This window comes from Amblyomma americanum, chromosome 10 (assembly GCF_052857255.1).
Source record: "Amblyomma americanum isolate KBUSLIRL-KWMA chromosome 10, ASM5285725v1, whole genome shotgun sequence".
Lineage (NCBI taxonomy): Eukaryota > Metazoa > Arthropoda > Arachnida > Ixodida > Ixodidae > Amblyomma > Amblyomma americanum.
Genome location: NC_135506.1, coordinates 127,965,935 through 128,110,113, shown reverse-complemented (window position 1 = coordinate 128,110,113; position 144,179 = coordinate 127,965,935). Strand labels below are relative to the sequence as shown.

Sequence of the window (144,179 nt, the reverse complement as noted above, 5' to 3'; positions counted from 1 at the left end):
TCCGCCGTACGCCTAGGATGTGTGCATCGAGTTGGGGCTTTAGTCTTTCAGCCGCGCCCGCCGGGGTCGCGCTCTGACTGATTGTACTGCTGTCAACTCGTGACAAAGGGCAACTGAAAAAGGACATTCCTGATCGCTACTGTCATCTCCATGGCCCCTCAACGCGCTCAAAAGGCCCCGGTAGCCCATGCAGTGCCGATAACTGATTCCGGGCGATGGACAGCGACCGGAGCAAGAAGCTGCTCTCTGTTATCGCCCCAAGCAAGCCCGGCTACCCGTTCGCCCTGCGCGCTTCCTCGAATACAGTGCGGAAAGTGCAGGACGCATCCTTCTCCAGAGCGCGCGCTGAACATGCCTGCGAGCGCGGTCTCTGTTGCTCGACCCCTGCGCTCGCATGCGCCGGGTGTCGCGCAATCTAGCGCCTTCTGATCTTTCCGGCCACTTTGCCTTTTTCTTTACCGCCTTTCTGTCAGGTCGGGGTTTGCTTCGTTTTAACGCTGGCCGATGCCCTTTCAGGAACCGCGCTCCTGTTCTGCTTGGTAGACGCGTTTTCCTCTCTCTGTTACTGGGGCACCTTTAGAAGCACCTGCGCGTGCCACCTGAACAGTAACTTTAGCTGCAAGATTACAAGGCCCTATGCAGGAAGTCTTTTCTTCCCCTTCTGCCGCACTTTTATCTGTGCTAACGTTAGCACCTGTCTGCGCCCCTGCATTTAGGGCTTGACATTTCAACCGTTTTTTCTTGGTTGGTGCCCTCTTCCTGTTTTTACGCTTAGACACTTCCGTTTGCGTCTCCTAATCACAACTAGTTTGATCTAGTTTTTCAGAGGCACCTCGGAGACCTTCAACCAATTGGAAACTGGCCACTTTGCCATCGCAGCTCAGTGTCAGCTCCACACTGCTGACACACGGACCTTCCGCTGCCCCCGAGTTGGGCAGCTCGTTTCCCTGAAGGCAGTCCTCCACCGCACGCTTATCGGCCTGAGCGCTTAACCCTGAAACGCCCTGCTCGTCTGCAATGGAGCTTTCGTCCTCTGTCGACGCGTGGCTTTCGATACTGCGTTTCAGCATTACAGCTGCGCAATCTTCATGCAGGTTGTGCGCTGTTTCACAATACTGTTTTACGTCGTCACGTCTGTCCAACTGGAACGATCCGGCCTGACTCGCTCTCTCTGGAGTCTCGGCTCTCGAGATCTCATCTTCCAGTTTCTTTATCTCATGCGCAAGCTGCAACCTTCCGAGCTCCCGTTCCTCTTGCTCGGCCGCTAGCCGTTGCTTTCGTTCCTCTTTGAGGAGTTCCCACGTATTGCTAATTATTATTTCCTCGGCGGTTTCCAAGAGCAATTTGAAAATGTCCGTCTTTTTGATCTTAACCCCTACATCAACACCAAACTCTTCGCACAATGACAGCAAATCTGACCTTAACAACTTCATTAGGTCCATGTTTGCTGCTCTGAGCCTTGACTTTGCTGAACAACTGTTGACGTTAGCTACACGCACTCAGACTCACTGATCCACTTCCCCCGATTCCCAGCAGTTCAATGTATTAACCCAAACATTTCAAGCCTGCCGAATCTCAAGCAAAGTTCAAGCACTCACCCACAGAAGCAACACCACGCCGCATGGTCGATCCAACCGCTGCCAACCAGTTGTTACGTGTGGGGCTTCTGTCCCGTAGCAGGAAACCGGTGTTGGGGGATTGCGCTTCGATCCCACCGCTGCCACCAGTTGTTAGGTGTGGGGCTTCTGTCCCGTAGCAGGCCAGCGGTGTTGGGGGATGGCGCTTCGATCCCACCGCTGCCACCAGTTGTTAGGAGTGGGGCTCCAACCCCGTAGTAGGCAATCGGTGTTGGGCGGATTGCGCTTCGATCCCACCGCTGCCACCAGTTGTTAGATACGGGCCCCTGGTTCACCTGTGTCGTCTCTCGCCAAGGTCGGTGTCCCCGGGTTCCGGATCAGGAGACTGCTGTTATGGGGTGACGAAGAGATGAGAGGGTCTTCGAGGTGAAGAAGAGACTGAAAGGGTTTATTTACATTTTGACATAGTTCGAAAGAGTGAATCCGGAGCTGGCGATCACACGCCAGATCGCTGCTTAAATAGGGTCCCCTGTCCCCAGGTCCTTAGTTGGGGAATTTAGTTCATTAAAAATGCGTCCAATCACTGTGACGTCGATCACGTGTCCAGTCTTTAGGGTCCGCCTTCCAAGACGGCCCCAACAACACTCTTGCCACTTCTGGCAAGTTATGGTTCGCGCTCTCGAGGCAGCAGTGATGAATATCCCGAAGGGGGTCCCATGGCAGCGTCGAAGGTCAGTCACCTGCACTTCATGTCCCGGATGGGTCCGGCGTTTAGAACAAACGACAGGTTCACCAAAGCCGTTCTCAGGCAGCGGACGGCCGTTTCACCCCGTAAACAGCAGGGGGGGGGGGGGGGGGGGACAAGGTCCCTTGTAGACGCCATCACTTGCATTCGTGGCGCCGCAACCCCGTCGACGGCTCTTTTAAGCTTCTGTCGATTGATGACTCCCAGTGACTTGAATATTCTTGTCATGTTGGCGTCTCCAAACGTAACAACGTGCTTGGCCCTTCCCCGAAGTCAAAGTCTGGATATAAGTGGATTACCATAGCGGCCAACTACCTGACCCGCTACGCGGACACAAAAGCCCTACCGATTGAAACAGCAGCAGAAGGCGCCAAATATTTCGTGGCGTCCCGATGTGCTCATCACGGACAGAGGAACAGCATTCAGGGCGGAACGTACGCAAGCCATGCTACGTTACAGCCGAACCCGCCACGTGAGGACAACTGCATACCATCAACGAAACCAACGGACATACCGAGCGCCTGAGCGAAACCATCGCCGATATGCTCTCCATGTATGTCGATGCCGAACACAAGATCTGGGACGTCATCATGCCTTACTTCGTACTCGCTTACAACACCGCAGTGCAGGAGACCACCCAGATGACGCCTTTTAGGCTCGTCCATGGCAGGGAGGCCACGACCACTCTAGGCGCCTTGCTGCCAAACGTTACCAAAGCAGAGAACGTCGACGTCGCCGCCTACCTTCAGCGAGCAGAAGCCCGGAGACTTGCCCAGTTACGGATCAAAGACTGGAGTGACGCCAGACGATACAACCTACGAAGACGCAACACGGAATACAGGCCAGGAGGCAGAGTCAGGGTTCGGACTCCCATTCGCTGCCGCGGATTGAGTGAAAAGCGTTTGCACCGCTATTTCGGCCCATGCAAGGTTCTTCTTCGGCTAAGTGAACTGGACTGTGAAGTCGTCCTTGACAAAATGACTGCATCCCAGCGATGGAGCGTACAATCAGAAGTTGTCCATGTCGTCCGTCTAAAGCCCTATTATGGGCGCTAAAAATTAAGGACACTGTGTTTCTACCCTCGATATTTATTTTTCACAATTCGTTTTGTTTCTAGCCGCCTTATAATTTAAAGCAGCGTGTCGATGCTTCTTTGAGAGGGGAGTATTTACGCGAATGTTAGTAATGTTCGTTTGTTCCTTCTTCAAAGCTGCCGGCAGGCCGCTTTATAGCTTTTTTACGATGCAAGACGCGACCAGATTTGTATCGACTGATCGCATCCAGGCGGCGCCGATTCTACGTTGTTCCAGAATGTTGTAATTTTGCACGCTTTATCTTCAAATTTTGCTATCAGCTTTAAATTGAGCACGCCCGCGAGCGGTGAAAATTCTCGTCGACGACCGCCGAGCGCACTTGCTGCTACGCCGCCGCCGAGTGATTCAGTCCAATGTGGACGCAAGTCAGCCCCATAAAGTTTTATTGAGACGCCATTGTCGCGATATTTCTGCTCTCCGGATTGCAGTCACCACTACGTGACAATGCACAAGGATTCTAGGTTTTTGCGACAAGCATAGCCTGATCACACCCAGTCAGCATGGATTTAGAAAATTATACTCCGCCGAGACCACTTTTTAACACAGAAGGATCTCTTTAGATTCTTTTATATTTTACATTCTTGTGTATATTTGTCGAAGGCGTTCGATCGCGTTAATCACGAAACTTTATTAGTAAAACTATACATGTATGGTTTCTGAGGTTGTTTTGATAGTATTGCTACGTGCCGGCCAGCCGAAGAATGAGAAGAGAGGATTGATGGTAATGAAATGACTTACTGGCTGATGGCGTAGTGCTAGCTCTCCTTCCCACACCATTGCCAGCTTTGTCTTCTTCGTCACACTACCCGAGACCACCGAGCGATCGTCCCGATTGGTGACAAAGAGACGCGAGAAATGATGATGGGTTTAAGAGGATTGTAGAACGGTAATGACAAAGCGGTGAAGTGCTCGCCAGGAGATGAGCGAACGAGTCCTGGCCCACGAAGGTTCCGGGCCGCAGGTTGCCAGGAGCCGACGGGCGAGGCCCCAGGACGCGCGGCGCGGAACGTCATGGGCAAGGGAACGGTGTCTTGACATGTAAGCCACGTCTCGGGTCGGTGGGGTCAGTAGGTCGGGTCCTTGCGTCGGGTTCAGTTCATTGGGTCGCGTGGTCTGGGTGGGCGACGTAGTGGGGGAACAACTGCAATGTCGGTTCGGGTCTGAAAGGCTGGGGCACGGCCGGGCGACGCAGGCCAAGAACTCACGGCTGACGACCATGGCTGACTCAGGACGCCGAAGCTCCAGGACGAGGATTCCGATGGTTCGCCAGGACCTCACATCAAATGTTAGGTGGCGGCCAGCCAAACAATGAGACGAGATGACTGATGGCAATGAGATTATTTAATTGACGTTCGCCTAGCGCGAGCGCTTCGTCTCGTGCCACTGCCAGTTTTGTCTTCATCACAGTATAATCAAATCCTATTTAGAGGCCCGTTTCCCGCAGGTTGTAATTGACAACACTGTATCTTACCCTAAACGTAATTCCGCCGGCGTACCCCGAGTTAGCATACTCAGACCGCTACTTTTTTTCTCTCCCCATTACTGATATTGTAAACATTGACGCTAAGACAACTTTTTTATGTACGCTGATGACACCGGCCTATTTTTCAGAGCACCATGTGTACCCAGACTTGAGGTGGAAGCTACGATGCGCCAACGTCCTTTACACCACTGGTTCCTTTCCAACTCACTGAATATCAATATAAACAAAACAAAAGCGGTGCTTTTTAGATCCCACAATAGGTCTGTTTCTGAGTTAACGTTATCAATCGGTTCGTCAAAGGTTCACATTTCCTCTTCCGTTGAAAGCCTTGGTATCACATTTCACCAGAACTTACCATGGGATCTTCATGTTCATAATAATGCTGCTAAAATTTCAAGACTTGTAGGTATCCTGTCAGAGTTTCTGTACTTCTTTTCATAAAAAAAAAGATTTATACGACTCACTATTCGTCATTGTTATAAATTACTGTTTCTTAGTCTGGGGTACAACCACTGTCTGCAATATTGTAGCGAAGAGAGAGTCGAAGCGCTATCGCCGCTTGCTTACGACGATGCTGATGCTGGCGGACCTGCCTATTTTTCTTCTCCTGCCATCACCTGTGCTCGTCGCCGGCCTCCACGTCAAGCAAGCCGTCACATTTGGTTCAGGAGCTGGGTAACGCATCTCATGGAGCGCACCCCGCCTCGTAATTCTAGCCCGGTACTAAGTCCTGGCCGTCGGATTTTCTGGAGCCCGTGGCAGAAACAGAGACTTGCGCTAGCCGACGTCAACAAGGCCAAGTGCCGGAATTCGGACTCTTGCCCGAGTGATCGAGGACACCTAGGACCAAAGCCACCATGCCATCTCATTCACAACAAGCCGACCCAGCGATTGCGCAGAGGATCGTCTACGTGCTTGTCACCCCAAGATATGTCACCCCGTTCGGTGGCGATGGCCTTGATGATTTTGAAAACTGGGTCCAGCACTATGAACGGATAGGTCGACATAATGGATGGACACCCGACCAATGTCTGCAGAACCTGTACTTCCTTAGATGACACAGCAAAATACTGGTTCGAGAACCACGAGACTTCGCTAACATCATGGGACACGTGCAAGAGCGAACTGGTACGCACATTCGCAAACCAGCAACGCCGACAGCATGCTGAAGATCTGCTCCACGTTCGTATCCAGGCTCCCACCGAGAGGGTGAGAAGTTTCGTCGAAGACATAATACGTCTGAGTGCCCGCGCTGACCCTCCGGCTACTGAAGAGAACAAGGTGCGCGCCTTGTTGAGGGGTGTCCGGAATGACATTTTTGCAGGCCTCATCCGCTATCCTCCTACCACAGTAGACGAATTCGTTGCTGAAGCGACAAACACCGTGCACGCATTGGCGACAAGAACCAGCCACTTCCAGCGACTGAGCGCCCTTCCTTTCGTCTCAGGTATTGCTTAGTCTGGCCTGAGCAGTGTTGGCCTCGCCGATGTTCACGAAATAATCCGCAACGTCATCCAAGAGGAGCTGAAAAGGCTGTTCCCAGCTCCTGACGAGCCTGCATCTGTTTCCATCGCGGCGGCTGTTCGGGACGAACTGCGACACGCGCCGGCGTCCGAAGACGTACCCATTGTAGCTGCAGCCGACCAACCATCTCTGAGCTACGCCCCCGCCTTCCACCTTCCGTACATCGTCAGTACCAGAACGCTGCCGATTCCGGCCCTCGACGCCACGAGTTCGTGCCCCCGTCTGATGCACGCCTGGAACCGCTGGCCCGCAGGAAAACCGACATCTGGAGGACTGCGGACCGGAGGCCGCTGCGTTTAAACCGCGGCAAGCCTGACCACGTGTACCGCTACTGCCCGTACCGCGAACTCGGCCTTCGAGGTTTCAACCGGGCGGATCTGCTCCCCTGCCACGATGAACAGCCCCGCGAAATACAGGACTTCCTTCGACACTCTCCATCGCCAGTGTCAGCTCCACCTCGCAGCTCCCGGTCGCCGCCCCCTTGCCGCTCATCACCCTCTTCTCGCGGCTCTCGCCGTGACAGCCTTTCGCCACTTCGGGAAAACTAAGTACGGCGACGCTTGGAGGTGGCGTTGCCGATGTTGCACGCAGTAAAGAACCTCCGCCTACTTATGAATGTCCCAGCTCGACCGATGGTACCCTTGGAAGCGAAGACTGTTTTGTGGCCTCTAGCAATGCGAACGTTTTAATCGACGGTCGTGACATCACGGCGCTTGTCAGCACCAGCACCTATTACTCGGTCTTCGGCAGCAACTTCTCTCGGCGTCTTCGCAAGGCTGCCACCCAGTGGGATGGCCCGCCCATACATACCGCGGGAGGTCACCTCATAAACCCTGTTGGCAAGTGCACTGCCCGCGTACAGATTCACGGTGAGACGTGCCCCGCCACATTCGTGATCTTGGAGAATTGATCCAAGGATGTTATTCTTGGCAATGACGTTTTCCGTGAGTATGGCGCTGTAATCGACGTAGGGAGGAACAAGTTGACCTTCCGAGCCCGTTCTTCATCGCCAATACCTCCTACGCCCCCCGTGCTGCGATGACAGTTGATGCCGACCATGTTCACTTGCCGACGTTGTCGACAATTTTCCGGCCGGTGCGAGCCAATACAACCGCACGTGGCGAAGGCGTTCTCGAAGGAAGTATTCAGATGCTACTTATCCGGGACATTGGTGTAGCGCGAGGAAACGCCAATGTTCAATGTGGGCGTGCCAACATTTTCGTGATCCACCTCAGGAACGAGCCGCAGCACCTGACGAAAGGGGTAATTATAGCCCAAATGGAATGACTTAGGGACGTTCGCGAAGCTGTTGCGCTGCCTGAGGAGGAGTCCCCGCCCGGGTCACGTGACCCTACACCGTGGCCCCTGGACATCGATTCCAAGCTTGAGCCTTCCCACACACCCCAACTTCTCTCTTTTTTGCATCGGTACCACGACTGTTTCGCGACGACATCCCGAGTTCGCCAGACGCCCGTTGCCAAGCATAGAATTATTGTCGACACCGCGACGCCCCCGATTCGCCAACCGCCGTACCGCGTTTCCTTGAAGAAAAGGGAAACCACACAAGAGCAAGTGCGCGAAATGATTAACGACGACGTCATCCAGCCATCCAACAGTCCGTGGGCCGGCCCTGTAGTACTGGTCAAGATAAAAGACGGGACCCTTCGATTTTGCGTCGACTACAGGCGCCTTAATAAGGTGGCCAAGAAGGACGTGTATCCACTACCTCACATCGACGACACTCGACAGCCTCCGTCATGTCCGCTATTTTTCGTCCATTGACTTGAAGAGTAGATACTGGCAGATTGAAGTGAATCAGAGCGACCGCGAGAACACCGCATTTATAACACCGGATGGACTCTGCGAGTTTAAGCTCATGCCGGTTGGCCTGTGCACAGCGCCCGCGACATTTCAACGAGTCATGGATACCATGCTCGCCGGACTGAAGTGGCAGACGTGTCTCGTGTATTTTGATAACAATGTCATCTTCTCCAGCACTTTCACTGATCATCTTACGCGCATTGAAGCAGGTCTTCAAGCTCTCCTGACCGCCGGACTCAGGCTCAAGCCTTCGAAGTGCCGCTTCGCATACAGTGAGCCGAAGTTCCTAGGCCATATCGTCAGCCAAACGGGTGTGAAGCCAGATCCAGAGAAAACGGCTGCTGTAGAATCCTTCCCTCCACCATCCGACATGTAGACTGTCCTCAGCTTTCTCGGCCTCCTCGAGTACTTCAGACGTTTTATTCGCAAATTCGCCCAGATCGCAGTGCCACTTTACCGCCTTACGAAGTATAGCGTCGCCTTTGAGTGAACCGAGGAGCAGTAATCAGCATTCCGCCAATTAAAGCACGCCCTTGCAACACCTCCCATGCTAGGCCATTTCGATCAAGACGCCTCTACTGAACTCCACACGGATGCCTGCAACAAAGGACTAGGGGCAGTGCTTGTGCAATTCTAGGACGGAGCTGAGCGGGTTATTGCCTACGCCAGCCGAGCTGTTTGGAAGTCTGAGGGCAATTGCTCGACAACTGAAAAAGAGTGTCTCGCTGTCATCTGGGCAATCGCGATATTCCGGCCCTATCTGTACGTTCGCCCTTTTCGTGCCGTTACTGACCACCATTTGCTGTGCTGTCTGGCCAATCTCAAGGACCCCGCAGGCCGCCTAGCTCGGTGGAGCCTGCGGCTACAGGAGTACGACGTCATCATCATCTACAAATCCGGCCGCAAACATCACGATGCTAACTGTTTGTCTCGAGCCCCGTGAATCCGGCGCCAGGGAGCGATAATGACGAGGAGGACGGCTTCCTTGGGGCTCAAGAGCACAGACCTTTGGGCGAGTTGTTGCAGTGCAATCATGTACAAGGCGTATTGTACAAGCAGAACTTCGACAGCAGCCCGAGGTCATGGCTCCTTGTTGTGCAGAGAAGACCTCCGCGCCGAGGTTGCCGAAGCCTGTCACCATGATCCTACAGCTGGTCACCATGGCTACAGCCGAACACTTGCACGTATTCGAGAAAAGTAATATTGGCCGCAACTTCCTAAGTACGTCCGTCACAACGTAAAAACTTGTCGAAAGTGACAAAGGCGAAAAAGACCTTCTACACGACCAGCTGGTTTTCTCCAGCCGCTCGACCCATTACGTGCTCGTTTCCACACAATTGGAATGGATTTTCTCCGCCCATTTCCTAAGTCGCAGTCGGGCAGCAGGCACATTATTATAGCCTCAGACTACCTTACCAGATATGCCGAGTCTCGAGCACTTCCATCGGCGACGGCTGTTGAGGCAGCCCAATTTTTTATTGAGTGTACTGTGCTTCGTCACGGTGCCCCTGCCGTTTTGATCACTGACCGGGGTGCCGCGTTTCTGGCACAGCTCACACAGCAGATCATCCGTTTCAGCTGCACCAGCCACTGCCGAACTACGGTGTACCATACGCAAACCAATGGGCTGACGGAGAGGCGGAACAAGACGATCGCCGACATGATCGCCATGTTTGTGGACGTCGCCCATCGCAGTTGGGACGAGGTACTTCCCTAAGTTACATTCGCGTATAATACCGCTGTACTTAGTGGCACAGGCAGGGGCCTATTGGTTTACATTTTTTTGGCTCCCCACCATACTTTTTGTCCAGGAGACGACAGATATGTTCCCTTCCCAATTGATGCATGGCAGACAGGTCACCGAGATGCTTGACGCTATGTTGCCACACGAGGCGTCTGTCGGTCGACGTAGACGATGATACCCGTCTAGTCTGCGAGCGCGCAGGGGAAGCTCGGCAACTCGCTCGACTCCGCATCCAGCACCAACAGCATACGGACGCTCGTTGGTACAATCTCCGTCGACGTGACGTCCATTTTTACCCTGGGGACAAGGTCTGGATGCGGACGCCGGTGCGCCGTCGAGGTCTCTCCGATAAACTCGTGAAGCGCTACTTTGGCTCGTATACGGATCGATGAGGTGCTGCCCGAAGAAATGCGACCGTCATCTCATCGTTCGCCCCGCCCTGAAATTGTGCACGTCTGTGTGTCTTTCTTCTGTCCGTGTCCACGTTCGCGCTGTTCTTCAGGAAAATGTACCAACTCGCCCAAGTATCTCTTTTAACGTCTTTCATTTCTAGTACATCGGGCTCTATCAACTGTTTGTCCGTCCATCCGTGTGTTCTTGTCACCTACGTCCCCATCGCCATGTCCCATGCCCGAACCTTGGTCTTTCTCGTTAGCCAAGACCGCTTTCCAACACAAGTCTTACAGTTGTTCCGAGGTTTCCAGCCTTCACAAGGTCATGGCTCAAGAATTTGCAAAATTATGAAACCGGAATAGAATAGACAAGCTCGGTTCTACAGGCACTGTCTTTTCCTCAAAGTGCACAATTCCTGGGCCCTTTCACTCAGAAAGAAGAAGTAAAAAGAATTCACCAACCTGGCGAATTCAACTGTCGACTTTCGCTAGCAACGGACCCTTCTTCAGCTTCCGGCTTCACAGCTCAAGAAGCCAAAGATGGGCAACATCATCCACACCGCCGGCAACGCTCCACTCCCCAAGAATGTGCACCTTGTTCTCTCCAAAGGGCCGAAGTACGCCACGGAATCCAAGAGATCGCCAGCTAAACTTCTGAGCATGGTGAAGCAAGTCTACAGCGCCCGTCTGTGTGTCTTCCTTCTTTTCGTGTCCAAGTTCGCGCTGTTATTCAGAAAATGTGCACGTAGTCCGGCTTAAGCCGTATTACGCGCGATAATCGCCTGCATTTCCCGCTGCCTTTTTTCATCGGACAGCAGGATTTTCGGGGCCCGTGTGTGGTTTTCCGCCGCGTGTTTTTGCTCTCGGGTTAGCATCGGGACGATACTTCCTTATAGGGGGAGGTAGTGTAGCGAAGAGAAAGTTGAAGCGCGATTGCCGTGTGCCGACGACGATGCTGCTGCTGGCGGACCTGCCTGTTCCTGCGTTCTTGTGCTCCTGTTATCACCACCTGTGCTCGCCACCGGCCTCTATGTCAAGCAAGCCATGGCAATATTACAAAACTCCATGTACTACAAAAAAGCAGCTCGCGCAATTAACAACATTCCAAATGATGCACACAAAACCTGTCTTTTAGGCATTAAACATTGTACCTATTGTGCAATTGTACTTTGCCTTGTTGCGTAAAAAGTACGCATTAAACATAAATCACGGCACTGCATTTCTCGCTGATTTGCCTAGACTAATATTTAGAGAACAACCCTACGGTAAGCGCATTGGAGACAATTGATCGTTGCCTCGAACGCGAACTATGGCAGACAAATGCTGTCCGATAATATGTCGTTAATTTTAAACAATTGTGATGAACTGTACGTAATTAGAGAACAGTAACAATATATAAATTCTTTACCGTACTGTCAGCCTTGCTATTGTCTTCCCTCTTGACATGAATGTTTGATGATTATGTCCGTATTGATGCCCTGAACATGTATATTTCGGTGCAATATGCTTTCTTCTTAAATATGTCAGAAGCATAACACGTGCTGCAGCATTTAATGATTGTGTGTTTTTGTGCACAATGAAGCTGCTATAGAGGGCGGGGACCCATAGACTTTTTGTCCCCGCTCCTCAAACCCTTGATGTGAAATCGACCGACCGACCGACCGACCGACCGACCGACCGACCGACCGACCGACCGACTGATTGATAATACTGTGTGTATGTGTGCGCCTGCCTTGGCGCGAAGAGAGGAACAGATGCAGCGCGCGCCTATATACAAAGGGCGTTGTCAGTCAGGGGACTCGTCGCTTCGGCGGACGCGGTTTAGTAACGCGCGTGTCATTCAATTTTTTGTCTATCACTTCTATCAGCTCTCCTCTGTCTGCACGTGGCAGCGAGTGTTCCTCAGCTCGAGCCAGTGGGCAGGCCCGTTGCAATTTCTTTTCCATCCTTCCTTTATTCACAGCAACAACAGTCTGCCCGTACCGCAGTTTAAGCTTCGGAAAGGCACTCCCGCGCGACTACCGGGTCAACACCACTCGCCCAACCACGGACCAGCTATGTAGCGCGCGCCAACCTGCGGCATGGCTGATCGTGATCCTCTGGTCGTCGGACTGTCGCAGTGCCCGATGAACAAACTCCGTTCTGTTTTGTATTGCTTGTCTCCCTGATGTTTTAGTGTACTTTTGGTGCAAGATCTCTCTTGTATTGTAGTCTCTCCATGTGCTGCTTTGCAGGTGTTGCATCGTTTTGTAGATCGCTTTGTATGTCTACTTACGGGTGATTAGAAATTCCTTTGTATCGTCTCTGTGCTATATAAAGTTTCTTTTGTTAGTGAGCCTTTGGCTGCGACCCCTTCTCTGGTTTGCGACCGGCGAAAGCGGTGCACCAAGCGACCACACCCGTTGTCACTTGGTAGCTGGTTTCTAGCTGAGCTTGCCACGATGAGTCAAGGAACCCTCCTCCGAGACCAGAATAGCTACTCATATACGCTCTAAGGATGTCTGGGACTGCACCCGAATAGTGCGCAAAGATGACAGCCACCGGGGGCGCCACGAATCTGTGAATGAAGGCCCTGGAAGGCGGGTTCGGCGGTCGGTTTAGAAGTTGTGACCTTGCGTGTGGTTCCTCTTGCGTTTGTTTACTGTTTTCATACAAATTTCCCTGGGAACATGTACAGTCTGCGTTACCTTTGTGTAGGGCTCCCGAGCAGTGCACATCAGTAAAAAAAGCGATATTAGGCACTAATCCATGATTTTCGGGAAAGTGCTCGCGCGCAACTAGCTAGAATGTCTATTTGGTTCTATTTTCACGCAGGCGTTGAATCTAGAAACTTGAAGCTATAATGTGCTGCTGATTTGTTTGCAGAGCAATCCGCTGTTCGAGTGCTATACACAAGGGTGACGTAATTTGTACACGTGTCGAAAACAAGTACACTCGAAATGTTTGCGGATCTAAGTAATCCAAACGACGATTTCGCGAAGCGAATGTGGTAGTCTGCAAGAAAAAAAAGCTTTCTAAAATATGATGCCTTTTGCAGAGGACAATTTTGGAATCCGGAGCTTATGCCGGAAGTAAAAGTATATTTTCTTAGTCAACTCATCTCGCTCACATGGCCAGATCACAACAATATGCCCACAGAAGCAGATAGAAGCTCAGGAGGCTTTCGAGCTCTACGTAGCGCTCTGAAAGCTTCACAGAAAGGAGAGCGCCGTGACATGAAGCCACAGACAAACAACAAGGAAAGGGACAGAATCTCAAACGGCAAGTGCCGAGGGGTGCCCTTCAAACTGCCTGCCAGCCTCGAACCGTGATCACCAAGGCGAGAAGTTTTAGAAATGGCGGTGGATTTTCTTCAAGAATTTCTTTAGGTAAATTAAAACCATTATAGAAGTGTTGCAGGTACTGTCGCTACTATGTCTAGGCATGTCATTTTTTTGTATGTGCTAGTAACCGACTGTGACATATTTCTTGTCTTATAGCAGGCAGGTGTACGGTGGCGTGAATTGTGTTGCGTTTTTCTGCTCTCTGGTATTGAACGCTCGAAGAGGCTCGTTCATTCTTGTGTATATATTCATTCTCTCTTTTTTGTCGCCTTCCTTCCCTGTGATGACCCTAAAATGAGGGTTGACAGCATTTATAAGTAAAATGAAGGAACATTTGTTTGTAACCTGTTTAAGCTTATGTTTTTTTACGTACTCGCATAACCCCGGAAGAGATATTTTATTCTTTTACCATGTCTCTGCTGTCTGCTGCTGCTGCTGCCTCCCGGCTTGCGAAGAGCCGGAATCATGATGTGCAGACCAAAACTGTCGCACACAACGTCTCAGGAATACGTTCGGTATTTGCTGCCACCGTAGTCATTTAAGCTACGTTTATGCAATCTACCCCCCTGGGTTTTTCGAGAATGCCCAAAACCTGTTGCGTGCTGTGTTGCCAATATAATGCCCAAACCAAAATGTTCGGGATGTGTGGCTAGACAACATTTTGAGGCAAGGCTGTGAGACGTACAGTCATTGGCTGCAGCGTTCTAGCACTGTTATGCGCTCGCTACATTTCAAAGAGGAAGATTACAAGGAAAGAATGAAGTCCAAGCTAGCGAAATAGATGGCTGTTCCGAGACAGTTTCCCCTGCATCCGGTATGAAAACCGCCACTGTTTCCCAAGAAGCTGAGAAAGCTGGCGTCTGCTCAGGCTAATGGCGCATCAGAACAAGGTATACCGCTAGTGGCTGAGTATAAGCATTGATATTCAGATGTTACTGTGAGTGAAGGTTTGCCGGTGGTGTTGGTCCGGTGATTTCCAGAAACTGGATGCCCCGCTTGAAGGCTTCTCGATGATACGACTTGCAGGCGAAGCGATTTATAGATAAACGAACATTTATACAGGCTATTTACAGATGGGTACAAACAAAAGTCAGTATACGGCCACAACTATCCGCGACCGGCCTAGCCGACCGCCTGCACAGAGGCGAGGGACACCGCGTCCCAACAGTCAAACTGGCGCGCCTCGCACTAGCTCTCCACGGTCACTCCCTCCGCACTCGGCCAGACCGAGCGCCTGCCAGCTAGGAGTCGCTCGAGAAAAAATGCACACGGGCGCGGCTCCCTTCGCGGGTACACCCCGAAGATGCCCGCCCCCTTTCCACACGTAAACATAAACTGCTACTGCGGCTCATCAGTTTTGACGAATAGGAAATCTCAGAACTGATGTCAGCGTTTTCCCTTACCCCCGAGTACTTCCCTAGGTGGTCTCGCAATCCTTCGCAAAGGGGACAGTGGTCCAAGGTCGAGGCCGGCAGATAGCCCCGCCGTCCGGGGCGGCGAAGGAAACCGCAAGGACGAATAGGGAGACTAACCAAAAAGGCATGAGTCCCCTTCTAACGGCGTGCACCAAAGCAAAACAAAATAAAACAAAACAGGACGCGCAGCCTTGGTCACTGCCCTCTCGCGGAATATTCCCAACACATGTACAAAAAGATGCGACAGCGCGGCGAACCCTACGCTGTGAAAAACGAGAAAACGCACATTACAGAATGCTGCTGGTTCCAGCTGCAAGTCATGCTGCGGAGGAGGATTCCGTTGTCGAAGCACGTCAGCTAAAGGAGCCGTGTGCTTGTGAAAGGCAGAAATTTGTCACTTTGTCCCGATGATGGACGTTTTATTCACTTAGCTTATTTCGCTAGAGCTAAATTAGTACTCTCCATATTTACCTACGTCCGCAATACTCAAATGTACATAGCTCTGTTTATTTGATGACGCGTTTTTGCCAATGAGAAAACAAATAGTGGTGCATATATATATATATATACATGGAAGTATACGCTTCATTTAAGGAAACATTTTTATTTTACTCGAAGTTTCGATCGGAGGACCGATCTTTTTCAAGAGTGACCATACAGTGCATGGGCGCGTGTTTTTATAGCGTAGGTGTCTGTTGTGTTCTGTTCTCCCGGCCGCCCCCTCCCCTTTTTTTTTCTTTATTTTTCCTTATCTTTCTTTATTTCTTTTTTTTAAAGCCTTCTGTGTGTCAAGTCTCATGTTATAAAAACACGCGCCCATGCACTGTATGGTCACTCTTGAAAAAGATCGGTCCCCCGATCGAAACGTCGAGTAAAATAAAAATGATTCCTTAAATGAAGCGTATACTTCGATGTATATTATTTTAAGCAGTCAAGTGCCTCATGTTTCCGCAACTACTCTATATATATATATATATATATATATATATATATATATATATATATATAGAGAGAGAGAGAGAGAGAGAGAGAGAGAATAAATTCAAAAAGAATTGATCCCCACCTCTAATAATGACGGCAATAATATCACACCTCTTCATGTAAGACGTAAAACTCTCCACCTATGTTTCCTTCGCAAAATAATTCCTTTCAAACTAGGCATTTCTCTCGCCCTTTATGTGCAGTTTTCAGAAACGCGTCGAACTCGTCTTCACCACGATGAATGCTTGGCGCCATACTGCGCGAACTTGGCATTGGCGACGACAAAGAAGCACACCGACTGAATATACCGCTTGCATTTTGCAGATTGCACGAGCTTGGTCTTTGGACGGACGAAAGCCCTGCACGTGCCAGGGCGGGCGACGGAAGGAAGCCATTAAAAACCGGGTGGTGTGTACAACGCTACCAACGGCAAGCCAGGGGATATCAGCTCGGACGTCACAGCTGCCGAAGCTACATAACCCGCCACCGCCTGCCGGAGGCCCTCACTTGGCATTGGCGACGACAAAGAAGCACACCGACTGAATATACCGCTTGCATTTTGCAGATTGCACGAGCTTGGTCTTTGGACGGACGAAAGCCCCGCACGTGCCAGGGCGGGCGACGGAAGGAAGCCATCAAAAACCGGGTGGTGTGTACAACGCTACCAACGGCAAGCCAGGGGATATCAGCTCTGACGTCACAGCTGCCGAAGCTACATAACCCGCCACCGCCTGCCGGAGGCCCCCACTTGGCATTGGCGACGACAAAGAAGCACACCGACTGAATATACCGCTTGCATTTTGCAGGTTAGTGTAACGACTTTATTTCTAAACCTTATTGCCCTTCTGGTCGTCGCCATTGCCAAGTTGATAGCAGCTGTGTGTGTCGCTGTGCGTGCGTGCATCAGGGGGTGTGTGTGTATCCTTATCTGCTGTAGCGAGCCTAGTCCCGATGGCAAAGGAACTAGCCAAGATAAAAGAAGAGCTAAAGCTAGAGTTCGCTCAGTTAAAGGAAAATTTTCAGCAGCAAATTAAAACTGCACGCTTGTCGCTCGAAAGGGACGTACGAACTGATATCCGAGAGCTTCGAAATGAGCAAAGAAGTTTGACCGACAGCCTTGATTTTGCGCATGCTGAAATCGAGACGCTAAAACAACAACTTGCAAAAGAAGTGGAAAAAAATGCGAATCTGAGCACTGAAAAAGCCACTTCTGAGGCAAGATGTGCGGTTCTAGAAAAAAGAAATGAGGAACTTGAAAAACGTGTAGTATTACTGGAACAGTACTCACGGAGCACGAACCTAGAAATTCAAGGAGTAGTACAGCAAGCAGACGAAAGCATGCCATCAATCCTTTCCAAGATTGGAGATGCTATCAGTGAAACCATCTCTGAGAATGATATCGAAAGATGTCACCGCGTCCCCGCTCGTGACAACCACAAAAGAGGAAATATAATCATTCAATTTAAGTCTCGTGCTAAGCGCGACATTGCACTCGCAAAAGCCAAAAAGACTAACCTAACGAACAAAGACCTTGGATTTGATGACTCTGAAACTGTGTATATTAATGAGCACCTCTGCCCTACCATGAAGAAGCTCCTTAGCTTGGCAAAAAAAACAGAAAAAGGAACACGATTGGAAATTTGTGTGGGTTCGTGATGGAAAAGTATTTGCGCGGAAACATGAAACATCAAAAGTTCTTCGTGTCCAATGTGAAAACGACATTCAAAAGATTCAGTAGAACGGAAAGTACAGCCTGCCTATACTACTTCATCGTTCGAAATGGCTTCACAGCCTGCTGAGGTTGGCGATCTTATCAAAACTAGAGATATAAAGGGTATCAAGTGTTTTCACTTGAATATAAGATCAAGCAGCAAGAAAGAAGATGTCCTGACTACATTTCTTGCTAAGTTTAAGTTTACTTTCGATGTTATTATGCTAACAGAGACGTGGTCTACTGCAGACTGTGATGCCATATCAGACAACAATTATCAGACATTTGCCTTGAACCGCTCCAAATCACGGGGTGGAGGAGTACAACTGAACATAAAAAAATACATTCAGTGTGACCTACTTAAGCAGTTCACAGTAATTAATGACTGCATTGAATGTTTAGCTGTAGTTAATGAGCCATATATTTTTGCTGTAGCGTACAGGCCGCCACATGGGTGTGTGGGGGATTTTATAGGTCACCTTGAAGCCTTGTTCGAATTCACTAATAAAAATAACTACACATTAATTCTAGGGGGAGATTTCAACATAGACTTACTCAACTCGTCTACCTCGGAACACTTATTCCAAATAGCACTCGCCTCTCATGGTTTCAGTAACATGATTCACATGCCCACAAGGATAACAATCAACTCAAGCACACTAATAGATTTATTTATCACAAATTTACCTGAAGATGAAGTATTAGGAGGAGCACTTTCGTGCAATATCAGTGATCACTTGCCGATATTCTTGCTTAGCAAAACGTCCCCTAAACGTACCCATACCATAACTTTTCCGGTTAGAAAAATTCAAAACATTAATGAAGTAACAAGGCTTTCCGTTTTAAATTGACTCAAGCAAACTGGAGTCAAGTTTACAGTTCGTCATCACCAGATGATGCATATAATAATTTTCTTAGTATCTTACTGGAAGCATATTCGCAATCATTCCATCTTGTTACCGTAAGAAACTCACAAAAAATACGTAAGCCATGGATTACTAGGGAGTGTTTAAAAATGATAAAAAAGAAAGATAAACTCTTCAAAAAATTTTTGAGCACACGAGACACTGAGGATTGGAAACTATTCAAGAAATGTAGAAATAAAACAAATGCCATACTGCGGAGTCAAAAACGGCAGTACCTATATAACTTTTTTGAAACAGGTCATAACATGAAATCAGAAATCATGTGGAAGAGGTTAAATGAACTACTTAATCGTAAATCTTCTAACCAAGATCCCCTTGAGGTAATCTTAAATGGGGTAGTTATTGATGGACAGCAACTAGCTGAAGCATTCAACAACCATTTTGTAAATCAGGTAACCAATGCTCATTGTCCGGAATCAGTGAGAACTATGACTAGGAATCCAAACAGTTTCTTTCTTTGTCCTGTAGACGTCAGTGAAGTATTTGAAACATTTATGTCCCTACGTAACAGTTCTGCGTGTGACATTGATAGTTTTCAAGTAAGGCCTATCAAGTCCGCACTGGACCTGCTAGCTCCACATCTTACCTATATCTTCAATCAAGCCCTTACCACAGGCGTTTCCCAGCTAAGATGCAAACTTCCAAAGTGATTACAGTTTTCAAAGGTGGAGATCGGAACAATTTGTCTAACTACCATCCGATATCGCTGCTACCTATTTTTTCAAAAGGATTAGAAAAAATAATTCACACTCGCATTAGCAAATTTGTCGAAAAGTACAACATATTAACACCAACACAATTTGGCTTTCGGAAATGGAAATCAACAGAACTAGCCCTACTAACGCAGAAAGAAATAATATTAAAAGCTTTTGAAGAAAAAGAAATCATAGTTGGTATATACATAGATTATTCAAAAGCCTTTGATCGACTCAATCACCAAACATTGTTAAAAAAACTTGAAATATATGGAATAAGAGGAACAGCTCTATCCCTTATAACATCATACCTTAAACATCGAATGCAAAGCGTTTCAATAAATGACCACCTGTCATCGCGCAGACCAATTAATACTGGCGTACCCCAGGGAAGCATTCTTGGGCCTCTCTTGTTCAACCTTTACGTGAATGACATCACTAGAATTAGCCCGCTTGCTCATTTCATATCATATGCAGACGACACCACCCTATTATTTCGCAACAGTAACTTGCAACTGCTAGAGGCTGAAATAAACAACGTCATGCGTGATCTTCATGAGTGAAGCACTGAGAACTCCCTTGAAATTAATGCTAAAAAAACAAAAGCCGTCATTTTTTCGCCCAGGCAGTTTCAGATACCGCACACTTTTGATATTACATTAGGATCAGAGGCAATACAAGTCGTAGACACAATTAAAACATTAGGAGTATATCTGCACAAAAACATGTCATGGGACAACCATGTCAATTATATTTTAACAAAGATGTCTAAATCAGTTGGAATTTTGGCAAAATTTCACTCGTTCTTACCGCAAGCCGTGAAACTACACATATACAATGCATTACTATGTTCTCATATAAACTATTGCTTTCTTGTATGGGGTACAACAACCTCAACTAATCTAAATCGCATACATGTACTGCAGAAAAAGTCCGTTCGTCATATTGTAGGGGCCGATCCACAAGCACATACAGAAGAATATTTTACTCAGCTTAAGATAACAAGTGTGCATTGCTTATACTCACAGATATTGGTAAAAAAATACAAACAACAACTCCGAAATAACCAGCTAGAATTTAATGCAATAGCACAAATAAGCAAGTCAACAAGTTGCCGTGACTTGCGATTTTCACAGCCTTGGGAAATTCCTTTTTCCCGGACAAAGCTAGGACAACAAATGTTGCGCCACTCACTTCCAACTTTACTAAACACACTTCACTACAATCAAATTGACATCAACCGCACTAACATTTCCAAGGTAAAGGCTTTTCTCACGAACAATACTGCCCACTTTTAACTGATGTCATCATTCTCATTGCCTTATTGTATTAGGCTTCTGCTGCGGTGCAATAAATACTTTCATCGTTATTTTATTTCCTAACTTGCTTTGCACATATTCTATCTACAATTGTATAATTTCACTGTGTGAATTGTCTTGTCGAGCTTGTTCTGTGTAATTAATACTTCTTTTGCCTTGTTCCCCCATATTATTTTTATATGTACTTATTTCTATGAACCTTGCACTTAGAATTGCATATTGGCATTGTGTAAATTATTTTGTAAGATTTTCTGTGCATAACTAACATTTTTTTTGTTCTATTCTGCAATCTGTAAATGTATCTGTTGTTTTACTAAAATTTTGCCCTCACCAAATGCCATGTAAAGGGGGCTCGAACGTAGTCAAGTGGACTTGATTCACTTTTTGTTCGAGCCCCCTCCGTTGTTTCGAACGGAAATAAACTCAATTCAATTCAACTGTGACGTTTTAGGTTTTCTTTTTTTCCCAAGGATGATCACCGACTGGAATAACCATCCTGAGAGCGTGATAGAGGCTGGTGGCTTTCCGAAGGCACTTCAAGATGTATTTTAGGTAATTTGTAGGCACATTTTTCTGTTTTCTTGGTCTTGCATGTTTTTTCGCCACTTTCTATTGTTTTTGTATTGCATGCTAAATTTTTGTGCCCTCCCTTCTTAGACCTGCGACGACCCCCCATAATGCGCAGGTCCACACGGGACGGAGAAGCAAAGAGACACCGTATGGCTCAGTTTAAACAAACAGATATATTCAATAATTATACATGATTATGATTCAGAGGCTGGGGCGTCCGAGCTTACGTGCCGACGACTTCATGGGGACGATGGAGGGGCTCCGGAGTTGAGCTCGAACGGTTGCTGGCAGAAGCTGCACGCCGTCGGGCTTCGGCGCTGAAGGCCCCCTTGGCGAACGATGTCGTCCTGTTTTGTGGATTTTACTTTTTCGTCTCGCCATGCAAAATCATGAGCAGCTCCTGCCATCTTACACCTCGCCATTCCCAGCATTTGAGCATCGGACCATCCCCCCATTTTCCCAATCTCTTCTTACATAGAAAAGAAATCGCAGATTGGAACCCCTGTCTTATCTCCTGTAAACGTCGGAATGACGCTTCCTAATGCCAGCATGCTTTCTCCGAGCGACGGCTGTGGAGTGGGAGCTCCCTCAGATACAGACATTTTTTTTTCGCTCAAGCCCTCTGGTGCCTCAAGCCTCTCAAATGGAGGTAAAAATCCCACAATCAGTCCCGTGATTCCCTTTTGATTACAATTTTGAAGTCATGAATGCCGCAGCATTCAGAGGACATTTGCTTTTGAGACCCTACTTCTGACACCAGTGTGATGACCCCCCATAATGCGCAGGTCCACACGGGACGGAGAGGCAATGAGACACCGTATGGCTCAGTTTAAACAAACAGATATATTCAATAATTACACATGATTATGATTATACATCAGAGGCTGGGGCGTCCGAGCTTACGTGCCGACGACTTCATGGGGACGATGGAGGGGCTCCGGAGTTGAGCTCGAACGGTTGCTGGCAGAAGCTGCACGCCGTCGGGCTTCGGCGCTGAAGGCCCCCTTGGCGAACGATGTCGTCCTGAGCGTTCCTTCTTCGGTACTCCTTGTCGATTTTTATATCCTCTTATCCCCACACTCCCTAGGGTGAGGACGCCCACGCCGGAGTGGGAGGGGCCTAAGGCTTTCACTTGGGCGCACAAACACACCACCGCACTTATGGTCTCGCCCCGTCACGTGTTGAGTCCGTGGGAAAGAAGGTTGTCGTCGAGGTAGCGTCGGCGGTGGTAGACGTTCTATGGCCCGCTGACGGTTCCCGCGGGTCACCGACCTCCGTTCTCCATCAAATGACACTCGCCACTCAAGGCCGGAACGCGAGGTCACTAAAAGGCCGGGAAAGTGGTCCCTTGTCCTGGGATGTGCTCGGGAGGGTTGATTGATGATGCCCGCCGTCTTGTTACGGGGCCAGGCCCGCCGAAACGAGGCCCTTTGTCCCCGGCATGGTTACGGCAATTGGGGAAGATAAACGCCCGTCTCCCCGCGGCGGCGGCGGCGGCGTTCGACACGTGCCGACACTATGGAAAGGGGATCCGGTTGTGCTTAAACCCCTTCGTTTTGGTCGTTCACTCTCAACGAGTATGGCTCGGTAATTGATGATGCCGCTGTCACCTGGGTCATTTCCGTGCGGTCCATGGCGGCAGGCCCGAAAGCAATCCCACTCAAGTTGCTTCCAGCCATATACAGTAGAAACTTGTGTGCTGGCTGCTTCCAAAACGTGACCGGCTGTCGCCGATCTCCTCTCTTCCAGCTGAATTGTTTTCCCTTGAGTGCTTTCGCCGCCACTGGGGGCTCCGTCTACGCCGCGCCGTCGAACGCGGACCCTCGTAGCACACACAAGGAACGTCACACTCGCTCACCCTCCAGAAGAATGTTCTCCGAACATTTGAGTCCATGCAGCTCCCCTTCGCTTTCTGAATCGCCTCGCACAGTGCGTCCGACAAAACACTTTTCGCTGCACTCAACACCACTGCACAACGCCATATGCCTCAGCTGTCATAACTGGCGTCTCCAGGGGCAGCACTGATCTTTTACAGATAAACATGAAACTCAGCACCCAAGCCTCTCCTTTCTAGTCCAAACTGGACGAATTAAATTTACCACAGTTACAAAGGAGCTCCCACTTCTAGCACGATCACGGCACAGACAAAAATATAGATAACGAAAGGAAGTAGGGCAGGTTCTGCATGCGCTCCGCATGCTCTCCTGTGAAGGTGTTAATGACAGAAAGGTTTAACTACCAACTCCGATATCTTAACACATAAGCACATAGCAATGTTATGAGCTGCGGCATTACACAATTCTAACCAGTTCACAACTCCGCTCTGTTTACGCCATTAGTCCGACTTAGCTTTCCGATTTCGCAGCGGATATCGGCCTTCATGAGTCATACCAAGTAAGTCTGTGACCCTTTGTCTGCTTTGAGACTCGCGAGGGCTCGTGGCAGGAGCCTCTCCTGGCGTTATCTGCGCGGCAACCTCGCGCGCTTCTTCTTCTTCTAGCAATGCATGAAGTAAATCCGGTGGCATTCCGGCCGTCACCTCTGGCGCCTGCCGAACAAATGCAGGAGAGGGCGTTTCTTGCGAACTATCTGCGCGCTCCGCTTCACTTCTGTCCCCATCAAAATCCGCGCTTTCCCTTTCCTCATTTCGTGAATACTGAACCGGTGCCGACTTGAGGCGATTTGCGTGTATCCTTATCAAGCGCCGGTTCACGTCTCGGACTCTGAAGTTTACCGGAGAAAGCTTCTCGACAACCTCGCACGGTCCTCTCCACTTCGTCTGGAACTTACGAGCTAGCCCAATCTGCCTTTGGCAGTTTTCAATGTACACGCTGTCCCCCACATCAAACGGCGCGTCTCTAGCACTGCGATCGTGCACCTCCTTCCTGCGCTTCGCCGCTTTCTTTAAGGCCTCCTTTGCGATGTCCCTCGCCACTTGCAAGCGCGATTCTAGCTCAACCTTATAGTCGTCCAGTGAAGCGTATGGGACACGACGGGGGCCCTCTGGCGCTTCACTAGGCTGGTCCGGGTCTCGGCCGTAGAAAAGAAAGAATGGCGATTCGCCCGTGCTCTCGTGTGCTGCGGAATTGTAGGCAAACATTGCATACGGGAGCCACAAGTCCCAGTCCCGCTGGTCGCGCGAAACAAAATGCGACAGGAACCCGGCCACGGTTTGGTTCAGTCGCTCCACCGCGCCGTTGCAAGCCGGATGGTACGGTGTTGTCTGCTTCTTAGCGATCTTAAGCAGCTCGCAAACTCTCCTCATTAGCTGCGACACGAAATTTGCTCCCCGATCTGTCAAGCACTTGGCTACGCTTTGTTAGACGCTTGACACGCCTCGCAGTCGTTTCAAGCACACTGTCAGCCATCCACCGCGAAAATACATGCGAGAGGGGCGCCGGCTCTTTAAGCGAACGCCGAGTCACGTGCACAATAACATGACATCTGGTCAAGCGGCGGTCAGCACACCGCGGTCGGAGCAGTGGCGCGGCGGCTGCATCTGCGGCGAGTCACGTGGTTTCACGTCACAGTCACACCTCCGGCGCTCCTCCTGCTGAAGGTTATACTGCAGCACCCGGTGACATCGGTGAAACATGGCGTAGTGGAGCTCTCGCTTCAATAAGGAGCTCTTAGCCAATACCAGCTCACGTTATTTGAACTTCTGAGGCGCGAAGACTCTTGCCCAGGTGTGCTAACCAGCCACGCTTGTATTTACTCTCAAGGAGCCAATAAATTGGCGTTTTTGTGTTGCCATCATAGCTTTCTTGTTCTTGTTTCATTCATTGCTGGTAGTACTCAGGAAAAAGAGTGAGCTATTTCGAAATAGAGGTGCAGTGTCTGATGTCACCAGCTGAGAAACCCAAAAGGCAGCGCGCTCGCAATAGGCACCGTACCGCGCTTCCCCGGCGCCCGGGCACGACGATCTCGGCGATGTACGCGGGCACGCAGAGCGAAACGATGCCGGCGGACACGCCCGTCAGGAAGCGTCCGAAGTAGAGCACCGCTATAGAGTTGGCTGCGAAGATCGCCGCGTAGCCGATCACGTGCACCATGGCGCCCAGGATGAGGGCGAAACGACGACCCATGACCTGACAGGTGACGGCGGACACCCCGGAGCCTAGCATGGCGCCGATCGGCAGCAGGCCCCTGAACCTGCAGAGAACTTCTAGCTGAGCCTAGATCACACGGGAGGGGGACACTGCATTGCACCATGTGCATTGCCTGAAGGCGACAAACATGTTCAGAAGGCCGCACACAAATGATGTGCGCTGAATGTGCACGTTTCGAAAATACTTGAATCGGAAAAGAAGATTTGCTGCTAGAGTTGGTTCGTGCAAAGAATTGTTAAAGGCCCCGGATCATCCTGTGCGAATAATAGTAATAATAATAATAATAATAATAATAATAATAATAATAATAATAATAATAATAATAATTGGTTTTTGGGGAAAGGAAATGGCGCAGTATCTGTCTCATATATCTTTGGACACCTGAACCGCGCCATAAAGGAAGGGATAAAGGAGGGAGTGATAGAAAGGAAGAATAGGTGCCGTAGTGGAGGGCTCCGGAATAATTTCGACCACCTGAGGATCTTTAACGTGCACTGACATCGCACAGCACACGGGCGCCTTAGCGTTTTCCCTCCATAAAAACGCAGCCGCCGCGGTCGGGTTCGAACCCGGGAACTCCGGATCAGTAGTCAAGCGCCCTAACCACTGAGCCACCGCGGCGGGGCCTGTGCGAAGACGCAAGTACAAAACTCAGGACACTGGCGCGTCTCACCTCCAATAAACTCGCTCAGCACGCACTGTAACCTCGGAACAGCCTGCGTGTACCATGTACTGACTGAAGCGGTTATCGGCAAGCTCGTCCCAAGTGCCGCGCACTGAAAGCGTCTGCTCACTTTGCGCCAGAGTAGAGCTGCACACCAAGAACTGAGGTATATGAGCCAGGTGCAGGGTGGACCATAAAACCGTTCAACTCTCATTTAAATTTCATAATTATTACCCTAACTTGTTTTTTTGCGCAGTGAAAAGAGTATCGAGTTACAGCCCACCGTTATGTACCGTTTAAAGAACCGAAAAATCGGTTTTTAGCTAGTGAATTGCAAACACACAAAAAAAGGGAGAAAACAGGCAGTATAGAGACGAGGCGCGAGGCTACCCATCGATTTATTATCTGCAAAAATACCGATCATAACCACTAACGAGTGTATACAGTCGTGCCTCGTTATTATGAAAACTTTTGTTCCCGAGAAAAAGTGTCCACAAAGCGAGCCGCTCGTAATAACAAATCATTAAGAAAAAAATATTCTGAAATAAAAGGGCGTAACGATTACTAACTGCTTCTTTACGTTGTGGTGGGTACTGAAGAGGAAATCGGTCAATCCTGGAAGCTCTAGGGGTATTATTTTGATCACCATTACCATTAAAATTTGCGGTGCAGCATGTATCACGCTTGAAGCGCCTATTGGTCCATGAAATGCGTGACGGCGCTTCTTGGTGTGATGAAGTATCTCCTACAACGACTGTTCACTTTCCAATATCTCTGTTCTCATTCGGCTTGTGACTGGCAGATAGAATTGTTTTGGCAGTCATTCATGCAATGTGGGAAAGCGTAAGACGCGTTGACTGGGTACCTTGCCACTGTAAAGCATGGAAACACAAACACAAAAAGCCATCACTACGGCATTTTTACTTTTGGACTGCCTTCTTCTGGGGTTCTGCACTAAAAATACATCGCGCGGGACATCTGGGGCCGTATTCTGTAAATTGCCCATTTTTCGTTGTCCTTTTCGCGTTCATTCGTTTTTTATTTATTTATTTATTTATTTATAAATACTGCGGTCTTCAACAACAAGACCATCGCAGGTGGGTACATAATTTGTGTAACACCAAAGGACAAAAAAAAAGAAAATACAGCAGACAAGGCGTCACAGCAACGAAATTAGTACATCACACTGTACTGTATCGTTTCACAACCTCAGAATATATATACTGCAGTCATAGAGCCAAGCATATAATTAAGTAAATCTCAACAAATTACTCATCAACCGAACATTCAAAATTTCGTCACTTGTTGCAGCAGCGCCTCAAAATGGGACAAATTATTCTCTTCGACTATATGACCAGCAAGGTTGTTCCATTCCGTAATAGTTCTAGGAAAATAGGAATATTTGTAGCAGTTCGTTCTTGTGGATAAAGGTTTTACGGAAAGAGAATGTCTCAGGCGTGTTGCATCACCACTAGAGTAACTAACAATTTTCGAGATGTCAATGTTGTATTGCCCATGAATTAACTGGAAAAAGAATTTCAAACGACAGATACGGTTTCTATCAGTAACGGATGGTAAGCCACTCTTTTTAATAAGATTAGTGATAGAAGTGCGACCATAGGAATTATAAATAAATCTTACTGCTTTCTTTTGAATCCTTTCTAATTTGTTAATGTTAATCTTGGTATATGGGTCCCAGATCATTACGGCATATTCTAAGATTGGCCGCACAATAGTGTTATACGCAAGGAAACGTATTTCAGGAGTAGCGAACCGTAGTGCACACCTCAAGAAGAATATTTTGCGCAGAGCATTTGCCGAGATGATATCAATATGTTTATTCCAGGAAAGATTATTGGAAATCCATAGGCCGAGATATTTGTAGCATGTTACCTCTGAGAGTGCACTATCGGAAGTACCATACTGGTAGAGAAGAGGATTCCTTTTAAGCGTTATTCTCATATATACTGTTTTATCAAAATTTATCACCATTTGCCACCTATCACACCAGCGCATTACCTTCCGAAAGTCATTATTTAGCCTGATTTGATCTTCACTTGAGTTAATTCGTTCATAGAGGACGCATATAACTTAACATTAACAGAGAGATCTTGGACGATATCATTAATATAAATAATAAACAAAAGCGGTCCAAGCACAGATCCTTGAGGAACTCCCGATTCCACTGGAATGCAATGTGAGAGGGCACCATTTAGTGTAACAAACTGGCGCCTGTTTGTCAGGTAAGCCTTAATCCAGGTTATTAGTTTACCGTTTTTTATTACAGAACTCAATTTATATATTAGCTTGTTATGAGAAACCGTATCAAAGGCCTTGCGGAAATCTAAAAATATTACGTCAGTTTGTTTTCCTTCGTTTATGGCTTCTGCAAAATCATGAATTGTTTGTATTAGCTGTGTACATGTCGAATATCCTTTCCTGAAACCATGTTGAGCTTTCGATATTACGTTATGTTCTTCAAGAAAGGTAGATAAATGTTTATGAATAATGTGCTCAAGTATCTTACACGCTGTGGAAGTAAGTGAAATAGGGCGATAGTTTTGCACCTGTGTTTTGTCACCAGTTTTATGTAAAGGTTTAACTCTGGCAACTCGCCAGTCATCGGGTAGGGCGCCTTCCTCTATAGACCTTCTAAAAATGACACATAAATACTTGGAGCACCATTGCGCGTACTGCTTCAGAAAGGCATTTGGGATGTCGTCTGGGCCAAACGATTTCTTAACATCAAGATTTAGAAGTAAATTGAACACTCCATTTTCAGATATGGTAACATCAGGTATAGGGGGTAAAGACAGACTGAAAGATGGGAGATGACCATTGTCTGCAGTAAAAACAGTTTTAAAGTGGTTATTAAAGGCTACACAGGCTGCACTATCATCGCGAATACATTTTCCATCTATTACAAACATGTCGGTACTGCGGGAGCTCGGGGTAATCGTCCTCCAGAATTTTTCAGGAGATTTTTTAATAAATGATATGAGTTGGACACCAAAATATCTTTCTTTGTCAAGTAAAGTCTGATCTTTTAATTGTTGTGACACCTCCTCAATAACACGGACTATGGAAGGGGTGGCTGATCTCGCTCGCTTTTTAAGACGTTTTAGTCGACGTTGCAAGTGCAGCGTCTCTCTGCTGATCCAAGGGTTGCGGCTACAAGACTGTTTAGATATCTTCGGCACGAAACACCGGATACATTCATGAACCATGTTCTTGAAGATGAGCCACAAGTCATCAATACTGTAAGGATTCGTTTGGAAATCGTCATAACGAAAGTCAAGAATGTCAATAATGGACTCATTATCTGCTCGTGAAAAATTTGGAAAGGAATGAAGAGCATCTTCATGCTTTAAAGAAACATCATTTAGTGACAATAAAACTGCCTTATGATCTGATATACCAGTAGCAACATCACAAGAGATGTTTTCCGTAATGTTGCCACTTAAAAAGAAGAGATCTAGGATGGACATCGAACCGTGCTGTATTCTTGTAGGCTCATTTACAACTTGCAGCAGATCAAAGTTTAAGGCAAGGTCCAGCATTTCGTTTTCCATCAAATTACAGGACTGTGAAGAAAAAGTGCACCAATCAATATTCGGGAAATTGAAATCACCAGTCATAATTATTCTGTCTCCCGGTTTTACATGACACTGGATATACTCTTTTAAATGGTGCAAGACAGGGACAGGAGAGTTAGGGGGCCTGTAAATGGCGCCTAGTAAATACTTTATGTTATTAGCATAAACTTTGCAGAATATGCCCTCGACTCCGGTGACATCAGGTAATCTTATAAGTTGTAGAGATGCTTTGTATAGTATCGCAACTCCCCCACCTCTTCTGTCACGATCTTTTCTAATGACCTGGTAGTTATTTGGAACAAATTCACTGTCATATATATCTTCACTTAACCACGTCTCAGTTAGCACTACTACATCAGGGTCATGCGTAAGTAAAAGACCTTCCAAATCAACGACTTTATTAACAACACTGCGACAGTTAGTATTTAAAACTCGAAAACAACCTTTTTTAGTTTTGTTCTGTCAGGTGTGCTTGCTAATCCTGTAACGCTTGTTTTCAGTTTTGTCCTAGGCAAATAAAGTCCCGTTCACACTTAATTTATCGAAGAATAACTTGACCTTCGCACCATTCGACATTTCCTCTGCAGAGCTTTCCCATAGTTTTTGCCTTATCTGACGAACGCCAAGAGAAAAATCCTCTGAAATCGATATTTCAGAGCCCTTGAGTTTGGGACAGGCTTTCATTATCGATACTTTTTCACGGTAGTCTAACAATCTCACAATTACTGGACGATCACCATCTTTCTTCTTTCCCAGCCTATGACAGCGTTCAATTCCACTAATGGTTAAATCGAGCTTTTCAAGAAACACACTCTCTTTTATCTTCTTGATAAGATCATCAAATGTTTCAGTGCTCTCTTCTTTAACGCCATAAATTATCAGATTATTCCTTCGACTCCGGTTCTCTAACTCATCAACCTTATTCAAGAGGCTGGAAACATTTTGTTCTAGTTCAGCTATAGTTGATTTCAGGCCATTTACCTCTGTCTTCAATGTACCAAGAGAAGCCATTGTGAGTTTCTATGCCACTTATTCGTTCATGTAAGCCAGCTACATTTTTTTCAAGTTTTTTTTTGTCTAGTCAGGACATTGTTGATTGAAGCAGTTATGTTATTTTGCCCCAAGAGAAGTTGTTGCAACATTTCCTGGTCTGTAGGCCCCGGATTCGACTCAATGTCACCACAGATCAAAAGGCTTATTTTGAAAGAAACAGCAGAGACAGCACTTTGTAAGCCAAGTGGGCATGGCAGCAGCAATAGAAAACGGTCATCACTGCGAAAACACTTCATTCGAGAATAATCACTAACCTGCACGATAAAGCAGAACTGATTGAGCATCATGTCCGATGTGCTGCTGCCTAGCCTACTGGTTGAGATGGCCGGGGGACAGCTTCTTATAGCCGCAGGTATGTCCACGTGACTTGACGTCACCGATGGGGTGGCAGAAGTTGAAACGAAGAAAGGCTGGACGATCTCGATGACGGGGCAACGGCTGGCTCGTGCGAATGACTTGATGTCTGGTTGATACGGAAGAGCAGGAGTAAATCCTTCTTCAGCGCCACCAAGGGAAGGCTGAACTTGAAGAAAGAGCGCCAAGGCCTGCACAATAAAGCAGAACTGATTGAGCATCATGTCCGATGTGCAGCTGCCTAGCCCACTGGTTGAGATGGCCGGGGGGACAGCTTCTTATAGCCGCAGGTATGTCCACGTGACTTGACGTCACCGATGGGGTGGCAGAAGTTGAAACGAAGAAAGGCTGGACGATCTCGATGACGGGGCAACGGCTGGCTCGTGCGAATGACTTGATGTCTGGTTGATACGGAAGAGCAGGAGTAAATCCTTCTTCAGCGCCACCAAGGGAAGGCTGAACTTGAAGAAAGAGCGCCAAGGCCTGCACGATAAAGCAGAACTGATTGAGCATCATGTCCGATGTGCAGCTGCCTAGCCCACTGGTTGAGATGGCCGGGGGGACAGCTTCTTATAGCCGCAGGTATGTCCACGTGACTTGACGTCACCGATGGGGTGGCAGAAGTTGAAACGAAGAAAGGCTGGACGATCTCGATGACGGGGCAACGGCTGGCTCGTGCGAATGACTTGATGTCTGGTTGATACGGAGGAGCAGCAGTAAATCCTTCTTCAGCGCAACCAAGGGAAGGCTGAACTTGAAGAAAGAGCGCCAAGGCCTGCACGATAAAGCAGAACTGATTGAGCATCATGTCCGATGTGCTGCTGCCTAGCCCACTCTAGTTCTTCAGTCAGGTTGAGATGGCCGGGGGGACAGCTTCTTATAGCCGCAGGTATGTCCACGTGACTTGACGTCACCGATGGGGTGGCAGAAGTTGAAACGAAGAAAGGCTGGACGATCTCGATGACGGGGCAACGGCTGGTTCGTGCGAATGACTTGATGTCTGGTTGATACGGAGGAGCAGCAGTAAATCCTTCTTCAGCGCAACCAAGGGAAGGCTGAACTTGAAGAAAGAGCGCCAAGGCCTGCACGATAAAGCAGAACTGATTGAGCATCATGTCCGATGTGCTGCTGCCTAGCCCACTCTAGTTCTTCAGTCAGTATTCGTTCCTCAGATATACTCGCGGTTTTCAAGCGTCGTTGGAAAGCGACCCGGCGATTGGCTAAAATTTGATGCAATATACAGCCAATGGTGAGGTGCATCGCAGCGCTTTGACAACAAACAGCAGGCACTCGGACTTGACTACTGGCTCGCGGCCAATGATGAGGTCCGGTCGGCAACCGCCCAATGGCCGGGTCGCTTGACACAGGCGCCTGAAAGCCGTGGGTATAATTGCGTGACCACTGGTAAAGGATGAAATGAACAACGGAAAACAGACAGCTTATAGAATACGGACTGTGGTAGGAGGCACCGGGATTTTGTTTTCATCGCTGTCCTTATCAACAGGACAAAAATACACGCGTCCCAATTGGCTCCCTGCATTTGCACGTTGTTCCTTGTCCGGGCAGCGAGTTTCCGTATTAACGAGGCCTATATGCACCGGAAATGTTCGGTCCTGAGAAATATTATCCGTAATTCAAGTCGCTCATATTAACGGGTGTTGTGTTAACGGACATGACTGCACAGCACAAAAAAAAGCGATGTGTGAGCTCCGGCTTCTGCTTGTGCTGTGTGCACTCCTGTGTCATTAGGACAGCTTTCCTTAGATATCTAATAAATCGACTGGTAGCTTGGCGCCCGTCTTGTCTTCTATATTTTTTTGGCGGCGGATTTTCACACCTCTACAATTCATCAACTTTGTACCTAGACCAACTCACTCAAACTAACGTCTTGCTTCATTTATGCTCTCGTGTTTCGGGGTCCCGGTTTCTGACCGACTCATCAAAGCGGGTACCTCTTTATGTGCTACCAATTTCATTGCTTGAACAGAATGCAAACCTATTTCCTGCCGTGCACAAATCCGGGTTCTGGTTCACTGTCCGTCGTAACAATAAGCATATTTCGCGTTAGCTTCCCTGCTTTTTAATATGATTTTGGCAGCGGATTAAAAGAGAAAAAGTATTGAGCCGACGCTGAGGCAGCGATCAAATATAAAGCGTTAAAACACCTAACGTGGGTGACCAGTTCGAATCGCTGCCGCGAGCTGGACTGTAACTTATCTAGTGCGTTTATGCTGCACGAAACGAGAAATTGTCTGCAAGCACCCCGAAAACTCTGCGACAAACATTTGAGCCGCAATGTTCATATCAAGATTTGTAAAGGCGTGGAAATGGCTGTACATAGCTCGCCGGTTCGAATGTCTCCTGCGAGCTAGGCTCTAACTGAAGTATTAAATGTAATAAAAGTATTAAATGTATTAACTGCACGAAACAATCGATCGTATTACATCATCAGGAACATTCTGCAGAAAATGATTGGCCCACAAATATTACACAAATGTCGGAACTAAATGGCCCCACGATCCTGCCAGATAGGGAAATATATATACCGGATCGACATAATTTAGTCGAGTTGTGCTCGGGTATTACGCTGCCGCCTGTTATTCTTTCATCGCGTTATGTAACTACCTCGCTTACCATGACAACCACTGGGTTGCGATTTACGTAATAACGCTTACACCCAAATCGAAAGAAGTAGAGATAAACAAGGCCGCCATCTTGGATCCTATCCGCGGAAAAAACATAACTAGGAGGCTTGAAACGTGACCAGGGGGCGTATTAGGGAACCATAAAACCACAAACTTGCCAAAACGGATCAATTAGCCTCGCTCCTATTGGTCGGCCGTGGCTTGCCTCCATATAGCTTTTTTTTTGCGTTATGGGCGGCTGCAGATAGGTGGTGTCTAATCTGAACGAGCCGCAAGGCATGCTGGGTCTTTTTGGAAGGCGAGCGTGCATTGGTCGGTGTTGGAAGTGCAGGAAACTAAGCAATATTTCGTTTCTTCATGGCTGAAGAAGCCCTTACACGGCCGCCAGAAAAGTCAGTAAGCGCCTTACGAATATTACGTTCAAATTTATTGCAGCATATTTGTGACTAAAGAGTGATAAAGCTGTGTAAGTGCGAGCGTTAGAGCAGGCGTGTAGTCTGTCCTCGCTGCATTTCACGTTGCTTTGCCACTCGCTAGAACGTTTACATGTTGTTCTTTGTGCGCCTGTAAATTATATTACAGCGCACCTTTTCTGGAGGTGTCGCGCTTCAAGGAGCTGAAATACTGGGACTGTCATCAACTGCGAGCGCGCGTTACATATGACAACATTGTAGCGTACTTCGTGCATAATAAAAGTTGCGATGGCGAGAAGCTGAAGGACTACAAATCGCTGGAGGGCTATCTGAATGTACAAGCAGGTAAGTGCGCTTTTTTGTAACGTATTAGCCTTCGTTGGATGTTAATGGCGAGGCTTTCTAAAGTAACTCTAAAGTAACTCGTCTCATGATCTGCAGGCCAGGTGCACACAATTTCAGTGGCCGTCCCGAAACTGGGCCATGTAATCCTGAATGGTACAGTGAGTCCCTCCCAGAGGTCTGTATTCACTTATCAGTGCTTGGTGGCGTGTACTACGAATGAAGAAATCGAAGATGCATTTTGCACATTCATGGCAGGGTAAGTGTGACTTGACAACGTGTACAAGATCCGTAATCTTTATTTTTCAGTACAGTTTTGACCACCCACCCGATTTCGTTTGCTTTTATAGTTTCTGGAATAATTTTAAAAATAGCTTGCTATCAGCTGAATTTGTTTGGCTGGTGTGCAGAGGAACAAGTGACAAATATGCTGTTTTTAGTATTGCAGTACTTGGTTCTGTACATGCATGAATTATGCCCCAAAAAGCACGCAGCTGCACCCAAAGGGCTGAAAGCCTACATTTACAACAAAACATTGGACTGGCTGAAATAGCTGTTCTGTCAGAATAAGGCCAAAAAGGCACACACACACATTAGTTGAGATTTCAATGTTTGTCACAAAAGCCACACTAAAGAAATTTTGCTGAATATTCTTCAAACATGCAAAGGCGAGTTCCTCTGGTACAAATAAGGAACAGTTTACAGGTAACTGAAGAGTTTCTAGACTGCCTGAGGTGAACAGCATGAGATTATATAAATTTCAGAATCTCTCTTTAACAGCAAACACATTGCTCAAGCCTCTAGAATGAACTTCGATTCAGGTCATGCTGCTGACTTGAAATTTACAGGAACACAGAAAATAAAAAATCGTTGCATGTGAACAGTTTTCTCTAAACAGGGTTGTACAGTCGACCTCAAACCTTGCCAAGAACATTTGAAGGGCACACCGTTGTGTATTTATGGCAGCTCCCGCTGCCTGGCGGTCTCAATGCGGCATTTCAAGACACGAGTTAAACATCTATGGAGATGCCCTGGGAACGTGGTTTGAGCACTCTACACAGGTGTGTGATCGGCCGCACAGCTTTGAAAACAAAGTGGCAGCTCCAGAAGTAATCAGAATGGTTTTTGCACCAAGACATACGAAACATAAACATATTGACTAAAAGCTTTGTTTGGTGGAGTGGCATTGACAAATAATGAGCAATACAAGCACAAATATCAGCATCTCGTGCAAGTCAAATTGCTGTTCTGTCAAGTCTGTAGTGCTCTACATTGGAGCAGCAGAGATGAGCTAAGTGGATCGTTAGGGGCACTTCATGCACATGCACACAGTCCTCGCATGCACACAGTCCTCTCTATAATTAGTCAGTTGCTCCTAACGTCATAAACAACACATAAGTATGGATGATGAAAACTCCATGACGCGTAACTATGTGCTGGTGGCTCGCAACCCAGTGACTGAAGTTGGAGCAGCACACTTCATCCTGGACGCACTGACGAGGGGTGTGCCATGGACAACTGGACCAGAGCAGTAGCCGGTGGTGTCCATGCCGTCTGCTGGCAGCCTTGTGCCACCCACTACACCTCCACATCACCTGTTTTTATTGCCCTTGCTTGGCTCTCTCGTGTGCCGGAATTTGTTACTTCTGAAACGCTTCATATTTTTCTTGATCTTCACATTTCTCGTGTCCTTGGTCTTTCTGCTCTTTATCTTTTTACTTCTTTACCCTGCCTTACCTTCAACTGCATAACAATGAGTCCTCGTTTAAGTTTTTTTCATTTCTCTGAAGTAACCACCGGCAGAACCACTATGTGCAATTCTTCATACTACCAGTGCACTAAACAGGCACCATTTCACTTGCAAACACCACACTCAGATTACCATATTGTTCTTCATGAAAAAATTCTACACTGAAATCAGACCAAGCCATAAGCACTTGATAACCGTCTGAACTTAACACGCACACCATAACAAGCTGCACTTTCCCAACAATTCTGTCTTCAGCTCTACACATGTAAAAAGCAGACTATCCATAAGTCACCGACGTGTCATATTCACGCACTGCTTAAAACAAAACTAAACAATCATGTCGCTAAATGCCAGCTTCAAGAAAGTCATAATTTGCAGTGATCCACTAACATTTTACGTTGGAGACCAGGTTTTATGAAGTGCATACAAACTGTTGAATGGAGAAGGAACTGCACACCATGCGGTAAGTATTGAAGCTTACTCGACGAAAATGTGTGAGGAACTGTGGTGCCCACATTGTGACAACTGCACATGCATGCAATTCCAAACGAAACATTCGAGATGCCACTTGTAAGAAGGTCACCGAAAAATATTGTGATCAAATCTTCATTCACTGAATACAGAAGAAATGGTGACATCAACTTCAGGAAAAAATCTTGTACAACACGTCACCTTCAGCGACAAGCAACTTCATTGGTTAAAGAATTTCATTAACTTATTCTTCTACATCATTGACAACTACAGCGTTCATCTCGGGCACAGAGGACAAACAGGAAGCAGCAGACATATTACAGAACCAACTGCAACTGTTTCAGTGCCTTCTCAGTAAAGGTCGTACCCTCTGATGATTTTCAGATTAACCTGCTTTCTGAACTCTAGCATATTGTGATAGAATGTTGTGCAGTGAACCTTAAGTGTGCGAGTCACAGGATTGAAGTGGAAGTAAACAACTTGCTAGCACTACCTCCGGCAGTTACTGCACGCATGAAACTAACCAAGCATAATTATGCACAGAAACATCCATCAGTCTGCACAGTGCTCTGGGACATTAAATGCCTCTGGTGTGCAACTGCCACAGATGTGAAGGTTAATTGCCATACTTGATTTCTGAACACTGCATGTTTAGTTCAGGCTCACCATCTGCAACAATGGTACTTCATGGTGCTTGTGGCTGTTCCTTTAGAATGTGTGGTGCGCCTCTCCATAATGGCTTAGTAGTTACGGCACTCGACTACTGAACCCAAGTATGCGGGCTCAATACCGGCCGCTTTTTGGTGCAGGCAATAAGCTAGGTGCACATGTACTGTGTGATGTTTGTGCATGTTGAAGTATCCCAGCTGATCAGAATTTCCGGAGATGTCTACTACGGCGTTCCTCATAGCCACAGCCTCTTTGGGATGTCAAACCATAAACTAACCTAGAATGCGTTGCACGAATCTTGCTTCCGCGCAAGACAGAGGCGGGCCTGCAGCCATTGTGCCGCTGTGTGCATGGTATTGGAGGCGTGGTCAAAGGAGAGCGAGCAACCCACCCGTGCACCTACGGATGTCCAATGCCAGTGGTTGGTACCTCAGCTGAAAAGGTAGAAATGCATGTATAAATATTCAGAAATTTGCAGCTTTTGCATCGCTTGTGCCTAGGAGAAAGCACTGCACTTGGCATTATTATCCGAATGTTAAACCTGTTACATGATACAGGTGGAGCGGAAGCTTGCCGCTGAGCTTCGGTACACGCATCACAAGAGGCACGAAAAGCCGCGTTCAAGACCAAAGCACGAAGATGAGCAAGCGAAAGCAGAATTAGCTGTGTATGTAGGCAATTTTATTGCATAACTGCGAAAGGCAAGCTATTAGAGTTTATCTGTTAGCATAGCTGCTAGTGGGGAACCCTCATGAAAGTAATGTTTCATATAAGCTGTCTTTGTACTTCTGCAGAGAATATAGTAAGGCAGCCTAATGTCTTCGTACTTCTGTAGCCTTTTTGAGTAGAATATAGAAAGTCAGCCTAATGTTCAAAACGTTGAAATGGCAATTCCTATTATAGAGTAGAGGGCACAGAAATCTTGATCTACTTTTTCTACAACATGCAAGAGCTTGGTCTGAGCTCGTTTCAGCAATTTTTATGGGTTTCAGCTACATCCTTACTTTTTTCTTTTTAATAGCATGTGTGCCCTGAAAAGTGTTGATAAGCTAGACTATGCCTTCAATGTTTAAATAAGCGTCAGGTTTTATATCCTCTTTAAAACAAGCTGTCATGTTGCATTACCACTACTAACCAACTTCCTATCCATATAGACTGCGTCTTCTCCGAAACCACCGAGCTGCTCATCACCGAACTATTCACTTTCGTTGTGGTTCACCCATGTTCGGGATGGGCGTTAATCATTCTACAAACGTTTCGTTTTGCAGGTTGCTCAAACAGCAGAATACTTCACTCTTGTTGACAAGAAAGAAAATGGGTGCAACGAGGCCAACCAGAGTGAAGCAGAACAACCGGGCGCAGAGTTTGAGACGTTTGAGATAACAGTTAACAGACCACTCTGCGAGTTGAAACCTTCAAACCAAGAGCTAGAAAAAAATTACCAAGAAGCAATCAGAATGCTTAAAGTCGCCATGCCTACAGCTTTACAGATTGAAGCGGCTACACGAGAACAAAGAAATAGCGCTTTGTGGTACCTTCACCGTAAAGGAAGAATTACTGCTTCCATTTTTAAAGAGAGATGTCATTCCAGACAGGTGAATTTCGCTTCTCTTATCAATAGATTACTTCATCCAACACAGATTCTCAGCCCAGCTATTTATTACGGCACTGAATTTGATCTGCTGGCCATGAAACGAGCCCTCAGTGCTTTTAAAATTCAGCATAAAGACGCTAGGCTAGAAGAGTGCGGACTCATGATATTACATGAGTATCTATATCTGGGATGTAGCCCAGATGGGGTCTTCCACTGCAAGTGCCACGCACTATCACTTCTTGAAGTGTTTGTAAAGTCTTCGAGATGTAGACACAGACTACCTCATAGCAGGAGAGGCTAAAACAAACTTCTGTTAGGATACTGCAGGCACTGCGAAAGTGTCTCAAAAATATTATTACCAGATTCAGGCACAGTTGCACTTGAATCTTTTAAAGTGTACCCTGTGCTACCTTTACCTGCGCACAGATAAGGGAGACATTTTGACTGAGGTGGAAAGTGAGCTTCGTGAATACGCACATTTAGGTTCTCGAAAGCGTTTTTGGCACAATTATTTTACCCAGGCTATGTAGTTTCTTGCCAGATGAAGGTACAAATCTGATGATGAATATAGATTTTTATGGCGCAAGGGCATCTGTGGCCAAAAAGCGCCATGTCACAAGGTGTTTTTGTATGCTCAAGGTGGGGTCAAATACCCATTTTCCAAGCATTTCAACCCTGATAAGCCGAGCACCAGGCAGACAAAAGCTGGTACCCATTGTATCACCGGTAAGTACCCGGCGGCACTGGGGATCGAACCCCGCACCTCCCGTAAGCGACGTGGATGCTCAACAACTTGGCCACCGCTGTGGTACAATGTACAAATTTAAGCAGATGAATCTAAGCAAATGATTGCTTACATTTTGCTGCCAGGGATGGGGCGACGTTTGAGATAGTCCTCAAACTTCGGGACAAGGTTGTAAGCATGTTTCTTGCAGCATTTTCCATTTCTTGAAGTGGCCAATGGCTCTCTCGACGATGATGCTCGATGAGGACACATGCCTGGATTTCACGACCTCCATTGCCAGGAGCTGCTGCTTTCCTTTCGTGAGGGCGGGCGTGATGAGGTGCACTCCTCTAAAAGAATCTTTATGAAGGAGGAAACCCCTATCAGCCAGCACCTGGCCACCTTCTCCGAGCATGTCCAGTAGACCTTTGAAGTGAAAATGTGAAACTAACTTCATTTAAGCAATACACGAATTCATAAGCATGCGCTGCATTTGTAATGTGCACGTGAAGCTCGCAAACAATATGAAATGCAAAGGCTCCGCTTCGAAGAATTGATTTAGTTCAATAGCATCCGCCTCATCTGAAGTTTATTTCGTGTCCGAATAAAGGTGAAAAACTGCCGCTGTTCACAGTGGGGCTTTTCATATTGCTAAAATTAAAATATATGAAGAGTGAAAAGAACCTATAAATACATTTACCACTTTCTAATGTGATCTGCTGGTCTGTCACTCTCCCTCCATACGCAGGTGACCCACATAACTGCGCCATGTGAACTGACACACATGAGGAACTTTAGCGTGGAGTCGTGCTTGTAATTGCTCCACACTTCTTGCTGTGTGCTGAGGTTGAATCGCCTCTAAGCAAAAAAAAAAGAATGTTTCGGTATTGGGAATGAAAATCCGTTTCTATACAGCGCTGAATAAATCTTGCAGTTCTCATAATGCGGACAAACATTTACACTGCAACTTCTGTGCAGTCGATGATGCACAGCCTTGGAAATTAGTGGCTGTCCTTTGCCGTCAGCCATGAGTGGGCAACAGCCGGGTCGGAGAATCTTACCAATTGCTTCCACAAAGCCTTCACGGGCTTCATCCAAACCTTCAAAATGGTCGTCACAGTGTTTACGGGACACTAAGAAACGGTAGGCCGGGTCCTTTACAGGAAAAGCTTGCCTCAGATGCATGAGAAACAAAAACAGCTGTGTTCCTTGTGGCAGTGCAGTGCGATTACAGAGCAGGCCTGCTGTAACAGATGACAAGAGAGCAAAAAAATGGCTTTAGGCATACCTGAGAAGAGATAAGAAAACGATTTTTAGTGAATTTTGCTCTATCCTGGTAACAATTAGAAGCCGCCAATCCAAGTTGCGACATCGGAATGCAGAAAGAGGAGGTATTAGAGGAAGCAGCCATACAAATACCAGTGAAAAATACCAGTGAAGTGCAACTTTGGCCTCGGTCATTGCGACCACATCTGCATCCCCGGCATTTTTTTTGCCTTAGCCGCCTGTTCACTTCGTTCAGGTCACACACTTTTTGTTCTAGTTTCTCGCATTCAGCGCTCAGTTGTTTGCAGCTGATACAGACGCCAGCCTCTGAGTTCCTAAAATTGAAGACAAAAATAATGTGTAAATCAAACCACAAACTGACTATAAAATATCCAACAGGTGTCAGAAACATATAAGTTTTCATTGCTGTAAAAACATTAGTTCAGGCCAAGTGGGCGCCCTAACTCGGATTTCAGCATGACAAAAGGAAACAACCATCTTCAATTAGGATCTCAACAACAAAATGAGACGCACTTAAAATTTTCTTTAGCGCTCAATTACAACCTCGTGCTGATAATAAAGTGTATGGCTGCTTGCCTGCATCGGTCAGCCTTCCTCCAGCATCACAGTCAGCCTCGAAATCCGTGATCGTGTCACCCGATTCTTCTCCCTCGTCCTGTCCTGGAACTGGCACTGGCACAGAGCCAGCGCCTGTAGCTAAGCCCGCAGTGCTTGTTATTGCCGTTGCTGCAGCTGCCGGCAGTGGTGGAACACGCTGGTTTCGGACCTCAGCTAGTGAGCGTAACGCACATTACTGAGGGAAAAAGAAGTGTTTCAACGCGTACAACATCTCGAAACGCTGTAATGATCAAGGCGAAAAAGCCATTCGTACGAACCCATTCAGGATGCGAAATGACCGACCACTGCTGGTGTCATCGTAAGAAAACAGCTGCGGCACATAATCGGCAATTGTTGCTCCTGAAGAAAAAAGAAGAGCAAAACCCACTAAAGCAGACTGCATTACTTACGTAAGGAACTCGAACACGTACCAATGACGAAATGCTCGGAGCAAAGTCGAGTGTTGTCGGTGGGCATCCAAGATTTGCCGTCAGCAGTCTCCCGGCGGATAGCAACGACGTACTGTTTTCGCCGCTCTCTGTCCCACGGCACTCTGAACATCTTGTAACCTGTTTTGCTAGAGCTGCTGCAGTTTAAGGCCGCGCAGCAAATGATTTCCTCGGCGCTGTGGGCGTCTAAGCTAAAAAAATACGCTCGGAAGCTCATGCTCCTATGCAAAGGCAAGGCAAAAAGAGCGACAGAAAAGAACCGGAAGTCAAGTTGGCGGTGCAGTCGCAGACTCTTCCGGGGCAGTCGCGGTTTACGGCACTGACGGCACCTGCTCGGGAACATCTGTGGAAAACAGTGCTCGTCGCTCTTGCAGCACTGGGCGCGCAGGACTCGAGATGGGGTCAGCGTGCTGAGGACGCAGGTGGTCGGCGTGGTCACAAGCGAAGCTGATTCAACACTTTCACCATGCAGGTCACCGCTTGACCCACTGTGCCTTCTTCCCATGACAGTCTCTCTCCGTGCACTGCTTTCATGAACACATAGTCCCCCACATCAAACACACGCTCAGTTCCGCGCCCCATATCGCGCTGCTCCTTGAAATGTGCCTGCTTCTGTTGCATGGAACTGTAAAAGTTGGTCTTGAGTAGCGACATTTTCGTGCGAGGATGTCGCTTTAAGAACAGCTCGGCGGGTGTGCGTCCAGTCAGGCAATTAGGAAACCTGACTTGCGAGCACCTGCTTGAGCAATGCTTTCTTTAGGGCTTGCACCGTGCGTTCTGCTGCGCCGTTTCATGCTGGATGATAAGGTGGAGAACGAATGTGTTTAATTCCATTCCGAGACAAGAATTCGGTAAAAGGCGAGGACGTGAACTGGGGCCCGTTATCACTCACTAGGACGTCAGGCAAGCCGTAAGCTGCAAAGCTGTTGTGGAGTTTCTAAACCGTTTTGGAGGCTGATGGCGAGGACATCAGCCAAACTTCGACCCATTCCGAACATGCATCTGCTAACACTAGAAACACATGAGGACCTTTCGAGGCAAAATCTACATGCACGCGTGACCAACAGTTCACCGGGTAGGCCCAATGATGCAGTGGTACGGGCTGAGCAGCGGGTTGAACCGCTTGGCAGATTTTGCACCTCGCTACATGCTACTCAACCGCAAGGTCAATGCCAGGCCACCAAACGAAACTCCTAGCCAGCATCTTCATGCGACTGATGCCTCGACGCTCCTCATGCAGCAAGTTCAGTACACGATCCCTTATTTCCTCCGTAATTAACACTCTAACACTTCAGGTTACGCAGCCCTGTTCCAGTGAAAGCAGTGAAAGCGGCGCCTGTAATAGGCTTCGAGTTCTTCTGCGTACTTTCTATGCCACCCATTCAAGATGAACTCTGCCACAAGAGACAAGGTCCGGTTTCGCTTTGTCGCCGTAGCAATGTCATCGGCAGTTATCGGAAGGCATTGAAGCACCGCCAGACATTCCCCCGGAAACTTCTCAGCAGTGACAGGCGGCGGTAATCTGGAAAGTGCGTCGGCCACCTGAACATCTTTCCCCCGCGGTACCGGAGGTGGTTCTGGTACGCTGCCAGCATCATAGCCCATCGCTGCATTCGCGCTGCGGCTAACGTGGGCGTTAGTTTCTACTGCCCCAGAATACCTAGTAGCAGCTGATGGTCTGTGTAAATCCTGAAAATGCTACCGTACAGGCTGCGATGAGACCGTTTCATCCCAAAAATCAAAGCTAATGCTTCGCGCTCACACTGCGCGTACTTTTTCTCAGCTGCAGCCACCGCTCTGGACGCGAACGCAATCGGCCTTTCTTCGCCGTCAGCCGTTTCGTGGAAAACAGCGCCCAACCCCTACGCCGAAGCGTCGCACAGCATTGCTATCGGCTTATCTACGTCGTAGAATGTCAGTACCCGGCTGCTCGCGAGCAGCTGTTTTGTCGTGGTAAAAGCCTGACTGCATTCCTTTCTTTGTCTACGACCATTGCTGACCCTTCCTGAGCAGCCGATACAGCGGCTCTGCGGCGGTGGAACAGTTCTTTAAGAATTTAGAATAGAAGTTCAGCATACCTAAGTAAGCCTTCAGTTCCGTAACTGTGGTGGGCTCGGGTGCTTCGAAAATTGCAGTCTTCTTTGCTTCCGTGAGATAAATTCCATAGGCGGTCGCAGTGTGGCCCGAGTATGTCTCGCTGTTTTGAAAGAAACGGCACTTGACCATTTTTAGCGCGATGCCATGCTCACGCAACCTGTCCAAGACACGTTCGAGTGTCTTTTGGCAGTCTACCGTGTCCGACCCCGCCACGATTACATCATCAAAGTAGCATCCAAAGAGCGGAATGCCCTTCAGCACCACATCCATCATCGACTGGAAAATCGCTCGTGCACTGGCCACATCATAGGGAGGGCGCTGAAACTCAAAAAGCCTCAAGATGGCATTAATGGTCCAAAATGGTCGTGACTCGGGTGTGAGAGGCACCTGTTGATACGCTGTCGATAGGTCAAGGACACAGAACACCTTGCATCCAGCAATTAATTAATACAGGCCCTCTGGCCTGGGTAAGGGGTAATGATCTGTCTTCATGAGTGGGTTTACGTCATTTTGTAATCCCCACTGAGCCTGAGACTACCGTTGTGTTTAGGGACAACTACTAACGGCTTTGCCCAGTCACTGTGCGAGACTCCTGCGCAAAATTCTTTTTTCCACCATGCCGTTCAGCTGGTCTGTTACCTGTTGACGAAGAGCAAAAGGAAATGGCCTCGCGCGGCAGAAAACTGGGGCGCAACTAGTTTTCAACACTCTGTGTTTCACACTTCTGTATGGTGCCTGGTGTGTCCGTAAATACGGAACGGTAGCTCTTTTGCAGTGCTCGCACCCGATCTTCAGACGTAATTTGGCCAATTTCCAGCCACTCAGTCTTTAGGCATTTTAGCCAATTCCGTCCCAGGAGCACTCTAAGGTTTTTGCCGTGATCGTTGACAACTATCAATGGTAAAGTGACTCTTTGGTTCTTGTACCTCACAGAGACCTCACACTGACCCTTAAGGCGCATTCGTTCTCCCGTGTACGTGCGCAGAGACATTTTTGAGGATTGGCATTTTACATGCGGGAAAAGGGACGAGTACACACTCTCGGGCACAATTCTAACAGGCACCCCTGTGTCAATCTGCATGCATAAGTCTTTTCCCTTAACTTTCACATTCACTTCGTAACACGAATGATTCGAGTTTATGAAATGATACAGTTCGTGTTCCTCCTCTTCATCAAAATATTCTACTGCATTCGTTCTCTTGAAACGAGTTTTCCCGATCGGGAACATTTTTTGCAAATGTCCTTCTCTCGAACATTTCCGGCAAACAAAGTTTTTGTACCAACACGTGTCAAACGAAAGTCCTCTGCAGCCCCTTCTGCATTTGTCTTTCTTCTGGACTTAGTCCCGTTTCACTTCTTTAGACCTCCGTATTGAACGTCTGTTTACCACGTTCAGCGAAGTCTCATTATCTCCTTCATTATCTCCTGCTTGCATTAGCGCCGAGTTCCGTTTCGCTAGTTCCCGGTCGAGTGCAATCTTTCAAGCCCCTTGGAAAGTCAGTTTCTCGGCGGCGAATATCTCGGCAGCGAAATCGGCTGGCTCTCCATTTCGTATGCCTGCAACTAGCCTGTCACGCTGGGCATCTTGCAAAAAGTCACCGTATTCGCACTTCCTCGACAAATGCTTCAACTCTGCTATGATGTCTTCGATACTTTCATGTTTATTCTACACACGCCGGATAAATTTACAGCGCTAAGCTATCAACGAGCTCTTGGGGCTGTGTTGATATTTCAGCAACTTCGAAACATCCGCGTAAAACTTTCCGCTCGGTGAGGCCGGCGCAATCAGGCTCATCAATACCTCATACGCTTCTGGCCCCCTATCAGTCCTAAAAACACCAGCAACTTGTTTTCGTTGCTTATGTCGTTCGCCACCAGAAACTGCTCAAATCTTTCCAACTACGATTCAATGTTCTGTGTTTTAGGGTCCAACTCTGCTATCCTTCCTACACGAGCTTTTCGTAGCAGAGAGGAAAACTTGGTATACTCATCCGCTTGGCTCAATTGCGTATCCACTCGTTCGCCGTTGCTCCAAGCGGCCCACAAGCCTTTTCAGGGGGCGTTCCACGCGCTGCCATGCGTCAGCAACCGACGCTGCTCCGGTTCGATGTGATGCCTCCCGTTTCTACTGCCACGGTTTCTATCGCTAGCCGAAAGCTGTGCTTCCGCTTCCCTTGCCTGAACCGCCGACTTCGCGCCTGCTGCTGCTTACGCGGTACGTAGACACACTCGCCGCCAGATGAAGTAACTTGTTACGATGGCTATCTGGGAACAATATTCACGGGCATAGAGAAAACACACACACACAACACACGCACACACACACACACACATGGACACGGACACACATGGACACGGACACACGGACACGGACACGCGCACACGGGCACTGTGCGGCTGATCTAATTGCGCAAAAAAATCTGAGCAGTCGCACTGAAGTCTACGGGTCTGGGGTGGGTTGCCGCGATCACCTCTGTGCCACAGCTACACATGCTGGCAAAGAACTACATTTTTCCCCACAAATCGCACTTCGTGGTCGTTTTCTGCTTCCCGATAAGGCAAAAGGAACCGACAATTATATATACACATCATGTACTGCAACATCTCCAATTGACAATGTTGTGCTTTTGTCATCGTTTGTAAGCGCCGAACAAACTTCAAAACGTTGTTCTCATCGATTTCGTACCAGGGCTTCTTGCAAGTTTGCTCGGCAGACCCGTAGACTTCAGTGCGACTGCTCAGATTTTTTTGCGCACTTAGATCAGCCGCACAGTGCCCGTGTGCCCGTGTGCGCGTGTCCGCGTCCGCGTCCGTGTGTGCGTGTGCGTGTGCGTGTGCGTGCGTGCGTGCGTGCGTGTGTGTGTGTGTGTGTGTGTGTGTGTGTGTGTGTGTGTGTGTGTGTGTGTGTGTGTGTGTGCGTGTGCGTGTGCGTGTGCGTGCGTGTGTGTGTGTGTGTGTGTGTGTGTGTGTGTGTGTGTGTGTGTGTGTGTGTGTGTGTGTGTGTGTGTGTGTGTGTGTGTGTGTGTGTGTGTGTGTGTGTGTGTGTGTGTGTGTGTGTGTGTGTGTGTGTGTGTGTGTGTGTGTGTGTGTGTGTGTGTGTGTGTGTGTGTGTGTGTGTGTGTGTGTGTGTGTGTGTGTGTGTGTGTGTGTTTTCTCTATGCCCGTGAATATTGTTCCCAGAATGCCATCGTAACAAGTTACTTCATCTGGCGACGAGGGTGTCTACGTACCGCGTAAGCAGCAGCAGGCGCGAAGTCGGCGGTTCAGGCAAGGGAAGCGGAAGCACAGCTTTCGGCTAGCGATAGAAACCGTGGCAGTAGAAACGGGAGGCATCACATCGAACCGGAGCAGCGTCGGTTGCTGACGCATGGCAGCGCGTGGAACGCCCCCTGAAAAGGCTTGTGGGCCGCTTGGAGCAACGGCAACGGCGAACGAGTGGATACGCAATTGAGCCAAGCGGATGAGTATACCGAGTTTTCCTCTCTGCTACGAAATATCTCGTGTAGGAAGGATAGCAGAGTTGGACCCTAAAACACAGAACATTGAATCGTAGTTGGAAAGATTTGAGCAGTTTCTGGTGGCGAACGACATAAGCAACGAAAACAAGTTGCCGGTGTTTTTAACACTGATAGGGGGCCAGAAGCGTATGAGGTATTGATGAGCCTGATTGCGCCGGCCTCACCGAGCGGAAAGTTTTACGCGGATGTTTCGAAGTTGCTGAAATATCATTACAGCCCCAAGAGCTCGTTGATAGCTTAGCGCTGTAAATTTATCCGGCGTGTGTAGAATAAACATGAAAGTATCGAAGACATCATAGCAGAGTTGAAGCATTTGTCGAGGAAGTGCGAATACGGCGACTTTTTGCAAGATGCCCAGCGTGACAGGCTAGTTGCAGGCATACGAAATGGAGAGCCAGCCGATTTCGCTGCCGAGATATTCGCCGCCGAGAAACTGACTTTCCAAGGGGCTTGAAAGATTGCACTCGACCGGGAACTAGCGAAACGGAACTCGGCGCTAATGCAAGCAGGAGATAATGAAGGAGATAATGAGACTTCGCTGAACGTGGTAAACAGACGTTCAATACGGAGGTCTAAAGAAGTGAAACGGGACTAAGTCCAGAAGAAAGACAAATGCAGAAGGGGCTGCAGAGGACTTTCGTTTGACACGTGTTGGTACAAAAACTTTGTTTGCCGGAAATGTTCGAGAGAAGGACATTTGCAAAAAATGTTCCCGATCGGGAAAACTCGTTTCAAGAGAACGAATGCAGTAGAATATTTTGATGAAGAGGAGGAACACGAACTGTATCATTTCATAAACTCGAATCATTCGTGTTACGAAGTGAATGTGAAAGTTAAGGGAAAAGACTTATGCATGCAGATTGACACAGGGGTGCCTGTTAGAATTGTGCCCGAGAGTGTGTACTCGTCCCTTTTCCCGCATGTAAAATGCCAATCCTCAAAAATGTCTCTGCGCACGTACACGGGAGAACGAATGCGCCTTAAGGGTCAGTGTGAGGTCTCTGTGAGGTACAAGAACCAAAGAGTCACTTTACCATTGATAGTTGTCAACGATCACGGCAAAAACCTTAGAGTGCTCCTGGGACGGAATTGGCTAAAATGCCTAAAGACTGAGTGGCTGGAAATTGGCCAAATTACGTCTGAAGATCGGGTGCGAGCACTGCAAAAGAGCTACCGTTCCGTATTTACGGACACACCAGGCACCATACAGAAGTGTGAAACACAGAGTGTTGAAAACTAGTTGCGCCCCAGTTTTCTGCCGCGCGAGGCCATTTCCTTTTGCTCTTCGTCAACAGGTAACAGACCAGCTGAACGGCATGGTGGAAAAAAGAATTTTGCGCAGGAGTCTCGCACAGTGACTGGGCAAAGCCGTTAGTAGTTGTCCCTAAACACAACGGTAGTCTCAGGCTCAGTGGGGATTACAAAATGACGTAAACCCACTCATGAAGACAGATCATTACCCCTTACCCAGGCCAGAGGGCCTGTATTAATTAATTGCTGGATGCAAGGTGTTCTGTGTCCTTGACCTATCGACAGCGTATCAACAGGTGCCTCTCACACCCGAGTCACGACCATTTTGGACCATTAATGCCATCTTGAGGCTTTTTGAGTTTCAGCGCCCTCCCTATGATGTGGCCAGTGCACGAGCGATTTTCCAGTCGATGATGGATGTGGTGCTGAAGGGCATTCCGCTCTTTGGATGCTACTTTGATGATGTAATCGTGGCGGGGTCGGACACGGTAGACTGCCAAAAGACACTCGAACGTGTCTTGGACAGGTTGCGTGAGCATGGCATCGCGCTAAAAATGGTCAAGTGCCGTTTCTTTCAAAACAGCGAGACATACTCGGGCCACACTGCGACCGCCTATGGAATTTATCTCACGGAAGCAAAGACGACTGCAATTTTCGAAGCACCCGAGCCCACCACAGTTACGGAACTGAAGGCTTACTTAGGTATGCTGAACTTCTATTCTAAATTCTTAAAGAACTGTTCCACCGCCGCAGAGCCGCTGTATCGGCTGCTAAGGAAGGGTCAGCAATGGTCGTAGACAAAGAAAGGAATGCAGTCAGGCTTTTACCACGACAAAACAGCTGCTCGCGAGCAGCCGGGTACTGACATTCTACGACGTAGATAAGCCGATAGCAATGCTGTGCGACGCTTCGGCGTAGGGGTTGGGCGCTGTTTTCCACGAAACGGCTGACGGCGAAGAAAGGCCGATTGCGTTCGCGTCCAGAGCGGTGGCTGCAGCTGAGAAAAAGTACGCGCAGTGTGAGCGCGAAGCATTAGCTTTGATTTTTGGGATGAAACGGTCTCATCGCAGCCTGTACGGTAGCATTTTCAGGATTTACACAGACCATCAGCTGCTACTAGGTATTCTGGGGCAGTAGAAACTAACGCCCACGTTAGCCGCAGCGCGAATGCAGCGATGGGCTATGATGCTGGCAGCGTACCAGAACCACCTCCGGTACCGCGGGGGAAAGATGTTCAGGTGGCCGACGCACTTTCCAGATTACCGCCGCCTGTCACTGCTGAGAAGTTTCCGGGGGAATGTCTGGCGGTGCTTCAATGCCTTCCGATAACTGCCGATGACATTGCTACGGCGACAAAGCGAAACCGGACCTTGTCTCTTGTGGCAGAGTTCATCTTGAATGGGTGGCATAGAAAGTACGCAGAAGAACTCGAAGCCTATTACAGGCGCCGCTTTCACTGCTTTCACTGGAACAGGGCTGCGTAACCTGAAGTGTTAGAGTGTTAATTACGGAGGAAATAAGGGATCGTGTACTGAACTTGCTGCATGAGGAGCGTCGAGGCATCAGTCGCATGAAGATGCTGGCTAGGAGTTTCGTTTGGTGGCCTGGCATTGACCTTGCGGTTGAGTAGCATGTAGCGAGGTGCAAAATCTGCCAAGCGGTTCAACCCGCTGCTCAGCCCGTACCACTGCATCATTGGGCCTACCCGGTGAACTGTTGGTCACGCGTGCATGTAGATTTTGCCTCGAAAGGTCCTCATGTGTTTCTAGTGTTAGCAGATGCATGTTCGGAATGGGTCGAAGTTTGGCTGATGTCCTCGCCATCAGCCTCCAAAACGGTTTAGAAACTCCACAACAGCTTTGCAGCTTACGGCTTGCCTGACGTCCTAGTGAGTGATAACGGGCCCCAGTTCACGTCCTCGCCTTTTACCGAATTCTTGTCTCGGAATGGAATTAAACACATTCGTTCTCCACCTTATCATCCAGCATGAAACGGCGCAACAGAACGCACGGTGCAAGCCCTAAAGAAAGCATTGCTCAAGCAGGTGCTCGCAAGTCAGGTTTCCTAATTGCCTGACTGGACGCACACCCGCCGAGCTGTTCTTAAAGCGACATCCTCGCACGAAAATGTCGCTACTCAAGACCAACTTTCACAGTTCCATGCAACAGAAGCAGGCACATTTCAAGGAGCAGCGCGATATGGGGCGCGGAACTGAGCGTGTGTTTGATGTGGGGGACTATGTGACGTTCCTTGTGTGTGCTACGAGTGTCCGCGTTCGACGGCGCGGCGTAGACGGAACCCCCAGCGGCGGCGAAAGCACTCAAAGGAAAACAATTCAGCTGGAAGAGAGGAGAACGGCGACAACCGGACCCCCTTACATGTTTCTACTGTATATGGCTGCAAGCAACTTGAGTGGGATTGCTTTCGGGCCTGCCGCCGTGGACCGCACGGAGACGACCAGAACGAAGGGGTTTAAGCACAACCGGACCCCCTTTCCATAGTGTCGGCACGAGACGAACGCCGCCGCCGCCGCGGCCGCGGGGAGACGGGCGTTAGCTTCCCCAATTGCCGTGGCCGTTCCAGGGGGGCCTCGTTTCGGCGGGCCTGGCCCCGTGGCAAGACGGCGGGCATCATCAATCAACCCTCCCGAGCACATCCCAGGACAAGGGACCACTTTCCCGGCCTTTTAGTGGCCTCGCGTTCCAGCCTTGAGGGGCGGGTGTCATTTGATGGAGAACGGAGGCCGGTGACCCGCGGTAACCGTCAGCGGGCCAGAGCGCGCCTTACCACAGCCGACGCTATGCGGTACCTCGACGACAACCTTCTTTCCCTCGGACTCAACACGTGAGGGGGGCGAGACCATAAGTGCGGTGGTGTGTTTGTGCGCCCAAGTGAAAGCTCTAGCCCCCCCCCCCAACTCCGGCGTGGGCGTCCTCACCCTAGGGAGTGTGGGGATAAGAGGATATAAAAATCGACAAGGAGTACCGAAGAAGGAACGCTCAGGACGACATCGTTCGCCAAGGGGGCCTTCAGCGCCGAAGCCCGACGGCGTGCAGCTTCTGCCAGCAACCGTTCGAGCTCAACTCCGGAGCCCCTCCATCGTCCCCATGAAGTCGTCGGCACGTAAGCTCGGACGCCCCAGCCTCTGATGTATAATCATAATCATGTGTAATTATTGAATATATCTGTTTGTTTAAACTGAGCCATACGGTGTCTCATTGCCTCTCCGTCCCGTGTGGACCTGCGCATTATGGGGGGTCATCACACTGGTGTCAGAAGTGGGGTCTCAAAAGCAAATGTCCTCTGTATGCTGCGGCATTCATGACTTCAAAATTGTAATCAAAAGGGAATCACGGGACTGATTGTGGGATTTTTACCTCCATTTGAGAGGCTTGAGGCACCAGAGGGCTTGAGCGAAAAAAAAATGTCTGTATCTGAGGGAGCTCCCACTCCACAGCCGTCGCTCGGAGAAAGCATGCTGGCATTAGGAAGCGTCATTCCGACGTTTACAGGAGATAAGACAGGGGTTCCAATCTGCGATTTCTTTTCTATGTAAGAAGAGATTGGGAAAATGGGGGGATGGTCCGATGCTCAAATGCTGGGAATGGCGAGGTGTAAGATGGCAGGAGCTGCTCATGATTTTGCATGGCGAGACGAAAAAGTAAAATCCACAAAACATTTGCGGAATTTAAGAAGCTCGCGTTTGAGAATTTCGACACTGAACCACGTCACGTGCGGGTACAGAGGTTCCGTGACGCCGGACAGATGGTAGGGGAGGACGTGCGAACATTTGCGTCGCGGCTTCAGCGCCTAGCACGCGATACGTTAAGCAGGGAGGAGGAAGGAGACCAGCTAAAGAAGAAATACGCTGAGGATTTACTTAAAGAGGAAATGACCACTTTGTTCGTGGCTGGTCTGCAAGACCCCGTGCGCCGGTTCGTGCTCTCGTGCAAGCCGAGCAATTTCGACCAAGCCGTGGCGGCCGCATTGGATGAGGAACGGAATCAGGCGTTAACGACAGCCGCAGCGAGAGTACGCGTCATAGAGAGAGCGGTGCTCAACCCTGAGGTTGCTCCCTTGACAGAGCGGTTAGATCGCTTAGAACAGCTGCTGTCTCAGCAGGTGGAACGCCAGGTTAAAGGGCGCGCTCAACAGCGCCCATTCGCTGGAAACCGGAGACCGCCACAAAGCTACAGGCGCGGTATGCGAGATTTTGAAGAAATCGTATGCTTCGCTTGCCAGGGTCGCGGACACATCGCCAGGTTCTGCCAAAACGTGCGCCGTGGGGAGCCACAAAGAGAAGCAGGCGAGACACGCCCTAAGCAAGCCTACAGCGGGGCTCCAGATACCGAGACAAAAAACTAGATAGTCCTCCCCATCCTGAGGAGCATGGGGAGGGAGCAGTGGATGATGAGGTGGTGGTGGTTTGTGTGGCCGACGAGGCATGCCCTGTTGTGCGTTGCAAGTTAAATGGTTGCTGCATGGAATTGTTGATAGATACGGGGTCAAAGGTGACATTGCTTAAGGAGAGCAGTTTTAACACGCTTCGAAGGAAGGGGGACCGCGAGGTGTTGGAAGCGTCTGGTGGTATGGCAACCAAATTTGTAGGCATAACGGGGGATCCTCTTGGCATAAGTGGACTCTACCGGTTACACTTCTCTCTCGGCGGAATTGCATTGGAGCACCCCTGAGACGTATGCCCGGACACGGTCTCTCTGCCAAACGGGGTGTCAGGTATATTAGGGCAGGATTTTTTGAGAAAAGGGAAGGTAGTAGTCTCATTCTCTGAGGAAGAGGTTAATGCGGGCGGCTCAAAAGTTCCGTTTTTGAACAGGAGAGGGGCTGAGATTCGCATTACCGATATTGACACCCGTCAAACAGTGGGATCCTTGGAGAAGGTATGTTCGCGGATTGCCGTCAGGCTGGTCGATGAGGCGGTCGTCCTTCCTTGGTCGGAGCACATTTTGTACGCGTTTGTGCCTTCAGATGTAGAGAGCGGCGCCGTGGGAGTGCTTGAGCCGGTCGACTCTCTCAGCAATGACCGGAAGGCAGCCGCGTGCCTCGTGACAGTTAATGACGCCCACAGAGTGCCCCTACGGGTGGTTAACTGTAGCCAGCAGCCACTGAGCCTTCCCAGGAACAAAACATTGGCTTTCTTCACCTCTGCGATAGAGAAACGTGAGCCCACCGATACGGTACTCGCAACTGTAGAGCATGCTAGTCCTTCGGATGCTCCAAAGGTGTCGTTCGATCTTTCTCACGTAAAATCCAGGGAGAGGGAGGCTCTGGCTGGTTTGCTGAACGACTACTCGGAAGTATTCGCCGCGTCCAACCTGGATTTGGGCTGCTGTGGCGTTATAAAGCACAGGATAGAAACCAGCACTTCATCGCCCGTTTACCAGCGTGAGTACAGGATTCCTTACTCCCAACGTGAGGAGATGGAGCGGCAGGTGCAGGACCTGATTGATCGCGGCATTGTCGAACACTTAAAGTCACCCTGGGGAGCACCAGCACTATTGGTGGAAAAGCCAGATGGCTCGTATCGATTGGTAGTGGACTACCGCAAACTAAATGCCGTAACTCGCATCGATCCATACCCCATCCTCAATATACAGGAGACGCTTTCTCAGCTGGGCTCTGCCAGGTACTTCACGGTAGTGGACATGGCGGCGGGAATCTGGCAGATAGCAATGGATCCGGCAGATGCCGAGAAAACGGCATTCAACACGCCCTCAGGGCACTATGAATGGAAAAGAATGCCGATGGGTCTGGCCAACAGCCCTGCTGTCTGGCAGAGAACCGCTGATGTTATCCTGGCAGGTCTTCTGGGGAGGCTGTGCTTCGTGTATATGGATGACATAATCATATACAGTGACAGTTTTGAGACCCATTTGCGTGATATTGAGCAGGTTTTGGTGCGACTAAGAGGAGCGGGTCTCAAGCTGAAGCCCTCTAAGTGCCAATTCCTCAAAAACGAGGTGAAATACCTCGGGCACGTTGTTTCAGCTGACGGCGTGCGACCGGACCCTGAGAAACACTAAGGTGTGTCTCGGATTTTCCATCCCCGACTAGCGTCCGCCAGGTCCGGCAGTTTCTCGGCCTGATCGGTTACTACCGAAGGCACATAGAGGAGTTCGCCAAGCTCGCTAAGCCGCTCACCGCCTTAACAGCCAAAAATGTCGCCTTTCGCTGGGACGAAAGCGCGGAGGATGCTTTTGGGGCCCTGAAAAGGAAGCTAATGAGTGCACCGCTGTTGCGCCACCCGGGTTTTAATTTGCCCTTCGTTATGGCCACAGATGCGTCAAAGTTCGCAGTTGGTGCCGTGCTATCTCAGGTTATCGAGGGCAAAGAACATCCCGTTGCTTTTACTAGCCGACAGCTGAGCCCCACAGAGCAAAAGTACGGAGCTACGGAAAGGGAGTGCCTCGCCGTTGTCTGGGCAGTAAAGCACTTCAGATGCTACCTTTACGGCCGCAAATTCAAGCTAGTCACAGACTGCCATCCTCTGAAATGGGTGATGAGTGTCAGGGACCCTAGCTCGCGACTCGCTAGATGGAATCTACACCTGCAGGAATACTGCTTTGAAGTTGAGCACAAGTCAGGAAAGACACATCTGAATGCTGATGCACTCAGCCGCACAGCTGTCGTGGCAGCGATAGATGAGTTTGTGCCCGTAGTCGACCCCGCCGAATTACGCACAGAGCAGTGCAAAGATCCTGACCTGAAGCGAATAATCGAAAGCTTAGATGGCGCACCGTCTCACCCCGAACAGCTAGGTTATTTCATTGGAAAATACGGCACCCTGTGTCGGCGCACGAGGCCAGCCAGGAAAGGGAGACCAGAGAAAACCGCTTGGGAGAGAGTCGTCATACCTCGGTCGTGGACAGAAAGGGTTCTTCGCGCGTTTCACGATGCGCCATGCGCCGGTCATTTTGGCGTAGCGAAGAGACGCAGGCGTGTGGAGCGTTTGTACTTTTGGAGTGGCATGCGACAGGATGTTAGAGACTACTGTGCGAAGTGTCATTCCTGTCTCGAAAGAAAAACAACCAAGGGACGAAGACCAGCTCCAATTCAGCCGTTCCCTGAGGTTTCGGCTCCCTTCGAGCGGACAGGTATGGACATAATGGGCCCATTGCCCACGACCACTTCCGGAAACAAGTACATTTAAGTATTTGTCGATCACCTTTCAAAATACGCGGAAGCGGTAGCACTCCCAGATCAGAAGGCAGACACGGTTGCAAGAGCATTTGTCGAACAGATCGTGCTCCATCATGGACCCCCGAGGCAACTCTTGATAGATCGGGGAACGAACTTCTTGTCGCAGCTAATGAGGAGAGTTTGCGAGCTGCTTAAGATCGCTAAGAAGCAGACAACACCGTAACATCCGGCTTGAAACGACGCGGTGGAGCGACTGAACCAAACAGTGGCCGGGTTCCTGTCGCATTTTGTTTCGCGCGACAAGCGGGACTGGGACTTGTGGCTCCCGTATGCAATGTTTGCCTACAATTCCGCAGCACACGAGAGCACGGGCGAATCGCCAATCTTTCTTCTGTACGGCCGAGACCCGGATCAGCCTAGTGAAGTGCCAGAGGGCCCCCGTCGTGTCCCATACGCCTCACTGGACGACTATAAGGTTGAGCTAGAATCGCGCTTGCAAGTGGCGAGGGACATCGCAAAGGAGGCCTTAAAGAAAGCGGCGAAGCGCAGGAATGAGGTGCACGATCGCAGTGCAAGAGACGCGCCGTTTGATGTGGGGGACAGCGTGTACATTGAAAACTGCCAAAGGCAGATTGGGCTAGCTCGTAAGTTCCAGACGAAGTGGAGAGGACCGTGCGAGGTTGTCGAGAAGCTTTCTCCGGTAAACTTCAGAGTCCGAGACGTGAACCGGCGCTTGATAAGGATACACGCAAATCGCCTCAAGTCGGCACCGGTTCAGTATTCACGAAATGAGGAAAGGGAAAGCGCGGATTTTGATGGGTGCAGAAGTGAAGCGGAGCGCGCAGATAGTTCGCAAGAAACGCCCTCTCCTGCATTTGTTCGGCAGGCGCCAGAGGTGACGGCCGGAATACCACCGGATTTACTTCATGCATTGCTAGAAGAAGAAGAAGCGCGCGAGGTTGCCGCGCAGATAACGCCAGGAGAGGCTCCTGCCACGAGCCCTCGCGAGTCCCAAAGCAGACAAAGGGTCACAGACTTACTTAGTATGACTCATGAAGGCCGATATCCGCTGCGAAATCGGAAAGCTAAGTCGGACTAATGGCGTAAACAGAGCGGAGTTGTGAACTGGTCAGAATTGTGTAATGCCGCAGCTCATAACATTGCTATATGCGTATGTGTTAAGTTATCGGAGTTGGTAGTTAAACCTTTCTGTCATTAACTAACACCTTCACAGGAGAGCATGCGGAGCGCATGCAGAACCTGCCCTACTTCCTTTCGTTATCTATATTTTTGTCTGTGCCGTGATCGTGCTAGAAGTTGGAGCTCCTTTGTAACTGTGGTAAATTTATTTCGTCCAGTTTGGACTAGAAAGGAGAGGCTTGGGTGCTGAGTTTCATGTTTATCTGTAAAAGAAGATCAGTGCTGCCAGTGGACACGCCAGTTATGTCAGCTGAGGCATATGGTGTTGTGCAGTGGTGTTGAGTGCAGCGAAAAGTGTTTTGTCGGACGCACTGTGCGAGGCGATTCAGAGAGACAAGGGAAGCTGCATGGACTCAAATGTTCGGAGAACATTCTTCTGGAGGGTGAGCGAGTGTGACGTTCCTTGTGTGTGCTACGAGGGTCCGCGTTCGACGGCGCGGCGTAGACGGAACCCCCAGTGGCGGTGAAAGCATTCAAAGGAAAACAATTCAGCTGGAAGAGAGGAGAACGGCGACAACCGGACCCCCTTACATGTTTCTACTGTATATGGCTGCAAGCAACTTGAGTGGGATTGCTTTCGGGCCTGCCGCCGTGGACCGCACGGAGACGACCAGAACGAAGGGGTTTAAGCACAACCGGACCCCCTTTCCATAGTGTCGGCACGAGACGAACGCCGCCGCCGCCGCCACGGGGAGACGGGCGTTTATCTTCCCCAATTGCCGTGGCCGTTCCAGGGGGGCCTCGTTTCGGCGGGCCTGGCCCCGTGGCAAGACGGCGGGCATCATCAATCAACCCTCCCGAGCACATCCCAGGACAAGGGACCACTTTCCCGGCCTTTTAGTGACCTCGCGTTCCGGCCTTGAGGGGCGAGTGTCATTTGATGGAGAGCGGAGGCCGGTGACCCGCGGGAACCGTCAGCGGGCAAGAGCGCGCCTTACCAAAGCCGACGCTATGCGCTACCTCGACGACAACCTTCTTTCCCTCGGACTCAACACGTGAGGGGGGCGAGACCATAAGTGCGGTGGTGTGTTTGTGCGCCCAAGTGAAAGCCCTAGGCCCCCCCCCCCACTCCGGCGTGGGCGTCCTCACCCTAGGGAGTGTGGGGATAAGATGATATAAAAATCGACAAGGAGTACCGAAGAAGGAACGCTCAGGACGACGTCGTTCGCCAAGGGGGCCTTCAGCGCCGAAGCCCGACGGCGTGCAGCTTCTGCCAGCAACCGTTCGAGCTCAACTCCGGAGCCCCTCCATCGTCCCCATGAAGTCGTCGGCACGTAAGCTCGGACGCCCCAGCCTCTGATCTATAATCATAATCATGTGTAATTATTGAATATATCTGTTTAAACTGAGCCCTACGGTGTCTCATTGCCTCTCCGTCCCGTGTGGACCTGCGCATTATGGGGGGTCATCACAACTATGTGTTCATGAAAGCAGTGCACGGAGAGAGACTGTCATGGGAAGAAGGCACAGTGGGTCAAGCGGTGACCTACATGGTGAAAGTGTTGAATCAGCTTCGCTTTCGACCACGCCGACCACCTGCGTCCTCAGCACGCTGACCCCATCTCGAGTCCTGCGCGCCCAGTGCTGCAAGAGCGGCGAGCACTGTCTTCCACAGATGTTCCCGAGCAGGTGCCGTCAGTGCCGTAAACAGCGACTGCCCCGGAAGAGTCGGCGACTGCACCGCCAACTACCGAGCCACTGCCACACTCGACGGGTGCAACGACTGACACAGGACCGGCGGCGCCTATGGCAACCTTGAGTTCCTAGTCTCCACTGTCTAACCAGACAGCACTCCCGCCAGCCACAACGGCGGAAAAGCAAGCGCTTCGGCGACGCTCCCGTGCACGAAAACCCCCACACCGTTTTAAGCATGAGGGCTTCCCGAAATAAACTTTTGGTTGTGGGAAGGAAGTAATGTTATAGCGCGTGATCACGACGAGCACGCGCTATCAGCCGCGGAAGTGTCGCCACGGTTTGGACTGCGTGACGTCACTTTCTGCTCTATATATGCAAAGTTACGAAACGCTTCAGTTAGCCATAGATTTATTTTGAGTCGACGTTTCGGACAGAGTCTGTCCTTTCTCAAGGAGTCTTGAGAAAGGACAGGCTATGTCCGAAACCTCGATTCAAAATAAATCTATGCCTAACTGAAGCTTTTCACAACTTTGCATTTTGCCTCTAGCAACCCACTTGGCAGTTGTGGCGAAGCTGCGAAGAATTGCTGCTAAATGCTTTTTGCTTCTACTGCAGTTTCGGTACCGGCCGTACAGAAAAGCGCACGTAGGAAGCCTGCAAGATAACCGGCTTTATCATCAACGGCTGCGCCTCAACCCGGCACCAGAGCTGCGCTACGTCGCAATACGTCAGGGCCTGGACGCTACAAAAGGAGCCCCGCAACCTCGGCCAGTTTCACTTGGCAGTAGCGGCGAAGCTGCGAAGAACCGCTGCTAAAGGCTTTTTTGCTTCTACTGCAGGTTAGTTATGAATGAGACGTACTCACATTTTTGAAATTTTAATTTTACGCCTCGTCGCTGCTGCCACTTTTGACTGACTACTTACATATGTTCTCTGCATGAGTTGCTCCTGAAGTGCTTTAGTTTTTTCTTGTGACGCTGACTGTGCATTTAGCAAACTGCCTTATAGCTTACTATCTTTTGTCATCAAACAATGAGTAAGGAAGTGAAAGGTTTAGCAAAAGCCTTTGATGATTTCAAGCGCGAAATAAGGGCTGACCTGCGAAATTTGAAAGACAGTGTGAAGCACTGTAGTGACATATGTGACGGCGTCAACGAAATCAAATCTGAGATGAAAGAGCTACGGAAAGAAGGTCTAAGACTGACTAAACAAAATGAAGAACTAACTGCTGAAAACTGAAAGCTGACCGAAAATAATGAAGAACTCGAGCAGTATATGAGAGCGAAGAATTTGCAACTAAAAGGTGTACCTCAGGAAGGCGATGCGGTAGACATAGTGAAAAGGATTGGAAGCCTGGCAGGCGAGCCGATTGTTGATTCTGATATCGATGTGTGCCACCGCGTCAGTACCTTCACATCCGACGAGAATAACATTGTCGTCCGTTTTGTGCAGAGCACAAAGCGAGACAAACTCTTGCTGAAATGTAAGAAGCAGAAAATTGACACCAATGACCTTGAATATGGCGGCGAAGGCACTCCTGTGTACGTGAACGAACACCGACTGGCACAAACAAAAAACTCGGTGCAGCCATTGCTCAAAAGAAAAGGTCTGGATGGAAGTTTGTGTGGTTTGCTCGCGGCCGAATTCTGGCTAGGAAGGACGAAGAGGCAGACATTGTGAGGATAGCAAATATGGCAGATATTGCGAAGATTTCAAGCTAGATACCATGACCCGCATTTCTATGTGCTACAGAAACCCCTAAAATGAACAGGCAGGGAAATTGTTGTTCCTATTACGACAGCCCTACATTCAACAAAACGTACACAAATAGGGATGGACTGCTTGCTACGATGCATCTGAATATGAGAAGTGTTAAAAACAAGGTAGATGATTTCGAAATGTTTCTCGACTCACATACGGTAACATTTGATGTAATAGTCCTTGCTGAGACATGATTGACGAACGCCGATGTGCTGCCACACATTCAGGGTTATAAGAACATAACCATTAGTAGAGAAAATAGGAGAGGCAGCGGCATAGCCACACACTTCAAAAATTGTTATCCATATGTAATTTTTGATCATCTAACTGAGATGAACGAAGATATCGAAAGCCTTTTTGTTAAGATATCTAATGTGGTGACCGGTGCACTGTACAGGCCGCTATCCGGCATTGTAGCCGAATTTATATTTTTTTTCGAAAACGCCCTGGAATCACTTGGGAATCTAGCTGCCTCTTTGGTTATTCTCGGCGATGTGAACATTGACACACTATCTGATGGACCATGCGCAAAGGAATTTCTAGATATTCCTCATGAGCATGCTTGCAAAAAATGATAACGCTACCAACCAGGATAACTTCAAATACAGCCACGTGTATTGATGTCTGCGTCACGAACATTGAAGTCGAGAATTTGTCTGCTGGTGTGATAACAAGCAGTATCAGCGACCACATGCCAATCTTTTGCCTGGTCTCTGTCGTGGAGAAAAACTATTGCAAAGGGAAGCGTAAGAGGTTACTTTTTTGTTTTCTTTTATTCGAGAAGTGTGCCATGAGGCATAAGTTGAAAAAGGAAGGGGGGGGGGGAGTAATGCACGGGATGGAAAGTTAAAAGAAGGAGTGAAGAACCGTTGCGCTGAGGTAGTCGCACAGGTTGCTAATGAAACGGTTGTCCATAGTCCACTTCACGTAGTCACTTTCGCTGTTCCACCGCAGGCCCACTTCCCTGAGGAGCCGTTTTCTAATAGCAGCCGTCGCTGGGCACGTCCATAACAAGTGCCGCACATCACAAATGTCCGGTGCAGCGCAACAGTGAGGGCACCTGTCAGGTGCTGGCAGATCTTTGGCACGCCACCGATGACGGACAGATGGTGTCAGAGCCGCCCCTGCCCGAATCCGGCGCTACCTCCTCCTGCCGAGTAAGACTACGGGGGAGAGGGTGCGAACACGGAGGAATTAGAGCGCGTGTTCGCTGGCGCAGAACTTCGGAATCGGAAACATGGGACAGGAACGGATCTGGGGGAAGAGTGGAAGGTGGCGGATCGTCTAATGTATGAAGATAGTCATAGCATCCGCTTGAATGTTATGTGGATCCTGGGCATGGCCGCGAATCCAGTGTATGCGCACAGGACATGGATACTTGGCGCAGAGCACATGAATTGATTGAGAAATCTGGAACGTTCCTCGAACAGCCTTAAGCTGTTTAAGGACGGCGCGGGAGTCGGCGTAAATATGAACTGTATTGAATGTTGGAACGAGAGGAAGGGAAGCAATGGCATTATAAATTGCTTGAAGTTCCAATGCCAGGGGAGTGCAAGTATCCGCAGTATACGTCGCGCGAGAGTTGAGACCCGGATGAGATGGACTATACACAGCAGTAACTCCCCCCTCTGCAGAATGTGATGCATTCGTGTATAATATGCACCCTTCAGGCAGATACGCTGCTGATACCGACGGGGAAACAGTGGGGCGATTGTCAGTGAGCTGGCAATAGGACCACGGTGGAAGTGTCTTTAAAAGATGAAGTTTGAGAGACCGTTTTCGAGCTCTATTTGCCACCCATTGGTCGATTATTTCACTGAGTGTATTACGTTGTGCGAACTCCTGTAGCACAGGTATGGGTGTTAAACGAGGCAGATATGTTATGACGCGCATAGCCTCACGATTGATAACTTCAAGGGAGTCCCACTGTCTGCGGGTGAAACGTTGAAATTGTGCCTGATATACTATCCGTGGCTGAAGGATAGAGCGCACAAGCTGGCGGGCCGTATGAGCACGTGCGCCACCAGAGCGATAGCTATGTGACGAATCAGACCTAGAGTAGCGTGAGCCGATTAACGGGTGGCTGCCAGCCACGGGGTGCCAGTCCCAGATGTATGGGGGAGAAGACCAAGAATACGAACAGTTTCTACCTGAGGAATCAGAGAATTATGTACCGTAAAATTTAAAAGGGGAGCTTTCCGTAAGCCGGCTTTATTTCCAATTCGAATGAAACATGATTTAGTACGAGAGAGTGTTAGACCCAGAGGTGGGAGGCGAGATGTCAATACATCCAGCGCGTGTTGAAGGACCGTCTGATGAATAGACGCATCTGGATGACAGCCCCACAGGTTACTGGTTCGCACAATGAACGAAAACACGTTGGAAGACTTCCGTTCTCTTCTAGAGCAAGCAGACTGGGATCCCATATTTAATGACGCCAACCGAAAATCAGCGTATAAAAAGTTTCTTCAGTATCTTTGGTGCCATAACGCAGCTTTTCCTCTGCGAGAAAGTAAGACAATAAACAGAAAAGTATGAAAACCTTGGGTAGCAAAAGATATATATAAAAGAATAAAAGAAAGGTATAAAATGTACCATGCTTTCATAAAGAATCGTGATCCTATTCTGCTTTCTGAGCATAAAAAGTCCAGGAATAGACTGAATTCGGACTTGAAAAAAGCAAAATCCAGTTTCTATCAGGAAAAGATTACTCAGATTAATGGAGACCAGAAAAAAAATGTGGGACGTGGTTAACCACCTTATGAGCAGAAAGCAGACACGAGATGGTGTGCAAGAGATACTGAGCGGCAACGAGCACGTCGATGGACAGGAACTGGCAAATAAAATGAATCGTCACTTTGTTAATATTGGCCACTATGATGGGCAAAATACGCGCACAGATAACAACCCGCAAGGACAAAGCCTGCCAGAATCGATCATGCTTTTGCCATCTACTCCTGCTGAAATTGAGAGAAAAATCGCGCAACTAAGGAATGGTGCCGCAGCTGGTGACGACGGAATAAAAGCCCTGCCGTTGAAATACACCGCATCTATTATTAGTCCAATACAGGCACATATTATTAATACAATGCTTGAGTCTGGAGAGTATACTGAAGAACTAAAAATTGCCAAAGTCGCACCCGTATATAAGGGTCGTGAAATACCAGACATTAATAACTATCACCTGATTTTAGTCCTCCCGGTTTTTCAAAAATATTTGAAGGTGTTATAAGTGACCGACTCGTGTTTTTTTTTTGAAAAACATCAGATAAAAACCTGCTCAGTATGGGTTTCAAAAGAAAAAATCAACGGAAATGACCCTTATTCATACCCTTATTCATATTAAAGAAAAGATTGTGGAAAATATTGAAAACAAAATTTTGACTAGGATTATTTTTAGACTAAAGAAAAGCTTTCGATACTGTATGGCGCGATATTTTGTTTAAAATAAACCTCATATGTACGGCGTACGAGGCGTAGCATTTAATTTATTAAAAAATTATCTAAGTGAACGCTGCCAGTATGTTGACATGAATGGCGTATCATCCAGTAAAATGCGAATTCTATACGGTGTGCCCCAGAGATCAATCTTAGGTCCGCTTTTATTCTTAGTATACATAAGTGATATTACTTCAACAAATCGCTTTTCTGATATAGTTTTATATGCGGATGCTACGAATGTCTTTTTCACAGGAGCAAGCAAAGAAAGCTTGGGAAAGGCTGCTAATGAATACCTAGGTAAATTATCACGGTGACTTTCAAACAACCAATTGAGGTTAAGCACAAGCAAAACAAAGTACATTGTTTTCAAGCCCATAAATAGGTGAGCCTACACAGCAATAAATATAGCCTATGACGGAAATTTGATAGAGCAGGTAAAAGAAAAATTTTTGGGCACATGGTTCAGTGAAGAGCTTTCATGGACCACGCACGTTAATAAATTAACAGCTGAACTGGCGCAAGTAACTGGCAGCATCTACAAAATCCGGAACCTGATACCTACACCCTTAAAACAGATCCTGTATTATTCATTTTTTTACTCCGGATTGAGTTATGGAACATTAGTTTTGGGCACCAGCACAATCTCTAACTATATAAAGTTAATTGTTGCTCAAAAAAAGATACTAAGCTTATGTGACAATTACAAAGGCGATAGACGTAACCTGCGAACAAGGCCTCTTTTCATTAAATACAGTATGCTAAAAGCAAACCAGATCTGTTACATCAAACTACTGCAATGAATATACCGAAATAAATTGCATGTCCCTCCGGTAGAACATATGAGCACATACCCGATCCGCGATCTTAAAAGGAGAGCGCCAAAGATACGAACCAATTACGGCAGGCAAACGATAACTTTTCAGTCCAATAAACTGTTGAACTGCTCTGAAATAGACGTCAACTTCAACAAATCCTTTGCTATTTTTAAAAGTGAATGTTGAAGCTTCTTGGTCAACTCCGGAATATCATACACGGCTCAATGACTTGCTCTTTAGGATTGAATAACCATATTCTAGATTTTTCTTGGTGTTTACATGAATTGTATTGCCACTGTACATGTATTGCTTTTTACATTGTTCCGAAACCACATTATTTTGGGTTTCTGCTTTCTTTTTCCCTCCTTTGGTGGTGTATATGGTTCTGACATTTTATTGCGGGTTTCGCATTTGATGCATAATGTTGCCTTTGCTTTCGGTGCCGACTTGCGAGCGTAACCAGAAGTCTTGTTTTGTACTGCATGATTGAATTGTTTCCGACTAATGTACTGGGTGGTACATTTTTTTTTCTGCCTTTTGAAAACATGTATTTTTTTTTATCGCAATCGTTGTACTGACCCAAGTGTATCTGCGAGATTTGTTCATCGATGCAATCGCATGTACAAGGGGCCAAGGCCTCGTCCGGCTCTTAGCCTTTAGCCTTGGCCTCCTCTTAGGCACCGTCTGAGAAAAAAATAAAGGAAAAAGAATACGTGTATCTTTTTATATTATATTATATTATATATATATATATATATATATATATATATATATATATATATATATATATATATATATATATATATATATATATATATATATATATATATATGGGCATGTTCAGATAAGAACGGTAATCGAGGTCCCATGATCATTTTTTGTTTTCAATTATATGTTTATATGTGATGGGTAAATGTGTCCACACAAAGGAATGAACCTTAGTTTTGCAAGGAACTTCGTATTTTTCTGGGAAAGATATCGTATGTCACAAGACGTGGAGAATGTCGTTTTTGCCACTTCGCAAAGTTGCAAGTTTGGAGCATCACTGCATGCACAATAAATTGTTTCCGCGCAAAATTATTTTTTCAGTACTTCATTACAACTTGTACTATACGAAGAAATAAAAAAAACGTTTTCTTGCTGTTTCACCAGCGCCACCCTCTCAAGGCTCGCTTACACCCAGTAAACATAAATACCCACGAGAGCAGCAGATTGGCCAGCCGTCGCCGTAGCTCAGTTGGTAAGAGCACCGGACGCGATATTCGGAGGTCGTGGGTTCGGATCCCACCGGCGGCATGGTTGTTTTTTTTTGCTGCTTTATAAGTAATTTTCTTTAAGCGATTTATTAATCTAAGTATTATTATCCCAAAGATAAGCATAACACATAAAAAAATAAAAAAAAATAACGTTCTCCTATGCACCTTGGTTTCGGTGACTGTTGGCTCCCTTCATAAATTTGTCAAACGGGCCCCTCATTTCATTTAACTTGTCTGCTAATAGCTTAACGAGGGTCTCGGTTCTGGCAGTCTTGATGCCATAGGTAGCATAAGAGGGCTCTCGCACAGTTTCCGCGCCCTCGCCGTTAGATGACGTTCTACGTCACGCTCGCGGTATTACAGGACGTGCTACGTCCGCCGCTATGGTCGAGGGTGGCGCTGGTGAACACTCTCAAGGCTCGCTTACACCCAGTAAACATAAATACCCACGAGAGCAGCAGATTGGACAGCCGTCGCCGTAGCTCAGTTGGTAAGCGCACCGGACGCGATATTCGGAGGTCGTGGGTTCGGATCCCACCGGCGGCATGGTTGTTTTTTCTGCTGCTTTATAAGTAATTTTCTTTAAGCGATTTATTAATCTAAGTATTATTATCCCAATGATAAGCATAACACATAAAAAGAAAATAAAAAAAAATAACGTTCTCCTAGGCACCTTGGTTTCGGTGACTGTTGGCTCCCTTCATATATATATATATATATATATATATATATATATATATATATATATATATATATATATATATATATATATATATACTTATGTGCGGAAACATTTTATTGTGCATGCAGTGATGCTCCAAACTTGCAACTTTGCGAAGTGGCGAAAACGACATTCTCCGCCTCTTGTGACATACGATTTTTTTCCGAGAAAACCATGAAGTTCCGTGCAAAACTAAGGTTCATTCCTTTGTGTGGACACATTTACCCATCACATATAAAAATTTAATTGAAAACAAAAAATGGTTATGGGACCTCGATTACCGTTCTTATCTGAACATGCCCATATATATATATATATATATATATATATATATATATATATATATATATATATATATATATATATATATATATATATATATATATATATATATATATATATATAACAGGTAGGGTAAAGGACAGTGAGGGGCTCGTTTGACAAACTTATGAAGAGAGATTGGATTGGAAAACATTTAATTCGTCAGAAAAGGCAGAATGCAGACGATCCGTGCTAGGTGGCTATCAGTCCATAGCTGACAGCGACCTGGGTAGCCCATTCAATGACCCGGGTTTGAACTCCCAAGTCTGAGCTGACCAACACAGCCTCCCACTGCTCGAGAGTAGGAACCTGTATTAGAGATTTGGGGGGCGGCTCCTCTTTACAATTCCACAATAGGTGATCATAAGTGGCTAAATCACCACATAATGTACAAGCAGGGTCATATTCACCCGGGTATAATTTTGACAACAGGTAAGGCGTCATGAAGGATCGCGTCTGGAGTCGCCTCCAAGTGGTCTCCTGCTCCTTATTAAAGGCTTTGTCTGGAGGAGGGAATATCCTCCTTTCAAGTTTAAAATGATTAGTAATATCGTGAAAAGATGATAGGCCGTCCTTCGAAGGGTGATAACAGTCACCCAAACCAAGGTGCATAGGGGAATGTTTTTTTTTAATTTTTTTATGTGTAGTGTTGATCCGTGGGACATTCGGAGGTCGTGGGTTCGGATCCCACCGGCTGCATGGTTGTTTTTTCTGCTGCTTTATAAGTAATTTTCTTCAAGCGATAGAATACTCGAAGTAATATTATCCCACTGATCAGCACTACACATTAAAAAAATTAAAAAAGAAACATTCCTCTTTGCACCTTGGTTTCGGTGACTGTTGGCACCCTTTGTAAATTTGTCAAACGAGCCCCTCATTTTATTAACTTTGTCTGCAATATATATATATATATATATATATATATATATATATATATATATATATATATATATATATATATATATATATATATATATATATATATATATATATATATATATATATATATATATATATATATATATATATATATATATATATATATACAGCAAGGAAAACTTTGTACGCTTCTTGTTTTCATTAATATTTTGAACTTTAATCACAGATTTCTCGAAAAATAAAACAATGCTTATTTCATCGCAGCATTTCTCTTAAATCTTTCTACAAAAAAATTTGCAGACGGCCCTTCGCCGTGCAAATAAATGCTCTCGTAGCGCCACTATGCTGTGGCTGGCTGACTCTTCATTTCGTCAAGCGGCGACGTCTTATAGTTTCAACATTTTGACGTCACAGTCAATAACTTTTAACCGGATTTGTGATCGTTCCGCAATACGGCCCCAGTAGAGCTAAAGCTCTAAAAACGTTTGTGACAATGTCGTGAGTGCCGTGAGTGGCGTCCACTGTAACAGCAAGCGGTACAGTTTGTACGCCAGTGGATCTTGCTTCCATTGGCCACAATGTGGCTTCGTGTGACCTACGCCGCTAAAAAAAAACTGCTGGCGGTTTATCTCTGGTTAACCCTGGCCGCAAGCGAAAACCTGCATCTCCCTGGCTACGTTTGTGGTCCAGCTAATTGCGGTTTCCGTAAAAAGGCGTCATTTCCATTAGTTGAAACCAACTTTCAGTATCCTTCGCTTACCGCGCGTTTCTTGTGCCCACCGAGATATGTGAGACAGGCGTAATTTCCTTTCCTTAAAACCAACTTTATTTCACTTTCTTTCCCTCACGGCGCGATTCGGGTGTCCACTGAGATATGTGAGACAGGCGTAATATTTCCTTCAAACCACTTTTCATTTCATTTTCTTTCCCTTACAGGCGTGGTTCGGGTGTCGGATCTCCACGGCAGGCGTTGCATCGAACACACCTAGTGTTCCGCAGAACGCATCAAACTGCACCGGCGTTTCATGCAGAACACACTTTCCTGACCTGCGCATGCGATGCCGGCAGACGCTTTCCCGCTTGACCGAAGGTCAAAGGGCAAATGTCAAAGCCGAGATGGTGTAACAGCCGCTTGTGTCGCTGCTGTGGCTGACGTCATATGTCGGACCTGACTACTACCAGTTATGCTCATGGTTTGACCTCTACCTACATTCAGGGTGAAACTTGCGGCTGCAGTGACCTCTAGCTATATTCAAGCTCAAAATTGTTTCCCCTCTGACTGCTCGAAAAGTAGGCGTAGTGAAGCTTTTCGCTTCACAATCAGAGGGCACTTCAGACTGCTTACGTGCTGTGAAGGAGAAAGCATCAGTATCTCATCGTGAGATCATCGCGAGAGTTCCAACACGACGCAGGTTGCGCACTGAGAAATGAAAGACACGCCTCCGAACACTGATTCACGAACGATGAACTCACAATCGTCCGCGTAAAAAATTCGGACACTCAGTTCGATTACCTGCCGCAGCTAGTCTACATCGTAAGACGCTAAAATCGTAAAATCGTATGAAATCATATGACACCGCCCGCAACGATGTACGAGAAAGGTTACGTCACAATTTTGGTTTTTGAAGCTTAAAGCCGGTCTGTCGCTGAGCGCGGACAAATCGGTGGCCATGGCCTGCGTTTCGCGCTCGCGCGCGCACCTTGCGCCACTGTCACTGGACGGGACTCCTATTCCTTGGCGTAAATCGGTGTGGTACCTTCGCCTGGACATCGACTGGCGCCTTTCCTTCCGCCCCGCGGCGACCAAGGACTCTCTGGAGATGGAGAGGATCACCGCCGCCGTGCACAAGCTCACCGCTCGAGGCCAGGGCATCTCCCTGCAAGCCGCTCTGCGGCTATACAATGCCGCAGCTTTGGGGGCGGTGTTCAATTCGCTGCCACTCGTCACGGTGCGCAAGCCTTGCTGAAAGAAACTCGAGCGCCAGCACCGCAAGTCCCAGAGCGTGTGCCTAGGCCTGCCCAAAAACTCGCACTACGCCGCAACGTTGACCGAGGCAGGAGCGTGGCCACTTGAGCTCCAGGCAGCGCGCAGGGCACTGAATCACATCGACCGGCTTCACCGCGCACCGGACGGCGGCTCGCTGCTGCAGCGTATGCGCTCGCACCCGCGCTCACGAATGGGCGCGGCGCTGCTCGAGTATGAGCAATTGATTCAAGGCCCACCCCCCTACGGCACCTGCGCGCCCTGGACTGCAGCCTCGGAGGTAAAGCGAGAGATCGTTGGCATCGCGGAAAATCGGAGCACACCCCTCTGTGCTGTGCAGCAGCTGGCCAGAGCCGTCATATACGAGGAGCTCTAGAACCATCTCCTCGTGTACACCGACGGCTCAATGGCCCGCGACAGCTGCTCCCTTGCAGCGGCGGCCACCATCCCCGCCCTGCGACTGCACAGACAGCACCACGCAGCCTCCCTGGGCTCCTCAACCACGGCAGAGTTGATGGGGATCCGGCTCGGGCTGGACCTGCTGCTCACCCTCGGCCCTCCGCCGCTCAGGAGTGCTCTGCTGTGCGACTCCCGCGCCACCCTCAGCCGCCTGCCATCTAACGGCTGCGGTACCCCACTAGTGCGGGAAATTCGCTCTCGTATCGGGCGCCTCGCGCAGAGAGGATGTGCCGTGCGTGCACAGTGGGTGCCCGGTCGCGTGTTTCCGTTTGCTAGCCGCTACAGACAAGCTCAATGTTTCCCACGCAAACGCGCGCGCGGAGCAGCTGTTGCTCGAAAATAGACGCGACGCCGGTAATTGCAAATGGCGGCGCCCTGCCGCCTTTGGGTTTTCGTGCTTTTCAATGACAGCAACGATGTCTGCCGCTTGCGGTGACTATCAGAGTGCCGTTTGGACAAGCTTAATTCAAGATGAGTATTTTGTTCGCTTTCATTGTTGTCATCGATAACGCAGGTAATTTATGTGAACGCCGGTGAGGCGGTGAAGCAACGATGTCTGCCGTATGGGTAGTATGGGATAAGTTTAATGCAAGTGAGTAATTTATGTGGGACAACTGTGCTGTTCACTGGGACATCGCAGTTGTTGCCTTTTCTTTTTATTATGGAAAAGTTCTGAAATGCAGGAAAATAAAACAACATTTCTTTTATATTTGAAGCGTAACAGTTTACCCTCACATTTATTTTTTCACTTGCTCAACATTGTATAGCAGTTATAGTTGATGAACTCACCTGAATGAACAGCATTTTGCACCACGGAGAATACATAAATACATGGCATAATAGAGTACCGCTTGGACAAGGTTAATTCAAGGCATGTGTAAATTATGATTTTGTGGGCCACATCATGTGAATGTATTCGTTTTTTTTTAGTGCTTGAGAGACTGCATGAATACATGGCGTAAAAGAGTGCCGCTTGGACAAGCTTAATTCAGTGTATCTGTAAATTACGATTTTGTGGGCCACATCATGTGGTGATAACCGTTTTTTTTAGTGCACCCTTTGTTGTGCATCCTCTCACCTATGTCTCAAAATCGTCCTTCATACTGTGAATAAATGTATGGCTGAAATTATAAAACATCCTGTTTTATGAGGGGAGATTTTGCATCAAAAATTGTGCAATCATTTTTCGGTGCCCGATATTCAATCTCCTTCAAGGTAATGCCCATTTGATCCAATGCTCTCGTCTGAAACGTGTTTTTCACTTTTTTGAAGCAGTCCAGAAATTCTTGCGAGAAGTGGGGTCTTTCAATGGCTGCGCCCTTCTTCCACGACCACAGAACAGTTTACCCTGTGGACTTTCTTCTTAGAGGGGAACTGAACGAAGTTGTGAAAAATAAGGTACTGTGAATGGTACTGGTAAATATTCTAGGCAATGCTGTTTTTGGTTAGAAATTTGCCACAACCTGAGCTATTTTGATCTTGTTCAATTGTTAAAATGTTTTAGAACCTCCTCGTATTTTCTGGCTTTTTTTGGATATGCTGAAGTTTCTCCGGCAAATGCTAATTATGGGTGAGAAATTTGAATTTAAAAGTTTCCCTGCTCCATGAGTCAAACTCATTATATCCGAACCGAGAAGGTCAGGTTACCACCGTTTTGAAGTGAATGGCAGTGTAACATAGCCTTCGCAATCCATGCCCAAAACTTGGTGCCTACTCACGCAGTTTACTTGCAAAATCAGCTGGTGATGCCAACACCTGTAGTTAACCTTTTGGTGTTTTCCGTCATATTAAAGCTCAGTTTTCGGTGACAGCAGTTTCTTTGACGTTAGAATATCATAGTCTGTCGAAAAGCAGGTCACTTTAATTTATCCTCAGTGTTCTTTTAAGTTTTGTTTGATCTGTGGGGTTTAACGTCGCAAAGCAACTTTAGCTATGAGGGGTGCTGTAATAGAGGGCTCCAGATAATTTTGAATACGTGGGGTTCCTTTATGTGTACTGACATCACGCAGTACACGGGTCTCTAGCATATTCTGCCTCCATCAAAATGCGACGTCTGCGGCCAAGATCGAACCCACGTCTTTCGGGTCAGCAGCTGAGCACCATAACCAGTGAGCCACTGCGGCGGCTTCCACTGTAAGGTCAGTTGGTTGCCCAGAGATAACTGAAGCTTATGTTGTGTGTAGTTATGCAGCCTTCATTTGGGGGATGAAATTTTTCAGAGCACTTTAAAATTACTTTTACGTGAAGTTCACGATTGTTATGCACTGAGAGAGCAATAAAACCTGCTCATAACTGTGCGTTGTACGAAGATTGTTTTTAGATATCGAGAGTAAAGCTGTGTAAGTGAGGTTGTATATTGACTAATAATAAGCTGCTCTATGTAAAAACAGATCTTTCACATGTTCATATGTGCAATTTCATATTCCAGAGAGCTGTGGTGTACAAAGTTTCTGAACGGCAAATACTGAAATATGCACCTTATTAGTGTTGCACCCAGCTTCAGTGTATGTTCACTCGAGATAGAGTGCTCGATATGTAGGTGCATGAAATTATTATCTCAAAGGAATTTAGTTAGGAAATCACTTCCAGTTCTCAACAATTAAAAGGGTCATACACATAGTGTAACGCTGGACAAACTTGCAAAAGCTTCGTCCCGTTTTGAGCTCTGCTAATTTCCCTTTCAATTCTACACATACGAAATTATATGCATTTCAAAAAAAGATGAGGCCAGGCGTGGTGTTAGTGAGGTCATTAATTGTTTCTTTGTTGCTGAAGTGGCCGCTTGTGCTGCTAGCTTAGCGTTCGCCCACCGTTACGAACTGCAAACATGCTCACGACAGAAGAAAGTTGGCACATTTTGTAGGTGACGGTCCGAGTTCTTTCATACATTGCACAAGTAGTATACCTTATTACATAGATAAGCTTCATACAGTTACTATCATCTGCACTGCATGAAAATGTTGATGTATTGTGAACATGGTTAAACAAGAATAAAAGGAGACCACAGTGAATATCATACTGTTACTCACTTTTGACATTGACACCCGATTTTAGCTACATCTTGTCTTCTCTGTAGTGAAGCTTAAGATATTAAAATGCATGGATCACCGCATGGCATTTAGCTACGACTGCTATGTGATTTAAAATTCAATTTATTTTCTCATGCTGTATCGGTTTAGACAGCCAGAAAATGGCTATGACATCAAAGGTCAGTATAAGTCACTACTTCTTCATTTGTAGTCATTCTCGCTCTTGAGACAGGCTGGTTTTAGCATTGCAGTTAATGAAAACAAGAAAGGAGCAGTTATATTAGTTTTTTATGCCGCATGTGGCATACACCGACCTTTGATATCACAACCATCGCCTAGCCGCTGGAATCAAAAACAGCATCAAGAGGAAATTCGATTGTAAATTATTTAGTGACTCTGATGTGTATGAGGTGATCCATATATACTAATGTCTAACGCATCGTTTCAAACAAGAAAACACGCAAGCAAAGATTTGGTGGGTATAGTCCTGTAAAAAAAACTGAAAAAGCAAGAAAAGAAGGAGGAGAAATGAGAAATACACACACACAGCATTTGAAGAGCAATGAAGAGAGGAAGCGAGTGTGTTCCATGCCTTACCTGCATTATGTTTCTCACGTTAAGAAAGCTGCAGGCAGGTAACGAGTAAGCCTATGTTTTTGGTGCCATTTATGCGAGGAACTCCAAATTTTTTGTTGACTTTGGCAATACATTTTGCTGCATGAATGTTCTGTGTGTTCAAGCTTAGAGTGGCATTTATATGTCGTTTTAGAGGCATGACTGCTTCATAGTGCTTTTCCAAATACACATACTGACTAAAAATATCAGAAAAATGTGGAGATGGTGCAAAGGGAATGATGACATTCTTGAAAGAACAGAAATAAACAAAGATACTGTACCATTTTCACTATGGGCTCAGGCCCACCTATTGATTTGTTGAATTCCAACAGCATTTTGTGAATGAATATTCATCGAGGACCACTGTTTATTCCCAGAGATGAGACCACTGCCACTCGCAACAGTGAATTGCAGAAGCTACAAAGGAGTAATTTCAAAGCATATTAGGAAAAATAAATCTGTCACAGCAAGAAACACACTGACATCTATGGCAAATATGTTGAGAGATGTTTGAATGAATAGACTCTTTTGGTACAACCTTTGTCTTTCGTTCCATCAACGGCAACAAATTTTAGACCTCTTCTCGTAAGATTGCCAAGGTGTACCCAAGGTTGAGCAAAAGATTAAGAGCTGAAAGAGTTAACAAAAAAGACATAAGCAAACACAATGCGCCTCACGGCCAACAAGGCCCTTTATTCCAACTTGTGGCTCATTCAAAAACATCCCATTTGGTAATTCCCTCTGTGGGGCAAAGTTGGTGCATGGTTTTGAAAACAGACATGCAAAACACAACGCTGGGGGAAGACAGACGAAACAAGTGCAACTGTTTATTCACCTATTGAAGCAAGTGAGTATATAGACAAAAGGCAAGAGCAGAGAGGTACCCACACATGCGCACAAGTAGAAACAAAAAGGTAACAAATGGCTATAGAAAAAAATGTCTCAGCACAAATCTAAAGACACTTTCTTTTCTGCCAATTGCAAGCAAGGCTGTGCTTATATAATCTCTTCAGCCTATTTTGATGTGGATCGCCTCTATAAGTTCACGGGCTGTAGTATCTTTGCCCCTGCTTAGGGTTTTTGTTACCTTCAGCTTCGCCTTGCATTTTTTCTTCTTTTTCCCTGCAGGCTTTACAGTAATGTGGTAAGAAAGAACCCGTGCCGTTCTTTAATGCGTGATTATGGTCAGCAAGGCTATCATAAATACATCAGCCCGTTTGGTCAATGTAAGATTTCGCACACGTCAGCGGGATCGGATAAAGTACGTCCACTGCACATTTCACAAACGGCGTCACATGCTTTTCTGGCATTCTGCTTTTCTCGGTTTGTTTCAATCCATTTTTCCACACAAGACCAGCTTCTTGGGGGTGGAAAAACTACACGAACTTTAAACTTTGCCTCATGTTTCAGATTGTGCGCCATCTTATGAATATAAGGAATTATCACAGGTTTAGTTTTCTGTTTGGCAACATCGTTTTTTGCACTGTTATTACACTTTTCTTTTTTAACCTTTTTCAGTAACACTTTGGCAACTGAGCAGAGTAGGATACCCAGCTTGTTGAAGCCTGGTCTTGCCTTTTTCCTGATCTATTCACTCGCTTTCCAAGTGAATACACAGTTGCAGAGTTGCACTTGTTTCGTCTGTCTTTCTCCTGTGTTGTTTGTTTTGCGCATTGTCTTTTTTCAGAATTCTATTCGGTGACGCCTGACTGCCCCAAATGGCGGAAGTAGAAGCACATCTGCTTCTGGCATTTTGGCCAATTAGGTGTCGCTGAAAGGGACGTTTTCAAAAGGGACACAAATTGGAATATAGGCCGAGATTCGCCTACCGTGTGGGAGTATGCCCATTTGGCAATGCACTGTAGTAAATGCAAGAAACATGGCTGCTGCCCTGCCCTTGAAAACACAGTGTTACAGTGTTCTTTGCAAAGGCAAGAGGTAAAACTGAAAGGAAGGTAACTAAGGCTTTCATATCGCCAAGAAAGCCGACAAAAATATATGAGCACGCCATCTATCTTCATCATTATCATCATCAGCATGACTGCGCCCACTGCAGGGGAAAGGCCTCTCCCATGTCTCCCCCATTAACCCTGTCCTTTGCCAGCTGCAGCCACCGTATCCCCGTAAACTTCCTAATCTCATCCACCCACCTAACTTTCTGCCGTTCCCTCCTACTGTTGCCTTCTCTTGGAATCCACTCCGTTACCCTTAAGGACCAGTGGTTGTCTTGCCTTCACATTACATGCCCTGTCCAAGCCCATTTCTTCCTCTTAATTTCGACTAGGATGCCATTAACCCGTGTTTGTTCCCTCACCCACTCTACCCGCTTCCAGTCTCATAACGTTACACCTAACATTTTTCTTTCCATGGCTCGCTGTGTTGTCCTTAACTTAAGCTGAACCCTTTTCGTTAGCCTCTACGTTTCTGCCCCATAGGCGAGCACCGGCAAGATACAGCTGTTGTACACTTTTCTGTTGAGGGATATTGGTAAACTGCTATTCATGATCTGAGAGAACCTGCCATATACACTCCACCTTTCTTATCCTTCTAGCTATATCCCTCTCATGATCCGGATCAACAGTCTCTGCCTGCCCTAAGTAGACATATTCCCTTACCACTTCCAGCATCTCGCTTCCAATTGTGAACTGCTGTTCCCTTGCTAGGCTATTGAACATTACTTTGGTTTTCTGCATGTTAATTTTTAGACCCACCGTTTTGTCTAAATCATTGAACATGCTTTGCAATTCATCTCGTGAGTGACTCAGCAAGGCAATGTCATCAGCAAATCACAGAATATTTAGGTATTCTACATTTACTCTTATCCCCAGCTGTTCCCAATTCAGGCCACATGATGTTATAACCCTTTTTTTTTGCTGTAGTATGCAGTCTCCCCTTCATATTTTGTGCATATACAAGGTGTCCGATTTAATTCAATACAAATGCTTTATTAAATATTGCATTTGCTGTGCACCACAGCTTTGGAAGTTGAATAATCGGTGAGGCTTATGCCTCGTCAAGTGCAATGTAAATAATAAATGCTTATCCATCTAACACTTTCAGATTGGCTTTTTAAATCCTGCGTTTAGGTCATATCTATAGGGAATAACATGGCACACCCTGTATACGATGAGTATTCCGCCCATATTCTTTAAGAATAAATGAAAACACTGAAATGGCTTCATTGCGCCATCTTCTCAAAATATGTCCAATACTAATGGCAATTGCGAGAGTTTAGCAAGGCCGGAAATAAAAGCAGCGTTTTACCGGACGGACCGTAACAGGTGCTGATACCACATCGCTGGAACTTCTCTATAAAAATTTTCTCGCCAACAAAATGTATTTTTCTAGTTTTTTTTTTAATATGCGAAACTAAATGGTTTGACCATTTGGCTAATTTTTTTGTCTAGCACCGTTGCCCACATAGCGTTTTCTGGTCCTCAATGTGGCCGTTTCCGCGGAAATCTATGTACTTTTTATTAAATTACAGAACAACGCAAGGTTCAAGTATAATTCAAACAGTGCTAGATCAAGGTTTCAGGCAAAACTCTAAAAAGTTTGCTTACATTTAGACTCCAAGTTTAGTTTTTAAAATGCGGAAACTTCAAATTTTTCTCCTGTTAAGCACTTCCATTTTAAACCAAAATGGCATCATCCACACTTTATTTCTTAAGGCATGACAGGGCATCTCAATACCAGACTACATGCGCAGATAAACTTTGCCGACAAGGACCCGTTCCTGATCAATAATTCTAGCAAAATGCCCAGCTGAAGGTGATGTCTTAATCTTTGGAGCATGACATAAAAAGAAAAAATTTTTTTCTTTGGAAGAAGGTTTCTACACTTCTGTTGGGACTGGTCTTCTATGAATTTTCTCAGCGAAATCTAAGATACCAAGAGTTTGGTGCATCTCCTTTCGCGTGGAATGACTCTGATGTCCCCAAATTTAATTCTTGAAATCGACTGAGAAGTACTGTAAAAAAATTGTTTCATGAACCTCGGTGGCTGTGAATAGTGACGAAACATTCAAGAAACGGGCAATTTTCTCTGTTAAGGTTTTCTGCCTAAATACATGCCTTACGAGCATACTGGTCCCTAACAGTTTTATGTTTTCTGGACCACTTTTTTCGTTGCACTCCTAGGATGGCAGCGCAGGTCTAGACAACCTTTTTTTCAAATTTATGAATTTTAAACTTCTTGTATGAAAATTGTCTTTTCACTTTATTATGTCAACAAACACTGAATCTCAAAAATTCAAAACAAAAATTTGAGCTTTGCAAAACAAAAAGAATTACAAGAATGACTTCACCCTGCAAGAACAATGAATGCTGAAATAGCCTTCTGCCATATTTTCTTAGCTTTGCAGGTTCTAAGAAAAATATATATCGAAAAATATTGTTCTGCACATAAAACAGTGACATTTGATGAGAGCAGTCATAAAATTGTTTTAAATTGCTCAAAAAATTTCATGTAGATACAGCTAGAAATAAACTAAATTTTGTTGAAAGTTGCGTCCCTTCTTAAATGGAGATGTGGGACAGACTTCCGGACATATCATGCTGACTTGAAATCCTATTGTTTACATCAAGTGCCGTATTGCTTGCTGCATTGCCTTTCTGACTGGTTCTCGCATTTCCTTGTCAAGTGCGAGTGAACGTTGAAAATGGGCAAGGTGACACCTCTTTTTGACACAGAGTGACACATGACCAGAAATGTTGTTTCAAGTAGTGGCCGTTTCGGAATCACAAGTGCCAGCAGACTGGTTGGAAATATGCAGAAATCACTCTTGCTTGACACTTCAGCAGCCGACCATGATGGAGGAATACTTTACTGTGAGACTGTTTATTGCCATAAGTGCACTTCAGAAACGCCACGTTGTAGTACTCTGTATCTAACCACTGTCTGCAAGTTACCACATCTGTTCTTCCATGGCCGAGATAAAGGTGACCCCCCTGCCATCATTGGTATCCAAAGAGTCTCCTATGCATCGCTCCCACTAGAGTGGCAGTGTTTATCATGCTGTTCGTCCTTTGATACAGCCACAACATTAGAAGATGCATGCAAAGTTAGTGGGCTTCCTCATAACAGGAACATTGAAAGGAGTCTCCCGGACAACAAAGTGTATTACTCTAAACTGATGCAATTAATCCATAAAAAACTCCATAAAAATATATCCATAAAAATCCATAAAAGTATATCGCCACACTATAGCTTTCGAACCCATACACATAAAACAAGAAAAGTGAGAACAAATATATGGGCGACAGGATGTTGATTATCAAGCAACAAAGTTATTTAACCATCATGAGTCCTATATTGATATTACGCTGCCATTTAAGCCCTTTAAGTTACAGTACAAAGCATTCCTAATGATCAGTGATGATATCTTATGTATATAGCTGCACTCATATGCCCGTGCAAATCACCACTCTTGCGAAAAAGTTTTTTTTCCATATTTCTGTCAACATGTTATCCTGCGGTTTCTTTTTTTCGCCAGTGTGTTGTCGCGGATCCTATGATGTGCTTTCGAACGTTGCGTTAATCGACAGCGAGCATTTTATGTACTTTATATTTTATGTCTATGTGTACAACGTTTCATCAAGAGAAATCCCTGCAAATGTATTGAAGTTTTGCCTGCTCCGAACTAAAGATGGGAGTCGAGGCCTTGTCAGGCTCCATGCCTTTTGCCTCGTCTTCCACTTTCAATTGAAAGGAAATAAAATGGCCTGAATCTGAATCTGAAAAAAATGAACACTGAAGCTTGTTTGGCTGGCTGCTGTTTACTTCAGAAAGTTTTGCATAATACCTTTCCTGTGCGCTCAACTTACTGCCCTACCATTTCTGTATTTTTTTGTCATAGCAGGGATGAGGGACGTTCCTTAGGAAGGCCATGCATATCATGCGAAACCAAGTGGTGTTTCTCGAATACTGCATGGCTATAGAAGCATGCCTCGTTAATATGGTACTTTCGTCCCCCGTCAAAACTGTCCATAACAAATTGGGAAAAAAAGACATTTATTCAGATATCTACACTGCGATTACACTGTGCTTTTCTGCATAACAGCAAGAAATGAATTGCAAATTATAATCTTAGAAACTTGAACATTTTCCCGGTCGCAAAAGTTGTACGGCGGTGCGAAGTGCCTCACAGGCCATGAGAGACATGTTGGCAGGATTCGCACTAGGTGTCCGATTCTGTGTTTGCTGTTGCATCCACATTGACCCTATAGACGACTTGCTTGTTCACCAGTTGTTCATCACTTCCTGGTCTACTGCATCAGCTGCAGGCATTCCTGAAGACTCACGAGGAGGATGCCATTGATGCGCACATTCATTTGCCTGTGACCTCCCTGTGAGGAATGCGATTTCTTGGCTGCTCTGTGACAACGATGGTGAGCCAATGTATATGTGGGATTTGTTGGCTATGCAGAGTCCTTCCAGAAGCAGAAGCAGAAGCAAGGGCCACCAGGAAGGAACCAAGGGGAACCCAGAGGAGAGAACAGAGATGACTCACATCCACCCCTGGGGAAGCAGCCGGAAAAACAAGGCGCGGCACCACAGCAAAAGAAGAAGAGCGGAACCAAGGTGAGCTGGGAAGCGGGTCCTCCTAAATCACTCTCTCCGCAGGCGAGAAAAGATAAGGAAATAGAAATGATTAACAGGCAGCTACTAAGAGAGATAGAAGAGCTTAGAAGGGAGGTACAGATGCTAAGAGAAAGCAGCTCCCCCCCCCCCCCAAATCACCCCCGGTCCCAGAACATAGACCCCAGCAATGAAAAGAACCCAGCATAGCAGAACAGCTGAAACCACTAATACAGGCTATGCAGCAATTCAATCAGGTACAAGAACAACAGAGCAAACAAATAGAGCAGCTCACGATCAGGATATACAATACATCCGGAGGTACACAGAAAATAACGAGTGAAGCCAGGGATAGGCTATACAACGAAAGAAGATTCGGCACCGAAAACTCAGGCAACACCCCCAACGAATTATCCTGGCTGGACAAAACCAATTAAACGTTTGGCAGTGGAACTGTAGGTGCTTCATGAAGAAACAAGGACTCCTGCAGAAATTCATTTCTACACAGGGAACGCCGCCAGATTTAATCCTACTGCCGGAAATAAAAACTACACCGGCACTCAAGGGTTACACATGCCAAGAGAACGGCAGAATAGCAACCCTCATTAATAAGAAGCTAATTGCAATAGATCACGGAGAGATTCCGGACACAAAATCGAACACATGATAACAGAAGTAATAACCAAACGCAAGCTGAAGGCAAAGAGCACCTTCGTCGTCAACTTATACAGCCCCACAAGGCAGAAGGATGGAGATTTCAGCCAACTCTTCAAAGGTATAAGCAAGATGGCTCAGGGTAACATCCTCATCATAGCTGGAGACATCAATGCGAGGGATCCAAAATGGGCGTACCAAATTGGAGAAAGGAAAGGTGTAAGAGTAAACGAAGCGGTGGAGCTAATAGGATGCACCCTCCTCAGAGACGAAAATCAACCCACCCGCATCGGAAATAGCGTCAGTGTAGACACATGCCCAGACTTGACCTTCGTCCGAGGAACGCAGGCAGAGTGGACAAATCTCTTAGAGAACCTGGGCAGCGATCACCACATAATCAAGACCACGATAGAGGCCAAGCATATCAAAAAAAATTGGCGCGGCCTAAATCACGGATTGGGATAATTTCCGCAAGAAATGTAAACAGATCAAAGGGGAGATCACCTCAATCGAGGAATGGACCCAAAAGCTAAGTCAAGCGCAAGAGCTGAATACACAGGAAATAGATAGATCAGTGACTACACCAGAGGTAGATTCGAGACTAATCAAGACTTGGGAGGCAAGACGAGGCCTCATGAAAAGATTGAAAAAGCAAAAGTGGAATAGGAAGTTAAAGAAGAGGATCGCCGAAATTACAGCAAAGGCGGAGGAATACGCGATGCAGCTAGCAAGACAAAATTGGGAGCAATTCAGCAACTCACTTAACGGCACGTTGAGCACGGCTAAAACGTGGAGGTTTCTAAAGAGCCTAATGGATCCCACCAAAGCAAAGACGGAATGCAGCAAAGCCATTCACCAGCTTGTCCACCAGCACGAAGGATCAGATGAAGAGCTGCTTAAAGCAGTCAGCACCAAGTGCTATGGTCAAGACAAACCCGCGGCCTATCAAGGCAACTATAAGGACAGAGAAAACCCGGAGCTATACAGGCCAATCACCAGAGAAGAGGTCTACGCTGCAATTAGGTCCATCAAAAGAAACACGGCAGCTGGAGAAGACAACGTTAACAACTCTCTAATCCGCAACCTGGGTGATGAGGCAATCGAGCAGCTCACTACCTACCTAAGCAAGCATAATAGAGAGAGACGGGCTAGTTGGTGACTATTAGTAGAGTGCATCTTGAAACCGCGCAAAAAAAGAGAAGGGACGAGGAAGGAACCAACAAGACAGAGCTCGGACCTTCAACTGGTTTATTACAACAGTGCGTCTCATTTATACAATCATCGTAATCACGAGGTAACATGACAAACGATCATCAAGTAACACGCATGATGTCTCGTACACGCCTGTGCACAAGTGTTACGTGATGATGGTTTATCATGCTACCACGTGATAACGATGATTGTATAAATGTGACGCACTGTTGTAATAAACCAGTTGAAGTTCCGCGCTCTGTCCTGTTGGTTTCTTCCTCGTCCCTTGTCTATATTTGCGCGGTTTCAAGATGCACTCTACTAAACAAGCAATGGGAGGCAGGACTGGTGCCCAAGGAATGGAAGCACTCTATGGTTGTAATGATTCCCAAGCCTTGGAAGAAATTACACATAGAGAACCTGAGGCCCATCTCACTCACACTTTGCCTCGGCAAGCTCTACGAAATAATTGTGACGAAAAGAATTCAAAACTATCTAGAGGATAACGAGCTGTATCCTCATAGCATGTTTGGGTTCAGGGCAAACCTGTAAACGCAGGACATCCTGCTACAACTCAAACACGAGGTCATTGCCAACGCCCCGCAACAAGGAGAAAATCTAATTATGGCACTAGACATCAAAGGGGCTTTCGACAATGTCAGTCATGCGGCTACAATGGAAGGCATCAACAACACCAACTGTGGGAAGAGAGTCCACGACTATGTAAGATCTTTCTTGGCATGAAGAACGGCCACAGTGAGCTTGGGAGATATAAGAAGCGAGACCATAGACACTCCAAACAAAGGCACGCCGCAGGGCTCGGTCATATCGCCAATCCTTTTCAACCTAACCATTATTGGCCTCGCAAGAAAATTGGAAAGCATCCCAGGCATAAGACATGTCATATATCCGGACGAAATAACTGTATGATCGAACCAGGGATCTCTGGGCCAGATAGAACAACAAATGCAAAAAGCAGCGACTTGTGTTGAGCAATATATCAAGAAAAGGGGTTTAGCCTGCTCAACTGAAAAAATCGGAAATCCTTAGGATAGGAAAGAAGCCGACGGATGCAAGTATAGAGATAAAGCTCCAGGGCAAGATCATCCCGGAAAGGGACATCATTCGAGTTTTAGGCAAATGTCTACAGAGCAACAGCAAATGCAACCACACGATTGGCCTCCTTAAAAAGTCAACGGAACAAATTGGCCGTATGATAACCAGAGTATCATCCAGAAGATACGGCATGAAGGAAGGCGACACGCTAAAGCTGGTGAATAACTTACTCACTTCCATATCACAGCATGCTGAAAAGTGAAGAAAATCAGGCAGTGGTCCTAATCAAAGGAGCCTACAAGACAGCTTTGGGCTTACCCAGAAACACGTCGAACGACAAGCTAGCAGAACTGGGGCTGCACAACACGTTCGACGAGTTAAGCATGGCACAAGTCATGTCACAGATACAAAGGCTAAGGAACTCGGCAACAGGGAGGGCCCTCCTAAGAAGGCTGAACTATAAGGGGGTCCTGGACCTACAGGATAGATCGGCAAACATCCCAGACGAAATACATCGAACCTACCAGGTTAGCCCTATACCCTAGACAGGCAAGGGCTGAATATGTAAAAGCGAAGATAGCCACACAAGATCAGGTAGTCTACACTGACGCCACTCTGTACCCGTGGACTCGTAGCCAAAGCATCAAGAAAACGGTATCGGTTGCCACAACAAAGGAGGGTGGCCTCATCAGCGGCGCATCCACGAGAGATGGGACGATAACTGAGGCAAAGGAGATCGCCGTAGCTCTAGCTGCAGCCGAGGGTTATCGCACCAATCATAACAGATCTCACAATCATAACAGATTCCCAAGAAGCGTGCAGACGCTGCATGGTAGGAAGAATCAGCAAGAAAGCACTAAGGATTCTCTTGAAAACGCAGCGAACCAACGAAAAGATCCAACATAGGATCTACTGGGTACCGGCACACGCCGGAGACGAAAGCAATCTGAAGGCGGACAAGCTAGCTCGCGAGCTTACAATCCGAGCTAGTGCGTCAAATGCCTCGCACGGCCCGGAGATAACGGTAGAGCTCACGTACGCAGCTATCTTCAACCTCATCAAAGGCAGAAGACGCAAATATCCCCAACCACATCCTCTGCTAACACAATATGAAGTGACATGTTGGAGAAGACTCCAAACAGTAACCTTCCACAACCTTCACAATCTACATAAGATGTATCCGGAGCAGTATAGGGATACATGTCCGTGGTGCGGGGCAACCCCCACGCTGTATCTTATCACATGGGAATGCATACACAATGTAGCTTTCCGAGGTAACAAACAGCCAAATGCGGAGCAGTGGGAGGACCGGCTAACCAGCAGCCAGCTCAAGGTCCAAAGAGACCTAGTGAGCCACGCATGCCGCATGGCCAGGGACCGTGGTAACTTGGACTAGGGGCGCCAAACACGCTCAGCCTGGAAGACATCGGCAATCTTCGGGCAAGCAGCAAGACTCCTTTATTAGAGCAATAAAGTTTATTCACTCACTCACTCCAGGTTTCTGTGTGCGCTTGCACCTTTTGTACTGGTGTTATAGGTTTCCTGGTTCACCTATCTGTTTGCATATGGTTCTGTGTTCATGTTAGCAACATTTGCATGTTCCATAACGAAATTCCAATTCTTGTGCAGGATGTCTGCACAATGACAGACACTGCACTGCTGAGTTGAGCCGTTCCCGAATCTGGCAGTATCGATGCTAGAGTCTGTGCGTCAAAGTTGAGGTCAAGTGTTGGACCTGCCTAACTCCCAAAGTTTAATTTCGGTTTAATTTCTCAATGTTGGACTAAATTAAATCGTTCTTGCAGCTTATACTTGTAAATTTAGAGCTTCGAACTGCTGTTAAGCTGAGTTCCTCTGCGCTTAACCACAGTCATATATCAAGACCAAATACCGCTTAATTGTCGCCGCAACTGTTTCTCTTGTGTGCTTTTTTTCCCGAGTAGTCATCACACTGCAAGTGAACAGCTTTGTTTTCATTATCTTTTGAGTGGCTTTGTTCTCTTTGTAGGAGCAGGTTGGCGCAACAAAAGTTGACGAAGCTTCCATTCTTTTCTTTACAATGTTGAAATGCTTATGGAGGCGGTCATTTGAAAATTTATTTATTTTCACATCTTGCAGCCTCAGGTGAAACTGTGGCGTGAGGAGCGGAAAGGGCACCCCAGTGTGCCCTTCTGAACACCTGCCCGATGACAGCAGGGTCTAATGCACTGAATATCGCGCAGTGGAATTTTTTCCTTAGATATTTCTTTGTAAACTTTTTTCTCAGAAGTGGTTGCCCTCATCCTACAAAGTAATGCAGCTAGTGCTGTGCAGAAAAAAAAACACTGCCTTTGGTTTGCTGCCTGATTTTCAAGCTATGCAACAGCTGAAATGCCCTGGAGACTATACCATGAAGCCTTCAGCAACACCCGCCACGGTGGCTCAGTGGTTATGGCGCTCGGCTGCTGACCCGGAAGACGCGGGTTCAATCCCGGCCGTGGCGGCTGAATTTCGATGGAGGCGAAATTCTAGAGGCCCGTGTACTGTGCGATGTCAGTGCACGTTAAAGAACCCTAGGTGGCCAAAATTTCCGGAGCCCTTCACGTCGGCGTCCCTCATAGCCTGAGTCGCTTTGGGGCGTTAAGCCCCCATAACCCTTCAGCAACACTGGCCAAAACGTAGTTAAGGTACTGTGCTTCTGCTAAGTGTGCATTCTTTGAGGACCTGATGCCAACATGGTGTGAACAAGACATTGAAGAGATGTCTTCACGATAGCTGTCTTGACAAGTTTACGATGGAATGAATTGTATGGAAGCAGTCCTTTAATAAAGGCACTGTCCCCTCATTGCTCTTCAGAGCAACCAAACTGCCATATATATAGCCAAGAGAAAATCGGACCGCGATTCAATGTCGAAGTGGTTGTTTTCTGTGTCAAACGAGCTACAATCGTTGTGCCAGATGACTAGGCCAACCATTTCTTGCACGAATGGAATGCGAAAAGAAACATAACATCAGATATTTTCAGTGCACAGGATTCATCGTACATTTGATTCTGCTGTCTTAGGTACGGTTTCTTTAAAAGCAGACTGGGATACATTTAAATGATTATTTTCACGAGCATTGCAAAAATTTAAAACTCAGAGAATGGTGGTTTCCTCAGCTTTCATTGCTGAGTATGCAGATGCCAACATATCTTTGACATATTGTAACGGGAAGAAGCATATCTGATAACTCGAGAAATTGTCTGAACCGAAATAATTCACAGTCTGAAAAGAGAAAACTGCACATATATTGCGGCCGACATTTTACTGCAAAAACCTGCCGTCATGATGATGATTCTTATTCATTCACAGTGCCAGCACTCTTTACTGCATAAGTCTGTGCAATAGTGCGAACAGTAAATGGCAAGCAGCAGCAGCAGTGCATCATCCTTTCCTCTGTATTCATTGTCTGTGTACTTAACCAAAAATAAAAATTACGATTACTGACGCTACAAGACCAGGCCCCTTCTAATCAAACAAGCCATTTCCTAGAATGTGCATCGCACCAAGGCACTGCGAGTTTTCTGTTCGAAACATAGGTTAAGGAGCTGCACAAGAGACTCCACACAACTTTCTGCACAGTGTGGATGTCAAACGAGTGATGCATTCCTTCCAGTCCTCATAAATTGGCAGTCAAACCACACCCTCAGTCACATGCAGCGTCATACCGTTATGGATGTTAGTTTTCTGTACAGTATGGTACACTGTTAAAGGCAGCATGCGGTCGCGTGAAGTTGACTTTCCGCGAGTAGCTGCTGCGGAAAGCCGGAAAGAATGCTGAGCTGATAATTATCCGGAGTTTTTTTCGGCATTCTGTCCCCATGCATGGATCTCATTTTTCACACCCGCAACACATCGATTACCTCTTCTCGCTGCTGAATTGGCTTTTTCCATTCTATGGTCGCGTTTCGTGCAAAATAAGCAACATTTTCTGCGGACTAGATTATCCATGTGTGAGTGACTTTGTTCATATGCCACTTAACGCGTACAGTACACGTTGATAAAATGTAATAAACATGCTGTTCGTATTGACAGATTCATGCACTAACACTGCGCCTTGGTTTAATCGGCGCCTACATCGCCAAAACAATAACAAAAAACGCCTTTACAAACACTGACTGCTGGAAACGCTACAAAGGCAGGAAATGCTTGTCACGTAGTGGTGACTGCAGTCGAAGCAGAGATGAAGACGGACGAAAGGTCTTCTAAAGGAACTGTTTATTGGGCTGACTTGCACCCAAAAGGGATTGAATCACTCGGCGGCGGCGAAGCGACAAGCGTGCTCGGTGGTCGTCGAGCAGAATGCCCGCCGCTGTCGGCCGTGCTAAATTTAAAGCTGATAGCGAACTTTCGAGATAAAGCGTGCAAAGTTACTAGAACATTCCGGACCAACGTAGAATCAGCTCTGCCTGGGTGCGATCAATCGAGATAAATCTAGTCGCGTCTTGCGTCGCAAACAAAGCGATAAAGGGGTGTGGAGGCAGATTTGAAAAAAAGAACAAACACTACAAATATTCGCGACATTACTGCCCTCTCAAAGAAGCATCGACCCGATGCATTAACACAAATAATGCGACTAGTAAGAGAGAAAAAAACGGATCTTGCGAAAATAGAGCATGGAAATGCAGCGGCCTTTAGCGCGCATAATACGGCTTCAGACGGACTACGTGGACAACTTCTGGTCGTGCGCGGCGTCGCTGGGATGCAGTCATTGCGTTAGGGATGACTTCATAATCCACTTCACCTAGCCGACGAAGATCCTTGTACGGGCCGAAATAGCGGCGCAAAAGCTTTTCACTCAAACCACGGCGGCGAATGGGCGTCCACACCCAGACTTGGTCTCCTGGCTTGTATTCCGCGTTGCGTCTTCGTAGGTTGTAGCATCTGGCGTCGGACCGCTGTTGACCTTTGATCCGTACTCGGTCAATTCTTCGAGTTTCTTCTGCGCATTGAAGGTAGGCGGCAACGTCGACGTTCTCTTCTTCTGTAACGTTGGGCAGCATGGCGTCTAGCGTGGTCATGGCCTCCCTGCCATGGACGAGCCTAAAAGGCGTCATCTGGGTGGTCTCCTGCACTGCGGTGTTGTAGGCGAAGACGACGTAAGGCAGGATGACATCGCACGTTTTGTGTTCGGCATCTACATATACATGGCGAGCATATCGACGATGGTTTTGTTCAGGATGGTAAGCTGTTGTCCTCCGGTGGCTGGTTTGGCTGTAACGCAGGATGGCTTGCGTTAGTTCCGCCGTGAATGCTGTTCCTCTGTCCGTGATGAGCGCATCGGGGGCGCCGTGTCGAAGAATGCACTGCACGAAAAATTTCGCGACTTCTGCTGCTGTTCCCTTCGGTAGGGCTTTCGCCTCGACGTAGCGGGTCAGGTAGTCGGTCGCTATGATGATCCACTTATTTCCAGACGTTTACGTTGGAAAAGGGCCAAGCAAGTCCATGCCGATCTGCTGAAAGGGCCTTGAGGGAAGTTCAACGGGGTTTGGAAATCCTGCTGGTCATGTAGGAGGGGTCTTTCGTCGCTTACAATGTCGGCAGGTTTTCACATAGTGTGCGACATCGGCAGATAGTCGGGGCCAGTAATAGTTGTCTTGAATGCGGCGGAGGGTGCGAGTAAACCCGAGATCTCCAGCTGTCGGCTCGTCGTGTGAACTCTGTAAAACTTCTTCGCGGAGACAAGCAGGCACAACAAGGAGATAGGCTGTTTTGCTCGCTGTAAAGTTCTTCTTCACAAGGACCTCATTCTGCACACAGAAGGAAGACAGTCCTCGCTTGAATTAAGCGGGGGGTGAAGAAACCTTGCCTTCCAGGTACTCGATGAGGCCTTTTAGGTCGGGGTCCGAGCGTTGCTGCTGAGCAAAAGAGCTGGTGCTGATGGATCCCAGGAAGGCGTCCTCATCGTCTTCCGGCGGCGGTGTATCTACAGGGGCTCGTGAAAGGCAATCGGCGTCAGAGTGCTTGCGTCCAGACTTGTAAAAGACGGTGACGTCAAACTCCTGGAGACGCAGACTCCATCGAGCGAGTCGGCCAGAGGCTGCCCTTCAAATTGGCAAGCCAGCAGAGCGCGTGGTGGTCGCTGACCACCTTTAACGGTCGTCCGTAGAAGTAGGGGCGGAATTTCGACGTAGCCCAGATGATGGCAAGGCACTCCTTCTCAGTTGTCGAATAGTTAGCCTCGCCTTTGGAAAGGGAACGGCTAGCGTATGCGATGACTTTATCCAGCTTGTCACTTTTTTGAACGAGGACAGCGCCTACTCCCACGCTGCTTGCGTCGGTAAGAATTTCAGTATCGGCGTTTTCATCAAAATGCGCAAGGATAGGTGGAGACTGTAAACGACGCTGAAGTTCCTTGAAGGCTTCTGCTTGCGGCGCTTCTCATTTAAACAGCACGTCTACCTTCGTCAGTTGGGTCAGCGGCTCGGCGATGCGCGAAAAGTTTTTCACAAATCATCGGTAATATGCGCACAGTCCTAGAAACCTGCGCACTGCATTCTAATCGGCCGGCGGTGGAAACTGTTCAATAGCAGCTGTTTTCTGCGGGTCTGGGCGTACTCCCTCCTTGCTAAAGATGTGGCCTAGAAACAGCAGCTTTTCGTAGGCAATGTGGCATTTCTCTGCTTTTAAGGTTAGGCCAGACGACTTGATTGCGTCCAGTACTGTTCGAAGTCTTTTGAGGTGCTCTTCTAACTTCGAGGCGAAGACAACGACGTCATCTAAATATACCAGACAAATTTGTCACTTCAGGCCTGCCAGCACTGTATCCATTACTCGCTGAAACGTCGCTGGTGCGGAACAGAGACCAAATGGCATTACCGTGAACTCGAAAAGCCCCTCCGGAGTTAAGAATGCTGTCTTCTCGCGATCTCTTTCGTCGACCTCAATTTGCCAGTAGCCGCTCTTGAGATCCATCGATGAGAAATATTTGGCATTGCAGAGGCGGTCCAGTGTGTCGTCGATGGGGGGAGGGGGTAGACGTCCTTCTTTGTTATGTTGTTCAAGCGGCGGTAATCCACGCAGAATCGAAGTGCGCCGTCTTTCTCAATAGAACAACCGGTGCCGCCCATGGGCTGTTTGAAAGCTGGATGACGTCGTCGCGAAGCATTTCTTCGACTTGGTCCCGGATGGCTTGTCGTTCTCGCGGTGACACACGGTAGGGGCTTTGACGGAGAGGTCGGACGTGTTGGTCCGTTATAATGCGATGCTTGGCAATTGGCGTCTGTCGCACCTTCCGCGATGGCGAAAAACACTCACTGTAGCTTTTAAGTAGATTGCGGATCTGGTCTTGTCTGTTCCGGTGCAGGGCTGGGTTGATGTCGAAAGTGGGCAAGTTCTCTTGGTCAGGCAAATCTTCTGCGGAGGGGTCGGAGAAGGCGAAGGAGTCTCGTACATCGGATATTTCGTCGAAGAAAGCAATCGTCGTTCCTCTGTTAATGTGTCGGTATTCTTCGCTGAAGTTAGTCAGCAGTATTTCGGCCTGGCCATTGCGCAAATGTGCGATGCCTCTTGCGATGCTGATTCCTCGGTCTAGGGGCAACTGCATGTTGCCCTCGATGATGGCTTCAGCGTTAATGGCTTTCGTGGCGCCTACGGTCACGACAACGCTTGATCGGGGTGGGACGCTCACTTCTTCCTCCAGGACACTCAGGGCAACGTGATTTTCCTCAGTTTTCACCGAAGCGATGGCTTCGTCCGTCGAAAGCGTGATCAGCTTGGATCGCAGGTCGATGATCGCCTGATGCTCATTAAGGAAATCCATACTCAAGATCACTTCGCGGGAGCATTGCGCTAGCACAACAAAGGACGCAGGATAGGTGTGTCCTTTGAGTCACTCACGCTTTGCATCGTCCTGATGGCGTAATGAGGTGGCCCTCTGCGGTGCGAATTTGTGGGCCGTCCCAAGCCGTTGTGACTTTTCTGGGCTGCGCAGCGAATGTTCCATTCATCACCGAGTAATCGGCTCCTGTGTCGACTAGAGCGGTAACTTTCCGGCCGTCGATAGTCACTTCTAGGTCGGAGGTCCTGGCTCTTGCATTGCATGTCGCTCTCGGTGTCGGGTCACGGCTTCGTCGCGTATGCGAGTCGCGGGTGTGGCGTGTGGTCGAAGCTTTTCTGGGTGGCGTCGTCGTTTTGAAGGCAGTTTGCATCGTGGTCAGGGTTGTCATTTTGTGCGGCGTCGGTGCAGCGAGGGTAGGTTCTTCATGCGGCGTCGCGGGTGCAGCGTCTTCATGGGGCGTGGTCGGTAGAGGATCTTCGGCGTTTCGCTCGTGAGCAACCTCACCTCCAGAGGTTGCTGCCTTTAGTTTCCCCTACGGGAGCTGGGAGACCTTCCTCGTACCGCGTCTGCGTAGCTGCGGCGTGGCGACGCAAAGCGCGAGGTTGACGGCGATGGCGAGCGCGAAAAGCTATTTGCCGCTTTCGCGGCATACTAAAAATATTCGCGGCATAGTACAAAGCATGCGATAAGGATTATCAGTTGATGTCTAAAAAATGGTGTCATTGCATGGCATCAATTTTTTGGAAAGGAAGCATTCGAGTATATTTTTATTTATTTACACATACTGCTGTTTCTTCTTTTAAAAGCATAACATGGGTGGGCTACACAGCATTTGATTACAACAATGTCAATAACATAGTTAGGCAGTTCTTTTTGAGATTGATTATTTAGAAATGCACGCAGATCACCGTCCAAGTTATTCCATAATTTAACATTCTGTGGACCTTGATACGCCGGCCTGTTGACATTGCAGATCTGCAAGCTTGAGCCATTTTTGCAAGCCACCCAAGACCAACACATTAGGTAAAAAATTGTGAAGGGCAGTAGTGATGTCATAGTTAGAGTGCGGGAAGACGGGACACATGAAAGGAAAACAAGCAACACAACCACTGAAGCAAATGGATCATTACCAACTCGCCTAAACAGAAGGTTTAATTTATTGGTGAATGTTCACTTTTCCAAGAACTGGTGAGCGGTTTCAGCAGCTTTACATCGTACCAGTCTTTTTAGTTTTCATTTACCCACTGCAGTATGTTTTTTCACATTCACACTGCTCTGATATAATAACTACCAGCCCTTCTGACATGTATGATCCTGACAAAACTCAACAAAATTTGGGTGCGCAGAAAAACCCATATACATGCGCCATAACGCATAGCAACATTTCTAAAGCAATCATGAGAGAACATGCACGCTCCATTCACTGGCATAATGCCAGACAACTGGTACACAAGGCACCAGCACACCAATGAAGTTTTTCCTACACAGCCACATTCTGCAAACCTTTGAGGCTGGCAAAACAGAAGATAGCAGTGCAGCACAAGGTCATGACTGTGACTCAGGGTTTCTGAATGATAGGATTTAACAAAAGTGGCCACGGAAAACTCTGTGTCAAACATGCACATAACTAACATAAAACAAAGAAGAACCGTACATTGGTGAGTTGTTGGTATACCACGGCAACAGCAGCACCACAAGACAATGGCACATTATCAGCACAGCCCCCTAGTCCTGTCAATATCTTTTGGTGCTTCTTCAACCACAGATTGAATATAAGGACGAAGTAGCAGTGGACCCTCGTATCCTCCTCCCCCATTCCCACTGGGCTCAGCGTGCTATGTGCGGCGACTCTTCCGATCTGTGAATCGTGTGGTGAAAGCGGCGGAGCCTCAGTGTACTTAAGGAGTGTCCTGAGTACGAACGATCGCTCTGGGCCCTGACGACAAGGCTCATCCACTTGCTCGACGCTATGAACTTTTAATTCTTGGCTGTTTGCTCTTTCTGTTTCCTTCTAAATTATGTAATCAAGTTTCTTGAAAGCTGCCAGTAAACCCATTTGTTTTTCGTTTTCCCAAGCTTGAAGTTCCATATTTCTTCAACCCGAAGGCTCGGACACGCTACCCAACGGAGCCCGGGTTCAAGTGAACCACTGCGCCACGACACTATGAATGATGTACTTTTCACTGCTCAGACATTTTTTACAGTTGAACATAGGCTCAGCAGATACTTTCTTGTTACACAATACTCAGTACCATAAGTAACAGTTTTCATGAAAAGTATTTTCAACAAATCTGTTTTGCACTCATGTGCCCAACGTTTGACCTACAGCAGATAGATCTGAGAAAAACGCACCAAGACTTGAATGCCACTCAATGTTATTTCACAATATCAGCATACGGTGATGCCAAGTTCAGCAATACATAGTACCACAACTTGTTTGGTAGACTTCGCTACAAATGTATTAGGCTGTCTTACCATGCTGTTGCCAAATACAAGACATGTTAACCAGCTGTAGCATTTGTCATTATGAGCAGGCAGTGGGGGTGAAAAACACTTACAGTAAAAAAAAAAAGAGAGAGAGAGAGAGAGAGAGAGAGAGAGAGAGGAGGCTATCAAATACAGATGCTTTTCTGAAGCATGTTGATGACCTCTGTGAACACTAGTTATGTCAAACTGAACTGGTAGCCGCGTTCAGACTCATTTGAGGTGCTGAATCGAGCTGGACTGGTTAGAAACGTGTTTATGGAGTGTCGTTATACGGTTATGAAGGCATCAACTGTACAGCAATTGTAAACATTGTCACTGTCATTTTGGCTCAGGAGGGCTAATATTTTAGTGTGAAAGTACTACTTCACGAGGTATAACTGGCTCACAGAGTTAGTGTCGAGCTTGACCTTGACGAAAGATCCCCAGGTGGTCGAAATTATTCCGGAGCCCTCCACTACGGCACCTCTTCTTCTTTTCTTCTTTCACTCCCTCCTTTATCCCTTCCTTGACGGCGCGGTTCAGCTGTCCAACGATATATGATACAGGTACTGCGCCATTTCCTTTCCCCCAAAACCAATTATTATTATTATTATTATTAATATTATTATTATTATTATTATTATTATTATTATTATTATTATTATTATTATTATGACCTTGACAAACAATAAATATTGCCGTGACTGGGATTCGAACCCGCGGCGGCGCGAGCAGATCAATTTCGCTGGCCTGTGCACGAGAGCACTATGCTGCTGCCGCACTGCTCGCGTTACACTTCAACACACGCTCGCGCTGTGCATTGCATGTCGTCATCTTCCATCAACTAAATCTACTCTAGAAGTAATCTCTTCTCCAGAAGTGCCTACGACCTAGCAAAGCAAAACCATGAGACAACCAGGCTAAACACGTGCTTTCACACATATGCTCGGCTTAACTACGTTAAAACCCTACCATTTCCCCCCCCCCCCCCTGGTGCGGTACCCGTTTACTATACAGGGTCACAGTGGCTGAGCTCGCGCACTGCGCTCAGTATTTTAAAGAAAATTAACTGTGTGAACTCGCTTAATTGAACAGGTGAGGCCTGAAGTGATCAATTTTGAATCGCGTCACACGGAGGTACTATCGGCAGGCAAAATTTACGAGGTGGGAGTGTAAGGGCAAGAAGAAGAAGATTGGTTTTGGGGTGAAAGAAATGGCACAGTATCTGTCTCGCATCTTGGCGGAAAACTGAACCGTGCCGTAAGGGAAGGGGTAAAGGAGGGACTGAGAGAAGAAAGGAAGAAAGATATGCCGTAGAGTATGGCTCCGGAATAATTTCGACCGCCTGGGGATGTTTAACGTGCATTCACATCGCACAGCACACGGGCGCCTTTGCGTTTGGCCTCCATCGATAACGCGGCCGCCGCACTCGGGTTCGAACCCGGGAACTCCGGAACAGTAGCCAAGCGCCATGTAAGCCAATCGCTCGAAGTGTCTGAACGAGGGGACTTGCATTCGCCACATGCTGGTAGCATTTTTAAAGCACTAGGTCGCGAGGAAGCCCCACAATAACTTTTCTTCCCCTAGAACCCCAATAACTTTTACTGCTGGTGGTATATACATTTACGCGGTATGAACTCGACTCTGTCCGATAGGATTGCGCAGCAGTAAAAGCCTCCGAAAAAAAAGTGACCATAAGGTACCTCAACTGTTGTTTTCTTAAAAATTAGTACAGTTCTAACGAAGGCCGTGTAGGTAGCCGCCCAGCACGGAAAGCTCACCTGAACTGGCTCCAACGTGTCATACTTGAACACTGCAGCATACTTTTTGCTTGCGCATAAAAATGCACTTAGTGTTACAACAAACGCAAGAACAGCACCAACCCAGTCACAGATACAAACAACCCGCGGCACGCAGGTGATGCTGATGTCCCAGGCAGATGGCGCTACAACGTTGGGGTGCAGCTCGTGACACCGTCGGAGGCGGACGCTTTTTTTCGGAGCTCCAGCGACTACGTCTGAAGCTAAGTGCCTTTTGGTTTTTGCGCTTGTACATGCTTTCGGGCAGTAGTTTTAAACCGAGTTAAGGGTAGAAAGGCTAGCGGAAGTGTGTGTGCCGAAGGTTTTTGCGTAGAAATTTTGGAAGGCTTTTACCTTGCGTATTGGTGAAAGTTTTTGGTGTAGGATTTTTGGCGGGCGTTTACGTTGCGTAGTGCCGAAGGTTTTTGTGTAGGAATTTTGGTGGCCTTTTACGTTGTGTAGTGCCGAAGGTTTTTTGTGTAGGAATTTTGGCGGGCTTTTACGTTGCGCAGTGCCGAAGGTTTTTGTGCAGGAGTTTTAGCGGGCTCTTACGTTGACCAGTGCCGAAGGTTTCTTCTCTAGGAATTTTGGCGGGCTTTTACGTTGCGTAGTGCCGAAGTTTTGTGTAATATTCTTGGCGGGTTTTTACGCATAGGAATTTTGGCGGGCTTTCACAAGGCGTAGTCGGCCGGACGATGGGTAGGCAAGCTAGGAAAGTTAAGGAGGACAAGGACGGGGAGTTAGTACAGTGCCAAGAGTGCGACCGTTGGTGTTACTTAGATGAGACAGGGTTCGGGAGCTTAGCCGAGGCGGGTGAGGCTAGCTTCGTGTGTAAGATGTGCAAGCGGTTTGGGGACGCCGTTCATGCGTTAAAAGGGGAATGGGAAGCTGGGTTTAATGCACTTAATGCGGACCGGCAGGTCAAACGAGAGGATCGGATTAAGCTGGAAGCTCAGGTCGCCGATTTGATTAAAAAGGAGGAGAATAATGCCGCCCTGTTGAAGCGAATGGTGGGCGAGATTGAAGAAGAGCGGGAAAAGCGGACCCAGCTAGAAAAACAGGTTGAAGCGCTCAGGTCGCGGCCGGCTGGGCACCCCAGTTCGGAGAAGTGTCAGGTGGGGGACGAGGCTCGTCGATCGTACAGTGCTGTAGTGCAGCGAGCATTGAGTGAGAAAAATGCGAACGAAATGAAAAAGGTTAAAGCGGGCATGGAAACTCGCGACAATAGCGTACAGCCGCAGGAGAGTCAGCTAGAGCGATCCGGAGGCCAACAGATGGAATTAGGAAGCGAACGTTTGGGGCACAGGAGAGTTCTGGTGGTCGGGGACTCGAATGTAGCGAGGGTTGAGGGAGGCGTTCTGACGGCAGTGAAGGCAGACAGGCGGGTGCAGGTGGAGGCTCAGTCGGGAAAGTGCATGGTGGATGCAATGGCCAGAGCCCGGGAGGTGGTGGTGGGCAGCATGGATGGCGAACACCTTGTGGTCATCCATGCTGGTCTCAATGATGTACTGTAGGGGAGGAGCCAGAATCTTGAGACGCAGCTGGAGGTGCGGATGCGTAGGCTTAGAGAGGCCTCTGAGAGTGTGCATGTGACCATATGCACAATCCCAGAGGTCCAGAGGCAGGCTCGCGAAACGGAAAGGAGGGTCGTGGAGACTAATCGGGTAATTAGGCTATTGAGTCGACGACTAAGATACGAGGTGATGGAGGTCAACAGGGAAGTGTACGAGGTTAGGCCCCACCCTTTTGCACAGGATGGCATCCACTACGGTGGAGCCACTGGCAAGAAGGTGGGTAGTAGGATAGGTCGCCAGGCAACAGCTTTTTTGGGGGGACCCAGAGCTCTGAAGGAACCAGTGTAGAGAAGGAAGAATTAAGATCAAACGGACAATGGAACCATAGGGGAAGAAAGAGACGCAAGCGCCAGGGCCAAGTTAATTCAGATATAGGTTTCATTAACGTGCAAGGTGGCAGGAATAGACTGAAATGGGAGGAAATAGAAGAACAGTTAAGACAGGAGGAATTAATGGTATATGGTTTAGCGGAAACACATCTTAGAGACATGGAGCAAACACCCTGTAACCCAGACTACGCATGGGAATATTGCAATAGAACAGAGGGCAGCAGAAAGGGAGGTGGAATTGGGGCATTCATTCATAAAAGTATGAATTTTCAAAGGGTTAGACTGGGATGCAGGGAACATTTATGGCTAAAAGGAACAGTGGCAGGCAAGCAAACACTCCTTGGCTTTGTATACCTGTGGACAGGGGTTAATGCCAAAGAGGAAAACAGGAAAATGTTAGAATGTATTGCAAGCGACATTGATGAGCTAGGAGGACAGGGCGAGATAATTATATTAGGCGACATGAATGCACACATAGAAGACCTGGATGGGTACACGGATTCGACAGGAAGCATGCTGCAGGACATGTGTGACAGGCATGATTTAGTTGTATGCAACAGCACCGAGAAGTGTGAAGGGCTCATAACATGGGAGGCGGGGAGTCTGCACTCGACGATAGATTACGCACTAATGTCACAGAGGATGTATAACAGATTAGGGGTAATGAGCATAGATGAAGATGGTTCCAGAAGTCTAGGTAGTGACCACAAGCGTATCAAGTTGAGCTTCAGAAGAAAAAGCAATGTAGGACTGAATCAGGGGGAAATTTTTACTCAGAAAAGCAATTGGAAGTAGCAGCCAAACAAATCGAGAAAGTAATTTTTGAGGATAGTGAAACAGAATGGACTTATACCAAATTAACTCGATTACTGGGGCTAGAGCTAGCTAAGGTGCGAGTAAAGCTAAAAGGGAAAAGATGCAAACCCAAGAGTTGGTGGGATGAGGAGGTCAAGAGGGCAATAGAAAAGCGCAAGGAAGCATCCAGGGAACACAGATATTCCAAGAAGAGGGGGGAACCAAAACCCGAAGTAGACAGAAAATGGGATACCTTCATAAAGTGTAGAAGGGACGCATCCTATTTGATTAATGAAAAAATTAGGAGAAAGGGTGCCCAATGGATGTCAAAAGTAAATAAAAAGGATAGAAAAGCAGCCCAAAAATTCTGGAAACATCTAAATGCAATGAGTAATAAAACTAGGCTAGAACAAAGGTTTATTGTTACAGATGAGGGTATTCGACTAGAAGGGGATGAAGCAATAAAACACATAGGAACAAGGATGACGGAAAAATTTTCAGCAAAGCACGTGGTACATAATTTATCGAAGGAGGATAGACCGGTTACAGCAATAGCTTCACTTGAGCAAGGAGAGTGGGAAAGGGCAGAGAAGAAGGTTCCTAGTGGCACATCAACAGGACCAGATGGTATCCCGATTATGTTGATAAAGAAGTTAGGACCAAAATCCAAGCAAACATTAATACAGGTAGTGAACAAAATGATAGTGGATGAGAAAGTCCCCGATGAATGGCGATTAAGTAGAATGAACATGATATATAAGGGAAAGGGGGACAAAGCAGACGTAAGTAACTATCGCCCCATAACAGTGACGTCTGTGGTTTACAGGGTGGTGATGCAAATTATAAAGGATAGACTGCAGGCTTGGGTGGAGAACGAGGGGGTGCTAGGGGAACTACAGAATGGGTTCCGGAAACAAAGGAGGTTGGAGGACAATCTATTTTCATTGACACAGTGTATACAAATTGCGGAAAAGGAACATAGGCCTTTATTGCTAGCATTTCTGGATATTAGGGGAGCCTATGACAACGTTACTCAGGAGCATTTGTGGGACATATTGGGCACATTGGATGTGGAAAATGGAGTAATTAATCTTTTAAAAGATATATATAGAGGTAACAGAGTGCTCATAAAATGGGAAAAAAATGTATCAGGGCCTGTAGAGATACAGCGGGGGCTTAGACAAGGATGTCCTCTGTCCCCTTTGTTGTTCATGTTGTACCTGCAAGGTTTGGAGGCCAAGCTAGAGGGGAGCGGACTAGGTTTCAACCTATCTTTTTTTAAGCAAGGGGAATTGATTAAACAGACATTACCGGGACTAATATATGCGGACGATATAGTGATAATGGCTGACAACAAGGAAGACCTGCAGAAGTTGTTAGACATATGCAGTACAGAGGGAGATAGATTAGGCTTCAAGTATAGTAAGGAAAAATCTGCAGTCATGACATTTAATGAAGAGGGCGGCGAGCATAGAATACCGGAGTTCGTGCTAAAGGTAGTGAATGAGTACAAGTATCTTGGGGTGTGGATAAATAACAGTGTTGAGTATCTGACAGAGCATGAAAAATATGTAATGAATAAAGCTAGTAGGAATGCAGCTGTCATGAAAAATAGGGCACTGTGGAATTACAATAGGTATGAGGTGGTAAGAGGGATCTGGAAAGGGGTGATGGTCCCTAGCCTGACCTTCGGGAATGCGGTCCTGTGTATGAGGCCAGATGTTCAAGCAAGGCTGGAAATTAGGCAACGGGGAGTAGGGAGGTTAGCTTTGGGAGCACATGGCAATACACCAAATCAGGGGGTACAGGGTGATATGGGATGGGCGTCTTTCGAGAGCAGAGAGGCTAGCAGTAAGATAGCATTTGAGGAACGATTGAGAAGGATGGAGGAAAAGCGGTGGGCTAGGAAAGTTTTCAGATACCTGTACATAAAGAATGTTGACACGAAATGGAGAAAGCGAACTAGAAAATTGACAAGCAAATATCTGGACAGCAGTAAGGGGGCAAATCAGCAATTATCGGTTAAGAAAAAGGTTAAAGGAACAGAGAGAGCTTTGTGGAAAACAGGGATGCTGACGAAATCGGCACTAGAAACATACCGGACCTTTAAACAGGAAATTGTCAAAGAAAATATCTATGATAATTGTAGGGGAAGTTCTTTGTTGTTTGAGGCCAGGACTGGAGTTTTGCGGACTAAGAAGTATAGAGTCAGGTACCAGGAGATAGACACTTTGTGCATTGCGTGCGGAGAGGAGGAGGAAACGGCTGAACACTTGATACTTTTCTGTAAAGGGCTTCACCCTACAGTGGAAGGCAGCGGGGCTGACTTACCCAAGGCATTGGGGTTTAGGGATAGTGAAGGGAAAGTGGATTTTAAGAGGTTAGAGGTAACCAAGCGAAGGTTATCTGATTGGTGGCTAAAAGCAAGACAGGAGTAAAATTTCACAAGACATGGCTAGGTGGCTTGAGCCACCGCCCGATGTAAAGGGTTAAGCCGTATCCATCCATCCATCCATCCGAAATGAACTTTTTCTGCAACTGATACGAAATGCGATGGAAACATGGCTCAAAATTATTTAAAAATACACCACAATAGCACAATAAAAACAATGAAAGCTGACAGCAAAAATAACGAAAGTACAGATTTTAGACAAAACTGCCAACCGTAAAATAAAAACCGAAACTCTGCAAAGAATGCACTCGGAAGGCTACTTCACCAATATTTTTTTTGTCATCGAAGCGCGTTGACCTACGGCTGTACCAACTTGAGTCTGAATTTTGAAGCTTAAAAATGTTATTCCTAAAACCGGCACCATTTTTTTCCTGTCCGAGTCGCGACAGCGCCTGCGTCACGGCAGCGGCAGATCTGCCAGGCATGAGAAGTATTTCAAGCAGAAATTTATTAGCTACATATGTACACCATAGGTCTAGATACTCTGTCTCGAATCAAATGCTCTCTCGTAACCGAAACAAGATTGGTTTCGGTTCCATAGCGTGCACTGCCATCAGACAGCACACGGGCCTCTAGCATTATTGCCTCTATCGAAATGCGACAGGCGCCGCGGGATCGAACCCGCGTCTTTCGAGTCAGGAGCCGAGCACAATAACCACAGCAGCGGCTGAAAGGAGGTGATGGCATTCATGGAGGTACATGGAAGATATGGCGAAGCCATTATAGTTGTGCAGTCTCAACCCCTTTTCTCGAGGCGTCATATCTCGTTTCACAATTGGACGGGTGAAGATTGCAGGCTGAGATAAGCCGCGCTTACAAGAATACAGCAGTGCCGCACCGCATATTTCGCGGACGCGACACATATGTACTATCGAGCACAAACGTTTGCGGGACGAGAGTTCTTGGAAAAACGTTTATTGCAGCTCCACCTCGCTAGTCTGTCGCCAGATAGTGTATGAAGTATACTAAAGAGTGCTTGGCTAAGGTGGCCTAGCTTGGCCATTGTCTGCGCCCTTGGCAAGTTTCGATATTATCATAATGGCCGTCCTTTTGACGTGGTCATCATGCAAGCACCATGCCCTATGTTGGCTTTCTTCGCTAAAAGATCCTTCCGGTCGCCTCCCATGGCTCGATCGGCTCTCCATCTACAAGAATATAACATACGTGTCGCATATCGGTCGGGCCGCAAGCACCATGATGCTGATGCCTTGTCCAGCACCCCGCTACTGGCCGAGCTTGCCAGCCTCTCTGCCCAGGAATCCGCTGCGCCTTCGCTCAACACCTGCGACATGACTTCTGAGCAGCGTAAAGATCACTGGATTGCCTCTCTTCTTGACTTTCTCTCTGCCTAATCTGCGGCACCAGCTTACCACACGTGGAAAATTTGTAAATTGTAGGGTTTAACATCCAAAAACAACCCGCCGGCTACAAGGGTCGCTTTAGTGGAGGGCTCGGGAATAATTTCAAGCACGTAAAGAAGACTGAAGAAGGGTATATGCTTGGGCTTGTTGGTTCATAACTTCAAGGTGAAAAACGTAGCGCAAAGAAACGAGGACACAGAAAGACGGACAACACACGGCGCTTACTTCCAACAATGGTTTATTTCAGAAAGAAAAAGTGGTTTTATAACGAAATCACGACCAACACGCCGTCAAACCATGTGCTAGCAAAGCGTATCAGCCAGATATGCGAGCTCTTTCGCCATCAATGATACAGAGGGGGTACTCACACAATCATCTTTCAAAAGTGATATCCATTCCGCTTCTATGATTTCTCGTGTCAACCGGTTATCGTGTACATTTAAAACCATGCATTGTTCAAGAAGCGGTATGCAGTGACATGACCGGCAGTGGACTGACAACCCTTTTCCACGCATATCATCTACGTCACGCCCATGCTCTCGAAGCCTATCATTCAGGCATCTGCCGGTTTGCCCTACATACTGCTTGCCACAAGAAAGAGGAATTTGATAAATGACATTTTCAATACAATGGACAAACTTTTTCCTATGTTTTTTCGTGCAACCAACACCGTTTTTAGATTTTTTGAAATGTTTCGTACACAGATGACTCAACTTCTTAGGCGCCGAAAAAACCACTCTGGCTCCCGAACGTTGCGCTATTTTTTTGAGATTATGAGAAAACTTATGAAAATAAGGAATGACGGCAACTTTTTCTTTCTTACTCATAGCTTCCTGGTTATCCTGGCCTTTTTTATTGCAGACTTTCTTCAAAACATCTTCCGCCACAGACACTAGGACATGGGAAGGGTAACCAGCATTCTGAAGCCTCTTACATTGCTGAGAAAAACTTTCATGCATGAGGTGCGGGCAAGACTTCTTCAAACAATTAAAAAATGAAAGGCTAGCAATAGATCTTTTTACGAGCTTAGAATGGGCTGAATGAAAAGGTAACAATGGTTTTTCGCCGCGGGGTTTGAACATCCAGCACGTCCGATCATGATGCATTGTGATGCTGATGTCAAGGAATTGGATAACCCTGGTTTCAGGTAGTTCAAACGTTAGTTCAAGAGGACTAAAATGGTTACGGAAAAGGTTAAGAACATTAAGAACATCATCCTTAAAGGAACTGTCATTACTGTTAAGAACAATCAGAAAGTCGTCAACGTACCTAAAAATATTGATTACATTGGTATCTTTTACAATATCAGCAAACGACCTATCCAAACGGGCTAAAAACAAATCGCTGAGGATGGGTGCAATGCAGGAACCTATACAGATGCCATCTTTCTGAAGATAAGGTTTTTCATCCCATACAATGAACGTTGACTTGAGATATAATTTCAAAAGTTCTATAAATCCATTCACCGAGATGCCAGAAGCATTTTGAAAAGCAATCGGCCCTTGCTGGTCTATACATTCTTCAATACAAGATAACAAAGCATCATGCGGAATGGAATAATACAGATCTTTTATGTCCACCGAGAAAGCGCATAGGCCTTGTCTTTCATGTGACCTGAAAAAATCTAGAACCTGCTCAGAATTACGGACAAGAAAGGGATCCTGAATACAAAGCAGCTTTAGTTTTTTTTGTAGGCACATGGCAACCGATTTTTGCCAAGTACCATTCTCGGATACAATAACTGGGAAAGGAACATCAGTTTTATGGGTTTTTGCATTGAAGAAAACGTGAAGGAAGTCCTTTTTACAATCCATAATTCTTTTCAAAACAGAACCAAGGTCTAACTTTTTGCACAGTTTCTTCGCTTCAGCTTTTTTCTTTAAAATGTTTACAGTTGGGTGGCAGTTGAAAGCGGAGGACAGAGCTTCACACGCTTTTTCATTAAACATACCAAACGGAAACACGGCAAACCCTCCTTCTTTATCCGCAGAAAGGAGGCACAATGAATGAAAAGTTTGTCCATTGTATTGAAAATGTCATTTATCAAATTCCTCTTTCTTGTGGCAAGCAGTATGTAGGGCAAACCGGCAGATGCCTGAATGATAGGCTTCGAGAGCATGGGCGTGACGTAGATGATATGCGTGGAAAAGGGTTGTCAGTCCACTGCCGGTCATGTCACTGCATACCGCTTCTTGAACAATGCATGGTTTTAAAACTGCACAATAACCGGTTGACACGAGAAATCATAGAAGCGGAATGGATATCACTTTTGAAAGATGATTGTGTGAGTACCCCCTCTGTATCATTGATGGCGAAAGAGTTCGCATATCTGGCTGATACGCTTTGCTAGCACATGGTTTGACGGCGTGTTGGTCGTGATTTCGTTATAAAACCACTTTTTCTTTCTGAAATAAACCATTGTTGGAAGTAAGCGCCGTGTGTTGTCCGTCTTTCTGTGTCCTCGTTTCTTTGCGCTACGTTTTTCACCTTGAAGACTGAAGAGACATGCACCTAATGCAATGGGACCATGCTTCCTCGAGAACTTTTGCATAGGCTGTCAGAAGCAAAAGGCCAAGGGCTATCCCGAACTATTTCCTGCGTAGTGTCTCATGGTGTCAGAAGCTTCAAACCATTTAGGTAAAGAGAGCTAATTGATCAACAGCTCAGAGCGAGACAAACACCGTTCTTGCTTCAGGTTGTTGATCAATTTGACCTCACCATGACATCTGCTAGGCATCCTGGTTAGCTTAAAGGTAGTGACTGCCCAGGCAAGCAGTGGTCGCTGGTTTTATCCCCAGACTAAGGCGAATTTTCCTTCAGCTGCAAAGCTTCTGAGAAAGCTGTCTATCTTTGCTCGGCAACCGTATAACTGCGATCAAGTAGAAACCCATGAGTAATTACTGCCTAATTGAAATGCACTTCGCCTCTAGTGTTTCCCACAAACACTTTGGACTACATTGTGAATGTGCATTCCAAGAGCATCTTCCATTCACCAATATTATCCTTGCCCTAAAACAGTTAGCAATCTGAAACTCAAAACAAAACAAGACTTAGGACACAAATCAATCGCACTCTCACTTTACAGTTCCATTCAGTGCCTCTCACGATGAACCTTCATGTCTACTCTTTGGTTATAAGAGGGTTTTTGCTGCAGCGCTGCCTGCATTACCTGCCCCTTTCCAATTTCCTATTCTTCTTTTGCCAAGTCTGTGGAATCTGATTGCACCTGTTTCAGTTAATAGGTATATTTAGCAGGTTAGTAGCTGCAGTCCATCGAGTGTTTGAAGTTACTTTCCTTGCAATGGAATAAAATGTAGCAGGAAGCTCTTAGATAACTGGATTCTTATGCTGTAAACCTGTTGGACCTAACATGTGCTTTCTGGCAGTTTCTCAGGGTCATCTTTCTGAATTTTTGGAGTACACTGAAACTTAGGATTAGAGACAATGTTAGATAGCGCTTTGTGCAACATGCATGGAAGCAACTTCACATTTTTTTGCCGTGGCTGCAATCTTAGCAAGATGACCTAGAGCATGAACTAACACATGCTGACGTTTGAGTTTAGGTTCCCAGTTGGGCTTTCCAGAAAGTATATGCTTGCTGCATGAAGTCGAGGGTTGGACGGAAACCTGTCTGGTCGGGGCTATACGTGGAGAAGGCAGAACACCGGGCCAAATAAAATGAACTCCTAAATGACGTTTCAGCTCCCACACGGGAGCCTTGTTCACAAACAGGTGCAGACGTGTAAGGCTGACTATTTAAGCTTGAAAATGTGCCCTAGGCAGAAGGCGTATGCACTAGAAAGTGCCCCGTCAGTGCGATTAAGAGTGTGTTCGATTGTATGAATGATTAAGGAGTCTAGACATAGACGGCTCTAGAAGTTCTTTTCTGTTTTTAAAATGCGCGCATTGCTTCAATCTATATCATGCTGCTGGCTTTCAGAATGTTCGGCGAGTGAATTTGACGAAGCTTTCTTGTTTGCAACGTCATGCTGGTGTTGTTACAACCTTTTAACAAAGTTTCCACTTTCACCCACATACACATGGTTACAGTCTCTGCATGGTATAGTGTACACTACGCCCGGAAATTTTTCTTTCGGCAGGCAGTATTTTACGTTGACGAGGGCTTGCCGCAACTTTTTCTCTGGCACGTGTGACACGTAGGAGTCAGAAGATCGCAAGATGCGTGCCAAGGCTTCGTTGATACCGGGCGTGTATGGCATAGGTGCACATTTTTTGGCGGCTGGGCCACTGTCAGATCGTGGGGGTTGAAACAGTTTGCGTTCCACAGCGTTGACGAAAGGCAACGGGTAGCCACATTCGGAGAAGTCCTTGCGAACACTTTGATGGTCGGCTTTCACGTCCTCTAGCTCTGTGCAGATCCGGTATGCTTGAAGAAAAAGCGAGGCAACCACTGATCTCTTGTGAGAGGCTGGGTGAAGGGAGTGAAAGTGAAGATAGCAGCCAGTATGAGTGCTCTCCCTGTACACTTTGAGAGCACGGATTGGCTTCGTTTCACTAAGACATCCAAAAAGGGAAGCTGTCCATTCTCTTCTTTTTCGACTGTGAACTGGACGGCTCTTTCGATGCTGTTAAGATGCGCTGTAAAATCGAGTAAAACATCCTTGTTGATAATAGCAAAGCAATCATCAATGTACCGCACAAAAACCTTTGGCTGTGGGCTGAATGAATCTAGTGTGCGGCTATCCAGCCATTCCATTGTTAGGTTTGCAGCGGTAACAGAAGCTGAAGCACCCATGGCTGTGCCGTGAACCTGTTTGTAAAACACCTGGTCGAAAGTAAAACATGTGTAACTCAGGCAGAAACGCAGGAGTCGCCTGAGATCTGGCACATCGATTGGCGACCTGCCAGGCGAAGTAGCATCAGATTCCAGAGCCGCCGCGCAAACCTCGACAGCTAAGTTAGTTGGAACACTCGTGAAGAGCGACTTGACATCAAAAGAGGCCATCATGTCACAGTCCTCAAGACGCACGTTTCGAACTTTTTATATAAAGTCAGCAGAATGAGGCACATTGGTGGGGGTTCTTCCAATGAGCGGAGCCAGTATGCGGTGCAGGAAGCCGGAGAGCTTGTAGACGCCATAGGACGCCGGTGCTGAGCCATTGTGACATAGTTGCGCTAAGTAGAGAGACTTATGTTAGGGTGGCAGTACGCGAAAGACGTCCGATAGAAGCTTTTGCAACTGTGTGTGTGCCTTTGGCATTGGATCCTCCTTGAGACACACCTAAGTGCTCTGGTCATTCAGCAGGGCCAGCATTTTGGCCTTGTAGTCGACCTTGTCGAGAAGAACAGTGGCATTTCCTTTGTAAGCTTGCAGAATGACCAAATCGACATTAGCCTGGAGTTGCTTGATGGCGTTGCACTGAACTGAAGTGAGTGTCGAGGAGGCCTGAAGCGGTTGCACCCTCGAAAGAACGCCGATTGCGCGAGTACGTGCTTCTTCGCGGCGGGAAGGTTCCACCTTGCTGATCGCATTCTCCACCGCGCATACAATATTTTCTGTGTTCTGGGGCCCGTGCCACATTGAAGTTTAGGCCCAGGTTGAGTACAGATATTTGAGCAGGATCAGGCTTATAAGAGGGCAGGTTGTGGACTATCGACAAAGTGACGTTGGTACGTGCAGGCCTATCCTGATGTGTGAGCCTGTTGAGTTTGTTTTCGTGGGACTGTTCTGCTCTGGCAGCAGATAATTTGGCCTAAAAATTGGCGTTTAGCTGCACACTTAGGAATACTGCTGAGTACTGGTGCTCTAGCCGGGCACCGTGCAAAGAAAGCTTTGTATTCTAGTTTCCTAATCGTTTGTTTGCAATCCAAAATTCTTGCCTGTAGTAGAAGTCGTTCAGCCTTGGCGACAATCATGTAGCCGAAACTTTTTGCAATGGGCCTGTTGAGGCGGAGGGGCCGAGGAATGAGGCCAGGTGTCTTGCATGTCATGTTGAAGGTCAAGCGCCCTTTGAATGATGCCACTCGAGTTGTCACGGAAGTAAATCGACAGATTTCGGTGATTGCTCTTTGGCCATGCGACCGGCGTAAGTTGATGAAATCGAGAGTTAGACGGAAACCCGTCTGGTTCGGGGTATACATGAAGAAGGCAGAACACTGACCAAAATAAAATGAACTCTTAAATGACGTTTCGGCTCCCTAACGGGAGCCTTGTTCACAAACGGGTACAGACGTGAAAGGCTGGCTATTTAAGCTTGAAAATGTGCCCTAAGCAGCGGGCGTATGCTCTAGGAAGTGCCCTGTCAGTGCGATTAAGAGTTTGTTAGGTTGTCTGAATCATTAAGGATTCTAGATATAGACGGCTCTGGAGATTCTTTTCTGTTTTAAATATGCACGCGTTGCTCAATCTATATGATGCTGTTTGCTTTCAGAATTTTCGGCGAGTGCATTTGACGAAGCTTTCTTGTTGTTGTTGTTGTTCCTCTCACAAAATGGCACATACCCACAGGGGGGATTGCCCATAACCAGGCGGTGACTATTTAAATTGCAGATTGCATATGGCAAACATGGGTTCACCTAATAAAAATTGTGTAACTGTTTCCGTAGCAGAGGAGGTTTCAGGAGGTTAGGATGACCTAACAAACTGAAAATTAGGTAAGGGAATCAGTAAAAAAAAGAGTTTGAGAGAGAGAGAGGGAGAGTAGGAATTGCAAAAAGTAGTTACCCAAATATGAAAGCTTATGATGGCATGGGCAGTAGGAAAGCTTATGATGGTAGACGTTTTGATTCGAGGAGGTAATTGTGAATGGCAGAGCAAACATTCCCATTGGTACGGCCAAGCATAGAAGCGCCAAGGGACCGAAAAACCGCAGAAGACAGACGCAAATTGAGATTATGCATTGGGACCTCTAATAGTCGCCTCCGGATCGATGAGTAGCGACGACAAAAGAGAATAAAGTGGTCTATTGTTTCCGGCCCAGCACAATACGGACACAATGGGGACATCGCCAGACCAGGCCTGTAGAGGTAAAAATTTTGTTTCCGCACCCGGCAACGAAGACGCGTGAAGGAAACTTCAAGTCTGCGCGATCGCCATGCTGTGCGTCTCCAAGAGAACAGGAGGTGTTGGAAATCGTCCAATGAAGTAAGCGCTGATGCGCCAAATTCTTTCATTACAGTGTACATTCGAAATCGTGCCGCCGTGATGTAAGCATTTGCTGGAAGCGGGTCAACAATCGGTCCACTCAGGGCTGCATTCGCTAGAGCATCAGCTGATTCATTTAATAGAAGACCCCTGTGCTCAGGAGCCCAAATAAATCGAATTGATTTGATATGTTGAGGGATCAGGAATTTTAGTATTCGAAAGAGCTGCGATTCAGTGCACGCTGACAGGGAAGTGCATAAGAATAACGAGTCCGTAACTATTATTACCGCTGATAAAGAGATGGGCACGTTGCGCAGAGCCAGAACCACTGCTAGAAACTAAGCCAGATAGGTGTAAAATCTTTAAGACGGAGAGAAAAAGACCAGTCAAGGGACTGGGAGTAAATGCCTACACCAGCCTTTTCGTCACACACCGAGCCATCAGTCGCAATAGCAACATGTGTGCAGAAGGTTCACAAGTAATCCTGCAACATACAATTTAATAAAGAGAAAGGCAGCAATTTGGCATTACATGGATAAATATCGTCGAATATGATGGTCACAGTTGAGGGGATGGACCGCACCGGAACAATTTCAGGTATTCGCACATTTAGTGGGCCCAGCAAGGATTCAACGAAACTGATTTGGGGAGATTGAAGCCGAGACCAAACGACACCCAAGAACTCCACTCGCTGCCCTAGAAAGATCAAATGGGATGCATGCTGCTCCGAGTCGCAAAATTTTAAAAACGTATTGGCCCCACCTCGGTGGCTCAGTGGTTAGGGCGCTCGACTACTGATCCGGAGTTCCCGGGTTCGAACCCGACCGCGGCGGCTGCGTTTTTATGGAGGAAAAACGCTAAGGCGCCCGTGTGCTGTGCGATGTCAGTGCACGTTAAAGATCCCCAGGTGGTAGAAATTATTCCGGAGCCCTCCACTACGGACCTATTTGTTCCTCTCTACTTTCACTCCCTCCTTTATCCCTTCCCTTACGGCGCGGTTCAGGTGTCCAACGATATATCAGACAGATACTGCGCCATTTCCTTTCCACCAAAAACCAATTATTATTATGTACCGTCAACAGGCGAAACCTTGCAGTAAGAGGCGGCACCCGTGCTTCCAGATACAGAACATTGTTTGCCACGTATTTAGGGAGACCCAAACAGAGGCGCAAAGCTTCCGCTCTAAGAGCAAAAGTGAGCGCAGTCTATATGCAGCCGCTCCAGAAAACAGAACGCAGCCAAATTCCAAGATAGGCCGGATAGGGCACGGCACCTGGACAATCGGCAACATGTCTAAGCCTCCGATCCTGCTGTTACAGGTCCTGCCGTGGATTGTTGCCGCAAGCATTTCCACCTGTGGAACGGATGAAACACCATTTTTCTACGCGACCCATCACGACAGCGATATCAGCGATAACCTGTTCAAGGGGCGTCTTCCGTCGATGACAGTGACGTCACCAGTGGCTAGCCTACAAAAGGAATTGCGCGACGCCGGAGCATTCAGAGGGCACGGCACCTGGACAATCGGCAACATGTCTAAGCCTCCGATCCTGCTGTTACAGGTCCTGCCGTGGATTGTTGCCGCAAGCATTTCCACCTATGGAACGGATGAAACGCCATTTTCCTACGCGACCCATAACGACAGCGATATCAGCGATAACCTGTTCAAGGGGCGTCTTCCGTCGATGACAGTGACGTCACCAGTGGCTAGCCTACAAAAGGAATTGCGCGACGCCGGAGCATTCAGAGGGCACGGCACCTGGACAATCGGCAACATGTCTAAGCCTCCGATCATGCTGTTACAGGTTCGTTTTTGACTAATATTGGAAGTGTTAGGAGTGACAACCGCTTTCTGTTAGTTCTGCCGTGCCCTGGAAGATTGTTGACTGCTTTGACTGTTTTGAGTGACACTTGGTCTATGTTATTGTCTTTGTTGGTTTCTGGTGATATTGAGGAAAACCCGGGGCCAAAGACTGCTGAAATGTTGCAGTTAATTCTAGAAAACCAGGCCACGTCGGATGCTAAAATAGATAAACTGAGAACAGAAATGACCGAACTTAATGCAAAATGCGATAGGATGACTGGATTTCTTGATATTATCGAAGAAATGAACAAACGAATGCAAACTTTAGAGACCCTTGTTCGTCAGCAGGCAGATAAGTTGACTGAATACGAGAACAGGAGCAGAAGTAATAATCTTTTGGTTTTTGGCGTCAAAGAAGCAAAAGACGAATCAGATTCCGATCTGAGGGAAGCTGTGGTTCAGAAGATAATTAATGAAAAATTGGGCGTTCAGGCGAAAACTATAGACAGAATTCATCGTATAGGCAAGAAAAAAACTGGTAGCCATAGACCTGTCATTATGCACTTTTTCGACTCTAGATAAAGAGAGTTGGTATTTAAGAATTGCGGGAAGTTGAAAGGCGGCCCGATAAGTGTAAGCCCAGACTATGCGAAGGAAACAGTAGCAGTACGAAAAAAAACTGAGGCAAAGTAGTAAAGCAGAAAGAGATAACGGAACAAAGGTCAAACTGATACATGATAAACTTAAGATTAACAACACCATTTACGCATGGGATCATGAACGACAAGAGCGTTGTCTGTACCGAACCCACCAAGATAAGATAGGACGACCCAAAGTTAACGATGAGTCTGCTGGTCATAGTTCGCTATCCCCGACCAAATCAACTGCACAGTCTGATGATCATAGCGATTGCTCGCAAATATAGCTCAGAATTATTCTGTTAAACGCCCGCAGTGTAGCAAACAAAACAACTGATTTAGAACATTTGCTAATTTTCGAGAACCCTGACTTATTGTTAATAACCGAGACCTGGTTACATGAGGGAATTAGTAACGATAGCATTTTCCCACCAGGCTACCATGTTTTTAGATGGGATAGAAATTCTATTGTTATGAAAAGCACAGTATCTGCAGTCGCTCTTAACTGCAGCCTTTCTGAAATGGTGTGGTGCAAGGTTTCTTGTGGGAACCTTGTACATTTAGTAGGTGTTGTGTACAGGCCGCCTTCTACATCTCCTGAATTTTTGGATGAATTGCTTTTGTTCCTTAACTCTCATGTAAATAAGAACACCAGATTGATAATGGCTGGCGACTTTAATTTGCCACATATTAATTGAGAAACTTTGTCAACAGGTAATGTAGAAATAAGCAGTGCGAATAAACTAATGGAAATTATGTTTACTCATAACCTTAAGCAAATAGTAAAGGATTTTACAAGGGTTACATCGGGGTCCCAGTCATTGTTGGACTTGGTTTTCTTATCCACTAAAGTGGCAGACCACACTATATCTGTCAAGCCGGGATTATCTGACCACAAGATGATCTGTTTGAATGTGCGGTTGAACACACAAGTTCGCAAAAAATCGCATGTTTTAATACGGGTCAAAGATTACAGCCGGGCAGACGATACGTCTATCTTAGACGTCTTAGATGAAAACTTGAATCAGTTTGCAACAGCATCACACCATGAAAGTGTCGAGGAATTGTGGCAACGTTTTAAGGGCACACTAAAATATTGCATTGATAGGTTTGTTCCCACTCGCTCAAAGAAATCGAAGCAGCTCAATCCTTGGATCACTAGAGAGATCATTCAGTTAAAGCGCAAGGTAAAAAGGCTACGAAAGCAAAAAAATAGAGCGATAGAACTTTCAAACATCAAAAAGAAGCTCAAAACAGTGTTATTATATTCGAAACATACTTACTTCAATACAACACTGACTAATTTTCTCACAAGCTCACCACAAAAGTTCTGGCGATATTTTTCAGCGAAAAAGAACGCAATCCCACAGGTAATGTATGGGGACGATGAGGTGACTGATAAAAACGATATTGCAAATCTGTTTAATGATTTCTTCCAGTCGGTCTTTAGTAGGGATGACAATGATATTGAGAGTGATCATACAACAATTTACCCGTTGCCATACTCAATGCACGAGATTCGTATCAATAGGGAGGGCATCTGTGAGCAGCTGCTGTCTCTGGACCCAAAGAAATCGAGCGGTCCCGATGAAATACCGACGGAATTCCTTAAACGGTATGCTGAGTGGTTATCATATTATTTGCAAATTTTATTTGAAACGTCATTGCGGGGTCATTCTTTACCTCGTGACTGGCGCAGCGCAATAGTAGTTCCGGTATTTAAAGGCGGTAATCGACTTCTTGTAAAAATCTACTGGCCAGTTTCACTCACTTCCGTATGTTGCAAGGTTTTTGAACCCATAATAGCTAAACACATCCTTCATTTTTTGGAAATAAATTACCTATTGTGTCCATTTCAGCATGGTTTTCGGACCGGCCTTTCGACAGTAACGCAGTTAATTGAAACAGTGAACGACTTTTGCAAGGCTATAGATGAACGTCAGCAGGTAGATGTGGTCTGTGTAGACTTCTCGAAGGCTTTCGATAAAGTTCAGCATCATAAGCTTCTTTTTAAACTACGCAGATTAGGAATCGCTGAAAATATAGTACTATGGATTCAGGCCTATCTAAGTAACCGCTGTCAAGTCGTCAAAATAGAAAGTGCAGTATCGGATAGGCGTGAAGTTCTGTCGGGGGTGCCACAGGGCTCCGTTTTAGGTCCGCTTTTGTTTTTATTGTATATAAATGATATTTCTGCTATCGTCGAATCGCCTGTCAGAATGAAACTTTTTGCCGATGATTGTTTGATTTACTCTCCTGTGGCTTCCCCGGCAGATCAGATGAGCATAAATAGGTGTCTTCAGTCGTTAAACTCGTGGTGCCTGAAATGGGGTATGGAAATAAACTACCAAAAATCTAATTACATGCAAGTAACAAGGAAGCAGAATGTTATGATGTTACGATACAATATCGGTGAAAATTCCTTACATCAAGTAAAGTGTCTCAAGTACTTGGGAGTGACATTAACAAATAATCTAGACTGGCGCACCCATATTGAAAATGTCTATTTAAAAGCCTACCAGAATGTCTGTTTCCTGAGGAGGAAGTTGCCGAATGCGACTAGAGAAATTAAATTGATTGCGTACAAGACGTTCGTGCGGCCAATCATAGAGTACGCAAGTGCAGTGTGGAGTCCTCATCAAAAGGGTTTAAAACGGCAACTGGAAAGATTGCAAAGGATGTCAGCACGTTTTATATGCTCTAAATACCGCCGCACTGATTCAGTCACAGCAATGCTAAAAGAGTGTCATTTAGAATCACTAGAAGTAAGAAGAACAAAGCAGAAATTGAAACTTTTTTTTTCTGATAATGAATGATAAAGTCAAAGTTAATAAACATCACTATGTTACACCTCCCCTGAAGCGTTGCCCTCGGAAAAATCACAGTAAGGTATTACAACCTATTATTACATGTACTGATGTCTATCGCTACTCCTTTTTTCCCGGTGCTGTAGAAATTTGGAATCAACTACCAAGTGACGTTGTGGACCAAACTGATGTAGAAAAATTTGTGATAGGTGTGAACGCGTTCCTGGAAGATTGCTGTGCAAATCTGTAATTCTGTGCATTTGAGTGTTTCTTTTTTTTAGCGAAGAGAATTGCACTTGTGTCTGTATATGTTTCCCTCACTGTAATGACCCTCATGCAGAGGGTTAACATTATGAATAAATAAATAAATAAAAAAATATATACATTTCGTAAATCATCAGAAAAGCATGTCGGCGCATACCGCAGCGTGGGCTACTCAGCAACATCATACTGGTGTTGTTTCAACCTTTAAACGAAGTTTCCACTTTCACCCTCATGCACATAGTTTTACAGTCTCTGCACGGTGTATTGTACACTACGCCCGGAATTTTTTTGTTTTGGTGAGGTCAACAGCTCTATACATGGCTTGAAAAGTCATGATATTCTAGAGTTTCGGTTTTATTCATTATTCTCAGCAATCACTGTCTGCAACTCTCTACTAACAATCATCACATCATCTAGAACAGAAGCATCATTCCATAAAAGGTTGAAAAAGTGTGCACTTTTTAATTATCTTCATTTGCCATGCCAATGAACCCTGTATTTATTGTGTACGGCTTTTATTGCTTCAGTGCTTTTGTATAGTATTGTGTTCTCTTTTTGCCATGTTCCTTAATGAGTGTAAAATTGAGCATGCTTAATCAAATTTTTTGTTGTGATTGTTAATTCTTGCTGTACCTCTTTTGCGATATGTAGTTGCTATCTACCATATGTTTAATATGCGTCATATATACAATTAATAACAGGAGGTCCCCCCGACAGTTTCTACTCCGGGCCTCCTCCTCTACTAATTTATTTATCTCATACCTGCACTAGTTTTTGAATAAACAATAACGTATGTGAAACAAAACTTTGCAGTGGTTATTCGTCATCTGCATGCCGTCTTGCTCACATACCGTTAGATTCACACAGCCAGCTAAGCTAGACAGCATGCTGGAGGTCAGATTTTGAGTTAACGGGATTGGTATATTAATCCAAGATGTTAATTAGGCCAAGGTATTTGTTCCTGATGATATTCCGCCAGTGTAAGTCACAAATTGTGTATGATTCACCTACGTTGCTAAAAGCTTTGCAAACTGTTCACATCACCTTTACAAGAAAGTGTTGTAATCACTTCGATAGGTGCAGAGTTAATCATAGTACTTTAAGAACAAGCAAGAAATTTATGTTTAGGAGTGCTTTTAATCTCAGGCCTTGGATTAAGCATGTGAATTACATTTGGAACGAGGCAGCCATTAGTTCCGGGTTTATTACAGTAGAGATTTGGTCATTTGCAAAGTGATTTCAGAATACAGCTGATAGTCAAGTTTGACCAATACTTGAGTATGGATGTGTTTGTTGGGGCTTGCATATATGGCCACTTATAAGTAAATTGAAAAATTTCACAGCGGTGCTGCTTGATTTCCACCGGGAAATTAGAGTAACTCAGAATGACAGAGCAAAGGCAAACTGAAATAGAAACAGCAGCAGAACGACCACGGGAAAAATCTTGGATTAAAATATTTCTACAGCATTTACTTCCTAACTCCTGCTGTAAACTGTGAGAAATATACTCAACCAACAACTTAATTACATATTCAAGCATTTCAAGGTAAAAGAGCTTTCCTTAAAGGGTGATGTTTTCCATTCTTCTGTTTTTACCTATCCTAGAGTAGAACAGCTCTGTGTCAAGTACTGTTCATACATTATCCAATGGTGCTTTCTTCCATGATTTCAATGAGTAGACTGTTTTCTTTTTCAACATTTCTAACTCCTTGCTGTAATGTCCTATGGGGTGGTGCAAGTAACTATTAAAAAAATATTTACTTTCAGAGTAGTAGCCACCTTTTTTTTTTATTCTGAGGACACTAGATAAGCTCCAAGCCATCAAAGGGGGGCTCACTACACAACATCAAATGAGTCATTATGCATTGGAGAAAAGGAGCAAGCACATAAACCAAGCATGGAAAGCAGGTCTCTAAGTGAGAGAAGCTTGCAGTTTCAGAAGCACTATCACCTATGTTTAGGACCTACCAGACCACAGATTGCGGAAGATATGTGGATGCCACATCGAGCCCAGATTAGACACGGAGCAGTGGACGCAATATTAATAATGAGAACTGTTTGCACTCTGAACAGTTTAGTAAGGGGAGGTTGTGCTTAGTGGGATTTTTTCATTCTTGTGTCCAATGTTAAGATAAGACAGCAAGTATATGCCATCATGAAACTGTTTGCAACAGTGTCTAAAGGAAATGATTCTTACAGCCAAATGCAATGTTCTAGGTTACCTGACTGTTCCTCACTTCAGCTCTTTTATTTAAGTTTCGCCAAATCAAAAATGCGACAACGTCACCCGTAACCGCGCGCAACTTTCATGAAAGGTATGAGATAGATATGAACGTTTGACGATTCAGCAATTTGAAAAAATGTGCCACAACCCACGACGAAGAAGGGGCAAAATGAGTATGGACTGTCATGACAATTTTTGCAGTAAACCACAAAAATATACGCTGAAAACCTACATCATACAAAAACCACTCCGGCAGGGACATTACAGCAGCCAGGCTAAGAGAAAAGACTCAACAAAGCGACGGTTACGCAGACAAATCACCGACAATGAAACAAAAGTGCCAGCAGGAATGTTGGCTTGCTTATTGTAAAAGGCCAGGAATTTTACACACTGCCCATGACACTCGCCTATTCGCACAAATGCAGGCCAGGCTATCGTTACTACAATACAACTTGGGGCTGCCAGACGCGGGGCGTCTTCAGCGCAAGTTTCCAACAGCAGGCAACAGCTGGACAACATTGCATTTGTCGGGAACGGGCGTGGGCAACATTGGGGTTGTCTGCAGCGGCTAGCAAACGGAAACACGCTGCCCGGTCACTGCGGCATCGCCGGCAACGAAGAAGCTGACGACCTCGCGAACGCCGCGCATCAACTACCTGCCGGCGATCTGCCCCTTGCGCTAGAGGACGTGCGTGCGGCCATCCACGACCATCTCCGAAAGCAGCACCCCGACCCACGAATCGCAGGCGGTGAGCGCATCTACAGTATCACCGCCTGTCGCGCACTTACACGGTCGCAACGTGTAATGATCCCCCGCGCGCGCATTTGCTGCGTGTGGCCCGGGGAACGACGGGAGTGTCACGGAATCGCGACGAGTGATGTGTGTGACGGATGCGGTGCAGTGGAAACACTAGAACACCTGCTCCTTCACTGTGCCGCGTTCGCCGATGCTCGCCGCGATATGCTTGCGGCCTATAGGGCGCTTGGCATACTACCAGACTCCCTCAAGACGCTATTGTGGCCGCAGGGCAGTGCGCGCACTCGTGAACGAACCTTCGTGAGCCTCTATGCATTCCTCGAACACACGGGCTTGACGTCCCGTCTGTTCTCCGTCAGGTAGTTACAAGCAGTACCCGAACGCTCCGCGAGTTCTACCTTGAACGATTAATAACTGGACGCCCCACTCCAGTTGTAGCCAACACAGTTCTGTGCGCGTGTGTTTTAATTCCTCCAACATGAACTAATCACGCCCACAACCTGGACACATTTCTTATTGTGTAAATAGTTTGTATATGTTACTTCTCCTCCTATCCTCTCTTCCTGTCCCCTCACCTCTTTCACTTCATTTCTCCATTCTGCCTGCTATCCTTTATTTCCGCTGCCCCAGCTCAGGTGCTTCACAGTATCGATGGCAGATGCCGGGTCTAGCAAAAATATTTTTCTTCGTTTTTGCTGTTATTTTAATAAAAACCACTGCCACCACCGAAAAGCCTCACTACGCTATTTAAAGCAGTCGTCGCGTAGGCCCTTCCTTGCGGCGCGGTAAGGGTGTCAATCGATATATGTGAGACACTTAGTGCGCCATTAATCCTTTCCTCAAAACGAATTTTTGAAACCAATCCTCAATTTTCTTGAAAACAAAGGAAAGCCACATTACTGGCCCCCTGGGACGGTGGACACCTCAGTCGCGCTTTATCTTACGTGGCCGTAGTGACAGATGTGCGCTGCATGCGTTGGTGTTCACAACGTTGTAGCAGAAACGCGGCAATGAAGCTATAGACAGTCGGCGTTTGTGTTCATTGCCGATCGTGTTGACGAAAGAAGGGCACGCGGCACGCTGCACTCGGACACGCGGCACTGCAGCAATAGGCCGCTGCGTTCAGTGGGCGACGAACCTGTCGCGATCAACCATTGATTTAACTGCCAGGGTGGCAGAGTGGGCACGCTGCCTATCCATTGTGCGGAACGCGCTGAACGTTGCAGACACCAAGCCACGTCTAGTTGCCCAATAAAGCACAGCTCGCGCTCCCTAACCAGGTTCAGCAGTAATTAAAGCGCAGCTAGTTTTTTTTTTTGAGGAAAGCAAATGGCGCAGTAACTGTCCCACATCTCGGTGGACGCCTCAAGCGCGCGTTAAGGAGAGTAAAACGAAATTTTCTTACAGATATCATAATGACGTTAGGCGTGTGCATGTGCTTTTTCCTCCTGGTGTAAAAAATGCAAGAAGTTTTGTTATATCACACCTAGTTTTCATATTACGAGACAATAACTGAAACTTAAATAGGCAATATCTCAATGTCTGTAAGATGTAAGGTGGGGTTTATTCTGAGAAGCTTCCTAGCGGGAGCCGGGCCAACAGCGGGTCAGCTAGTCCAGCCGAGAGCGTGTGCCAGGCGATGACCATGTAGCTCGCGCATATGCTCGTCGTCTTCTTTACAATGGAGCCAGGAGCACGCACCAGGAGCATGCACCATGCGGCTCGCGCATATGCTCGTCGTCTTCTTTACAAAGACATTTTCCATGAATATGTCTTTCTTTTTGAAGTGAAGCTGTAGCCAAAGACCTCCTATGCAGAGCTATGCTATTTATTTTGTTCATGAGGTATATCATCATATATAGGATATGCAGTTATATCAAAGCTCCATAAATACCGAATTTAATTAGGTTACATCATTTTTCAAAAAAATGTATATGTTTCACTCGGGCATGAAAAATTCGCCTAGCTCCATACTTGTTTCTGAATTCAACTGTATAACAGTAACTTAAATTGCACAAAAAAAACGTAACGAAAACCGTCGTAAGGCTAGTCACGTTGGCAGAAAACGCTAAGCTGAGAAAATCGAAGTTGTAATGTGCCCGCCCGCCAATCGGAGGTAGTTGTAGAGGACACAGAAAACGGCGAAATGCGCGCGTCCCTCGAGGATTTCACAATAGTGAAGTCAGCATGCAGGGAAGAAAGTTAGCTTTCTGATAAGACCAAAATGGCGGCCATCGGGGACGCGGCTGCAGGAAGCGAAGGGAGCAAAGTACGGCCGCATTTTGCGCCGAACTCACTCGCCATTTCAGCGCTTCGGAGGCATCATATACATCAATTGTTCTGTAGTTGGAGGTTGAATGTTGAATAAGACCGTTAAACTTTTTATGTACGCGCTGTAGAATATAGTGAATCCGAATATTCTATTTTCGGAAATTCAAAATTTTCGCCTTTTTTTGACATTTCAATACCCGCTTCTCTCCTTAAAGGAAGAAGAGGTAAACATTCTGAGAAGGCATACAATCGGAGGTGCATATGTCGTCGGTTAAAATGCCTGTCGCAAACTAGCCTCAAACTTGACTAGAATATGTAAGGTATGTGTTACGGGAAATCTTTTGGCGCGCATCGCAACGCTGTACGACCAAAGGGTGCTCACAATTTTAGCGCGAATGTAATCGGGCAAACTGGCGCCATATTGAAGTCAGCCGTCGGAGGGTATATATAGAAGGACGAACGTGTATATTATTGTCTGAAATTGTGCTCAGCTTGCTGTGGGCGTCGTGCGCCGCTTAATGGCGGCACGCTCATTTTCTATACCATCAGCGAGTACACACACAGTAACAAACTAACACTTGTCGCTAGCTTTTGTAATGGTACTAGTAATGCTTTCACAATATTAACGTTTTCGTTCGTTGGAGAGTAGTGTCTGGTACTGTGCACCTAATTTGTTTCGCTAATACTGTGACTCTACGCTCAACATAAGCTCATAGCATTAGGTAGCATTAGCGCTATGAAATAAAATTGACAGTTAAACTGAATTTTCTCTCCTGAGAAGCCTTTCATGATCGAAGAGAACCAATTTTGCCATCGTATAGACCCCAAAAGTGAAGAACAGCGACTGGTTAGTAGATAAGCATTATATCAGGCAACAAATAGGTGATTCATTCAGCTCACTACAGCGAAAAATATGCTTCTAAGAAAAACCTTTACTGTTTAAAGGCTTGCAAAAGTTGGAAAAAGTACTAGATGACATTTTAGAAAGCTGTTGTCGCTGTAATCATAATTCGTCGTCAGCCAGCCCGGGGCCACCAGTAACACCCTCTCCTGTTTCTAAACGTCGCTCGCCTGTTAGTTCAGCAAATAAGTGCGAGTTACTGTGCGACGATTTCTGCTGTACAACTCATCACCAGGACCGCACGAATTATTGTAGCGCCCTCTGTCTTAACTCAAGCCAGCTATGCTCGGAGTCATACATTCTTCCATAAGCAGGTGGCCTTGAGGCGCTTGCCACGAAGCCAAACAGTTCTAGCGTTGTTCTCGCGAGTCTTTTGTCTGTGCGTTGTTCCGCCCGCCGCGTTCATTCCTCGTGTGCACTTCGCATCTACTATTCCTTGGATCTCGGCACTGCCTAACATTGGCCTGACTTCATAAATGGTGGCCACTCGCCTTTATACATAAGTTCCTGCCGACAGAGCAGGGCTACGACACGCAAGCGCGTTTAAATACTGCGCCCTTCAGAGACAGGCACCAGGTTTACCATCCCCTTCAGTGCGAACTAAGTGCAAAGTGCGCAATACACGCGGAACGATTGCGGAGGTAAATGACGGTGCTTACCAGAAGGAGTCTGCCACAGACCGGAAAAGGTCGGCTGCCGCTCCCGTGGTGGCGGCTATGCTCTCAGCCGCTGGGGACGTGTAGCCCAGGCTCGTTCCCATGCAGAAAGATCCAGACCAGGCGCTCACCAGTGTCCACAGGAGCGACGTTGTGGAGTCTGGATGCAAGACCTTGCCAATGGCATGCATCTTCTCGAAGACTGCACCTTTCACGCAGTGTTGCTGTGGACAAGCTTCTTTAGCTCTGCTCCAGCTCACGTGGGGCGAGCATCATTTCTTCTTCCTCTAATATTGAAGCACGCGCAGCGCTCCCTTTCCCCAAGAGCTCAGCACAGATTTATGGTAAAAAATCACAAGAGTGAAATATTTATTCGCGTTTCGCCAAGCGCTCAACTATATATCTGCCACTGTTCTTGATGTGCGTGATCGACATTCTGGATTAGCTGAGAGCGGCAGGTGATATTTTTCAAAATTATTTCGGTAATTGAACGAGAAACCTTTCCCATAGATTAAATGTGCAAGCTTTTTGAAGGAAATTGTAGCAATGTTAGTATATTTGTTACTGCTGCTTTATTTACTAACAGTCGCACGTCTTTTGCGAATAGTGCAGCCCCCAAGTGACGGCAGAAAGGGTGTCCGATCATCCCTTGGCTATAGTGTATGTACTCGGGACTTACTCGTAGCATAGCACAGCGACTGCACACTCCTTGAAGCTTGGTGACGTTTTCCAGGCTGATTAGTGTAACAGCTGCATTGTTTGTTAACTCAAATCGTATCTTCTCCTACACATGCAAATGCAGTTTTAGATCTTGCACTGATGACCGAACCAGGAAATATTTATATAAACGTGTTAGAGAGTATCAGCGACCACCATGTTTTGCACTGTGAGCGTGCCCTTGAAATTCCAAAGCCTGAATTGCAAAATAATGTTATACACTATTATACGCGAGAAAAAGTGGAAATCTTACTGCGAGCTTTCATCATTTAGAATTCCAAATGACAATATTCTACAACGACACTACGGAAGTTTCGTGGATAATTCAGGGTAAGTTAGTTGAAGTGAAAGATAAATTTATCCCAAAAATCAGCATCTCCTCATCAACGCAAAATGCACTGTTCATATCCCATAGAGATGAATCTATAAAAAAAGCGTGTACACTAAAGCAAAACTGTTAGCCTTGGGTAGTGGTTTTCAGCTCTGTAGGAAACAAGCGGGAGCATGCAAGAGAAAAACTGAAGCTGCTACAGAATTTTTTCAATCACGATATAACGGCTCTATTAAGCAATAATCCTAATAAGATGTGTAGGGTAATAAATCCCAAGCCTTCTACAACATATTTCATTCCAATATTAAGGATGGTGAGTTTCTTTCGCCGTCACCGACAGCAAAGTACTAATTCTTTAGTTGAGCATAGACTTTAGTTGAGCATAGCCGGGGCTTCGTTCAAAGTGGCGGTCATTTTGACCCGTTCATCGCTGCCGTAACGCCTCCCGCCAAGCGCGTCCAGGCAGGTTTCAATGCCACGTGTCGTCGTGTGTGCGTGTGTGTGTGTGTGTGTGTGTGTGTGTGCATGTTGGTGCCCACGCTTGTCAAAGCGCGGCAGCCGGGGAGAGGAGCTCCCCAACTGGGAGGCGAGGAGGTCTGACCGGCGCCGGCCCTGCGGACGCGCACGTCACGTCTGAACATGTCCGTGCGTCGCCGTCTCGTGCGCCTCATCCCGAGCCGTTCCTTCTTGCCCTCGAGTCCGAGGGTATAAAGGCAGCTGCCCCGGACGCCGAAGAGAGACTTCGATTTCTTCCGTCGAGTAACGTGGTCGCCCTGTCCGGCTGCTCTTTTGCGATGCTAGAATAAACAAGTTGTTCTGTTGGCAGTCGACTCATCCTTTGCCAGGACCTTCGGATGTTTCCAGCTGTGCCCCAGGCCGCTAGGCCAACGCTACCCTTGGGGCTTGCGACCCATTTGCAACACAGGGAAAAGAGTTCCGAGCTGTGGGAGCGCCAAGTAATAGTGCAGTAAGAACTGTACAACGCTATAAGGGAATGTTTCGAAAGAACAAACAATAAATGAGACAAGACAATAAAGAACGTTGACCACGCAGTGTTTGCGAGAAATGGCTTATTCTGGAAACAGCCAGTGGCATAGATCACATTGAATACAAATTAAAGGACAAGTGCAGTGGAGGTACACCAACACACAATCAGTCAAGTGCTCCAAAATTGGAAAAAAATGTGCAGGCCATCGAACAACATTGTTTCATACAACGAGAACCTGACCAATGTCTGGACAGGGTTCAGAAAGCAGTGCATTTTCAGTCAACAAAATCAAATTCCTGGGATATGTACAGTCCACGTCACCCTTGTGTAGAGCGCTCGAGCAGTGCGTACCTAGTAACAAAAAGTGAAATTACAGAGCAGCACCTGATTTCTCAGCAAAGTGGTCGTGTCTACTTTATTTGCGGTTATATCTGGCACTGCTTCAGCTAAAGTGTTTCCTCTGGAACCTATCGGCTGCGACAAGATCTGGATTTGTTTGCACGGTAGTGCACCGCCCGAGCGCTCTACACAAGGGTGACGCAGACTGCACTAACAAAGACATGACTCGAAAAAATCAAATTCACACTGAACCGAGCAAGGGCCAGCTTGAAATCATTCACACCCCCAAAAATAACATACAGCACTGGCTACCTCAACACTGGCACTGCATCATTGCATAACATGTCAAAACGACCAGATTGACAATAACGCAAGACAACACCAAACCAGGACTCCCTTTTCAGGACATCAAGATCAGACACCCATAAATACCATTCCCAACCCTCACACACAAAATGAGGCCCATTCTTTGGGGTGGGTGAATGTTCGAAATTTTTGGACAGCAAATTGAATAAATTCCTGTTCAATTAGTCGAACGAATCAAACAGTACATGTTCAAAATTATTGTAAACAAATCGAATTTGCTCTCAGATTTTCAGATAATTTTCTAACATTTGTCACAACGCTTCATTTTTTTTACTTATCATTTCATTTGTTCTTAGTTTTCTGCGTACAGAAAGCTAAAGGATCAGGCACAAAAGGTACTGTGTACCTGACTAAGTCCCTAAACCCTTCCTTTGTTTGGAAACAGTGCAATTTTTAGAACAAAAAACACAAACATCGAACCCAGGAAATTTAAATGCAGCCAGAACAAATACAGCATTAAAAGAACATTACATACAGAATTAATAAAGGAGCATTACAACAAATACATAATACTTCAAGGAAAACAGTACTAGAACTAATCAACAAAGCAGACATAATTCACCATGTAAAACAACACAACAGGTCTTACACAAAAAGGGATCATGTATTAATGAATTCAAAAGTGGAATTGGACAGAGGCCACCATTATTAAGACATGAATTCCTCAAAACATATCAAACAGCAGAGCATTGCTCAAATAAATATTTAACTAAGTCTTTCTTAAACACTCTGGTTGAAGAGGTTTCCATTGCAATGTTAATTTCTCTATTTTGATTTAGAAGAGAGCGTATTAGGTATTTAACACTATGCTGGCCATTGTTGGTCCTATGTCGTGGCATTCTGCATTTCATTACTCTAAAAGGAAAGGATTGATTTGTTCAAAATATAATTGCTCAAAAAAGCACGATCATTCCTCCTCACTAGATAAATGTGCATTGCAAGTTTATATGTATATAACTGATGCATATACAACACAGTGTGCCTTTCAAAAAAATCTCTGGTTGTCCCAGGTTTTAAACCTTCTATTGCTCTAATGGCTTTCTTCTGTAGGGTTTTTAAAGCTTTTATGTTATTAGAACTTATTGTTCCCCACATTAAAAAGCAGTAATTTAAATGAGACTGTACGAAGCCATAATAATGAGTTAATCTAAATTTCGCAGGAATTTGGTTTTGAAGCTTCCACAATGCACCAATTACCGTTGCTAACATTAATTTTAGGTTGTCTACATGCTCATTCCAAGATAAAAATTCATTAAAGTATAAACCTAAAAATTTAATGCGTGATGTTGATTGTATGGCTTCGTTCCGATAATACAAGCTGAAGTTGCTATCTGCCAAGACATTTCTTGACCAAACAACAGCATATTTGGTAGTGTGTGTTTAATTCTAACTTACTGCAGAGTGACCAGTCAGAAAGTTCTCGTAACCAATAATTCGCAGTTTCATTTAGGTGAATCAAGTCAGATCCACTAAAAAACACATTAGTATCATCAGCATATAGTATTACCTCATCTGTATTAGGAATACTACATATATCATTAATGTAAAGTAAAAATAAAAGTGGGCCTTATATTGAACCTTGCGGGGCTCCTGTGGATACAGTGCCATGACAAGATGAGCGATCTCCAATCATCATATACTGTTTTCGATTTGAAAGTTAATCTTTAATAAGAGTTAATGCAATGCCTCCTGTGCCATAACAACTGATATTATTTAACAAAATATCATGATCTACAGAGTCAAAGATCTTTCTAATATCAAGAAAAATTCCAACTCTGTAGAGCTTCATCTCAATATTTTCAACTATTCTTTCCTTTATGGCTACTAGTGCTAATTCTGTAGATTTGTTCTTTTGGAAGCCGAACTGATCCGGAGTAATAATCTTTAGGCTGTCTAGAAATGTGGAAAGCCTTCTGTAGATCATACGTTCCAAAACTTTAGAAAAAAACACTTGATATAGACATTGGCCTATAGTTGTTTAGGTCTTCCTTTCCTACTGCTTTTTGTATTACCGTCACTTGTGCAACCTTTAGTTCTTCAGGGACCGTCGTCACTAAGAATACAATTACAAATATGCGACAATGGTGCTGCAAGAACATCAGCTACTGCTTTTATTGGTGAGACTTTAATATCATCAAGGCGAGCTGCATTGGAGCTTTTTAATGATTCAATAATCTCCTTAATTTCAGCCTCATCAGAAGGTGCTAAAATTATTGAATGTTCGACATGTCTGTTTATGTAATTTATTTGTTCAGGTAACAACACAGCATTTGTTTGCCTATTACCAAATGCGAGAAAATGTTCATTAAACTTTTCACAGAGCTCACGCCCTGGTGTTATTTCATCACCTAAATTTAGGTAAGAGGGAGCAGTATCCATCTTTCGAGCATTTGAAAGTTCATTAAAAACCTTCCACAATTTATGTGGCTGGTCAATATTTTCAAATTTACTGTTCTGATAGCCATGTTTAGATTTCTTGATCTCAGCATTAACTTTATTGTGGAATTTTTAAATTCCTTGAATTTTGATTGGTCTTTTGTCCTAAGGTAATCATCAAAGTGCTTGTTTCTTTTCTTATTTTGTGATAAATATCCGCGTTTATTCACGGCTTTAGTGTTTTTTTTAGATTTCTTTTAATAGCATATTGGAAAAGCTTTATCATATAGGTCCCTAATTTTACCATAATAGATAGAAAAGCTTTTCTACGCGTCACTTTCACAAAACACGCCAGAGCACTCTGTCTCAAGAGTAAGGGTTCTAAAAGTGGATAACGTGCTTTGATTAATTTTCCTGGCTTTATACCCTTGTGCTGTCAGCTGTCTTGAGACACGACCTTCTGATATACAGAACAATGGCAGATGTTCACTGATTCCAGACAAAAGTGCACCGGAGGCGGTGTTGCCTCTCGTAATTTGCAAACCAGATATCAATCATAGCTTCAGAAGTGTCAGTTATTCGCGTGGGACAAGCAATAGTATTTCTGAAGCCATGAGAAATCATCATTGATAAAAAGTCACTCTGAGCATTGCTGGACACTTGTAAATCAATACTGATGTCTCCAACAACAATAGCCTTTCCATCTGTTTGGGATAATTCCACTAAAATTGTGTCTAAATATTCAATGAAACTGGGTATTTTTTCTGCTGGAGGTCTGTAGACAAGTACCACAACTGTATCGCTCCATCTGAGTGATTATATCATAATCACTGTTAAGTAGAAAATTCCTGTAGTACAGTGCATTTCAGCCCAATCCTAACATATATAGAAACGCCACCACCTTTCTTGTTATTTCTAAACAAACAAAAATGGCTATAACCATTAAAACTATGTACATCAAATTCATTAGCAAACCAGGTCTCCGTAAAACATAAAATATCAAATTTGAGGGTAAGGTCATCAAAAAAGCTTCGAGCTGTTTGCTCTTATTCCTTAGGCTGCGACAATTCAGTGCTAATATAGAAAACGATTTATGCGTCCATTTGTTGCCTGAGATATAGCGATTAAAGTATTCATAGTCACACTTCGTTCCGTACATAGCCCGCACCATAAGCAGCTCTTGAGAATCACAAAAAAATAACAAGCAGATAAGGCCACACGTGAAGCTATTTCTTTCTAGCTTTCTAACCCGTCCCCGTTTCCACTGGACAACCGAGGCTTTGCTGTCATGCGATCGATATCGCTTACATTTGCGATACGCAAGATAGGTGCTGACTCGCCTCGACGTGCAAGAATCTTTCCATTGCTGGTCCAGACAAACTTCCAGCCTACTTCTTTCTTTCGTGAAATAGCAGCGCCTAACAGTTACTTATTCTTTCGAGTCAGGTGCTCGTTCACGAACACCGTCTGGGTCTTGCCTGATAGGCAAAGGTCTTAGGTGATTTTTCCTTTCCTTAGCGAAAACAGCATTGCGTTTGAAGCGGCATGTGAAACGAACAATTACATTCTTGTTGCTAGATTTTGGCACATCAGCTTTGTGGCACACATCGATGTCAGCATCTTCAATCTCCTCACCGAGCTTTTGCCTATTTCTTTCACAGCTGCCAGTTCATCGCAGTCATTCCGTAGTCCCCTTATTTCCAAATTACTGAGTCTCTCATACTGTTCAAGTTCATCTACTCCCGCTTGCATCCTTTTGTTTTCCATTTCAAGCTCCTGGTCTTTTGTCGCAGTGGATTAAGTTCCCCTTTATTTTTCTGCAATGAATCTTCCAAAAACTGCACACATTGACGATGTGTAACACTATTCATATTCTAATTGGAAAAAGTACTATTTGCCCTTCCTTACAAATTCTACTTCTATACAGACACCTAACACGACCACGCACCACCACCACGGCCACCACCTCCTTTGCCACCACCACGTCCTTCACATCCACCTCAACACCTACACAAGTTACTGCCTGACGCAATTTGATGCTAGTGGCCATATATGCTTTTACACACGCACACACACAAGTGATCACAGCATGCTGATGAGTCCTCTTTCTTTCCTCGGTAGACTTATCAACACACACACCCACATGCACACATATTTTCTGCTTTCCACCCACACACGCACAAATGTGATCACAGTATGCCGATGAGTCATCTCTCTCTTCTCAGTAGCATGTGTATTACACATCCATTCAAAGTCAAACAAGTTCATCGATGCCAATTAAATCTTCATTACTGAAATGAGTGCTCAACTGATCAGAAGAGGAGTTGCACGAGTCACAAATGTTGAAGACATCTGGTTCAATTTCAGCGTCAACAATCATATCGTGTTGCCATGCCTCAGCCTCAACTTGCTCCACAAGAACACAACAATTTTGCCAGTTTTCCTGGCTTACGGATGCCAGTGCTTCCGGAAGGAGCTTTTCTACTTCAGCCAAAGTGAAACAGTTGTTGCCAGTTGCGATGCATCCCTTCACCTGGCTCCAGACAAGTTCAATGGGATTGAACTCGCAGTGGTACGGTGGTAAACGAAGCATTTCGTAGCCATGGGTAGCTGTTAGGGTGTCGATGCGGTACACAACGCTGGGTATGTTTAGCTTTTGAGAAAGCTCCAGCAGTTCTATCCTCACCATGTGCTGTGACCACGGCACACCTTTCTTTGTGAGCCAAAGCTGAATACCAGCTTTGCGCGTAGACTTGGTAGGTGCTTTTTCAATACCCACGCTATGATATGGAGCATTGTCCATGACGACAATGCTATTGGCTGGAATGTTTGGCAAAAGCTTGTCGGTGAACCACTTCTCAAAGTAGTTGCCATCCATCTCAGAGTGGTGGTCAACTGGTTTCCCTTTTTTTCTCAAAAGAAGTCAGCAGCGTCTTGGATGAATACGGTTTCACTGCTCCCAGCATGTACAAGGATCAAACGGGCCCCTTTGCCCGAAGGCGCAGCCAATCCCGTTGTAAAACCTTTCAGGAAGGCATCCTGAGATGACTTCACAGTCTTGTTCTGCCGGACGTATTCTTTTGTGTGCCCTGCGTTGACCTAGCTTTCATCTAGGTAGATGATGCACCTGTAAATGTGAAGCAACCGAGCGCACGAGTTAATGCTAAGTAAACAAACACACTGCAGCATGTAAGTAGGCAACGCACTGAAACAAACACACTGCTGACCACTGTCTCACAAACAGCCGCTCAAAGACAATCGAGAAAAAGAATTATCTCTGCTTTATTGCTCCCTTGTTCGGGCTTATATTTCGCGCCCAGGCGGCATTTGGTAGCCAGTTTATATTCACTGTATGTTTGGATGGTGTACCAGACTAATTCGGCAAAATTTTAAATATCTTCTCTTGCGGCGACTGCGAACAAAAATTGCCAACATTCGCAGCAGCAGCGCAAGTAGCTCGCACCTCCGGAGCAATGGGCAGTGTACAGTGGTTGTTCATTCGTTCCTACGATGACGGCGAGATGGCACAACGCATTGCAGTGCTACGACATTTTTGGCAGTTTTGTTGTTTTTGCTTGCCGCACCAATTGTGATTTAGCCATTAAATCTGACCCATGCAGACACGTGCCCGCCCAAACGCAGCGCAAAACTGGCCGTGAAACGTCACCTCTACGCAAAAGGTACGATTCTGGAGCAACACTCACTGTTATGACTACGTGATTGCAACGCTAACATCAAGCTCTATATGAAGCTGGTCTAAACGTGCTGCGTAAGAAAATAAGCAAGGAACGACTCGGACCTGCCCTGTCCTCGGAATTCTTTGATCGCCCGCAGGTACCAGACAATGATGTCACTTCGCTCGATCAGCGCAAGGTTCTGTTTTCTTTTTTCAAATGTGAATCCGAAGTCCTTCATCAACCTTCACAACGTCGTTTTCTTTAAGTTCGGCTGGTCGTCGTACTCATCGACCAAATCACTTCAAAATCACTCCAAACACTTTAAATCACTCCAAAACACTTCAGACACTCGCGCTCAGATAAGTGCCGAAAGCAAGGCTGCACATCTATGCTCAGTACTGGACCATTCAAGGCAAAAGTCTGAATTTTTGTTTAAGAGAACAAAGGGTGCAATCGCGAACAATTGGGGGAATGCTGAGTGCACGCGTGCATATAGACGACGGAAAGCAGCTTGGATGAAACTTCTCATCAATCAATGCCCAAAAAATTGGCTGGATTATAAGTATGTTGCACCAACATTTAAGCGCACTGTCGCCCGTGCAAAGGAGGAGTATAATACCAATCATTATGATTTCCTTTCCCAATCAGGAAGTAAACGAGCTTTGTTTAATTTCATGAGGCGCAACCAGGTGATTCCTCCGGCTGCCAACATTGAATCCCTCGTTCAGTCCCCTGCTGACATCGCAAAGGCCCTAGAGGATATTGCGTGTGGCCTAGAGCTTCGCTTTACATCTGCTTTACCTTCTCCTACTATATTCACATGCACCTCAAGTGATTTCACTGAGGTCTCTATGCCTGAGCTTATCCCCAGCGGCTCCTGGCCCCGATAAGGTCACTTCATCTATGATCAAAATTTTGTTCAATGAATCTCCTGCAGACCTGTTGGCTCTAATTAACCATTCTAATAAAGGTCCTTGGATACCGCATGAGAGGCGTCTTGCTGAAATAGTTCCATTGCTTAAAAAGCAAGGGGAGGGCTTAACATTAGACAATATACGCCCTATTTCGTTAACATCGGACCTAGTGAAATTGGTGGAAAGGGTCCTTCTCAGCCGTGTCATGTCATTCATTTCAGAAAATGCTTTATTGAATCCATGTCAAATTGGTTTCAGGCCGGGTTGTTCAATTTGGTGTGCTCATACTGACCTTGAGAGTCGTATTAAATTAGCTCGCAATAGAAAAACGTTTGCCGCGCCTGTCACCTCGGATGTCAGTAAAGCATACGACAGCGTGGAGCACTCGACTCTATTACTAAGATTACAGGAACTCAACTTCCCAAGCTATTTTGTAGCCTGTATTTCAGTTTTTTTTTGAAGATAGAGAATTTTACTGCTGCCAAAATGGTGTTTCCTCAAGGATATTTCCACAGACAAGAGGTGTTCCGCAAGGATCACTTCTCTCACCTGTTCTTTTTAACATTTTTCTAAGCTCAATTCCATGCATTCAAAATGTGAAAACTTATTTGTACGCCGACGATATTGCATTTTTTGCATCAGCAGGTGACATTCACACTCTTTATCGAACCCTGCAAAATTACCTCAATGTTCTTGACAACTGGCTAGGAAGAATTCATCTGTCCCTTGAAGTGAAGAAATGCGCATTGTTAGTATTTCCAGTTTCGGTTCCTGTAAATATCTGCCTGGTCTATAGAAATAACATAATACCTCAAGTTCAGACGGTGAAGTATCTCGGTGTAATATACGACTCTACTCTCTCCTGGCGGCCACACATTGAGAAAGTTTCTGCACATGGAGTTCGGGCCATTGGCATCCTGCGCAGGCTTTGTAGTGCTAGGTCAGGCATGAGAAGGCATACGCTTCTGATGATTTATAAAATGTACGTCCGCCCAATTTTGGAGTTCGGGCGTGTTTTATTCTCAGGAGCTCCTGCCTATAAACTTCGCCCTCTTGTGCTTTTGCAGCGTGAGGCGTTGCGCCTCTGTCTGGGGCTTCCAAAATATGTCGCCAATGCTGTTCTGCACCTTGAGGCGCGAATGCCTTCGTTATCAGCTAGGTTTCGCCTTTTAACAGTTCAAACATATTTAATATTGTGCGACTCACCTCTTCACGCTTCCAGTATAATATTTCTTAGTCAACCTTCCGCCTTTTTTAGTGCTGCCTGGTCTCGATTTCGTACCCCGCAGATATGTTACGTGCAGTCCCTCCTTGATCGCATAAATATTCATTTCACTGATGTCCGCCAAATATATAACAACTCCTCATCTGTCCAGATTGAATTCGATGACATTTTCCCATCGCATGCAAAGCTGCAGCCCTTCCCGCTTCTTCAGGGTCTATTGCAGGACCACCTAAGGTCCTTTCCCTCTCATGTTCTTATTGCTACCGATGCCTCGCAGGATCGCGAAAAGGCAGGTGTGGGAATTTTTTCGCCTTCACTGGATTGGTCTTTTTCTCTCCGTCTTCCTGACTTCACTCCAATTTTTCTGGCTGAATTATTAGCAGTAATCTTAGCCTTACGAAAATTAGAATCTACCGTTTCCCAGGTCGTGGTTATGACAGACTCTCTGTCCATTTGCTCTTCCTTATCCTCACCCACTGACTCTCGGCCATTACGCCTATTTAAGTTCCTGATTCCGCTCCATCTAAATTCGGTAAGGTTGCTTTGAGTACCCGGTCACATGTGCTTTCACTTAAATGAGGTTGCAGATTCCTTAGCAAGAGCCTCTCTCAGCGGCCCAATTGTTGCTGTCCTGCCATCGTGTGCATATACAGCTGCATTGAGGTTTCGCAGCTACACAATATTTCAGGAATTTGCTGCCTCGGCTCTTACATCATCTCCCGAATATCAGCATCTCCTGCATCCTTGGAGTAGCAAAGACTGGCGCTCACGCAGACTAGAGGTCTATTTCACGCGCTTGCGTTGCCGGGTTCCCCTTCTAAATTTCTACATTCACAGATCTGGCCTGGCAGCTTCCCCACTGTGCCCTTTTTGTGCTAAACCTGAGACAATAGATCACTTCCTGCTGTTCTGCCGCCGCTTTTCTCATTTGAGGAAGCGTCTTTTGCAAATTCCATTTCATCAACTGGGCTTGCCTATGTCTTCCGCGGTTGTTCTTTCCAGTGGCGCTTCTTTGCTTGGACGAAGCGACAGGAGTGTGCGCTCTGCTGTGCAAAATTTTCTTCAAGAAACGCAGCGACTCCCATTCTAATTTCTTTTTCCCGCTCTCAGTCAGTGCGACATTGCAACATTACAGGCATTGTGTACTATTATGCACATTAAGCAATTGTCCCGTCTTTGATCTCCAAGTTAACTGGACCCCTTTCCTTCCCTCTTCCAATCTATCAGACTACGTACTATTGCCACTGGTTTTCCCGTCAAAACTTTCCTGTATCCAGTAATTAACCGCTGTGTCTTGGCCACTCCCCCGTAGTGGGTATGTGCCAGCAACGTCTGAGGCCTTCCTTCCTTCCTCATCGACAGCATTTAGTACACTGTCCAGTGCTGGGACTTTCCTCTTCGCGTAGTACATACTGTCCACTTTCAGACGGATGGCATGGACTGTGAAGCTGTCATTTTTGACTGTTCGCGAGCTTGAAATCTCGTCGCGAGGTCTTTTCTTGGGGGACGCCAAAGGCCCACACAGACGCTCCGCCTTGATTTTCGCAACGGTACGGGGAGATACTCCAGTATCCTCGCTCGCAGCACTCAGTGCTTCCCGAACAGACTTCTCCGGAAAACGGGTCCTGGTACGGGAGTACACGTTTGAAACTAATTACTTGCTTGGCGTGTCTTGACAGCTTGGGTGTACGAACCTTCGAGGAAATGCGTACAGGAGAGGCGACCGCTGTGCTGGACGCCATTTTCTCAAAAGTGAAAGGGAGCCGGAAAAGTAAACACGACGGCCAGGGTTGCGGGAACCGCGAAAACGTGAAATGGGAAAAGACGACAACGCAAAATACAAAACCACAGATCTCAATCGATTCGCTAGCAATAAGAGCGTGTTCACGCTGATGACAAATGTATTATCTATGAAGCTTGCCGGCAAAGTATTTGTTATTTTTCGCTCACCACAGGCAACGCACTATTTTGTGTCGCGGATGCAGGTAGCGCAAAAAAAAAAGAGTGCTAGCTTTGGCAGCGGTGCAAATGATGTTTGAAACGGTTTGATCATATTTAACAATTCCACAGATTAGCTGCTTAGAGTACAATGCCGTAACATAACCACGCTATCAGAGTGCAAATTTTGGGAGGTAAGGAAAAATTAAGCACAGATATACACGGAAAAGCACGAAAATACTGATAGGGAGAAAGGTGGGAGAGAAGTCGTGATAACGAAACGTAATGCACTGTGGGGGTACAGCCGGTATGAAGTCATTATCATCAGCCTGACTATACCCACTGCCGGACAAGCACCTCTCCGATATCACTTCTTTCTGCCACCCCATGCTAGCTTGCCTTCTACTGGTATTCAGTCCGTTAACCTTAACGAGCATCAGTACCTTGGATTCGTACTAAATGCCCTGCCCAAGCCCATTTTTTCTTGTAGACTTCGACTAGGATGTCATTAACCAGCGTGTGATCCCTGACCCATTCTGCCCGCTTCCGGTCTCTTAAAGCTACAAGTACGAAGTAATGAAAGGTATTTAGAAATGAATGGTGCTGCCATTGCTTACTTTAGGGAATGCGCTTCAGTGCCAAAGGGCAGAAGTCCTGGTCGCACACCAGCAAACAAACGGTTTTGTTTTCGCTTTATTCACTTCGAAAGATAATTTTACTCAAAAAATACCCCAATACAACGGTTAGATCCGAGCATACGACCTGCGAAGTTTGCGTACGGTATCAAGCAACTGAGCTAGAGCTGCGTCTGGTTCACCCCAACTTTACAGTGCTTCTGCTGCGTGTAGCCCAACCCTGATTGTGTTTGCCATCCTCTCCCCTCCCTCATCCCGTCTCACGCAAGCGCCACGTAGAACGTGATCGAACGGGAAGGGCGGGAGCTTCTTTAGCCTCTTGTTACGCTACTGAGCCCGCATGGATAGATTGATGAACTGCTTGGACTCTGGCCACACAACTAGTAGGGACACTGCGAATCAAAATGGCACAACTACGTCCGCACTGTAACGAAACGAAGGCTACATTCGCCCTAATTTTCGTCTCACCGCCTATAGCTTCTCGCCTCCGCGTATTTCATAGCATATAATTCAGGAATACTCACTTAGGCAATGCGTTAATGCGCAGTCCTTCCTGTTGCGTTGATTCCTCCCGCACTCTGAAGTGTCCAAAGTAGATCGTCGCGGCCAATACAGATTGAAGCGCCGCTTTTTGAATACGACGCATGCAAAAATTTCGCCATTGCGATTAAACGCATGCGCTGTCATCTGGACACTCACTGATCGAGGATAAAGCTGTTCATTTAAAGCGAAAGCTTTACTGGCCTAGCGGCGCGAATTTAGCCGTGGGCTGCAGTTTGACCTTGAACGTCCTTGCTGCGCCGCTGCCATATCAACGTATCACGTGACTTCGCCGAGTGCTGCCCCGGGGCTCCAGAGCCGCGGAGCGGCTGCTGCCTGACCACGTGATCTAGCCGAGCAGGCGCGGATTGGCGTCTATGACATGTAGTCCGTTCCGCACACTGGATAGGTAGTGCGCCCACCCTGCCACCCTGAATAGCGGCACTTAATGGTTCATCGCGAGAGGCTGCTCTCCCAATGAACGCTGCGGCCTAGTGCTGCAGTGCCGCGTGTCTGCCACATTAGGCGCTAAAGCATGCAGCCCACATCTCTTTCTCACTACCGCCACGTACCTCAAAGCGCGATTGTGCATGGCGTCCACAGGCCCAGGGAGCCAGTTACGTGCCCTTCCTTTCCACAAAATCATCGGAGTATAAAATGTCGTCAACGCCAACGAGCATAATGAAAACCGACAACTTTCGCTTTGTATATCCTGGATCAGCCGAGCTAATCCACATTCATTTTTTATCCGTTTCTTTTGCGAGAGCACGCGCCTCTGCCCAGTTGGCACATACAGAGTGATCGGCAAGTGCATTTTCATCTGCTCGCCGGTTCCTGGCGCATCTGGGCATCACGCAACGTTCCTCGCGGACCCCTGACTTGCTGATATGCAGAGACGGGCAGTCGACGCATGGAATATCCAGGTGTAGTGTATGCCATCCCATGTTTTCACTGCCCGTCTGTAGTCGCGTTTACATGAATGCGAGAGAAGTCGACTCCATTCAGCTTTTTCAAGGAATAGCAGGGTTTCAGAAGAAAGGGCGTGACTCGTCGTCTACTCCTTTCCCTGGGGTTTTTGCAATTTCCCTCGAAAATTGGACTGGAGCCGACTTCTGTCGCATTCATGTAAACGCGGCTTGTCTACATCAGTGAACTATGAATTAAGGTTACGTGATCATCGAAGTGGAATCGAGGACCATGCATAGATCAAAATGTACTTGGCTAGACTCGATATTTGTCACAAACAACATAAATTATCCAGACGACAAGGCATACGCCTAATCGCAATGACGAAAAATTTCCTCAATTCTACGCACGATGCCTTGGTCCCTGCACGCCCCGTATTTAAAAACGCTTTAACAAGCCGCTCGTGGGGAGTCCGAAACATAAGTTCCCTCTCCCATCTTTTGGTCGCCGCCATCTACTTGCGTCACTTGTAGGATGCTTCACACAAACTGTGACAGCCGTGCTTCGCACACCCCTGCCGCCGACAATCGGCAGCGAAGGCGCATGCGCAATAAGCACGGCCGTCTGCTCTTTCCGCGCAGGCGCCTCATGCTGCCCATTCTTGCCGGCAGCGGAACAGGCTGCACCATCCCGACCAGAGGGGATTCCATCAGACCCTTCAAAGAGTCTGTTTGCACCTTTCCCCACTGTGTGCTTGTACTAAAGTTTGTATCCAGGCAGGTAATGAAACTGGAACTTGCATTCATCGTTACGATCGAGCATCCGGCCCGCACGTTCAAAACGCGTCAGCTATCGCTTCATAAACAGGACTCTCGCAACCTCTATTCTTCCTTCACCTGCCGAGTTTCTCATTGCCGGTTATAAATGTACGTCTCATAAATGGCACTCCGCCTTGGGCTATAAAGGAAAGCAAAGAAATGAGAGTCTGCCTACTTTGGTAAAGGGCACACAGCGCTTTTAAATAAGTGTTTTATTAACATCCGCTTCGACAGGCAAAATAATCTCCAAACATTTCGCGGGCCGTCTCCGCGTTGCTGCTACGAGGGTCGGTTGGTCGGCTCGTTCTTCCAGCGACGTCTCCGGGAGCGGTCGTCGCCGTGGGTGCGCGTGCGGTGGGCTGACAGGGACCCCGACGACGGGAACTGGCAGCCACAGCGGCTGCAGCGCAGAGACTCGGGCTGCTTGTGCGCCTTCCTCAGGTGGGCGACCATCTGGCGACGGCGCTTGTAGCCCCTGCCGCAGAGAGGGCAGCGATGGGGACTGAGCAGCGCCAGGTCTTCGGCGTCGAGGCGAAGCGCAGACCCGCTCTTGGGGATCTTGCCTGTAAGGAAAGAAAAGATGGGGTTCCGCATGGGCCACACGAAAAGCGCTCGGAACAGGCGTCCGAACTAGGCATTGTCACAACTGCCGAAAAGGTTGCGGTGCCACCTTCGACCTGGACAGACAAAATCACGTGATTCTGGAGCGTACTTCCGAGTACCCACGAAGTGTACCAATGACGGACGTTGCCTCACCCATTTCATGACAACCACAACAGACGAGTCTCACGAGTTGTCTCGCCTGCTCATCGTACGCACCTGGCCGAGGGAAGCGAACCACATAGACAAAGCGTTCAAATATTATGTCGGGAGAACATGCTTACGTACCAATCAGGCTCAGGAATACTGCAGCAGTTCGTAGCTCCTTTTTACTGAGCCGGCTAAGGCACCGCTCGCCAGACAGTGGCGTCGGCGCAGTTAAACGTACCTGCCTGGGCAGGTACAGTACGGATTGTGCCAGTTTCCTTTCCTCGTAGCACTATTAACCCCCATCTCCCATCACGTGCCCTACAGCATGCAACATTGCGGAATATGCGCAAGCATTTCACACCGGCGCGTATGACTCGTACTTCTCAAATTTTCCACGAGTGTTTCGGCGAAAGAATGGTAAGGGGTAAAAACCAAGTGCAGGAGATTGCAAGTGACGGTACTTGAGATGCGTCGCAGCGTAGCATACTTGGGTCTACTCTGTAAATATGGCAAACTATTTCGGGGGCACGAAAGTAGCCGCCGCAAACAGCCGCATATAGGGTTCGCAGTGTTGCACGCTGTATACCATGGAAATGAGTACATTAGCGCACTGACCGCTAGCACTGCCACTCTGAGAGCACTGGTAAGGACTGTCGAAAGACAGATACAGAAAAATAAAAGATTGCTGGCCGTTTAGCTCTGGTTAACCCTGGTCGAAAGCGAAAAGCTTCATCTCCCTGGCTACGTTTGTCGTCGAGCAATTGGCGGCCTCCACGGCAGGCGTCGCATCGAAAAAACTGAGCGTTAGGCAGAACGCATGGCGTTTTATAATAATAACAATAATAATTGGTTTTGGGGGAAATGAAATGGCGGAGTATCGGTCTCATATATCGTTGGACACCTGAACCGCGCCGTAAGGGAAGGGATAAAGGAGGGAGTGAAAGAAGAAAGAGGTGCCGTAGTGGAGGGCTCCGGAATAATTTCGACCACCTTGGGATATTTAACGTGCACTGACATCGCACAGCACACGGGCGCCTTAGCTGTGCGATGTCAGTGCACTTTCATGACTTTCATGACCTGCGCATGCGATGTCGGCAGACGCCTTCCCGCTGGATCGAAGGTCGAGGTCAAGGTCAAAGTCGAGATAGTTGTGACAGCCGCTGGTGTCGCTGCTGTAGCTGACGTCATGTGTCGAACCTGACTATCACCAGTTCTGCTCATGGTTTGACATCTAGCTACATTCAAGGTCAAACTTGCGGCCCCGTTGACGGCACAAAAAGCTGGCGTAGTGAAGCTTTTCGCTTCAAAAACTTTATAATAAAGATCAAATTAGGACCTCATATACACAGAGTGTTTCGCCTAAGGAATGGGCATTGTGAGTTCGAAGACCGCTTTTTTCGGAACAGCACTGCCAGCGGTGTAGCGCATTTGATTACAGCAAGCACGTCGAACCTAACAGGCTCGCTAATTAGTATTCAAGTGAACTTTTTAATTATTACTGACAGACTCCTTACTTGATCAGCGTGTTGCCCACATATCTGCTTTTATAATTTCAAAAATGCAGTAATCTTCGGCGCTGTGGCTGAACAAATTTTGGCTATTTCGAAGAGATACGTGCACTGGAGGGGCACTTTTCCTGCAAGCTTTTCGAAAGCGGATGTATTCTGGCGCGACTTAGGCAAAATTTGTTGGGCCACAGCGCCGAGGGTAACTGTGTTTTCAAAATAATAAAAACTTATATCATTTACGATGGGCTACACGCCTCTCAATAAAAGAGACTAATAGTAATAGTTAGAAAGTGAACTATTCAGTGTTAGTTAAGCAGCTTACTATTTAACACGTTCTAGCTGAATTCTGATGCGCTGCATCACTGAGCATGCTATGAGGGAAAAAAAGCGCTCTTCTAAATCAAAAAGACTGCTTTCAAAGATTGCAGAACATATCAGAGGCCAAGTAACAAATACGGGTAGCGATGGTGACAGCAGTTCCGTAGAAAGAACCGTCGTACATTATTAATGCGGGAGCGCATATACATTTTCACGTCACCTATCCCGGAGATATTCGTCCGCCGGACAGAGCGCAGTCCCATGCACCGCCCTTCTAGCCACACAGAGCGCCCTTCTAGCCACACGAGCTAGCCAACAGCACCAGATGACCGACCGGGCTAGGCCGGAGTGACAGGACAGGGGGCTTAGCAGCACTCCCGGGAAGGTTCTTATCGTTATTAGTAAAGGTTTCTCTCCTCCTCACGCGATGACCAGATTGCAGCTTTTTCGCAGCGAGAGCAGCACCTGCTACGTCCTCCGAAAAACCCCGGGCGCCACGTACCGTGCACGAGCTGCCGGGTAGGACGCGCCGTCTCGGACCATCTGAGCAGTCGGGTGGGACGCGCGGTCGTTACACGCTGCCAGCACTTCTCAACGCTCTTCAGCCTGACCCAGCGTTCGCGGAAGCGCCAAGTGGCCGCTGGCTGTGAGGTGCAGCTGCACTGCAGCCATCTCGAGAACAATTTGTCGCCGTCCAAGGATACGGCGCCAGGGTCAACGGAAGGGGTGCGTCAAGATTTGTTCACGGACAAAACACGACGCCTTGGTTACGACTTATTCCTGCAATTCAGTTGCCGTGGCATAACACGGACTACACACCGAACATTTCACCGTTACCGGTCATGTTTGCTTTCGTTGCTCGTGTGCAGGAAACGATTCTGGAGCCATCCATTACACCCGCCGCGGTGGCTCAGTGGTTAGGACTCTCGGCTGCTGATCCGGAGTTCCCGGGTTCGAACCCGACCGCGGCGGCTGCGTTTTTATGGAGGAAAAACGCTGAGGCGCCCGTGTGCTCTGCGATGTCAGTGGACGTCAAAGATCCCCAGGTGGTCGAAATTATTCCGGAGCCCTCCACTACAGCACCTCTTACTTCCTTTCTTCTTTCGCTCCCTCCTTTATGCCTTCCCTTACGGAGCGGTTCAGCTGTCCGCCGATATATGAGACAGATACTGCGCCATTTCCTTTCCCCAAACACCACTTATACATAAGCCCTCCATTAAGGCACATTTCTCTCTTCTCTCAATACCACCTTCCTCAGAGCGTGGCTGAGGCGTCCGCATGAGATATGTGAAACAGTTAGTGCGCCATTTCCTTTCCTCAAAAACGACTAAATATGCATGTGCTTGGGACCCGACCCGCTAACTCGCCCAGCTCCAGCACGCGTTGCAGCGCTGCGTTTCAAACCGCTTTGCATTCCAGATCTTGAATGCAATCGTGCTTAGACGGCAGGCTTACGCGGTTGCACGGAGCAAGAAGATACCCGAACGCGTCGCCAAGGCCGCAGGAAAAAGCCCGGCGGACGGCACCCTGACCCGTGTGACCAAGGCGAAACGAAGCCATTTATTTAGTGCAGCCTGCAGGATCTCTCACTCGTTGCAACGCCGGTGTTACGAACCAATTCATCCCGACACCTGCACTCGGCAACCAAGTTGACTGAATACTTTTATGCCGGCGCCAAACATGCCGCGCGCAGCTCGCTCGCCGAGAAGGGCACTGTACAACCCCGATGCAATACGCGGGAGAAGTGCCTAATGAGAAGCGCGTACTAGGCCAGCGCAGCATTCGGGCACCGTGATTCGTAAGCAACGCGCATAGAGGAACCGACGTTTATTGGCATGCAAGAACTGATATAACCACGATTTGCGCGTGCGGAATTGTTGCGCCCTGTTTGCGTCGCAGCACGGTAAATTAATCGCTCACACAGAGCGTTTAAATGCAAAGGAAAACTCACCCATCTTCCCTGGCAGTCGTCGCTTGCAGTGACCCATTGACAAAAACGCAACGGCTTCGCTTTCTTCGCCTCCAGACGAAGAACGACGCCGACGAGGTCCGTGAAAGTGGCGTCGTGTGGGCGTCGCGTTCTCCTCTCGCTCTTCGCATGCCCGGGCACCGGGTGTTGCTATGGCAACAGCGAGGGATGGTTACAGGGTCCACGACAGCCTATTTTCACGCATACCCTGCTTATTGCCTTTAATTCCCGAAAGGTTAAATTGCAATTCCGCCAATTTTCTGTTGACGTTGTGCGGTAAATATTTTTAACACGAATTTTTTTCGTTTCTTTTGCGAACTGCTTGTTGGTCTGGCAACCACTAATTGGTGACGTCACGATCGCATACATGTCATACATGCCACGATCGTCTGCTGCGAGCTGTTGAGGTGCTTGCATGCACACCGTAGACAGCGGTCGCTCGAAAAGTATTTTCTTTTAGCCTAGCGAAATAAAATGCATTCTCCGTGTTCTTTTTTGGGAAGCCTTCAACTTAGTAGGCGAGCTGAGTGAACCTTGGGAAAGCGGACTTGCTCGTGGCGCCCACTTTCCGATTGTTGAGGAAACAGAAATCGATGCACCCCTGCTTTATTATTTACGCTTAGAAGCATGCTGTTCGTATGTTATGAGTGCGGTCTCTTTTGAGCAGTCAAGTGCTCCCGTATGTGAAAAGCGGGACGTGCCGTGCATGCCTTCGCCGATGTGCGCCGTGAAAGCCGCGGCGTTTTGTAGCTAGCTACCAAGTTCTTGTCCGCTATTCATCGCTCGATAATTAAACCAGTTTATCACAAATTGGCAATAGAGTAGCCTTGAGACACGAAAGGAGCAGATAAAAGTGCCGAGTGCGACGACTTCCGCGCTGCATGTACGCGTTTGTAAGTCAAACATACATTTTCTTCGACTCATAGAACTTTTTTGCAGGAACCAAGCCGCTTGCAAAACCCTACGTGACTCGAATGCTTTCACTGTCTGCACCGATGAATAGTCGCCGCCGTCTAATGAGTGCTTCGAAATAATAGTACAGCATTTTGCTGTGCTTGCGCATTGTGCCCCAGGAGTGCGACGATTGCGACAACTGCAGCCCCGCGCTGAGGTTGTTTACATGGCTGTGCGCAAACAGTACTGCTCGTTTGTGTGGCATAGAACGCCATGTGGGTTATCCTTATCTTAAATATTACCTACTCGTGCTCACTAATTGCACTCTTACTCATTTACACACCTATTCCAGCCGCGGCGGTCGAATTTCGATTGAGGCGAAATTCTAGAGGCCAGTGTACTGTTGTGCCCGTACAGCCAGCCCAGATTCCACATTTACAAGATGCACAATTTCTCCTGCGAACGCCCGGTGCTGCGCCGCAAGGGACAGTGCCGTAACGCTCGCTTGACAAGCAAAGATGCTGCGCCGCCAGGCAGCGGCGCCCTATGGAGAAGCATCGGCAAGCGACATGTTCAAAAGTGCAGCAAATTGCTAGACAGCCAGGCGCCGGTTCCCCTTTCCCCCTGGGTGTCACCGCGCGCGGCAGACTTGAAGCGGGTGGCCAGCGCGCGCGCGCGAGATCGTCTCTGATCTTCATAGAGGGCAGCAGTCGTGTTTTTTGTGCTCCTGTTCATCTGTCCGCTCCCGTCGCGGTAGAGATGGGCAAAACGGCTCACTTCAGTGAGCGGCTCAGAACGGCTCCGCTCACTGAAGTGAGACGGATCATTTGAACGGCTCACCCGCTCACTTGGGTCGCTCAGGAAAGAGCCGGGTCTTTTGAGCAACTCCTTTAAAGAACGAGTGAGCCGTGGTTCTTTCCTTTCCACTCCCTCTCTCCACAAGTGCGGCGCAGGGACCATCACTTTTTTTTCTTTTCCTTCCGCATGCTACCGGCTCCTTCAAGCGCGTCTCTATTCTTGATAACGCCGAGGCGTCGCGGGCCTCCGCTATCTGATATTTCTGGGACGAGCCAGTGGGTTAGTGGCACCGCCAGTTAGCTGAGAAAAAAAAGAAAGAAAACTTGTCATCCTTCGAGAGGCGACGCGCAGGTGGGGCGGGGAAGGAAAAGACAATCACGCAATAAGGGTAAGGGCTCCCGTAATAATAGGTTTTTCGGAAATTTTCGTTATGTGTTTTTCTTTTATCCAAGCCCTGGGCTCGAGGTTGTGTCAAACTTCAGGGCTGTACGTGGCTACCTTCATTGGTTATC

The 144,179-nt window shown here is 46.8% G+C and overlaps 3 protein-coding genes across 3 annotated transcripts; all 3 read right to left on the bottom strand.

The window, feature by feature from the left end:
• Positions 1 to 24,768: 24,768 nt before the first annotated feature.
• LOC144108702 (uncharacterized) lies at positions 24,769 to 121,851 on the bottom strand. The gene is made up of 4 exons (XM_077641874.1): positions 121,664 to 121,851; positions 26,959 to 26,965; positions 25,214 to 25,495; positions 24,769 to 24,885 (listed from the first exon to the last, which is right to left on the bottom strand). Exons 1-4 carry the CDS (start codon positions 121,849 to 121,851, stop codon positions 24,769 to 24,771), a joined length of 594 nt encoding a protein of 197 aa, XP_077498000.1.
• A 7,180-nt stretch (positions 121,852 to 129,031) lies between these two features.
• On the bottom strand, positions 129,032 to 129,655 carry LOC144108701 (uncharacterized). Its single transcript, XM_077641873.1, has one exon. It carries the CDS (start codon positions 129,653 to 129,655, stop codon positions 129,032 to 129,034), a length of 624 nt encoding a protein of 207 aa, XP_077497999.1.
• Positions 129,656 to 137,662: 8,007 nt separating this feature from the next.
• LOC144106411 (zinc finger protein hangover-like) lies at positions 137,663 to 143,279 on the bottom strand. Its single transcript, XM_077639217.1, has 2 exons — positions 141,958 to 143,279; positions 137,663 to 137,993 (listed from the first exon to the last, which is right to left on the bottom strand). Exons 1-2 carry the CDS (start codon positions 141,992 to 141,994, stop codon positions 137,710 to 137,712), a joined length of 321 nt encoding a protein of 106 aa, XP_077495343.1. The 5' UTR covers positions 141,995 to 143,279; the 3' UTR covers positions 137,663 to 137,709.
• Between the last annotated feature and the right edge of the window lie 900 nt (positions 143,280 to 144,179).

What these genes read in the sequence shown, in the direction of transcription:
- LOC144108702 (XM_077641874.1), bottom strand. Translation starts at nt 121,851, where the DNA reads ATGCATGCCATTGGCAAGGTCTTGCATCCAGACTCCACAACGTCGCTC. An exon ending in CCGGGCGCCGGGGAAGCGCG is followed by an intron (nt 24,886 to 25,213) that starts GTACGGTGCCTA and finishes CGGGTGCTGCAG; the next exon opens with TATAACCTTCAGCAGGAGGA.
- LOC144108701 (XM_077641873.1), bottom strand. Translation starts at nt 129,655, where the DNA reads ATGGATGGCAACTACTTTGAGAAGTGGTTCACCGACAAGCTTTTGCCA.
- LOC144106411 (XM_077639217.1), bottom strand. Translation starts at nt 141,994, where the DNA reads ATGGGTCACTGCAAGCGACGACTGCCAGGGAAGATGG. An exon ending in ACGACTGCCAGGGAAGATGG is followed by an intron (nt 137,994 to 141,957) that starts GTGAGTTTTCCT and finishes CTTTCCTTACAG; the next exon opens with GCAAGATCCCCAAGAGCGGG.